General features: G+C 40.6%; 13 protein-coding genes, 1 non-coding gene and 4 pseudogenes across 15 annotated transcripts in view; 10 read left to right on the plus strand and 8 right to left on the minus strand.

Moving 5' to 3' along the window:
- Positions 1-1,022: 1,022 nt before the first annotated feature.
- On the plus strand, positions 1,023-30,137 carry LOC115666798 (kinesin-like protein KIN-UC; annotated as a pseudogene).
- Positions 7,706-9,379, minus strand: LOC115664291 (uncharacterized). Its single transcript, XM_030586239.2, has 2 exons — positions 8,266-9,379; positions 7,706-7,939 (listed from the first exon to the last, which is right to left on the minus strand). The coding sequence occupies exons 1-2, from the start codon at positions 9,344-9,346 to the stop codon at positions 7,905-7,907; spliced, it is 1,116 nt and encodes a 371-aa protein (XP_030442099.2). The 5' UTR covers positions 9,347-9,379; the 3' UTR covers positions 7,706-7,904.
- On the plus strand, positions 16,704-18,419 carry LOC130138615 (uncharacterized; annotated as a pseudogene).
- Positions 30,138-30,940: 803 nt separating the features above from the next.
- LOC115664874 (uncharacterized) lies at positions 30,941-32,018 on the minus strand. Its single transcript, XM_030586758.2, has 2 exons — positions 31,788-32,018; positions 30,941-31,670 (listed from the first exon to the last, which is right to left on the minus strand). The coding sequence occupies exons 1-2, from the start codon at positions 31,805-31,807 to the stop codon at positions 31,097-31,099; spliced, it is 594 nt and encodes a 197-aa protein (XP_030442618.2). The 5' UTR covers positions 31,808-32,018; the 3' UTR covers positions 30,941-31,096.
- A 2,579-nt stretch (positions 32,019-34,597) lies between these two features.
- LOC115664875 (uncharacterized) lies at positions 34,598-35,596 on the minus strand. The gene is made up of 2 exons (XM_030586759.2): positions 35,449-35,596; positions 34,598-35,370 (listed from the first exon to the last, which is right to left on the minus strand). Exons 1-2 carry the CDS (start codon positions 35,457-35,459, stop codon positions 34,734-34,736), a joined length of 648 nt encoding a protein of 215 aa, XP_030442619.2. The 5' UTR covers positions 35,460-35,596; the 3' UTR covers positions 34,598-34,733.
- Positions 35,597-57,728: 22,132 nt separating this feature from the next.
- On the minus strand, positions 57,729-58,749 carry LOC115665186 (uncharacterized). The gene is made up of 2 exons (XM_056313309.1): positions 58,694-58,749; positions 57,729-58,509 (listed from the first exon to the last, which is right to left on the minus strand). Exons 1-2 carry the CDS (start codon positions 58,702-58,704, stop codon positions 57,900-57,902), a joined length of 621 nt encoding a protein of 206 aa, XP_056169284.1. The 5' UTR covers positions 58,705-58,749; the 3' UTR covers positions 57,729-57,899.
- An 8,336-nt stretch (positions 58,750-67,085) lies between these two features.
- LOC115664908 (probable cysteine protease RD19D) lies at positions 67,086-70,773 on the minus strand. The gene is made up of 6 exons (XM_056313097.1): positions 70,075-70,773; positions 69,267-69,386; positions 68,876-69,119; positions 68,119-68,402; positions 67,286-67,339; positions 67,086-67,094 (listed from the first exon to the last, which is right to left on the minus strand). Exons 1-6 carry the CDS (start codon positions 70,534-70,536, stop codon positions 67,086-67,088), a joined length of 1,173 nt encoding a protein of 390 aa, XP_056169072.1. The 5' UTR covers positions 70,537-70,773.
- Positions 69,500-69,572, minus strand: TRNAV-UAC (transfer RNA valine (anticodon UAC)). The gene has a single exon. It is a non-coding gene; the product is annotated as a tRNA-Val (tRNA).
- Positions 70,774-84,541: 13,768 nt separating the features above from the next.
- Positions 84,542-89,022, minus strand: LOC115661634 (ACT domain-containing protein ACR10-like). The gene is made up of 6 exons (XM_056312900.1): positions 88,537-89,022; positions 87,841-88,062; positions 87,021-87,126; positions 85,369-85,705; positions 84,954-85,235; positions 84,542-84,859 (listed from the first exon to the last, which is right to left on the minus strand). The coding sequence occupies exons 1-6, from the start codon at positions 88,694-88,696 to the stop codon at positions 84,722-84,724; spliced, it is 1,245 nt and encodes a 414-aa protein (XP_056168875.1). The 5' UTR covers positions 88,697-89,022; the 3' UTR covers positions 84,542-84,721.
- Positions 89,023-95,757: 6,735 nt separating this feature from the next.
- Positions 95,758-97,032, plus strand: LOC115661639 (probable carboxylesterase 120). The gene has a single exon (XM_030583869.2). It carries the CDS (start codon positions 95,867-95,869, stop codon positions 96,845-96,847), a length of 981 nt encoding a protein of 326 aa, XP_030439729.1. The 5' UTR covers positions 95,758-95,866; the 3' UTR covers positions 96,848-97,032.
- A 4,239-nt stretch (positions 97,033-101,271) lies between these two features.
- Positions 101,272-102,850, plus strand: LOC115661625 (carboxylesterase 1-like). Its single transcript, XM_030583853.2, has one exon. It carries the CDS (start codon positions 101,329-101,331, stop codon positions 102,307-102,309), a length of 981 nt encoding a protein of 326 aa, XP_030439713.2. The 5' UTR covers positions 101,272-101,328; the 3' UTR covers positions 102,310-102,850.
- A 3,511-nt stretch (positions 102,851-106,361) lies between these two features.
- LOC115661622 (probable carboxylesterase 120) lies at positions 106,362-107,640 on the plus strand. The gene has a single exon (XM_030583850.2). The coding sequence runs from the start codon at positions 106,437-106,439 to the stop codon at positions 107,415-107,417; it is 981 nt and encodes a 326-aa protein (XP_030439710.2). The 5' UTR covers positions 106,362-106,436; the 3' UTR covers positions 107,418-107,640.
- Positions 107,641-110,240: 2,600 nt separating this feature from the next.
- On the plus strand, positions 110,241-111,301 carry LOC115661620 (probable carboxylesterase 120; annotated as a pseudogene).
- Positions 111,302-112,585: 1,284 nt separating this feature from the next.
- LOC115661640 (carboxylesterase 1-like) lies at positions 112,586-113,844 on the plus strand. Its single transcript, XM_030583870.2, has one exon. It carries the CDS (start codon positions 112,670-112,672, stop codon positions 113,645-113,647), a length of 978 nt encoding a protein of 325 aa, XP_030439730.1. The 5' UTR covers positions 112,586-112,669; the 3' UTR covers positions 113,648-113,844.
- Positions 113,845-119,762: 5,918 nt separating this feature from the next.
- Positions 119,763-124,332, plus strand: LOC115661632 (uncharacterized). The gene is made up of 8 exons (XM_030583863.2): positions 119,763-119,844; positions 120,475-120,539; positions 120,640-120,829; positions 121,298-121,401; positions 121,526-121,622; positions 121,726-122,018; positions 123,120-123,425; positions 123,890-124,332. The coding sequence occupies exons 1-8, from the start codon at positions 119,763-119,765 to the stop codon at positions 124,181-124,183; spliced, it is 1,431 nt and encodes a 476-aa protein (XP_030439723.1). The 3' UTR covers positions 124,184-124,332.
- A 109-nt stretch (positions 124,333-124,441) lies between these two features.
- Positions 124,442-127,782, minus strand: LOC115661619 (diphosphomevalonate decarboxylase 2-like; annotated as a pseudogene).
- Positions 127,783-133,072: 5,290 nt separating this feature from the next.
- LOC115661617 (protein SEEDLING PLASTID DEVELOPMENT 1) lies at positions 133,073-137,909 on the plus strand. The gene is made up of 9 exons (XM_030583846.2): positions 133,073-133,798; positions 134,328-134,542; positions 134,695-134,845; positions 134,955-135,146; positions 135,506-135,668; positions 135,784-136,025; positions 136,215-136,391; positions 136,473-136,634; positions 137,389-137,909. The coding sequence occupies exons 1-9, from the start codon at positions 133,307-133,309 to the stop codon at positions 137,689-137,691; spliced, it is 2,097 nt and encodes a 698-aa protein (XP_030439706.1). The 5' UTR covers positions 133,073-133,306; the 3' UTR covers positions 137,692-137,909.
- A 2,008-nt stretch (positions 137,910-139,917) lies between these two features.
- The window catches only part of LOC115661618 (glycine-rich RNA-binding protein RZ1C), a 5,839-nt gene continuing 2,991 nt past the window's right edge, over positions 139,918-142,765 (plus strand). The window contains exons 1-2 of one of the 2 annotated variants that reach the window (XM_030583847.2): positions 139,941-140,052; positions 141,316-142,765. The exon at positions 141,316-142,765 is cut by the window's right edge and continues 705 nt beyond it. Coding sequence is in view for 1 of the 2 variants with exons in the window: in XM_056313019.1 (XP_056168994.1) it covers positions 139,945-140,052 (108 nt within the window). In the remaining variant the exon portion in view is untranslated. Of the gene's footprint in view, positions 140,053-141,315 lie in introns of both variants that reach the window. The other variant, XM_056313019.1, reaches the window with a different exon arrangement.

Genomic DNA, 142,765 nt, shown 5'->3' on the forward strand with positions numbered 1-142,765 from the left:
GGACCCCGCCGCGATGCTAGAATCTTCACGGATGACACTGAACGTCTCAAGGGAAGAGGGGGAAGATGCTGATGAAGAGGCTGTAAATCTTTAGTATGGCCGACAAACTGGACCTCGATCAATATGAGGCGACGCAAAGACAATGCCGGTGGTCTCTTGAAATGCCATCGCCCACTCTTTTTGTCGCCGTCTCAGATTTATCAATCCGTGTCGCTGCCACACGGCGGTGTTGGTGTCGCTATTTTTTATCGTGGCCACTATGGGGGCGGTGGCCACAATTCCCTAAATCTAAGGGCTTTCCTTAACTTTGAATTAATCGAATTTTCTCATTTTCAATTTTAAAATTTAATAAAATATTATATATTTTTAATTTTATCCTGAAATGTACCACACACTTGATACAATTCCGAGTATTTAATATCTTACTTTATTTTATCATATCACAATCATTATCTTAACTATCAAATTTCACGTGAGTTTCCTTCTTAACCTCCCCCTCACCGATCAAAAGCTCAAAAAAGCATCTTATCGCCGATGTGACGCGACGTGACGTGACGTGACCGATCAATCGCGTCGCCCCGGTGCGGCTCACGTGCGTTTCAACTTAGCCGTCGCTAAACGATGGGAAAAGGCCGTCTTATTGATGCGCTTGATGCACCGAAAAAGCTTCTCGTTCCGTGCATCCCCCGACCCTCATGTGTCGGGCGAGAGCAACATCGGTTCTCATTTGTGGGATCCACGTCGTACCAAGACGACACGACTGTGTACCTCGTTGTCCGTCGCAAAAAGCAGTCACCTTTTTCAAATTTTCAAACCAAAAAAAAATCAATGAACCAATAAATGCCGTAACGCCATGATCGGTCGGTCGTCGTCGTCGCTAAAACTCCATACAAAAATCCTGCCGTCCCTCCACGCGCACAGCGACAATCTCTCTCTCTCTCTCTGTCGTCGTGCCGGCCTCAATCTCTTTGCGACCGGTTCAAATCGTTGAAGAGCTTCGGCGACACTGTCGCGCACTAGCCCAGTCTTCGCCTTCGCCTCCGTCTCCGTCCTCGGCATTTCGCATTCTGCGAGATGAGCGTGTGCTGAAGGGAAGGCGTCCCGGCGATCACGGAAGCGATGGCCACGAGCTTCGGTTCGAGGGCGCCCCTCAATCAGAGGGCGAGCAACGGCTCTCATGGCCCTTCTTCTTCTTCGTCGGCGGCGGCGGCGGCGAGAAGTAACGGCAATGCAAGCAAGGGACAGAGCAATCGCCCCAAGGCTCCCGGCTCCAGGCGCTCCGTCACCCCTAACTCCCGAGCGCACGCCATTGCCGGCGCCGACGGAGGTAAGTTTTCCTCCCTCTGAGATTTGAGCAAAATGCATTTTTGGCTTCTGGGTTGACTTGGGTGGGACGGGTCGGTGCTCTGACCTCGGTGGGAACTGAGTTTAGCTTGAGCTGGACTCGATCAAGTGTTCCATGCCTCGAGTTCGGCTTCGGGTCAACTCCGAAGAAAGTTTTGATTGAAGCTTGAGCTCGAAGTCAAAGTTGAAATGCCGTTTCCGCAGTAGAAAGAAAGAATGAAGCTGGTCCTATGCTACCATGTAACTGTAGTTGAGATATGGAAAAGAATTAAAGCTGACAACTTGAGTGATTTCATGGCTATTTAGTACTGCTCTTTAAACTCAGCTTCAAAAAGAGTGCATGCACATCGAGTCATGTTGTCTATTGACTTTACTTCTTTAGGTTGGCATCGCATTCTTTATCAGCCATGAAGTTGTTTCCAATGGTTTTCAAATCTAAATTCGAAAGTAGGAATTGGGACCGCAAAATGATTTGCTGATTAAAGCTCGCTCTTTTATCATAATTTCCATGATTAAGTGATTATTCAGGTGCTCATGGCAATAATCCATTAGTTAAATAACTTTGTGCAACAAATAGTTTGTGATGCTTGGAACATCAGTTTTTATGATTTGGGGCACCGATGCAAGGTACGGATCCCTTAGCCACCACGTATTCCCTCCCGCTACATTTTTTTGCCTTACTTGGCCATGAAGCTGCTGATAATAACATCAAAGTCACCGAACATATGCATTTCAACTAGTCTGTGCACATATTATTAATGAGTTTGATTTCGTTTCATTCGATTATGAAGCTTGATGAACAATATAATAGCAGTTCTCCTGCAGTTGAGAGATTGATGCATTTTGTCTGTTGCCTTTATCTTCTCAAGTTCTCAAGTTAAAGCTTGTTGGAATTTACAGATTCAGGCAGGGTTAGAGTCGCTGTCAGACTTAGACCAAGAAACTCAGAGGATCTACTCTTGGATGCTGACTATGGTGATTGTGTCGAATTGCAGCCTGAGGTTTGGTTATCTCTATTGAAAACCCAGATATATGGCTTTTCTGAGTTGGCACCGAATATCTGTACTGCAGTCTTACCACATGAACATGTTTTCAAGGAACATCGATACAGCATTTGAGCTAAGTTAAATTTTTGTGCTTTCATGTAGATGAAGCGGTTAAAGTTGAGAAAAAATAATTGGAATTCTGAATCATATAGATTTGATGAAGTCTTCACGGATACTGCCTCCCAAAGACGTGTTTATGAAGTGGTAGCAAAACCTGTTGTTGAGGTAAGTAATTTAAGTGTATGAGCATCTTCACTGTTATGTATTTGCAAATTGAAAGTGTGTACAGGGCACTAGCCTTCTGTCACAGAAACTCTATTATGGGAGAACTTTATTTGTTGTTTCATTGTATAACGTTGGTGTAGAGCAATTTTGGTGGAGGGGTTTATCTCAGAATTTGTAAGCGACCAAGTTAACATGGCCATAGAATCATGCTCGAGTACCCACAATTTTAGTCTCCAATAAATATTTCATCATATGCATATCCAACCTCTGTGTGCGCGCGCGCGCGCGCGTGCGCGTGTATAAACTATGTAATCTATAGGTGAGGGGTTGATAATCCCTGTTTACATAGGAAAGAGGAAAAAGAGTGATGGACGTATTAACTTGGATAATTAACTTGCCAATAACATGATCCTCCAACCCTTTGGAATCATCTTCAAGAAAGACCCACAGAATACTCTAAATAGACTTGGACCCTACGCTTCATAAAAAGCAGATTGAATTGTTTGATGACAATAGATATATCGCTAGAGCAGAACCAGCATAAGTATATAACCAGGTGTCATTTACTAAGTTTGAATCAAATCTAAGATGTTCTTACACTTTCCATGCTGGATTACTATGCCATTCAAAATTTGAGTATCAGATTTTGAAATTTTGGATGACAAGAGTGCGCTTAGAAGTTATAACTTTTTGGGACTAAATGGTGGTCTAAGTGAGAATTTTTTTCTTTTTTTTTTTGTGGGGGGGAGTGGGATAATGGAAGGCTTAGATCTGTCAGTGATTTTTGCTTTTCCTGCAGAGTGTTTTGAGTGGCTACAATGGGACTATCATGGCTTATGGTCAAACTGGCACTGACAAGACGTACACAGTTGGGCGACTCGGTAAAGATGATGCATCAGAGCATGGTATAATGGTTAGAGCTTTAGAGGACATCATTTCTAATATTTCTCATGCTTCCGGTAGCGTGGAAGTATCCTATCTGCAGGTAATTTAGTTGACATGTGATGCAGTAACTATCATGTTTTTTTTCGGCTAGAACAGAGCTTACTTCCTAGCAAGAAAAACTGACTTATCAGCAATGTGCCATCTTACTTAAGTTTATAAGCTAGATAGATTTTGGAAGTTTTTAGTCTACTTAATCAAATAACTATTCTACTCTTGGTTGACCAAGGTCAGCCTTATGAGGCGTAATGGCTTATGTCTTGGAGCACTTTTTCTTGTGATTATTTAAAGCACAAACTTGTGATATGAACTGCTTTAAATGCCAGCCACATTAATATGCTTTGTACTGAAACTAAGGTCCTGTCACCCAGTATATGATACACGGATAGCTTCTGTCTGTTTCTTGTCTTTCTGCATGCGTCTCTGGTTGATTATGCAATACTTGGTTAGGGTTTATTCTTGATCAAATAGACACAGAGGTTTTAATTGTAAATTACCTCCACTAATTTCTTTTTTTTTTACTATTGCTTCTCAGTTATATATGGAATCCATACAAGATTTGCTTTCCCCGGAAAAGATTAACATTCCCATTACCGAGGACCCCAAAACTGGGGAATTGGCACTGCCTGGAGCCACAGTAGTTAATGTTCATGGTGTCGATCATTTTCAAGAGTTGTTGCAAGTTGGTGAGGCAAATCGTCATGCAGCTAATACAAAGCTAAATACTGAATCTTCACGCAGTCATGCGATTCTCATGGTGGGCATTTTCTATTGGTTTTATAGAATCATTGCACCTTAATTTCTAGAGGACCTTCTTGGTTCTTTTAATTGATGTGATGTTAACACTGAAGGAATGATTTTTAATCCTAGGTCAATGTTCGAAGATATGTTGATGGTCAAGATAAAGATGAGACCAATCTCCAGGACAGGGATCAGACTAATTTACCTCGTAGCAAGCCCATTCCTATAGTTCGCAAAAGCAAATTGCTAATCGTGGATCTTGCTGGATCAGAAAGACTAGATAAATCTGGTTTGTGACTATCCTATAATATGTTCTTGGAAGCCACTTGCGGTTTTTCAAAGAAGAAAAATGGTTTCTTCCATTTCTTATTTTTTATCATATTACATAACACTTAAATAGGGCCTACAATAACTAGAAAATAGCAAGAAATAAAAAACAGATTTCCTACTTCTTAATTCTAGCGATTTACTTCCTAATCCTGAGGATTCAGGAATAAAAATAAATGGAAACAAAATATTCCTATCTCGGGATTTTCTCCGAGATCTTCAAGATTTTCTTCTAATTCTTCAACACCCCTCTCAAGTTAGTGCGTAAATGTCTATCATGCCCAACTTGCTAATGAGAGACTCAAAGTTAGGTCTGAAAATCCCTTTGTAAGAATGTCAGCTATTTGTTGTGTTGTTGACACAAATGGCATACAAATAGCTCCTGCATCAATCTTCTCTTTGATAAAGTGTCCGTCAATCTCAACATGCTTGGTTCTATCATGTTGCACTGGATTATGTGCAATGTTAATTGCAGCCTTGTTGTCACAGTATAACTTCATGGGCATATTCACCGATACTTTAAGTTCTTCTAGTACTCGTGTTAGCCACAACATCTCACAAACACCGTGGGCCATTGCTCGGTATTCCACTTCTGCACTGCTTCGTGCCACAACATTCTGCTTCTTACTTCGCCAAGTAACCAAGTTCCCCCATACGTATGTACAATATCCTGAAGTCGACCTTCTGTCAGTAATTGACCCTGTCCAGTCTGCATCCGTGTATGCTTCAATCTCCCGTTGAGTAGATTTTTTGAATAGCAGACCTTTTCCGGGTGTGCTCTTTAGGTATCTTAGGATCCTGTACACAGCCTTAAGATGTTTTTCATATAGAGAGTGCATAAATTGGCTTACCATACTCACAACAAAGGCAATATCTGGCCGAGTATGTGACAAATAGATTAGTTTCCCTACTAGCTTCTGGTATCTCGATGTATCAACAGGAACCCCATCTTTGTCATCTCCAAGTTTCTGATTGGGATCTATAGGAGTTTCTGCCGGTTTACAACCACTCATTCCGGTTTCCTTTAGAAGATCTAGGACATATTTCCTTTGTGAGACTACAATTCTCTTTTTCGATCGAGCTACCTCCATTCCAAGGAAATACCTTAGAGTTCCCAAATCCTTGATCTCAAACTCAGAAGCAAGACATTCTTTCAACCTGTTCATCTCAACAATATCATTCCCAGTGAGAATGATGTCGTCCACATACACTATCAAAGTTGCAACCTTCCCGTCACAAGAATGCTTTACAAACATGGTATGATCAGCTTGTCCTTGAACATACCCTTGTTTCTTCACAAAATGAGTGAACTTCTCAAACCAGGCCCTTAGTGACTGTTTCAGTCCATATAATGACTTCGTCAATCTACATACCTTTGATCTAGAACTTCTATCAAAGCCCGGGGGAAAATCCATGTATACTCCTTCCTCCAAATCTCCATTCAAAAAAGCATTCTTCACATCTAGTTGTTGCAGGGCCAGTCAAGATTGGCTGCAAGTGACAGGAGCACTCTTACAGTGTTTAGTTTTGCAACTGGAGCAAAGGTTTCAAAGTAATCGATCCCATAGGTTTGGGTGTATCATTTTGCGACCAACCGAGCTTTATACCTTTCGAGAGATCCATCGGATCTATGCTTGGTTATAAATACCCACTTGCATCCAACTGTGGTCTTTCCCTTGGGTAGATCCACTATATCCCACGTTCCATTTTTTTCTAGAGCTTTCATCTCCTCAAGAATTGCTTCCTTCCACTCAAGAACCTGTAGAGCATCCTGCACAGTTTTCGGAATCTCCACACAAGACAATGTTGAGGTAAAGGCACGGAAATTGGGTGAGAGGTTTTTGTAAGACACATAATGAGACATAGGATGTTTGGTACAAGACCTAACTCCTTTTCGGATAGCAATAGGTATGTCAAGTTCATCAGGTTGGACAGATTGAGTTGGAACATTACCTGGTGACTATGGAGTTCTGGTCATGCCCCGGTTCGGACTCATGGCACCTTAAGGGAGCAGGAGACTCATTTCTTTGAGTTTTGTCTCTTCTCGTATAGACTTGAGAGTAGGATGGAAGCTCTGTATTCTCGGTACTAGTTTTGCACCTGTTATGTTCACAAGTAGGATGCAATGACAATATAGGTGGACCCGAATTTTCATTATTTAAAACACTTGGTTCAAAATCTGGTATAAGGGTTGCGGGAATATGATTTTTAGGAAGAGGTTTTTCAGGTTCTAGACAAAAAGAATCTATGATGGAGTTGTGTGAATCTGCACTTTCTTTCCCCCTCTGAAGATGAGCTCCAAAAAAAGGTGTTGATTCAAAAAAAGTGACATCCATGGTGATAAACATTTTTTTGGAAATCGGGTCAAAGCATTTATACCCTTTTTGATTAGGTGCATAACCAACAAACACACATCGTTTTGCTCTAGGATCAAGTTTCCCCCGATTTCTATCATGGATGTGGACAAATGAGGTACAACCGAATAGTTTTAAGGGTAAGGCTGAAGCAAGTCTAGAAGTTGGGTAGGTCTCCTGAAGAACTCTTAGGGGTGTTTGAAATCCTAACACTTTAGAAGGCATCCTATTGATGAGATATGTAGATGTAAGAATAGCTTCACCCCAGAGGTATGTGGGAACTTTAGTTGTGAAGAGTAAAGCTCTAGTTACTTCTAAAAGGTGTATATTCTTCCTCTCTGCCAAACCATTTTGTTGAGGGGTGTCAGGGCAAGAACTTTGATGCACAATCCCCTTTTCCAAGAAAAACTGTCCCAAATTTTTATTGAAATATTCTTTCCCATTGTCACTTCTAAAAATCTGGATTTGTCATTGGAATTGTGTTTGTACCATGGTGTAAAAATTTTTGAAAACAGTCTCTACTTCGGATTTCTCTTTTAACAAGTATACCCAACTCACCCTTGTATGATGGTCAATAAATGTGACAAACCATTTCTTTCCTGAGAATGTAGGAATTCTAGATGGGCCCCAAACATCACTATGAATTAAGGAGAATGGTTTCGATGGCTTGTAGATTTGTGAGGGAAAATTGGTTCGATGATGTTTGGCTAATTCACGTAATTCACCTTGAAATGAAGATGGACTTTTATTCAAAAATAACTTTGGGAACAAGAACTTTAAATATTGAAAATTCGGATGACCTAGCTTATAATGCCATAACATAATGTCATCATCCTTACTAAGAGTAACAGATTCAAAACAACTACCCTGGACTTGTCTACTTGAGCTTGTTCCATCTTCAAAGAAATAGAGTGCTCCACTCTCTCTAGCATTGCCAATCGTCCTCCCCGAGGTCAAGTCCTGAAACTCACAATGAGATGAGAAAAAGTTAGCTTGACACTTTTGATCGGAGGTTATTTTACTAATGGACAGCAAGTTACAAGATAGCTTTGGGACATGAAGAACATTATGAAGTGTGAGGGCTGGTGAGAGCTTGATAGATCCTGTTCCAGCTATGGCTGAAAGAGAACCATCTGCAATTGTGATTTTTTTATTTCCTGCACACGGACTATAGGTGGAAAAGAGTTTTGAACAACTTGTCATATGATCGGTTGCTCCTGAATCGAGAATCCATGGAGCAATTTGGTGTGGATTTTCTATGAGGAAAGCAGTGGAAAAATAATTACCTTTCTGGGCTAAAGAACAAGATGGATTTGAAAAAGGTTGTGGAGATTGAAGGATTTTGTATAGGTGCTCTAATTGTTCCTTTGTGAATGAAACCAAATCAGACTTGATTTGCTCTTCTTCATTTGTTGCTTGGAACGCACGACCATCGTTACTGCTCCTTCTCTTCCAACCTTCTTTCTTCCAATTCTGTGGTTTCCCGTGAATTTTCCAGCAAGTCTCTTTGGTATGCCATGGTTTCTTGCAATGTTCACACCATGGTTTCTTCCTCCTGTCTTCCTCAGAATTAAGCCCCCGAGATACAAGTGCAGAATTTTCGGATATAGAACTGACACTTGTTTCCGAATCATGTAGCATGATTCGCCTCCGAGATTCCTCCCTTCTAACTTCAGAGAAGACCTCGCGTATGGATGGTAGAGGTTTTCGACCAAGGATCCTGCCTCTCACCTCATCCAGGCTTCGATTAAGGCCTGCGAGAAACATGTATACTCTATCATTCTCTTCTCTCTTCATTTGTCTCTTACAATCAGTTGGACTTTTCCATGTATCATCATAGCATTGATCTAATTCCTGCCACAAGGTCACCATTTCATTGTAGTAAATAGTGACCTCACGAATCCCTCGATTCAATTGCCATAGCTTTGTCTTGAGTTCAAAGATCTGGGAAGAATTTTCCAAATCAGAATATGTTTCTCTCACAACGTCCCACACATCTTTAGCGGTCGGAAGGAATAGGTGAGGTTTTCCAATTGTTGGCTCCATAGAATTGATAAGCCAGGCAATCACTAAGGAGTTCTCGAATCTCCAAATCTTCCAAGACGGATTGCTTTTTTCTGGTTCCTTCACCTCGCCTGTTAAGTGGCCTAGCTTCCCTCTGCCATCAATTGCTAGTTTCACCGATTGAGCCCACTCCAAATAATTTTGGCCATTCAATCGGTGAACTGTCAATAGCAGGTTGGAATTCTGGGAGAATTGCTCTCCACCATTGCTCGATTGTGCAGAGAGATCAGCTGGGTTGTTCTCTAGCATGACACCTAAAGGAGTGGTGTTCCTACTAGCTCCGGTCATCGCCGTTTTCACCATAGTAAGAGCCGGATTTAAAACCAAGCTCTGATACCATGCAGTTTTTCAAAGAAGAAAAATGGTTTCTTCCATTTCTTATTTTTTATCATACTTACATAACACTTAAATAGGGCCTACAATAACTAGAAAATAGCAAGAAACAAAAAACAGATTTCCTACTTCTTAATTCTAGCGATTTACTTCCTAATCCTGAGGATTCAGGATAAAAATAAATGGAAACAAAATATTCCTATCTCGGGATTTTCTCTGAGATCTTCGAGATTTTCTTCTAATTCTTCAACGCCACTATTTCCTGATCCTTTGGCGACATTTACATTTGATAATCAACATATCTTTTATTCATTGTTATAGAGTTGTTTCCTGAAGTTTCCATGGCGAATCCACCGTGTTGCAAGTTCTACACTTTTCCTACTTTTTATGCTTGTCCTTAGGAATTTGGGCATCCTGAAAAAGTACTTTATGTATTTTATTGTTATTGATGCAGGCAGTGAGGACCACTTGCTTGAAGAGGCTAAGTTTATTAATCTTTCTCTCACTTCTCTCGGCAAATGCATAAATGCATTGGCTGAGAACAGTGCACATATACCTTTCAGGGACTCTAAGCTGACAAGATTGCTTCGTGATTCATTTGGAGGTGCATGAATACAACTTTCAGCTTTCCATTCTTAACTCAATACTAGCTTCCTAGAGAATGAAAAGAACTTTGAAAACTTTGTTTGTGACACTGACCTTCTAGTTACTAAATTAATATTCAAATCATTTAATTTAGTGCATTGTCTTACTTCAATCTTCAAATATTAAATATGCATTTACTGCCAGACTTAGTTGCGAGACATACCATATCGTTCAATCTTCAAATATGTACGTACATATTTTCTACATTTATCTCTTTACATCACTGGTTGTGAATGTAACAACAGCTTCTCGGTGCTTTTCCATGTGCAAAGTAATAGCTTCATCCGATTACATGCTATCATTCTTTCATTAGTGTTTTTTTTTTTTTTTAAGATTTGAGTGTGCTATGAACATCCTAGATGAATGATTCAGTTAAGAATTGGTTATTCAAGAATATCTCTGCAAACCTTCTTTCTCAGCTTGTCGATAGTTTTTATGTGATAGGTTCAGCAAGGACCTCGCTTATCATAACGATTGGGCCATCTGCACGACATTATGCTGAGACCACTAGCATTAATTATGTTTGGGCAGCGGGTGAGATAGATAAGAGTTCATTATGCAAAAATACTGCAAATCATTGTGCACACATTGATAGTTGACAATCAATAGCTTCTGAAGTTGAATTCCGATATTTATTATGATAATGAGTTCATCGTCACACCTGTATCGCAATGAGTTCCTCTATTGGACGGAGAACAATCAGAACCGCATTACTTAAAAGTTTTAGGTTTTCTTTTCCTATCTGTGAATCCTGGTTTCATTTCAGATGAGAAGATGTTCATTGTGTCCATTTTAAGTTTGGTTGAATTAATTAGAAGATACAAATGTCACTCTGTATACGTCTAAGAAGATGATGATTGTGGTCTAACTACTCTTATCCGCCATACAGAGCTGATTTCTGAGAATATTTCTTTTGGTTTTTACCTTTATTGAGAAGATCATGACAGCAGCTGTAAAACAACATAACTACGAGTGACTTATATAAAATGATAAGAATGGTCCACTGATGGTTGTCGAAGATGTGCTGACGGAATGCCGCTCTAGAAAGTCAAGCTGAAACTGGAAAGTGCTGAAGAAAAGAGGGAAAGAAAGAATCCACTAGAGAATAACATAAACACATGGATATCCTTTTTGTGTGCGTGTGTGAGTACAGGTGGGCACATTCATGCACATGGTGTTGAGTATATGCATGCTGACTGCACATATGTCTCTGTATAAATGCACGTGGATTTGTATATGTGTGTATACATACATCATCTGCCAATCTTTTTTATTATAATGCCATGGAAGCTTGATTATGAGTTGTTTTTGCAGGCAATGAAAATTGTTAATACGATGAAAGTCAAAGAAGAATTTGATTATGAAAGTTTACGCCGTAAGTTGGAGAGTCAGGTAGACCACCTTACTGCAGAAGTGGAGAGGCTGGAAAAGTTGAGAGAGAATGATAAGGGCAAACTGGAGAGACAGCTTAAGGAGTGTGAAGACTCTTTTTCCGGGGCAGAAAAAAGTTTAATGAAAAGGTCCGAGGTAGTTGACTCTAATGCTAGTGTTACAGCTTCATTTAATATAATGACACCTTTTTATCGCTGGTTCAGATTAGTTTCCTATCTCCTTGTCCGGTTTGTCTGGTGGAATAAATACAGTTTTCTTAGACTTTCTTGAAATGTCTTTTCGGTGATGCTTCTTCATTTTCTTCAGTTCTTAGAAAAGGAAAATGATTGTCTGGAGTCAGAGATGAAAGACATTTTATTTGAATTAAACCGCCAGAAAGATCAGAACGGTCTGATGCATAACGAGATTTCAGAGCTCCAAGCAAATATAAATTACATCCAGGTACCTCCTTCATTCAAATGCTTTACTTCTCTGAAGACATTTCCTCTTTCCTTACTATGTTGTTGGTGCCTTCTTACTGAACATTCCATATCATGGAAGTTCTCTTTAATAAATACGGGACAATGTGGCAGCATGATAGGGACTTGCTATCAGTTTTTCTAAATTGACTGGCGCTATTCTCTGAGAAGTTAGTGTAATTTTCCTGCAAAATGAGTGTTAGTGCAATTAACTTTTGTTCTACCTGCAGTAAAACTCATAGTTTGAAAATGCTCAACTAACTTGTCTATGAAAGGCACAATTTCTTCATTTTTTAACATATTGAAACCAATTCAAGTTCTTATGTAACCTGCAGACCTACTTTACTAAAGCAAACTTGCATGCAGCCAGAGCAGGCGCACCTGGTCACTGTTGGGAAAACTACTTGATTGGATGCTAAGGAGTTGGCTTTTGAATCACCATCTCAAGTGTTAATTTAAACATCACATGACTAAGACCTAGTGACCTATGCCTCCATATGTTCAAGAGAGGACCAACGCAACCTGAACTTCTTTCCCCAGTAGGCATAGGCAACCTCTTTACCGGTGTAGTTACAGCTAGTCTCCTTATGAGATTTTAAAGCTTAAAACTCACCATTATTCTCTTCTTGAAAGCTTGCACTTTTCATCTATTCTTAATTGACAATATCAGCTCAGCGGGTTACGTTCGACCCCAGAGCATAGGCTCGATGTCAGGCCGGGCTCTTCCACATCTATACCCATACACTTTTGCCATTTAAAGCCCACCCAATCAACTGAAAAGTGACGCTTGGTGCAAAAGATAACAAAAAGGAAAAAAATGGATCTGGGCAGGCTAAGTAAGGTGAATTTTTGACGGCCCAGGCCAGGCTTGTCCATCGCAAACTCTGTATCCTGGATTTGGCTATGCTCAATACGAAAGGCAAAAGCGCTCGACCAAGCTTAATAAGGTGATGGGCAGGTGTGTCAAACCTCGAGGTAGCCAACCCTACGGTGGAAGTGGATAGATTGGGCGAGCCCCATTTAACCTGATTTGAATGTTCAATCCAGCTCCAGTAGGCAGCTTGTGTGTTTTCCCATTAACTTTATGTCTTTTTACGGTTTGCCGTGGGTATAGTGCTGAAAATATTGTCAATGATGTGTGATAGAGGCTGGGTCTTGAAAATAACCCTTGTAATCCTGCTAATTGCGTAGTGAAGTCTGTATATTGAGAATCAGCGACCTATGTTTTTCTCCTCATGGAATGCCTTGTAGGTTGTAATACTTCTATAGGTAATGGTTTCCGTTGCTGAGATAAAAAATGAATAATGTGGTTACAATGCTAATTCCTCATCCTGAAACCCATTCTTTCAAGGGTTAGTGTCCTAATGTTTAAGTTAATGCGGAAGTAGGAAAAGATATAACACGAAAAGAGCAAACCTCGACATGAAATTTTAGAATGTTTGCATTTCTTGATTTTATAGAATTATACAAAGGCATATGCGAACCATTAACTCTTACATAAAAAAGTGAGACTAGCCAATGAAGTCACTTGTGTTGTTACCTTTGTTTGGGTTATCTTGCTAGACCATCGTATGGCTTGGCCAGCACAGCAGTAAGTTAAACCATATGGATGTCCAGAAGGAAGCTTGACAGCTGTCTTTCCCATTTTACATGCATGTGCATCATGATATTTTGTTCTGTTTCATTTATTAGACATCCTTGGACTTGGTATCAAACATAAAGGGTTACATGCAACTTACTTACTGTAATTCAGCCCGTTACTATAAACAAATTCTTTGTGGCTCTTAGGAGCAGCAGCGTCTAGAAGCATCTACTTATCAGAGCGTAGTAGCAGATACCACACAGATGTATGAGAGGAAAATAGCAGAGTTGATTAGGCAATCAGAAGAAGACCGTTCCCGTGCCATGAATGCCGAGGAACAATTAGACCGTATGAAGGAGCTTTTGAGTGATCATCAGACAACTATTCAGGTTGGTGAAGAAAAAAACGTACTATTGGCAGTATCTTTAATTAGGCATGCCCTGTCATGATTTTTAGAATGCATAGAAGCAACGCGATGAATTGAGAAACTAGGATCTCCTGTATGATACTAGAATGTATACTATAATTTCACATCAAGTTATCTCAGAAACTAATTTTGCGAAATTTGCTAATTTGCTATGCTTATTTTGGATAGTCTTTTTTTATTTTTAATTATTTGTAACTTTTGCAACATTCTGAAGGCAGTTTTTTTCCCCAATATTAGCAACATCAGATGGAACATTGTTCTTATCAGAAGACACTTGATGAAACTACTCAGATGTATGAGAAGAAAATTGCTGACCTAATGAAGCAATTAGAGGACAAACAAGGCCGTTTTGAAGCCGTTGAAGAGCAACTCAATTTGGCGAAGAAGCTTTTAAGTGATTCTCAGAGCTCCATGCAGGTTTATTTATTGACTAGCCTTTTCCTTTATAGCGGCACTTAAATGAGTCGAGTGGAAATAGAGGAGCACTACTTCAATAATTTGTGCTTCATGTAACAATTTTGAGTAATGTCCCTTTAGTTAGTAATTTGCCTTGGGATGTCCAAAATACAAAGTTCTGCAGATTAAATTCTCCAATAAATAAAAATTCTAAAGATTTAATATTCTAAGTTTTTGTTAAATAGTATATGGTGTTTCGTTATACTCTCTCTCTCTGTCTCTCTCTCTCTCTCTCTCTCTCTCTCTCTCTCTCTCTCTCTCTATAAGATTTACATTTTCAAGTTATTGAAAAATATTTAAAAGAGTACAGGATAGTAATTTGGCGCCCGACAAGGCTTTAAAACATGCACAATAGACCTTGTTGTTATTTTGAAGGCATCTTATATGTAGCTTAACCAGTTCCTGAAGAGAACTCATTAGCATATCTTCAGTCATAAATATTCTTTTGGTTCTCCATATTGGCATCTTCAAGTATTCTGTCATGCCTATTTTCTACTTGAGTCTTGACAAGTACCTGGAAAAATATGTATCTTTCAACTTTATTTAATAGATTGGTTTATATTTGAACTAGGATATCTCTGTGAAGTTTCATAATTGCATTTTCCTTTACAGTCTACTGTTACTTCATCATCAGATATGCATAATGATTCTACCTTAGCTTGATGTTGAATATCAAAGTGATTCCCTTGGAAATGATGTTGCTGATATTTAAGTCTTTTTAATTATGGGGGAAATTTTTAATCTTTCATGGACCATTTTCATTATTGCTCTGTTGTTATTTTCATGTTTAGGGGCAAAAAGAGATCAACGAACTCAACATGAAAATAGAAGAGATGCACAAGCTTCATGAGGAAGGTGCAGATGAACTTCAATTCAGAAAAGCGGGATATGAAGCTCTTTTACATGAGAAGGTATGGTGGACAAATTTCCTAACAAATTTTCCCTATTCAAGTATTACTTTAGTGCAATTTGAGCCAACCCATGACGGCTCAAATAATCACATGCAAGATAATTCCCGGTGGAGTTAAAGACTTAAACTGTTTGTTACATGCTTATTGCAATGAAAGGTAAAGTTAACGGAAGACCTTCATACGATGAGGGAAAGACTTCTACAAGAAGAAAAGCAGAGGAAGAATATTGAAGATGAGCTAATTAAGGTAAAGAAGCTTGTAGCTGATAATAAGAAAGATCAAAAGGTAAGATGAGTTGGAATTCCTGGAGAAAGGACACTCTTTTGGTTCTGGGCTGATATGGGCAACAATTATACAGAAGAAGCAACTAGACATGAAAGAAAATGTTGGTAAAGGGTCTTCACCAAATGGTTCTATGGGGGTCTCCGTAAGTCAAACCCGTTAAAGGAGACACAATCAAGTCAGAGGACCACGATTGCGAAAATATGTGAAGAAGGCAAGATAGATCCCAATATATCTCACAGCTTAGACCTGTAATTTTCTGTTAATCTCAAGGATGACCGCAACTTACAATTTGTTTCTTTGATGAAGTTGGTATGTGTTAGAAGTAGTAAAAGGGTAAAGTGGTCCTTAGGACCTTTAGGTCTTATTTTTGGTATATGTATTAGACACTACTGGTTAATACACAACAAGCTTTTCCCTCTCTCTCTCTCTACTTCTCATGGTATCAGAGCCTCGACCCTAGCCGCTGCCGCCGGAACAACCCGTCGCCGTCGACCCCAGCTCGCGAGGGGCTCCAGCTCGCGCGGGGTTCAGCCGCGCGACCCAGCTCGCGTGGGGCTCCAGCTCGCGCGACCCAGCTCGTGCGGGGCTCCAGCTCGTGCGATTCAGGTCGTACAAGTCACACGAGCCTGGTGATTGGAGGTTTCCTCGCCATTGATGTGAACTGAAGGTCTCTCCATGAACTGAAGGTCTCTGAAGGTCTCTCCCCCTCTGTTCCTCCTTTGTTCCTCTGTTCCTCTGGAATTGCTTTATGCAAGAAATTTGTGAAACTGGCCAGTGGTTTCAGCATGTGTTATTGTCTCTCGATGGAATGACAAGCAAATGAAAATTCTTCAAGATGGATTTCAAGCTGGCGGGAAGGTGTTCTTAGCCTTTTCATAGTTGCCTGCAAAGTGATTTTGTTCTTGGACTATGCTTGTCGTTGTTGCCTTGCTTGCTTTTGTCGCTCTTCAATACTGGCCAGGTTAGATTGCTTGGTTGTTAGACTTTAGATTATGGATGTTTGATCAATCGGGTTATGGTTTATTGATTGGTGGAGTTGTGGAGGAAGGCTGGTAACGTTGACGAGGCTTGGGAGCCAGTATATGGTCTATTGAAGTGCTGAATTGTTGTGCCAGTATACGGTCTACTGGGATATTGAAGGATGGGTGATTCTGAGAGGAATAATCCTGTGATGACTGAGCTGATGTCGTCTTCATCTAATCGAATTACTGATAAGAAGCTTGTGGGGAGTTCTAACTTCCATCAATGGAAGAAAATTGTGAAGCTTACTTTGACAGGCAGGAATCAGATTAGACCCATAACTGAGCCGAAACCCGAAGATGATGCAAATTGGGATATTGTTGATGCATGCATCCTTGGTCAGATGTTAAACGCTATGGAAAATAATATAGTTGATCTAGTAACTCATATTGACACGGTCAAAGAAATGTAGGACTATTTGAATGTATTACATTCTGGCCAAAATAACCTGTCACGAGTTTATGAGTTATCGCAGGAGTTTTACCGATCTGAAAGGAAGGGACGTCCTATGACGCAATACTTTGCTGAGTTTAAGAGAATGTATGAGGAGTTGAATGCTATTTTTCCCATTTCAGCCAATATTCAGCAAATGCAACTTCAAAGAGAACAATTGGCTATAATGGTGTATCTAGCAGGCATTGGTTCTGAATATGAAACTGTTAGGTCTCAGATTTTTGGAGGAGAGGCTGTCGCATCACTCACGGATACGTTTGCTCGGGTACTTTGGGTATCTCGTGAGTCTCCTCAAGATATTACACCTATGACAGATAGTTCAGCTCTTGTGTTCCAATCTCGATCGGGTAGCGGTAGCAAGAGTGATGGAGGAAATCGTGGAGGATATAGTGGACGTGGTGGCCGAGGAGGAGGCCGAGGTGAAGGACCAGGGAGAGGCCAAGGCCAACAGCACGTGTCTACTAACAACTCAGGGGCCATACGGACGTGTCATTACTGTGGGAAAGCTGGCCATATTCAAAAATTCTGTTACAAGTTACATGGAAGATCGGTGCGGCAACAACGGTTGCACATACGCCTGTAGTGCGATTCTTCTCCACGGTCTTCAAGGCAAGGTAGTTGTTATGTCGATGAGGAGTTTGCACGGTACACCCAGCCTCAGATTTCACAGCCTGCTTCTTCCACTGCTACTTTGGTACAGATAGGTAATGCGACTACATGCCTTTCAGCTGCTTCTTGTCCTTGGATCATTGATTCAGGGGCTTCTGACCACATGTCGGGTCTTTCAGGTATATTTTCCTCTCTTACTTCATCTTCATCCAAGGTAACCATAGCCAATGGATCATCTACACATGTTAAGGGGGTTGGCACAGTTTATCCAACTCCTTACTAGCCATTGTCCTCAGTGCTTTATCTTCCTCAATTTCCGTTTAACCTCATGTCTGTCAGTAAATTAACCAAAAACTTTCAGTGTTCAGTAACATTCTACCCTGATTCTTGTATTTTTCAGGATCTAGCTACGAAGAGGACGATTGGTAGAGGACATGAGGCAGGGGGTTGTATGTACTTGAAGACGCTCCTCCCATTGCATGTCCTAGTGTTGCATCCTTACATCAGATCCATTGTCGACTTAGTCATCCTTCTCTACGTAGCCTTCAGAAGTTAGATTCTAGTTTTGGATCCTTTTCTAGTTTAGAGTGTGAGCCATGCCAACTGGGCAAATTACATCGTATTAGTTACCCGCCACGAGTTATTAAACGAGTAGCGTCCCCTTTTTTGTTAGTTCATTCAGATATTTGGGGTCCTTGTCATGTGGCTTCTAATCTGGGTTTCAGATATTTTGTTACTTTTGTTGATGACTATTCCAGGGTAACATGGTTATATCTAATGAAAAATCGTTCAGAATTGTTTTCTATATTTCGTGCATTTGTATATGAAATTCATACTCAGTTTGGTGTGCAGGTTAAAGTTTTGCGTTCTGATAACGCTAAAGAGTACTTTTCTGCATCTTTTCTGACTTTATGACTCAACATGGTATGATCCATGAATCTTCCTGTCCTGATACACCACAACAGAATGGTGTTGCTGAAAGAAAGAATAGACACTTATTGGATGTTACTAGATCCATGTTGTTTGAAATGAAGGTTCCCAAAACCTTTTGGTGTGATGCTGTTCTAACTGCATGCTATCTCATCAATCGCATGCCCTTTTCTGTTTTGCGAGGTGGTATTCCTTTTTCTACTTTGTTTCCAAATGTGTCACTGTTTGTCTTACCACACCGTATTTTTGGTTGTGTCTGTTTTATTCGTGATCATCGACCTGGAGTATCAAAACTTGATCCCAGGGCTATCAAGTGTATGTTTTTGGGTTATTCTCGTACTCAAAAGGGATATCGTTGTTATTCTCCATTACTGAGAAAATACTTTATAACTGCTGATGTTTCATTCTTCGAATCCACGCCTTATCATGATGTTCCAATTTTTGTTTCTGAGTTTGATGAACACTTCTATGTGACTACCCTTCGGTCACCTGCTCCAACTACTTCACAGGTCTCTACACAGGAACCACCTCCTCTCCAGGTTTATACTCGACGTCCTCGAGTAGCTACTATTTCCCCCCTTGCTCATGACACTACTACGTCATCTTCAGCTCCAGATCCGCCATTAGTTGACCCTCCTCTTGTATCTGATCTTGATCTTCCTATTGCTCATCGTAAAGGTACACGTACTTGTACTCAACACTCCATTGCAAACTTCGTCTCATATTCTTCTGTCTCTCCTTCTTTTCGATCCTTTCTATCTACTGTGGACCAATATCCTATCCCCAAATCTGTATCTGAAGCATTACAAAATTCTGGCTGGAGGACAGCAATGGAAGAAGAACTAATGGCTCTCCAGTTTAATCAGACTTGGGACTTGGTACCTCTTCCTTCAGCCAAAGCTGCTATTGGTTGTCGTTGGATATTTGCTGTGAAAGTCAATCCTGATGGTTCTCTGGCTCGTTTAAAAGCATGACTTGTTGCAAAAGGGTATGCTCAGGTTTATGGAGTTGACTATCTAGACACTTTTTCTCCTGTTGCCAAACTTACTTCTGTTCGTATTTTGATATCCCTTGCTGCCACATATAACTGGCCTTTATTTCAGCTTGATGTTAAGAATGCCTTCTTGCATGGTACTCTTCATGAGGAAGTTTATATGGAGCAACCTCCAGGGTTTGTTGCTCAGGGGGAGTTTGGGGTTATGGTTTGCAAATTAAGGAAATCTTTATATGGTTTGAAGCAATCCCCACGAGCATGGTTTGGAAGATTTTCTGATGCTGTATTTTCTTTTGGACTGTCTAGATGTGGAAATGATCATTATTTCTTTTATAAGCAGTCACGGGAAGGCAAACTGTTCTTGATTGTGTATGTTGATGATATTATCATCACGGGAGATGATTTGACTGGTATATAGCTGAACTAAAGATTTATCTTCATCAACAGTTTCAGACCAAGGATTTAGGAAAATTGAAGTATTTCCTAGGAATTGAAGTTGCTCAGTCACATAAAGGTATTGTTCTATCACAAAGAAAATATGTACTGGATTTGCTTAATGAGACAGGTATGTTGGGATCAAAACCTCTTGATCCACCCATGGAACAAGGGGTCAAACTAGCTACTGAGGGAGGAGAAACTCTTGATAACCCGGAGAGATATAGGAGACTGGTAGGAAAACTGAATTATCTCACAGTCACTCGACTTGATATTGCCTTTCCAGTAAGTGTGGTAAGCCAGTTTCTATCTTTTCCTCGTACATCTCATTGGATTGCAGTTATTCGGATATTGAGGTACTTGAAAAAGACTCCAGGAAAAGGAATTATTTACCAAAATCATGGTCATAGCAAAGTCGAAGGATTCTCTGATGCTGATTGGGCAGGGTCTCCAGATGATAGAAGATCAACTACTGGCTGTTGTACCTTGGTTGGAGGAAATCTAGTATCATGGAAGAGTAAGAAACAAAATGTTGTTGCACGCTCGAGTGCCGAGTCAAAATATAGAGCCATGGCACAAGTGACATGTGAATTAGTGTGGATTCAACAGTTATTGACTGAGATAGGCTTCAAAGCCTCAGTACCCATGACTCTATGGTGTGACAATAAAGCTGTAGTGCATATAGCTTCCAACCCTGTGTTTCATGAGAGAACAAAACACATTGAGGTTGATTGTCACTTTATTCGGGAAAAGTTGCAGAGTGGAATGATCATTCCCAATCATATTCAAACCGGTGAACAACTTGCAGATATTTTTACTAAACCTTTGGGTAATGGGAGGATAGAATATATTTGTAACAAGCTGGGCATGATTAATATCTATGCTCCAGCTTGAAGGGGAGTGTTAGAAGTAGTAAAAGGGTAAAGTGGTCCTTAGGACCTTTAGGTCTTATTTTTGGTATATGTATTAGACACTACTGGTTAATACACAACAAGCTTTTCCCTCTCTCTCTCTCTCTACTTCTCAGTATGGAAAAAATATTAGCATTATTAGCATCTGAAGATATCGATGTCCAAATTCATGCCATGAAAGTGGTGGCTAATCTTGCTACTGAAGGTATGTAAAGTATTGCCAATAGTTTCTAACTTTCAGTGATTGCATGCGTCAGTCCTACCTGTCTAGCACTAGTGGCACCCTCACTTGGGATTGCTCAAGTTCTTTTTGAAGATTGGGCAACATTTGATTTTCTCAATAGGGCTTGTAATGATAATTGCTGAGGAAAAAGGGCATTATAATGACTGAAACATTCTTCTTTTGTTGACTTTCCTAATTGAATATGAAGATTGTGCTGTGGATGAGTGGTAACTGGTAAGTCAAGAATGAGAGTAAAGGAGAGGAAGTGGTCTAACAATCACTTAATGATGTTTGGGATTTGTCTATCTTAATGACTTGCTAAGTTATATGTGGTTAAAAGAATGTGAAAATGTGGAGGCTGTCCACCCTATTGTAAGTAGAAACTGAATACTTGGGAGATTTGCTACATGAAGATATTTGTATTTGCTAGGAACATGAAGATTTATGTTGGTCAGTTATTAACGTTGGAATTTCATTGTTCTTTTTTATTGTTGAATGGGATTACATATCCTATAAATATATTGTTACGTCATTAGGGAACAATTTCATGCAAAGCTTTTCTTAATATGATAAGGAAAAAATATTAAAGAGTAGCAATGGGACACTTGGTAAATGTTTTAGTAAATGTTCTTTGGAAACTTAAATTTGACTGTGTGAAGTGACTTTATTAAATTGTGTAAGTCTTCCATTTTGGAAGTGTCTTGGATAGTGTTATTTTCACTTTACTCAACTAGTGCCCTTGGGTATTTGTTAACAAGATCCATATGATAAATCTAAATAGTTTGCAAAGTCTAAATCTTTCTAAAAAGTTATGCAGGATAACAACATTTAGGAGGTAACCTGACTAATAAACTTTATCAACATGGAGATTCGTACATGGGGAGTGTCAGTGGCTCAACTAATCATAATACTATCAATATAACATAACAGTCATGACCAGATTTCTTTCCTCGTCAAAATTCTTGATCTTTGCACAAGTTGTTTCATGGTTTCTGCATGATTTTATAGTTAAAGTAATGCTCGATATTAAGAAACTCCTCATATTTCTAGATCTATAAGTAATTTTGCTGGGTTCCTTTGTCAGTTGGTTTTGTCTTTTCTCGTTTGTTTTTCTTGAGAATTTTCCTTTTCTTATGTGATTTTCAACAGCATGGCCAAGTCTGTCCTTCCAGTAAGTTTTCATGTCCACTAAACTGACATGGTGGTGGATCTAAAATTCCAGAGCATATGAATTTGGTTATTGTTAGCAGAATAATTAATCTCTTTTATTGATCAGAAAGTACGGTATATATACACATCAAAATCCCAAAGACTATTATACCCTTTAACACTCCCCTTCAAGCTGGAGCACGGATATCAAGCATGCCCAGCTTGTTACAGATATACTCAATCCTACTTCCCCTAGAGATTTGGTGAAAATATCAGCTAGTTGTTCATCGGTCCTAACATGACTAGTAGAAATAACTCTAGCTTGAAGTTTCTCACGGACAAAGTGGCAATCAACTTCGATATGCTTGGTACGCTCATGGAAAACTGGATTTGAGGCAATATGGACAGCTGCTCGATTATCACACCACAACTCCATTGGCGCAGGGTCTTCGAATCCAAGTTCAACTAATAATTGACGCATCCAAACTAGCTCACAGGGAGCTTGAGCCATAGCTCTGTATTCTGATTCTGCACTTGATCTAGCCACAACACTTTGCTTCTTACTCTTCCAAGATACTAGGTTTCCTCCTACAAAGGTACAATACCCTGACGTAGACTTCCTATCTATAGGAGATCCTGCCCAATCAGCATCTGAGAAGGCTTCCACCCTTCTGTGACCATGATCCTGATAAATGAGACCACGACCAGGAGCTTTCTTCAAGTATTTCAAAATTTTGATTACAGCAGCCCAATGTGAGGTACGGGGAGAAGACATAAACTAACTCACAACACTCACCGGAAAAGAAACATCAGGTCGAGTGATAGTCAGATAATTTAGCTTTCCAACAAGTCTTCGATACCTCTCCAGATCATCCAACAACTCACCATCCTCTGCCGTCAATTTAGAGCCCACTTCCATTGGTGTATCCAGTGGTTTAGCACCTAGCATACCTGTCTCTGTAAGCAAATCCAGAACATATTTTCGTTGTGAGATATAAATACCTTTCTTCGCCCGTGCTACTTCGATACCCAGAAAATATCTAAGAAGACCCAAATCCTTTGTATGAAACTGCTGTTGCAAATACCTTTTCAACTCTTTAATCCCCGTAGAATCATCTCCAGTTATGACAATATCATCCACATAAACTACAAGGAATATCCGACCAGCTCCAGAAACTCGATAAAACATAGAATAATCTCCAGTACATCTACACAACCCAAACTGGAGTACCGCCTCAGTAAACTTCCCAAACCAGGCTCTGGGAGACTGTTTCAAGCCATATAAAGATTTGTTTAAGCGACAAACATGACCAGACTCCCCCTGAGCAACAAACCCTGGTGGTTGCTCTATATACACCTCTTCCTGTAAATCTCCATGAAGAAAGGCATTCTTTACATCGAGCTGAAACATAGGCCAACAAGCAGAAGCAGCCAAAGAAAACAAAAGACGAACAGAGGTCATCTTAGCCACCGGAGAAAAAGTATCACCATAATCAACCCCATAAACCTGTGCATACCCTTTAGCAACCAGTCTAGCTTTGAGACGAGCAAGAGAACCATCAGGGTTAACCTTAACAGTATATACCCACTTACATCCAATGGCTGTTTTCCCTGCAGGCAAAGGAACAAGATCCCAAGTCTGATTTTGGTCCAGTGCCTGTAATTCCTCTTCCATAGCTGCCCTCCAGCCTGGACTAGATAATGCTTCAGCAACAGTTTTAGGAATAGGATGATTATCAATGGTCATTAGACTAGCTCGACAAGAGGCAGATAAACCAGAATATGAGACAAACTGGGCAATAGGGTGTTTGGTACAACTACGAACTCCTTTGCGATGAGCAATAGGAATATCGAGATCAGTATGTGACCGACTTACCTCAGGTTGAGAAGACGAAGTAGATGAGATAGGCTGAGGTACATCTGCAGGGGGCTCCACATGCTGACGAGGACGTCTACTATAAACATACTGGACAGGTGGAGGAATAACTGGAGAGTCCGAAGTGGGTGTTGATTCCATAATAACATATGTTAAGGAATCATCATCCACTGTAGGAGTCTCCATCGAATTATCAAAATAGACAGTAGACTCGAAAAAGGAAACATCTGCAGTGGTGAAGTACTTATGCAAAGAAGGACAATAACAACGGTAACCTTTCTGTGTACGAGAATACCCAACAAAAATGCATTTAAGAGATCGAGGATCAAGTTTGGAAAGTCCTGGACGATGGTCACGAATATAACAAACACAACCAAATATACGAGGTGGCAAATGAAACAAAGGGTCAGAAGGAAAAAGAAGAGAGTGAGGAGTGGCACCCTTAAGAACAGAGGACGGCATGCGATTGATAAGATAACATGCTGTCATAACAGCATCAGCCCAAAAGGATTTATCTACCTTCATTTCAAACATCAAACAACGAGTAATTTCTAACAAGTGACGGTTCTTCCTTTCGGCTACACCGTTTTGTTGTGGTGTATCCAAACAAGAAGATTGATGAAGAATGCCCCATTGGGACATGAATTCAGAGAATGTTCTAGAAAAATACTCCTTGGCATTATCACTTCGAAGAATGCAGACAGAAGCAGAAAATTGAGTATGTACTTCATTAACAAACGCACAAAAAATAGAGAATAATTCAGAACGACTTTTCATTAGATATAGCCAAGTGGCTCTTGAATAGTCATCTACAAAAGTCACGAAGTACTTGAAACCCAACTTTGAAGCAGTAGGACATGGACCCCAAACATCATAATGAACTAAAGAAAACGGCCGAGAAGCCTGTTTATTGACTCTTGGACTATAACTAATACGATGCAATTTTCCAACTGACACGACTCACACTCAAAACTAGATAAAGAATGAAACCGAGAATCAAGTTTCTTCAAACTTGCTAAAGAGGGATGTCCCAAGCGACAGTGAACTTGATGTGGAGAAACTGCTGAACAAGCGACACTGGTAGCATTATCAAACACATATAGTCCCCCTGACATATGTCCTTTACCAATCGTCTTCTTCGTCTTCAAATCCTGAAAAACACAGGAATCAGGATAGAAGGTTATAGAACAGTTATATTCTTTGGTAAGATGACCAACAGACATAAGGTTAAATGGAAAATTTGGGAGGTACATGACAGAGGATAAAGATATGGAGGATGTCAGTGGTACTGTGCCTATCCCTTTTACTGTGGACAGAGAGCCATCAGCTAATGTAACACTAGACGAAGACTCGTGAAAGACAGAAAAGATACCTGAAGATCCAGTCATATGATCGGTAGCACCTGAATCAATGACCCAGGGGCGAGAGGTAGATGAAAGACATGCTGTTGCATTACCTGTCTGAGCAAAAGTAGCTGTGGAAGAGGAAACTGGCTGAGAAATCTGGAACTGATTGTACCTAGCAAGTTCCTCTTCTGACATTCTAATCAGTGTTCCTCCTTCAGAAGACTGCGAAGAAACACCCAACTCTACTGCATTGGCTACATTAGCGACAGCCGAATGAGGGGGCTTTCCATGAAGCTTATAGCAAAAACGCTGAATATGTCCAGGCATACCACAATAATGACATGTTCGTGCAAGTCCGGTATTACTCCCTTTGTCACTAGAGATGCTACCGTATGACTGTGATTGGCCTCTATTGAACCCACGGCCACTACAACCACCACCACGACCTTGACCACCACCTCGATTTCCTTGGACTGCCAAGGCAGAACTATCACCTGTGGGGGATATATCCTTAAATGACTCACGTGAAACCCTTAAGACCCGAGAAAAGGTCTCCGTTAGTGAATGCACAGTATTTCCTCCAAGAATTTGTGAACGAACTGCATCGAACTCTAGTCCAAGTGCTCCCAAAAATCCCATAACAGCCAATTGTTCTCGTTGCTCCTGCATCGTCTTAACATCAGAGGTAATTGGCAAAAGATGATTAAACTCCTCATACATTTGTTTAAAATCAGCAAAAAATTGAGTAAGAGACCAATTCTTTCTGTCAGCTCTAAAGAAATCTTGGGAGACTTCATAGATCCTTGAGAGATTATTTTCCCCAGAATAAAGGACATTCAAGTAATCCCACAAATCCTTAACAGTAGTGGCATGTGTAACTAAGGCAGCCACATGAGATTCCATAGAATTCCACATTTGTCCAAGAATTTCGGCATCCATGGTATCCCATTTAGTATCGCGGCAGTTCGTGCACCTGTCAAATGGTGATTTTGCTCTCTTCCGGTCAATACTATCACCACAATTCTCTTCCAATGCTGAAAGTTGGTGACCCCAGCTAATTTTTCCTCAGTCAAACAATTAGAAGATGTAGATACGACTTTAGTCAATACTCCTTTGTTCTTATCTGCCATAATCAAACACTCACACTAAACCAGGAACAAAGCTCCACAACCTATCACACCACTGATCACCAACCAAATTAAAAAAACGTTCAACCTCACGTAAATCAGAAAACCAACACCAGTCGAATCAAACCATACACTTCAAAATGATCTACCAAATCCGAACCAATCAACACATCAGTTCGGCACATCAGTAGTTATATGCAACAGTACTTAGCCCCCCCTCTCTCAATCTACATGTATAGCACCACACGTAATCAGCCAATTAGCCAAACCAACATCACATCCAATCATCCAAACCAACATACACAGCAATAATCTCCCTTCCCTCAAGCATATCAGCAACCAAGTAAAATTTTTTTTTTTTCGAGATTCCACTTCAATCAGGAGCCATCAGAAGGGGGCCGCTCCTCATCTAGTGACGTCAGAAGACGTCGAAGTGGGTCGCCTGGCCTGGAAACCTTCGATCGACGCCTGGAGGACTTAAATCGGCGCCGGAAATGGGGTCGCCGGGCTCGGACAACCTCAGATCTGGCTCGTCGGAGCGTCGGCGGCCCTGGACGACCTCAGATCTGGCTCGTCGGAGCTCTGGCGGGACGCCGGGATGAGGTCACCGGCCTTGTATGAGGTCGCCGGTCTTGGGTTCTACGGTGGATGAGGTCGCCGGCCTTGGGTTCTACGGTGGTTGGTGGTGGACGACGGTAATTTTAGGGTTTAGGCTCTGATACCATGTTAGCAGAATAATTAATCTCTTTTATTGATCAGAAAGTACGGTATATATACACATCAAAATCCCAAAGACCATTATACCCTTTAACAGTTATGATGGAAAGGAGTCTAACCTATATTCTTAGAAATTCCCAAGAATTGCATCCATCGCTATCGTTTTCCAAATTGGGAGTACACAAATTTTTACTATATAATCTGCCAGACCATCTAGCATGCTAGGTGATGTACCTGATTTGATGCTCTGACCTCGATGTTATTTGTACTTCCAGACATTCATCAAGAAAAAATTGTGGAAGAAGGAGGCTTGGATGCACTGCTTGTGTTGTTGCAGTCATCACGAAATGCAACTGTGCTTAGAGTGGCCTCTGGTGCCATTGCCAATTTGGCAATGAACGGTATTTTAAGTTCTTCACATATTTTTATTTTAACATTGTGGCTTCTACTTAACATGTTGCTAATTGAGTTTTTTTTTTTAACAAGTATCAAGTCTTATGCAGTTTCTTTGATTGAAATGGTGCTTTATCATTTTCCTGCACTTGCTAGTGATTTTCTGTGAGATAACTAGTTAAAAAAATTCAGAACACCTTACTCAGTGAAGTAGAACTAGCTTATACACGATGAAGATTTTAAGAGCAAAGAACTAAGCATAGCTGATATTAACATTCACTTTGAATTTCGGTAGAGCTAAAAGTTTGTACTTTGCTTCCCGAAGCAGTATTCAAAGGGTAACAGTCAGAAATGTCTTTGACTTATGACATCGAAGTCCCATGTACATTCCATTCTATGCTGTATCGGGGTTCTCACTTCTCACGTTCTCACTGGGTATAGCCACTTACTAGTCAAAAATAGGAAAATACCTTTTAGAAGCTTGAAAGCCATCGTGTAGACTTTCTGGCACATCATGCTTTGACCTGTGTATTTTGCATTTTGAGAGTAACAATGATAATCATGACCATCTTAGTCGAGAAAATTGGGGAATAATCTTTACATTGTACTATGTATTTTTTCTAATTTCTTTCTGATTTTTTTTGAATTTTTTTTATCACTTCTGAGATAAAGTTGAATTTGGAATCAGATAGTGTTAGTAGTTTTAACTGAAGCCATCGAACCGGTTTGTTCAACCTTTCCAGATTTGAAAGCTTTGGTGCAAACTGTTCATCCCACTGGAGTAGTGTTCCAATGGCATTTCATTATTCAACTCATTATCTCACTAACTCCAACTAATGTGCTTGTCCATGTTAGAGTTGAACCAAGGCTTGATAATGAGCAAAGGAGGTACTCGGTTACTTGCAAATGTAGCATCTACAACAGATGATCCGCAGACGCAAAGAATGGTGGCTGGTGCAATTGCTAACTTATGTGGAAATGGTGAGCTGAAGTTATCTTTGACACAAGTCCAATGCTTTAGTCTATCATGTGCTCTCCACTACACCACATCGATAGAGAGTGTCGTGCCAAAACATATTTCTTTTTTCGTAGTCGCTCTCTGGTGCTATTTCTTGCCCCTTTCTTTCAAATAAAACAATAAACTTTTTGGATCAAGTAATTTTTAACATATATGCCAGAAACTAGACAAGAGTTTTCAATTTGGTTTTCTGAAAGCTCCAACATAGTCTTTGTAATTCAATTATGTTGCCTTCTTCATCCTCTCTAGTTTGTCTTCCTGTGGTGAGAAATTCAGTTATTTGGTCTAATTTGTACAACCTCGTTTGAGGGACATGAATTGAGGAGAACCAGGTTTTTAATCACACGTATATATGATTTTTATATATGATATAGGAACTACATGTTGCTTCTGCCTTCTCTGTGATGATGTTTATTTAATGGACTGATGCCCTGAAGTTTGCATGTGACACAAAAATTGCATGTGATGTTGAAGGAAGATGGAGGCCTGGAAGCACTTCTGCGAATGGTTAGATCAGGGACTAATGATGTCACAGCACAGATTGCTAGAGGAATCGCTAATTTTTGCCAAATGTGAATCCCGAGCAGTTATTCAAGGTTAGTCATTTCTTCTCTTCACGATGTTTTTTTTTGGTCAGTCTTCTCTTCAGGATGTCACTTGATAACACTTAGTAAACCAATGGCCTTTTATTCTTTCAAAATCTGAGTTGACTTCCTGTAGGACATCGGAAAGGCCGTTCACTTCTCATGGAAGATGGTGCCCTTGAGTGGTTTCTTGCAAACTTCGACTGCGCTTCTACTTCAATCAAGCGCCATATCGAGCTCGCTCTGTGCCACTTGGCGCAAAACAGTAATCTACTCATCTATCACGTGGACATTCAATTTCGGTTGAATAAATGATATGACAGACATTACTTTACTAGCATGAGTGTTTGGCAGGCATCATACTATTCTTGCTTTTTATACGTTTTTAATGGAGTCACGTTGCTTTTTTCAGAGGATAATTGGAGGGATTTCATGTCCAGTGGGGCGGTGAAACGAATACAAAGAATTTCAATTGAATCCAGTAGAGAAGACATCCGGAACCTAGCGAAGAAAACTTTGAAGCTCTTCCCTACGCATCAAACCGACCTGTACCCTACCCATCAAACTGACTTGTACAGAGAGTAGCCACTTCCCGAATATATTACAGTGCGTATACTGTATATTGAGATGTACCTCCTGTTTATGTTCTTAGTAGAATTGTATTAAACTAGAAACCTCTTTCTCATTATATTGACAATGCATTTTCATAAGCTAAGATTACACGAGCCATGTTGTAGACTTCCAGTGGGTTTTCCTTACATGCTCGCGCTGTAAAGGACTTCAGATTTGAGAGGAAAGATCAAATTAGCGATTGTCGTCACACTAGGTACGTACACATTTTTTATAAACGCATCTACTAAGAATAATCCTCTCAGGCTGCCAATTGTACTTTATTTGAGTAAAAATAGTTATTTGTCTCCTGGAGAAAAATCAATTCGTCTGAAGTTTCTTGTCTTCCTTTTGAATTTAGACCATTTAGCCTAGATATCTGATTTTGCAAAACAGCCTGCATATGACGAACTCGGTTCACTGATTGATGCTTTTTACTTAATGGGATCTGATCCTGTAGAAATTGCAGAAACTTCTTTGCACAGATCTTTAATGCCGAAGAAATCTCCCAATTTTCATTGGTCATAAGTTTCAGAGTGTTATTTCAAGCATATGTGGACTCGTGCGTAGCATGAGTGAGCTGCTAGTACTCACAATTATGCTTTGTAGGAAGTGTATGGTTACGGTGCTTGCAGCCAACCACCTGCTAGAGTGGTCACCCGCCTCATTAGAGCCGGTGTCCAACTGTAGCCACCACCGCGCCAGCCTCGGCTCCTTGTCTCTGGCCGACACCACAAGCTGCATAGATGCTCTCTACCCCTAGTGATCTCTCTCTCTCTCTCTCTCTCTCTCTCTCTCTCTCTCTCTCTCTCTCTCTCTCTCTCTCTCTCTTAATACTTCTTCTATTTGGTGATATTGGAGGTCCATGACTTCATAACCGAGGTTGGTGATGGTGATCCAAATAGCGACTCCCATGATTCTTGTGAAGAGGGTGGTAGGTGATGGCAGTGGTGGATGTGGCCGGGGTCGGCAACGGTGACAACGACGGTATAGTAAAAGACGGGGGCAAGTACATTTCAGGACAATGAATTTGAGATGCCTACTATCATCTTCTTCGCAAGATGAATTAAGAATGACCACTTTGCGCAGCAATAGGATTACATCTTCCACGACAACACTTCATCACGATATATAAGTCTGACAAAGCTTATAAAGTGTTCAAACATGGTTTTAAGCATCTCTAGGAGGACTAGCTTTGCATATCGGTCTCTCTGTGAACAGCATACCATATGACACCGTGAAGAAATATATCATCAGAGCCACTCCGACTGCTCCCACCAGCACGGTCACCGTGCGGACCGCGTAATCGCTCCCGCAGGAGAGCTTCCCGAGCTTGATCTGAGCGACATTGACCATCGCCAGGAGCAAGAACAGGCACCCAATCATCGTCCCGTAGATCGCCAGATAGAACGCCACAAGGCTGGGCACCTTCCTGTGAGGGTCGGTGCACTTCTTCCTCTCGTAGATGTAGAGGACAATCTTCCCGGTCTTCCCGAGGAAGCCCGAGAAGATGAAGAAGCTGAAGGACGCAATCTCGTAGAAGATGAGCTGCTTGCGGAGCTTCGTGTCAGGGTCGCACTTGGGGCGGTCCTCCTCGAGGCTGTGGACCTGGCCAGGGTTCGCCAGCGAGAGGCCCACGAACATGGCCACCGTGAACCACGAGTTGAGCCCCACGATGCCGTCCAGCACTTTCTGGAAGTACTTCCTCTCGTCCACCGTGTCCCCTTCCACTTTCACGCCATTCCTAGAGAATGAAGAGGAGAAGGTCAGAAACAAAAGAATAACGATTCACGTATGCAGCGAAAAAACAAGAGATGCATCGAAAAATCATAGTAAAAGTTCGAGATAGAAAGAGAGATGCCCGTTTCTGGGAGTCGCCATGGGAGAGATATCCTTTCTTTTTGCTCTTCTGTATCTTGTTTTGTTAAGCCTGTTAGACTTGAGGATGCAACCATGCGCCGAGGCTTAGTATGGGAGAGAATTCCTCGTTTTTCTTCCTTTAAATTGAACCTCAGCGCAATTCTGACCGCACACGAATAATGTAAACGTGCCGCACAACCATTTGGTTGTACGAACCGATTCGTGTGTGCTCGAACTCGTTCTATTACACCAAGCCGATCGAATCATGAGAATCTGTCGGACTCAAAGATTTATTATATCGACGTGATTTGAGTGTCTATCCATCACATCTTTACAAAACGGGTCTGCCTAATGAATGCTCGTGGACTCTGCTAGACGTTAGATGGAGTCCATAATGAGCTAGAATTACCAAATATTAACCTCGGTCCATGATTGCAGAATCTCATGAAGATAGAGATAGCGAGCCGCAGATGCACCGAAGCCACCATTTTTTACACAGTAAGCTTGGACAGCGAGTGAAGTTGATGTGCATCTTCCGTTCAATATCCTCGGACCTGAAGTTTGTTAGTTGTTGCTACCCTCATCTACATTGGCGGGTTACGTGTGGAGTGTGTACAAAATATCGCGCGGACCATAGGGATGACAATTTTATCCATCCAAGTGACTATAGCGCCGTCCCGCCGGGGCGAGGCTGGTCGGAAAAGGGGAAACTTTCATGCCCTGCCATGCCCCGCCCCGCAATCTTCACTTTATAAACTTTGTAGTCCTAATTTCTTCAGATGATTGGTATACATCTTGGATTTCTCTTATCATATGTCATGCATCCCGAGCTGGATTTCTTAGCGGTGAACATTTTCGCAATTGCATTTGTGTGATCTTTTAAAGACTCCGACCTCTCCGATGTGAAATCAATAAATTAATTGATGTGACATATTGCTAGTGGACATTTGTATAAGTAAAGAATTTTTCAAATGTCAAGAAGGGTGGGCCACATTATTTACTTTACCTCTTTCAATCATAAGAAAACATCTTGGTCATTTTGCTTCTCTTTGGAATGAGGTTGCGGGGAGAGAGGAGGGGGTCGTACTATTTGTTAGATGCTAAAGAACTACACTATAAATAGTGTTGAAAGTGTTAAGATCAGTTCATAAATGCTGTTACATTTGAGATGCTTGAATATGAGATCCTAACAATATGTGCATTCTTAAAGTCGAAATATTTTGAAAAATCTGTTTAATATTTTTAACATTACTTCATAGCGTAAACCAGATATATCTTTTTTTTTTCCCAATGTCAGGGATGATCATAGAGAAGGCGTTTTACATGACGAAAACATCACGTGGCAATGAAATGAGGCGTAACCAATCAATCAATAGCGAGATACATAAACACATGGTGCCAAGTAGAACGAGATTCATAGTAAGTGGGCAATCGTGATTTATCAATCACACCATGTTTCACTGCCACGGAGTTTAAAATACATTTTCACTGTCATGACACGTATATATTTTCACAATAAGTAACGACTCAAATGACCGTCACATGCCAACATTCGAAATCCATTTGTTGAAGGTTTTTACTTTTTTGTGTTGGCAGTGTTTCTTTTGAAAACTCAACATTGAAAAAAAGCCAATCACTTTCGTACGGTTCTTGCTTGTTTGATAACACATTTAGATCTTTCTTATTAAGAAGTCAAATATGATAATCTACTCGTGTAATTAATTTTGCTCTTGTTAATCTAGCTACTAATAACTAGTCAGACACTTAAATTTATTTTGGGAAAATGACACAAATGGTTCCTGAACTTTGGCCCAATGTGTAATGTGATCCTTGAATTTTTAATTTGTTCAATGGGGTGCCTAAACTTTTAGCCCGATATTCAATATGGTCCTTGAACTTTTAATTTGTTCAATGTGGTACATAAACTTTTAGCCCAATGTGTAACGTGGTCCTTGAAATGAAAATGTTCAATATTGTCTTTTTATTGCATGTTGGGCAAAAAATTTATGAACTATATTGTACATTAAGCAGAAATTTAAGGATTATTTTGTGTCAGTATCTCATTTATTTTTTATTGATTGCTAAAGTATTACCGATCCGTAAAAGAATGAAAGAGACGTAAGTGGCCAGCTCACGGAGAAAAAGCAGTGGCTGCAAAGCATTGGGCCCGCAACATATGTGTTTTCTTTCTTTTTTCTGTTTTTGGCGAGCTCCTCTTACATGATCAGAAGCAAGAAAGACGGAGTTTTAAGCAATTTTGTGCCTTTTAAAATGGATTTTAACAGTACCAGTAACTAGTGAAAACTCTGCTAGTAGAGAAAAACTTACACAAACGATCTCATATATCATTGATTTGATAAAACCAAGAGTCATAATCATCGAATCAAGAATGGTTTCGAACTTTATATTTTTTAGAATGAATATTTAGGGAATCCCCTTGTATACAATCAAATCTTATTTCACAGTACTTACATAAGATTCATCTTTCTTATTATTAAGCAAACCTCTTAGAGGTCCTAGTTGATCCATGGTTTATGCTTTGTCTTTCGTTTCTTTCCTGTTTGTTTGGAGGAATATATCGATCAATTCCGGTTGTATATAATTTTCGTCGCAATGCTCAAATCAAAGTGAATCAGGCTGTTTGCATAAAATTTTTGCCAATGTGTGTACTCCATTTTTTTAATGAACATTTCAAGAAGTAATCAATTTAGCACTCTGAGAGTTGTTACATTCAGTTAATATATGATCTCTGTAAATCAATGTCGACTATTAGATGGAAACTCATTCGAGGGACGCGCAATAATCATGGAATGCACGAGAAGATAGCACCTGCACTTAAGACATACCATACATGGACCTACGATATATCGTCTTACTGGATATATGTTATATGATAAGTCCATCATATTTTAGATTGCCCTACTAATGAACTTCTCGCCTCTCATCGTCACACCTTCCCAACCGCGGCAGGAACGCCCTTGCCGGTCTCCGCTGCCTTGCCTTGGGGCGGCGCGTTCTTGGCAGTGAACACCAGGCCGTAGGTCACTGTAGTGAAGTAGATCAGCAGGCTGAGGCCGATGGTGCCGACCATGACGGAGACAGTGCTGACAGCGAACTCGCTCTCGCACGAGAGCCGGCCGAGCTTGATCTGGATGACGTCGACCATGGCCAGGAGCAGCAGCAGGCACCCGACCATGGTCCCGTAAATTGACAAATAGAACCCGACAAGGCTCTTCCATTGGCGGTGCGGGTTCTTCACGACGCTGCCGGGCAAGCCATCCCGATTCTTGTAGATGTAGAGGAAGATCTTGACGGTCTTGGCAAGGAAGCCGGAGAAGACAAAGCAGCTGAAGGAGGCAATCTCAAAGGCTACAAGCCGCTTGCGTATCTTGGTGTCCGGGTGGCAAGTGTCGTCGTCCTCGAGGCTATGAACTTGGCCCGGCTGGGCAAGGGAGAGGCCGACGAAGACGGCAACGGTGAAGAGGGAGTTGAGGCTCACGACGTCGTCAAGCACCTTCTGGAAGTACTTCCTCTCGTCCACTCGCTCCTCTTCATTTTCTTCTGCGGTGGGTATGCCGTTCTTGCTGTAGACGAGCAATAGAAGAAAGAATGAGTGGAGAGAACGAGCTCCCAAAGAGAGAGAGAGAGAGGTAGGTTTTTACCTGTCAGCCATAAATGAGAGCTAGCTTGAGGTTGGAGAGGAATTTCTCGTTGCTTTGTGATCTTACCGGAGGATCCCATGACATTGTTGGTTGCTTTTAAGGGAAAGTGATGATAATAGGGAAATGTTGACTAACATGTTGACCATTTAAATTCATCACTAAAATCAACTGTGCAAATATGTTGATACGAGTATAGAAATTTGAGAATTGGAAGGTGAACTCAGCTAGTCCAATTCAGTCGTTCCAACGACCAACTCAGCCTTTCGGTGAAGCAATTTTTTGTTTTTGGCTATGATAAAAGAGTGCCCAAATCTGGCAAATTATAAATCACTCATAGGAGAAAGTTCAATTTAAAAACATTGAACATTTTTCATACAGTTCAAAAACTAAATTGAATGGGCACAAAAAGTTCAGGAATCACATTTAATAAATTTAAAGTTCATGGACTACATTGCACATTTGGCCAAAGTTCAAAGACCATTTGTGTCATTTACCCATAATCTTAATAGTTCTCCAACATTATCAATTTTTTTCTCCAATGGCAACAACTAATTGTATTTCTAGTGAGCAAATGTTTATCAACAATTGTAGTTCTCCAATAATTTCGACTGCAGCTCCAATTAGTACCTTCTTTTTTTGGGAAGAGTAATTTGGCCGGAAAGTTTGCAACTCGATGATTTAAGCACTCAATAATAATCCAATGGTATAGTAAAATTTTCTCAAGTTATTAGGGGTGGTAGAACCTAAACTTATTATCCAAAACAATGGCAATTTCCCTAAACGCCTCCCAATGTTAGCTAAACTGACACTTTGTAAACTTTCCTTTGAAGATAGTAAATGCCTATTTGTTTAGTAGAAAATCAACTGCCAGAAATCATTTTCTTGTTTTTTAATATTTGAATCATTTAGAAAAATGAGTCAGCAAAAACTTTATATTTAAATTCAAAAAAATAATTTCCTCTTTGATATATTAGAACACAACTTCGAAAAGAAAATTGACCCTCGGTGCTTGGAATCCAAGCTTCGGGGCTCCGGTGCTTGGGGCTGGTTCCCCCAAGGTCGAACCAAGGATCCTAACAGCCGTGTGTGAGTCCTCGCCACTTGTACCAAGGGCCTTGGTGGCTAGCTTGGGTGCCCCACGACCTGAGCCTAGGTTCCCCCGAGGCCAGGCCTTAGGCCCTAACAACTGGGCCTGGTCCCTTAAGGCCAGGCCTTGGACCCCCGTGTTGGGGCCACGGTACCTCGAGGTCGGACGCGAAATCCTTGAGGCGGGGCTTAGGTGCCTTGAGGCTGGGCCCAAGACCCCGGTGCTTGGCTCAGGACCTTAACGGCCGAGCCTAGGACATTGGCACCCGAGCCCAAGTCCCTTGAGGCCTATCTCGAGACTCCCGCGATTAGGCTCGGTTCCACCGAGGCTTAATATGGGTCCACATGCACGGTATATCCAAACTTTTCTAACTCGACACTGTGCATTTGTAAGGATCCACTCACAAAGCAACAGTTGTAGCCTTCGAAAGTATCTTGAGCAGAACATGTCGTGGTTTGATCACTAAATTTGCCCATGCAAACTAATTGCCTTACTATTCATATCACCCTTTGAGAGTTTTCAAAAAAAAATTATAGCAAAATTCGTTTAGTAATATCTTAATTAAAGGTGATGGACATGGTTCACGAGATAAATGGTGCTCATATGAAAAAAGTAACTTATATTTACTGGATTTCATTAGACTGGTTGAGTAATTAAACGCTTGGTTTGAACAAAACAAATAATATGTTCAAACCTATGCATTCCACTTAGATTAACTTTGGGAACCATACATGTTACTCTATGGTTTACACGTAGTCATGGAGATTCACAGATTCAAGGCAAAAAAAAAAAATTAGTAGACCAAGACCACAGAAGTATTGGTCATACCAAACGTGAATAACGTGGATAGGAACTCCCAACGCTCTTCGGGCCGCCTTAGCAAATTAGAAAATTACAGTTCGTCTCTTTTCTACAGATGAAAGACAACGACGTTATTTTTGTCGGCCGTGCAAAGTCGTTTTAAGGAAAGTGAAATCCCTTACATCTGTGTTGCAATTATTGAATAAACAGTTGCTAGGGACTAGGGCTTCCACCCACACGACATATTCTTAGTCTTTTTTTCTTTTTGTTTTTTATTTGTGGGGAAAATGAAATCATAGATCACTGTAGTTGATCCTTGAAGCGACCGTTTGAGGAAGTCCATACCAAAAACATGACAACTTTTGCTTATTTAAGAAATTAAGGAAAATGACACAAATGATCCATAAATATCGATCTAATATGTAATATGATCCATGAACTTGTGATACATGTTCAATTTGATCTCCGGACTATATGAAAGATATTCAATGTTGTCCCTGAACTAAAATTTATGAAAGGATGATAATGAACATTTTTATTTAGTCCAAGGACTAACTTGAACACATATCAAAAGTCTAAGGATCATATTGAACAAATTAAAAGTTTAGAGACAACTTTCATATTAGGTTAAAGTTCAGAGATTATATTGAACAAATTTAAAACCCAAGGATCACATGCTATAGTCGATTAAAGTTTAAGAATTATTTGTGTCATTATCCCAAGAAATTAAGTTGGTAGATGAAAGCACTTCTCCATACATAAATGATGTAATGCTCCCTCTAATCCCTTGGTTGATATACCAATCGAAGTGTTTGGAATTGATTATAAGACCAATTAGAGACGCAGAAAGATTTAAACGTATAATTTGTCCCTGGAGAGTATGTTAAAATAGTATACTGTCTACTTGTCCATGAAAATAGATCAACGTGTAATTTCATATTTAAAAATACGAGAACACCAAGAACCAGGTCAGAATCACGTCGTTTGCTGACAAAAGTCGATTTTTTTTTGGAATTGCTTTTGTGATTAATAATAACCTATCAAAATGATATCGTTCAACTTTTTTGGGCCCTAGGGACCCTATAAATTTGGGAAACTTGTCCAAAAAGTCCTATACATATTGCACTTTTGTCAATTCCGTCATAAACTTTTTAATTGTGCCAATTGAGTCCTAAACATTTTTCACGTTTTGTCAATTTAGTCAATCCAGTCAATTTTGACCAGATATTGTTGACATGGCCAGCGACCGTCCTAGGAGACACGGCTGGCGCTAACGTGGACAATTTCGACTGCCCCTCCAATTAGTACCTTCTTGTTTTGTGAAGAGTAATTCGGCCAGAAACTTTGCAACTCGAGGATTTTAGCACTCAATAATAATCTGAGGGTTTTCTCAAGTTATCATAGGCGGTAGATTTAGTTATTATCCAAAACAATGGCAATTTCCCTAAACTCCTTCTAATGTAAGCTAAACTAACAGTTAGTAACTTTCTTTTGAAGATAGTAAATGCCCATTTGTTTAAGGAAAATTAGCTATTGTAAATTATTTTTCTTGTTTTTCAATATTTGTATTACTTAGACAATTGAGTCAACGGAAAATTTATATTTAAATTTAGGAAAATAGCTTTCTCGTTTTATATATAAGAACACGATTTCAAAAAGACAATTGCACCTTGGCGCTCTCCAATGGTGGGGCCTGGTTCCCCCGAGGCCGGACCAAGGACCCTGACAACTGTGTGTGAGTCCTTGGCACAAGTGCCAAGGGCCCTGGTGGGTCGGCCCAAGTGCCTAGCAGCCTGAGCCTCGGTCCCTCTGAATACAGGCTTTGGACCCCTAGCAACTGGGCCCGAGTACCTTAAGGCCAAGCCTTGGATCCCCATGCTCAGGACAAGGTCCCTCGAGGTCAGGCTCGAAATCCCGTAGGCGGGGCTTGGGTGCCTCGAGGCTAGCCTCGAGACCCTAATGCCTGGCTTGGGACCTCGATGACTGAGGCTAGGACATTTGCACTTGAGCCCAGGTCCCTCGAGGCCTATCTCGGAATTTCCGATGGTTGGGCTCGGTTCCATCGAGGCTCGTTGCGTGTCCCACGTGCATGGAATATCCAAACATTTCTAACTAGACAACGTGCATTTGTAAGGCTCCGCTCACAAAGCGACAGGTGAAGCCTTTGAAATTATCATGAGCGGAGCATGTCGTGGTTTGATCACTGAAGCTGCACGTACAAACTAATTGCTTGACCATTCAATTCACCCCTTGAGAATTTTCAAAAACACTCTTATAGCATAATTTGTCTAGAAATACCTTAATCAAAGTTCATCGACATGGCTTACAAGATAAATGGTGCTCATTTGAAAAAGTCACTCGTAGCTATCAAATGTGATTACTCATAATAGACCAGCACTTAATCCACAAGGGATTGATCGCGTCATTAAACGTTTGATTTGGACACAACAAATAGCATCTCCAAGCCCAAATTAACCTTGTGAATCATACCCGTTATCCAATGGTTTATTTATATATATATATATATATATACCATAAATATCCAAGGATCTGGGGATTGTAAATAGAGAGTAAATTATAATAGAAGGGAATCAATCAATTTGTCCGTTTTCGCTTATTAGAAAGAAATCAAGGAAATTGTAATAAAAAGATTAGAGCAACAAAAATATATGTTATATTTAATCATCGTTCCAAATAATTGAAATATCTAATATATTGAGAAAATAAATAATGGATATGAGATATGCTTGTGGTTCTAGCAACAGTGAAAATATATCCTAGTATAAAAGTGCAGATTTCTACACAGAAAACTATTAAATAAATAAAATAAAATAAAATAACTAGCATTATAAGCTATGTAAAGACCATAAACAATATATAGAACTATAAGAAGAATTGCTAGAAATTCTAGACCAACCATGTAGGTGGTATTGCTAAGAAAAGGGTAAAACGGTAAGAAGAAGTAAGGATATATAACAATTGCAGAGAACTGCTTTAATTTAAAGTACGGACCTTCCACAGGCAGTTCAACCTGCCATTTGTGGGGTATGTAGTATGTAAATGCCAGAAGGAAATTAGAGAAATGAATGGTATATAAACAATATTGAAAGATTACAACAACTGTATTGAAAGGTTACAGGATGTAGATATCGAAATACAAGTGCAGTAGTAAGGAAATTTCTTTGGTAGAAAGTGATGGATCTTATGGAGTTTCGAATGAAACTTTGTGTTTCCTGAGAATAGTTCTAGCAGATGTCTGCAGACTATATTTCTCAAAAGGAAACTAAGATCTAGAGAGTGATATGAAAATTCTGAATAGGGATCAGAAACTTACTGGGTATGAAAGGTTATAGAAAGGTTGTGAGATGTATGATCTCTTATTCTCTCGAAGGAGGCTTGGAGAGATCTGGGGAAGTTGGAGAGGTTTGAACTCAGAGAGAAAGGGTCTGAAGAAGTTCTACCCCCTTAAGAGAGTGAGGTTTTCTTATATAAGCAGGTTGGGTTCCTGTAGAAATAGTTCACGGATGATACTGTAGCAAATAGTAGTAAGTGCACAGTGTTACAGTGAACAGTGACCGAACACAATTATGAAAGTTATGAAAAAGGAAAAGGTTGTCAGACTTTTTTCGGCTCAGAAATTATGAAAACAGCCAGGAGTCTTTCGGCGCCTTATCCTTAGGAGAATCTGGAGAGATCTTCCACTGGTTGAGGCTCTTCTTCTTCTTCTTCGTCCTTCACACTTGCCCAGTTGTGAGGAATGGGAGCAAATCCTGGAATTCCATAGCAATCATCTTCATTGGAATTGCCACTATGATGGGAATGAGAAGAACTGGTTTCTTCAATTTCGGAAAGGGCTTGTTTTAGCATTCCTGCTAGCTGCTGGTGAGATTTAGCGGATGCTAACCTAGAAAGCATAAACCCTTTGTCATGTAGAAAGGGGGTGATATCATCAGAACTGATGGGGATGGAACCCCTAGAAATTAGCCATTCTGTGACGGATTGCTTGGTGACCCTATCAAAAAATTTGAAACCATCCCACCATTTAATTTTGAATCGCCTTATGAGAATGGGGATGCTGGTTTCGATAGCCTTTCGATAGTCAAAATACCATCCGAGAACCCAAGATACTCCGAAGTAATAGAAAAAGAGCATCAGTTTGGGAAAGTTTTTCTCATATGGAAGCGGAGAGAATTTTTCTAGGAAGAGTTCATAACTAGGTTGGATTCTTGGGTGGATTATTTCATTAGTTGGTCCCAAGTGGTCCCACCATCTGATAAACCAATATGGAACAAGTTTGATATCAAAATCTTCGAAGAAGAATAGCCAAGTATGGGAATTGTTGGCATTTTTCCTCCAAAAGGTATTCCACCAAGCTTGTTGGTAGTCAAAATATGAAAAGGATGTTCTATATGGAAGGGCTTCACTTGTTTTGGTATTGAATTTTTTCAAGGTCAATGGATCAGATTTCCATTGAGAAGGGTGAATGACCCTATGAATTCTGGCTGTGGAATAGTTCACATTGCCCTTATCCGAGAAATGTCTGAAAGTGACAGATTTTGTTTCTTCCAGAATTTTCTCATAAAACTCATTTGTTTTATAAATATCATGAGGAGTATATAAGAATTTTTCAAAAAACATGTTTTGAGCAAAAACATAAGGATCTGCATTATAAAAACCATTTTCAACATTGCAGATATTCTGAAATATTGTTTTATGGAAAAATTTTGATTTTGGAGGGGTCGTCTGAGTAGACTGAATGACCACCTCACTAGAAATTGTTTTTCCCTTTGCCTTTTGAGTGGCTATGGGAGAGGGATCAGGACTTACCATTGCTAGGGATGGTCGTGGCTGACTATTGAAGGCTTATTGGAGAAGCTGTAATGCTTCTTCTTGAGATAACTAAGTTATATCGAATTGGGAGAGCTTATCAGAAGGATTTCCCGTAAGATGAACAGGTTCCTTTTTGACCTGGCTAGAAATGGTAGTAATATTCAATGGTTGCTGAGTAGCCTGGAGCCAGGTTTTGATATTAGTTAGGCCTGAGGTTTTCTTTTCGGAAGATGGTTCTGCAACTTGTTTTCCTTTGTCTCTCCTTGTGGGCTTGTTGGGTGGTTTGGGAGGCATTTTCCCTGTAAAAATTCTCTTGTGAGAAAATCTGGGAGAGAGTTTGAAGAACCATTTATGAATTCTATATCAAATTCAAAAACAGATAAAATGGCTTGCCATCTGACAAAAATCTGTTTAGAGGCAATATTTTGAACATCTTTTTGCAAAACATCTTTTGCAGATTTACAATCAATTCGTAATAAGAACTTTTGATTCAAAAGATCTCCTTGAAACTTAGAAATAGAAAGTACAATAGCAAGGATTTCCTTTTTGATTGTGGAGTAATTCTTTTGACAATCATTCCAATGTTTGGAGACAAATTGAACAATTTGTTCTTTATTGTCTTTGGATTGTTTAAGAATCCCTCCGTATCCAATATCAGAAGCATCAGTTTCAACAATTTTAAAAGCAAAAGGATCAGCAAGATGTAAACAAGGAATTTCCTTGACAGTCCGCTTGATCTGTTTTACAATATCAGTATGAATTTGAGTCCATGGTGGAGGATCTTTCTTGAGCCTCTGAAGGAGTGGTTTGCAAATTATATTGATGCGAGAGAAGAATTCAATAATATAATTCAAACTTCCTAGAAATCTTTGCAATTGATTTTTATCTCTGATTTCATTAGGAAATTTTTCAGAAAATATTATTGATCTTTCAATGGGAATGATGGTTCCTTGATGAATGGAATGTCATGCCTTTTGGATTGAAAAATGCCCCTTCTGAATTTCAAAGAATAATGAATGATATTTTTAATCATTGTTCTGATTATATTATTGTTTATATTGATGATGTTTTAATATTTTCTGCATCCATAGAAAAACACTTTAAACACATCAATCATTTTATCAATATTGTAAAGAAAAATGGTTTAGTAGTTTCACCTACTAAAATATCCCTTTTCAAAACAAAGATTCGTTTTCTAGGACATTACATGGAATAATTATGGGTTTTTATTTGAAGAGTGAGAGATTTTAAAATATTTTTGTCTTTGAGAGAGACTGTAAGACCAGGATGACTATCAAAATAAATTGGACCGCTGCAAAGACTAGTCTCGACAGCACCAAGAATAGATTCTTCATATTTTAAAAGTCTAGCATCTCTTAAAATAAGGAGTAAGGAAGTATCTAATCCTTCTTTGGTAAGGGGCTTTGCACCAACCTGTACCAATCCTATGTGCATGTAATTCCATTTCTGGGAATGCTTCTTTATAGAATCCTTATTCAAAAGTTGTATTGAAGCAAAGGAGTTAGAAAGTGGTATATCTCTTTCTTCAGTAACAATGACATAATCATTGTTTCCAAAGAGTCTAAACTTAGAATGTTCATAAATTTTATCAAGTTTAACTTTTGGAATGAACCAATTTTCGATGGATTTATTGAAATCTTCTATATTAATTTCTTCTCTATTTATTGGTCCTTGATCTGAGGACATTTGTGATAAAGAACTAGGAGAAGACTCAGATCTCCTTAATAAGTTCATTTCAAAAGACTACTTCCTTCTTTTCAATAGATTTCGACGATGCTTACCAACGGTCTTACTACCCCACTAGGCTTTACTGCTTGGAACACATCCAAAAATCACTTGAAAAGATCTCCATGAAGGAAATCGTCTTTACTGAGAATGAATTTATAAGGAATATCTTTATCAACCCCTTGGCTTTGATACCATATCCAATAGTTGAAGGTTCTATTCCCATAGCTCTTATATACAGAGTTTATTACAAAGTAATGAATTCTGCCTTCGGTAGCAAAGCTTTTAAATTAAGTTCCAATAGGTAAACCCTTCTTCTGCAAACAGACATTTCTAAAGCAAATGTTACCATTCCTAGGACCATTCCTTGGAATCAGATAACCCTTCCTGATCAATGGAAATTAGAAAACCGAATTCCCCAGCCAATCATTCAAAATTCTGATCCTACCAATATCATTCAACACCCTGAAGGAAGAGTAACTATTCTATTTTCCAGAAGATCAATAGATATTCCTAGAAGGTCTTGCGACATTAGATCAATTCCTTCTTGGCATTCTACTTCCTCTCGAAGGTCAGTAGACACTATTCCTAATATTCCTTTGAATATCCCTTTGAATAATACTGAGAAAGCATCTGCTAGTGCTCCTCCTCTTCCAAACATCAGTGGTATAGATAACAGGTCCGGAATTTCCAGGCCAGTTTATCAACATACTCCTGATTTCCCTGACCCAACTTCTTCCGAAATGGAAGATCCTGAAATCAATGTTTTGGAAATAGCCTTTGAACTTGACAGAATCATTTTGAATAAAGAATTCAATTCCTTTGATAATAGACATATCAGAGAATGGTTCTTTGCAAATTTTCAAAAACAAGCACTTGAAATTAAAAAAGAATATTATGATTACATGTATCAACTTGAAATCGAAGTATTCTTCTTTGATTGGTTTGAAAAAGTATTTCTAAAAGAAAAACAGATTTTTGTTTTAGATCAATTTTATAAATGGAAATTAGACGATGGCCATGTCATTGAATCTAATCATCCTCCTCTGAGAAAAATTAAATTTGATCATCGGGCGACTGAAATTATAGCTTCCCCTTTCAAAGCTGCCTCAGAAATAGATGGCATAGGAATCAAAAAGATTGTTGAACAAAATAACTTTTCTAATCAACATCTGCACACCATAGGAAAGCAGCTTGATCGAATTGAAAATCTTACTCAAAATAGTTTCTCATCTTCTTCTATAACAATTCCGAAAAAGGATTTAAAACCGCCTCTCTTTAGGAATTTTGAAATTCCAAAAAATCCTAGTCTTGATTTTGCCAAAGCCTTAGAGGATAGGAGAAGACTCCTCAAAGGAAAAACGGTTTTGATTCCTAAAAATCCTATAATTTTGGATACCCCTTTAATACAAAATTTGAGTGTCAAGGATACTCCAGATCGCATTGAGCCTTCTAATCAAATCAATCTTTTAGATAAATCCGATACTGAATCCCTTCCAGAAGTAAATCGCATCACTTGGAAGGATCCTCAAAAGTTATATTATTCCCGTGCTACTCCACCTGATATCCTCACAGAAGAAACCTTTTCTAAAGTTCAGAACAAATATTCTTCTGATGCTATCTATGAATGGAATATAGATGGTGTTTCGGAGCAAAACCTTATAAATATTCTGACTCAGATGGTCATGCTTGCTAATACTTATAAGACCATCCCTGATACATCCGATCATTCTGTTGCATATCTTTTAATAATCGGATTTACAGGCCAGCTCAAAGGATGGTGGGATAACTACCTGAATGAAGAGCAAAGGTCTCAAATTCTAAATGCCTATAAACTCGACCCTTTTGGTCAAAATATTCTTGATGAAGCTGATCAACCCATCCAAGATGCTGTTAACACTTTAATATTTTCTATATCCCAACATTTTCTAGGAGATTCTTCTCATATTATTGATAAAAACCAAGATCTTTTATCCAATATGAAATGTAGATCTTTAGGAGAATTCCGAGAATATAAAGAAATATTTTTGCAAAGAGTTTTCCAAAGAACAGACTGCAACCAGTCTTTCTGGAAAGAAAAATTTCTTGCTGGCTTACCAAAACTCATAGAAGAACAAGTTCGTGGTAAGATAAGAGAAGAATATGGAAATCAAATTCCATATGACCATCTTTCTTATGGTGAACTGACCTCTTATATTTATAAAATAGGAACACAATTGTGCACTAACATTCGTCTCCAAAAACAAATCAAGAAAGAACAAAAACTTTCTAAAAACGGATTAGGAGATTTTTGTGCCCAATATGATCCATCTTTTGAATCTTTTGAAAAATCCAAATGTTCAGGAAAATGCCTTTCTAAACAAAAGGATAACAAGAAATTTTATAAGAAACCTTATAAAAAGAAATTTGATAAAAAATATTCTGATAAGAAATTTTCTAAAAGAAAAGAAAATGATAGTTTTGATAAAACCAAAAAATCTAAAAGAGATTTTAAAAACATCACTTGCTATAACTGCGGCAAAAAAGGCCATACTTCTCGATTTTGCAAGCTCAGCAAAAAGGTTAATGAGTTAGATTTAGATGAAGAAACTATTAATCAACTCAATCAATTAATGATTGAAACTGATAGTAGTTCTTCTGATGAATCTAGTTTTGAAAAAGGATTACAAATTTGTGATTTGGAAACCTCTTCCTCATCAACTTCAGAAAGTGAAGATGAAGAAGCCACCAGCTTTGAAATAAATGTTTTAACAAAAGAAGAAGAAATTCTTTTGCAAACAATTGATCAGATCACTGATCCTGAAACAAAAATAAAATATTTGAATAATTTCCAAAACCCCAAATCAGCTTCTAAACCTACTTTTCAAACTCGCAATCCTTATAATATTTCTACCATTCTTGACAAAACCAAGAAAACCAATTTCAAACCCATTTCTATAAATGATCTAACCAAAGAAATCAATAAACAAAAGGAGGAAATTCAAAATCTCAAAGCTGCTCAGATAATTATGCAAAAAGACATTTTGGATATTAAAATGAAAAATTTTAAAAAGAAACAAAAGGAAGAAGATTTTGAAGAAAATGATATTCCTCAACTCCCTTCTTCTTCTTATACAAACTTCCTTTTAATGCTTTCTGAAATAATTACCAGAAAATGGATTATCAACATTTCCATAAGAATCCAAAATGAAATTGTTTTGGAAACAACAGCCCTTTTTGATACTGGAGCAAACCTTAATTGTATAAAGGAAGGTCTTATTCCAACCAAATATTTTGAGAAAACTTATCACGCCCCGAACCCGAACGAGCACGCGATCATCCCTTTGTGGTCGTAATGTACGCGACATCCCAGGACTTGTCGCCGACCCAATCAAAACACTAACGAGCAACGCATGCGGAAGCAACCTCGAACTCTCCAAACAACATATAAACAACGGGATAGTAGAGAGACAAAGAACACACATTAACAAAACACTTTTATAAACATAACATCGATTACAACACATACATTTGCAAGCCTTCTACGAGGCCACTATCTACGAACCACGCACAACAACAAGGATCGGGTGGTTGGTAAGCTTAACTCCTCTATAAAAAGGGGCACTCAAAAGATGAGCTAACTCGACCTATCCTCAATCCCCGTAGTATTCTGGCAGAGTCTCCTGATCAATCACGGTCGCGGGTCTGAAATAGTTTGGTTATACAACCATGAGAACACTTCTCAATAAGCAACTACCTAAGCCTCGCTTAGGCCAAAGCGTACCTCTGAACAATTCTAAACATGCAATACCGACATCCAACATGTCATAACAATCACAGGCGCCCTTACCTCACATCGGCACATACACAAGCCCTGCACGTTAGAATATCGCCATAACATGGCCAATTGCTCATCAAGCTTGTACAACGCAATTCAAGGTATAATCATGCATAACACGATTAATAACCCAGACGTGCTCGACATTAAATTCAATCATGGCATTCTCCAATGCATAGCACACGTTTATAAATGCCCAGATTATTAACGACCCCTCGGGCCACCGAACTCCCGCCGGTCTTCTGGCGTAACCAGGCATCGTCCCGCTACGTTGGCGACGGCAACGTTGGGGATCGAACACCCCCCGGCAAGCCGGGTACCCAACGGCATTCCACTTAGGAGCATCGATCCGGCCTCCACCGCGATCGGCATCGTCTGGGATCGAACACCCCCCGGCAAGCCGGGTACGAGCACGGCAACGTTGGGGATCGAACACCCCCCGGCAAGCCGGGTACCCAACGGCATCGTCTAGAACTCCCGCCTAGACGGAACGTGTCGTGACCATGCACACACCTCAGCAATCATTATCAATTCTTATTTTTGTAAATTAGCCCAATGTCAACTAAATCCGTCAAACGCCACAATAACATCGAATAGTCCCCGAGAGAGAGAGAAAACCGGAATTGCACACATTCGGGCTATTCTGGGCAGTTTGCGCAACAACCGAAATTTCTTTGAAATAAATATTAATTCAACTCCAAAAAATTCTGAAATTTGCATATGTTATACAAAACATCTTGATGAACATTTTTCATGAAGAACACAAGATCCATTTCTGTCTAGAACCACCTCTTTTTGTCATCCAAAGTCGGACATAAAACATTTCATTCGGACTGGCCATCAGGCTTCCAAAATGTATTTCAAGTAGTAACCAAATCTCCTTAGAACGATTTGAAATTTTTATATGTCATAGCTAAAAATGTCTCCAACAAGTTTTGTGAAGGAAGTATTTTGAAAATAGGTCTAGAAAAATTTATAAAAATTCGAACAGACCCGAAGGTCAGAGGAACAGTGTTTCCGGCAGACTTATTTCGGTCAAAAGATGGACTTACGAATGGCACTAGATGATCTCCAAAAATTCCAGATTTAATATATGTCAAACTTCAAGATGTTATGAAAAAATTTTATGAAGAACACTTCCTCAAATTCGGCCCACATAAGTCACAGTAAAAATAGAAAAATCCAGCGACACAGCAGCAACCTTACCGAAAATTAACCAACAAGCACCACCAAGCAAACCAAGCACAACCAGCCACTAAACCAACTATCCACAGTCCTTAAACCATCTCTAACATGTCCATTAGTCACCCCTTAGCCTAGTCAAGGGTTAGGAAGCCACTTACTAGGAATCCTAAGCAAGCAAACCAAGAAGAAGAGGCAGACAACTCTCGCGGTGAGTGAGCTCACGAGCCGGACGGGCGAGCGCCTGGCACTCACGGTGGCTGAGGGTGGCTGAGCAAGCAAGGAAGCTGGTCGGTCTGGTGAGCGGCAGCAAGAAAAAGCAAGAAGCAAAGAAGCAAAATGAAGAAAAAAACAGCAGCAACAGAAGTGAAGAAGAAGCAGCGGCAGCAGCAATGATGGACAGAAGCAGCACGTGAAGCAGCATGGGGCAGCATGGGTCAATGGTCAGCAAAGCACACGTGAAGGTGCAGCAAGAAGTCAGCAGCAAGTCAGCAGAAACAGAGGCAGAAACAATCAGCAAGTGCAGAAATGGCATGGGCGGAGCAGAAGCAACACGGCAGCAGAAGCAGCAGGGAAGTCCATCATGGCAGCTGCATGGGGAGGTCAAAGAACGTGGGGCAAAGAGCAAAGTCAGCAGAAGAAGTCAGCAGTAGAAGTAATCATGCAGAGGAAGAAGCAGCACGTGAGGGTCAGCAAGCGTGGGGTGTTCGGCGGGAAAGGAGGAGAGGAGAGAGAGAGAGAGGGAGAGAGAGAGAGTCAACGGTAATTATCGCGATCCAACGATCCACGTTCGAACCCGAAAACGATCTAACGGATCACTAAAAATTCTAATTATAAACTAAGGAAAAACCAACGGATACTAAATAAAATAAACCTAGAGGGAGGTCTACCAGTCAAAATTCGCACCCGGTCCAAATTTTCACTTTCCGACTAATCTAGGCAAACTCGAGACTGGCCACAATAATATCGACACCGTCCAATTTAATTCGTCACGAAACTCCGAAAATTCGACACCAAAGTTCGAGCTCTAAATAACGGCCAAATTCGATCGAATGCGATTCTAGCGAAATCTCAATTTTAAAAACAATAACCGAGAGTGATCAGTTCCCGGGCGAGATTTTACTATAAGCACACTGACGAATTACACGTTTTATAAATTCCAAAAATGGGTCGAAATTCGGAATGTCACAAAACTTCTCAGTCTCTCAAATCAGCTTCCGGAGATAGATTAATTATTAATTACAAAATTCCTAAAGCCGAGATTGTAAAAGACCAAATTTCTTTCAAAACTCCCTTTCTCCTTGTTAAGAATATCAAACAAAATGTTATTTTAGGGTCACCTTTTATCAATTTACTCCAGCCTTTTAAAGTTTCTGAAAAAGGAATTGAAACTGAAACCTTAGGCAAAAGAATTTGCTTTAATTTCGTTTCAAAAACCCAAACCAGAAATTTGAATACTCTTCAAGAACATTCCATTTCTGAGATTAATTGCAAAATCCAAGACAAAGAAACTCATCTTCAGTTTCTTAAAGAAGATCTTGAATACAAAAGGATTGACAAAAATCTTTCTGAAACCAGTCTTCAGAAAAGGATTTCCAATCTTGAAAATCAAATCAAAGATTCCATATGTTCTAATATTCCCAATGCCTTCTGGTCTCGTAAATGTCACATAGTTGATTTACCTTATGAACCAAGATTTTCAGAAAAGGATATTCCTACTAAGGCTAGACCTTCTCAAATGAATCACGAAGTTCTAAATTTATGCCAAAAAGAAATACAGGAACTTCTTGAGAAGAAGCTTATTAAGAAAAGCCAATCCCCTTGGAGTTGCTCTGCTTTCTATGTCAACAAAAATGCTGAGCTAGAAAGAGGAGTCCCAAGATTGGTAATAAATTATAAGCCCTTGAATACAGCTTTAAAATGGATAAGATATCCAATTCCTAACAAAAAAGATTTGTTAAATAGACTTTGTGATGCAAAGATCTTTTCTAAATTTGATATGAAATCAGGCTTCTGGCAAATTCAAATTAGTAAAAAGGACAGATATAAGATAGCCTTTACTGTTCCTTTTGGCCAATATGAATGGAATGTCATGCCTTTTGGATTGAAAAATGCCCCTTCTGAATTTCAAAGAATAATGAATGATATTTTTAATCATTGTTCTGATTATATTATTGTTTATATTGATGATGTTTTAATATTTTCTGCATCCATAGAAAAACACTTTAAACACATCAATCATTTTATCAATATTGTAAAGAAAAATGGTTTAGTAGTTTCACATACTAAAATATCCCTTTTCAAAACAAAGATTCGTTTTCTAGGACATTACATCCATCAAGGAACCATCATTCCCATTGAAAGATCAATAATATTTTCTGAAAAATTTCCTGATGAAATCAGAGATAAAAATCAATTGCAAAGATTTCTAGGAAGTTTGAATTATATTATTGAATTCTTCCCTCGCATCAATATAATTTGCAAACCACTCCATCAGAGGCTCAAGAAAGATCCTCCACCATGGACTCAAATTCATACTGATATTGTAAAACAGATCAAGCGGACTGTCAAGGAAATTCCTTGTTTACATCTTGTTGATCCTTTTGCTTTTAAAATTGTTGAAACTGATGCTTCTGATATTGGATACGGAGGGATTCTTAAACAATCCAAAGACAATAAAGAACAAATTGTTCAATTTGTCTCCAAACATTGGAATGATTGTCAAAAGAATTACTCCACAGTCAAAAAGGAAATCCTTGCTATTGTACTTTCTATTTCTAAGTTTCAAGGAGATCTTTTGAATCAAAAGTTCTTATTACAAATTGATTGTAAATCTACAAAAGACGTTTTGCAAAAAGATGTTCAAAATATTGCCTCTAAACAGATTTTTGCCAGATGGCAAGCCATTTTATCTGTTTTTGAATTTGATATAGAATTCATAAATGGTTCTTCAAACTCTCTCCCAGATTTTCTCACAAGAGAATTTTTACAGGGAAAATGCCTCACAAACCACCCAACAAGCCCACAAGGAGAGACAAAGGAAAACAAGTTGCAGAACCATCTTCCGAAAAGAAAACCTCAGGCCTAACTAATATCAAAACCTGGCTCCAGGCTACTCAGCAACCATTGAATATTACTACCATTTCTAGCCAGGTCAAAAAGGAACCTGTTCCTCTTACGGGAAATCCTTCTGATAAGCTCTCCCAATTCGATATAACTCAGTTATCTCAAGAAGAAGCATTACAGCTTCTCCAACAAGCCTTCAATAGTCAGCCACAACCATCCCTAGCAATGGTAAGTCCTGATCCCTCTCCCATAGCCACTCAAAAGGCAAAGGGAAAAACAATTTCTAGTGAGGTGGTCATTCAGTCTACTCAGACGACCCCTCCAAAATCAAAATTTTCCATAAAACAATATTTCAGAATATCTGCAATGTTGAAAATGGTTTTTATAATGCAGATCCTTATGTTTTTGCTCAAAACATGTTTTCTGAAAAATTCTTATATACTCCTCATGATATTTATAAAACAAATGAGTTTTATGAGAAAATTCTGGAAGAAACAAAATCTGTCACTTTCAGACATTTCTCGGATAAGGGCCATGTGAACTATTCCACAGCCAAAATTCATAGGGTCATTCACCCTTCTCAATGGAAATCTGATCCATTGACCTTGAAAAAAATTCAATACCAAAACAAGTGAAGCCCTTCCATATAGAACATCATTTTCATATTTTGACTACCAACAAGCTTGGTGGAATACCTTTTGGAGGAAAAATGCCAACAATTCCCATACTTGGCTATTCTTCTTCGAAGATTTTGATATCAAACTTGTTCCATATTGGTTTATCAGATGGTGGGACCACTTGGGACCAACTGATGAAATAATCCACCCAAGAATCCAACCTAGTTATGAACTCTTCCTAGAAAAATTCTCTCCGCTTCCATATGAGAAAAACTTTCCCAAACTGATGCTCTTTTTCTATTACTTCGGAGTATCTTGGGTTCTCGGATGGTATTTTGACTATCGAAAGGCTATCGAAACCAGCATCCCCATTCTCATAAGGCGATTCAAAATTAAATGGTGGGATGGTTTCAAATTTTTTGATAGGTCACCAAGCAAGCCGTCACAGAATGGCTAATTTCTAGGGTTTCCATCCCCATCAGTTCTGATGATATCACTCCCTTTCTACATGACAAAGGGTTTATGCTTTCTAGGTTAGCATCCGCTAAATCTCACCAGCAGCTAGCAGGAATGCTAAAACAAGCCCTTTCCGAAATTGAAGAAACCAGTTCTTCTCATTCCCATCATAGTGGCAATTCCAATGAAGATGACTGCTATGGAATTCCAGGATTTGCTCCCATTCCTCACAACTGGGCAAGTGTGAAGGACGAAGAAGAAGAAGAAGAGCCTCAACCAGTGGAAGATCTCTCCAGATTCTCCTAAGGACAAGGCGCCGAAAGACTCCTGGCTGTTTTCATAATTTCTGAACCGAAAGAAGTCTGACAACCTTTTCCTTTTTCATAACTTTCATAATTGTGTTAGGTCACTGTTCACTGTAACACTGTGCACTTACTACTATTTGCTATAGTATCACCCGTGAACTATTTCTACAGGAACCCAACTTGCTTATATAAGAAAACCTCACTCCCTTAAGGGGGTAGAACTTCTTCAGACCCTTTCTCTCTGAGTTCAAAACCTCTCCAACTTCCCCAGATCTCTCCAAGCCTCCTTCGAGAGAATAAGAGATCATACATCTCACAACCTTTCTATAACCTTTCATACCCAGTAAGTTTCTGATCCCTATTCAGAATTTTCATATCACTCTCCAGATCTTAGTTTCCTTTTGAGAAATATAGTCTGCAGACATCTGCTAGAACTATTCTTAGGAAACACAAAGTTTCATTCGAAACTCCATAAGATCCATCACTTTCTACCAAAGAAATTTCCTTACTACTGCACTTGTATTTCGATATCTACATCCTGTAACCTTTCAATACTGTTGTTGTAATCTTTCAATATTGTTTATATACCAGTCATTTCTCTAATTTCCTTCTGGCATTTACATACTACATACCCCACAAACGGCAGGTTGAACCGCCTGTGGAAGGTCTGTACTTTAAATTAAAGCAGTTCTCTGCAATTGTTATATATCCTTACTTCTTCTTACCGGTTTACCCTTTTCTTAGCAATACCATCTACATGGTTGGTCTAGCATTTCTAGCAATTCTTCTTATAGTTCTATATATTGTTTATGGTCTTTACATAGCTTATAATGCTCGTTATTTTATTTAATTTTATTTATTTAATAGTTTTCTGTGTAGAAATCTGCACTTTTATACTAGGATATATTTTCACTGTTGCTAGAACCACAAGCATATCTCATATCCATTATTTATTTTCTCAATATATTAGATATTTCAATTATTTGGAATGACGATTAAATATAACATATATTTTTGTTGCTCTAATCTTTTTATTACAATTTCCCTGATTTCTTTCTAATAAGCGAAAACGGACAGATTGATTGATTCCCTTCTATTATAATTTACTCTCTATTTACAATCCCCAGATCCTTGGATATATATATAAGGAGATCAACGGATTCAGGTAAAAAAAGAAAAATAGTGGACGAAGACCATAAAAGTATTGGTCGTATGAAACGTCAATAATGTGGATAGGAACTCCCAATGCTCTTGAGCCACGTGTTGCAACTAGAAAATGACTGTTCGTCTCTATCCCACAGATAATAGATGACGACGTTGTTTTTGTCGTTGGTGCAGAGTCGTTTTAAGGAAATCGAAATCACGTACATCTATATTGCAATTATTGGATAATCGATTCCTAGGGGCTAGGGCTACTACGCACATAATGACAGTAGATAAAGGTCATTCCTAATGTACTTCCAAATCCAAACTATGATATTCAATGGCACTTAGCTCGTTTCTGACGATCGTTTTATCGTTTGTTCGTTCTACAATTGTTTATGACAGATCTAAGGAATATAGAAAGACCCGCCAAACTCTCGGACCAAGCTGATGCTGCCGTTGAACCTTCAGGAAATTTGTAATTGTAAGACGACAATGTTTGTCTTAATTAAAAGAGAGAGAGAGACAGCAAAGGGGGGTTGTTGTCACGTTCACCACCACCAACCACCACTCGTCTTTCCTTCTCTTGGGGGTTAGGTGAAGCGATGGAGAACTTCATATCAAGCTTGTGCAGTTATCCAAATTGCTTTTTATTATGTGGACAAGCTTAGAAGACATTTTTTGTTTGGCCAAATTTCATTATTACGTGACATGGAATTCTATAACCATCAATTTATATTCATATTCATAATATAGTATCTTCACTTATTTCTCACTTTGTTTTTTTTTTGTCCTTTCTGATGACGTGGAACTCCACCTTGGATGATAGGGTTTCTTGAAGGCAAACAATCATATCCTACATTGCATCTGAATATAGTATGTGCTGCTGTTTTTGGTCGATGATGGCGAACCTTATATAAGTGCTACGACAATTTAAACAATTTAAAAGAAAATATACGTTTTCTCGGGCACTAACTCAATATCGGATAATTATTATATTTTAGTGATAGACAGGATAAGGGAGATAGTAACTTCACCAACTTTTCTTAGCTTACCAACTCATTTTTAAGTTAGTCCGAGAACCTGCCACGAATTGGTCGATTTTCCATCGAGTCTCGGATCTCCGGCGTCGTTGTCTCCTCTCCCTTTCTCTTGATACTCTCTCTTTGGTAAGGTAAAAATGGCCAATAGTAACCCTAAGACAAAGTGAAAGTAACTACAATAACTAAGGCATGTTTCATGATTCCCTCCTTCTCTTGATCTTTTGGGTTCATGTCCAGAATGTTCCCTTGTTTTTCCTTCCAAATTTAACCCTTTTTTTTCAATTTCCTAATTGCCCTCTTTTTTTTGGAATATTACAAAATAAGACATTAAGTCGAAAACGTAATTTTTTTCTTTGTTTTTCATAATCAACAATCTGTTTATCTTTAATTCCATGTTATAGATGGAAAGCTTCCCGCCAAATGGATGCGATTCTGTTTAAGACTATTGCTCGTCTTTAATAATTATAATTCGCTTATCTAACGAAAACAATTGTATCGTTACAGATCATTTTAAAAAACAAAATAGCTTTCCTTTAAAATGTTATCATGAATTAAATTTGTTTATAGCATTTTAATGGTGATAATTGGTGGTCGAATAAAATGATGATGTGTTTATCGAATTCATTTTCCAGATTGTAATATATTATATTGAATAAAATTGAATAATGCTGGATAGACTTACCAATATACAAGATAAACAAAGTAAGGAGACCGACCCTTAATTTATTGGGTATTGAACATGACTCACCTATAATTATGTTTTAATGGATTACCAATTCGGTAAATTAGTATATACCTACTATTACTCATCAAAATTAAGTAAAAAATTACTTGCAGATTTCGCGCGCTCTTTTTTTAGTAAATGCTAAGTGATTTATAGATCACTTTTGCTTTTTAGATCCCTCTTGCGGAAGAAAGTGCATCGGCCCATTGAATCATTATTTAAAAATCTACCGCTAACATTATGTGTATTCAAATTCATGTGTATAGAACAGCCTTTTCATCAACAAGTATATCTTAGTTCGTCAATGTTCTTTTCACATTCTTCTCAATTGCCAATCTTCCAATTCTACATTGTTTTGATTTCAAAAGCTGGATTCATTTTCCATAAATTTGTGATCAAAGCTATGTGCTTCCGTTATGCATTATTCGGGGGATAATTACCAAAAAAAGTCATTAACTTATTGTACGGATGCCAATTCAATGGAAAAATTGTCCAAAAAGTCCTAAACCTATTGCACTTTTGCCAATTCAGTCATAGACCTTTCAAGTTTGCCAATTGAATCCTAATCATTTTCACTTCTTGACAATTGAGTCCATCCAGCCAATTTGGCCACTTGGAGCTGACGTGGACGCTGACCGTCTAGCCAAAGCTGACGTGGCAATTTTTTAAATATATATACTTTATTTTTTTCAATTTTTTTTCCTTTTTTTCTTTTTCTTTTTTTTCTGGCCGGTCGTCAGACCAGCCAAAGGTGAGGGCCGGTGAAGTCAACCTCACCGGCTTCTAGCAAAGCTCGCCCCCGCCGGCCACTGGCAAGGGCGAGCCTCGCTGTCACTTGGGTCTCCCTCGCCCAGCCAAGGCGAGGCCGACCTCGCCCAACATCACCGTCGCTGGGTGAGACCATAGGCCGGCAAGGTCGGCCTCATTGACCAAAGGGAAGAAGGCCAGAAAAAAAAGGAAAAAAATTCAATAAAATATTAAAATATTAAAAAAATTGCCATGTCAGCGTTGACCGGACGGCCGGTGCTGGCCGACGTCCACGTCAATTCCGGGCGATTAAAATTGGCTGGATGGACTCAATTGGCAAACTTGAAAGGTTTAAGATTGAATTGACAAAAATGCAATAGGTTTTAGGAATTTTTAGATAATTTTTCCCCAATTCAATAATAAACCTTTCAATTTGGCTAATTTGTCCTAAACCTTTTGCGATTTACCAATGTAGTTCTTCTACCAAACTTTGGCTGAAAATCACTGATGTGGACCCGGGCCATCCTCCGTGACACAGCTGCTTAAGTAAAATTTCCCCTATATGGGCTATGCATGCTCTATTTTTTCCACGAACATTTAAAGAAGTGAACCAATTCAGCAACTCTCTGTGAGAGTTGGGACGTTCATTTAACATACGAACTTTGAAAATCAATGTTGATGATCGAAACTCACGCGAAGGACGCGCAAGAATCATGTAATGCACAATCGAAAAACTACTTCACTTAAAACATAACATACATGGACTTACGATATATCAAGCCCTACACAACCTACATCTAATAAAACACATATCACTAGATATACGTTACATGATAATTCCTGCATATTTTAGATTGTCCTACTATTGAACTTCTCGCCTCTCCTCATTACACTCTGTTGTCGTCCTTCGAGACGGGACCACCCTTGCCTTTCTCCACCGCCTTGAAGGTGACCACCACGCCGTAGGTCACTGACATGAAGTAGATAACAAGGCTGAGGCCGATGGTGCCAACCATGACGGATACAGTGCCGACCGTGAACTTGCTGTGGCACGAGAGCCGGCCGAGCTTGATCTGGACGACGTCGACCATGGCCAGGAGCAGTAGTAGGCACCCGACCATGGACACGTATATTGACAAATAGAACCCGACGAGGTACTTCAACTGGCGGTGCAGGTTCTTCGCGTCTCTGTCCTGATTCTTGTCGATGTAGAGGAAGACCATGACTGTCTTGGCGAGGAAGCCAGAGCAGATGAAGCAGCTGAAGGAGGCTATCTCAAAGGCTACAAGCCGCTTGCGTATTTTTGCGTCTGGGTGGCAAGTTGTTTCATCCTGGAGGCTCTGAACTTGGCCCGGCTGGGCGAGGGAGAGGCCGACGAAGACTGCGACCGTGAAGAGGGAGTTGAGGGCCACGACGTCTTTAAGCACCTTCTGGAAATACTTCCTCTCGTCAACTTGCTCCTCCTCATCTTTTCCGGTTGTGGATCTGGCGTTATCGCTGTGGGCAAGCAAGAGAACAAGGAATAAGAAAATGATCTCAGAGAGAGAGAGAGAGAGAGAGAGGGGTTCTTACCTGTCAGCCATGTGTCACGGGCCGATAGTTTGGGAACGACCTGTGCGGCGACTTTTGCTGCGGCGACTTAGGCTTCCTTGGATCGTTGGAATGCCTAGGTCTTTCCTACCTGTCAGCCATGAATAAGAGCTAGCTTGAGGTTGGAGAGGAATCTCTCGTTGGTTTTGATGGGTCTTCGTCGATGTGTCACGGTCCTTGTGTTAGAAAACCCTCTAGACCGTGACACAATAATGAATAAGAGGTAGCTTGAGGTTGGAGAGGAATTTCTCGTTGCTTTGTTATCGGAAGATCCAAGGACACAGTTGGTGGCTGTAAAGGGTGATTGGTGATAATTGAGAAATGACTTACATGTTGACTTTCGGTGAAGCAAAATTTGTCTTTTGGCTCTATTGAAGGCCGCAGATTTTATTTGCGCACCACCGTCAACGGGGGAATCCATCACTCCTGGTCCACCACGAAGCGAGTAGCGATGTTGGCTGCACAAGAAAACTGTTGTCTCACAAAGCAAAATCACTTGCTTCCTACTAAGGAAAATTGCCATTTTTTAAAAAAAAATTACAGCCTCATCCGGTTACTACTTTTAATAACAGTTTTTTTTTTGCTAAAATACTTTTGATTACAGTTACCTCCTTTCACTGACTTAGAATTATTTCGAAAAAATTATTCAAAAAGCCGTAAAACTATTGTACAACGGTCAATTCAGTTATGAACTTTTCAATTTGGCCAATGTAGTTATAAACATTTTGATAATTTTTCAATGTAGTCTATCCGACCAATTTTGATCGAACGTGGTGGTCTAGTCGATGCTAGTCGTCCTACCTAGCATGGCCGGCTGCTGACTGGATCTGAGTTGGACGATTTTTGTAATTTATTTAAATTTTTTGAATTTTTCCCATTTTTTCTTTGTTTTTCTTTGTTCAACTCGACTAATTATGCATATTGTTTTGTTGGGAAAATTACCAAAAAAATCCTAAAACCTTATTGCAATTGTACCAATTCAGTCCTAAACTTTTTTTTTTCCAATTGAGTCATAAACCTTTTGTATTTGTGCTAATTCAATTCATCTGGCCAATTTTGACTAGCCGGCGTTGACATGGACGTCATCCGTCCTACGTGACACGGCCGGCTCTGACGTGGACAAATTTTAATAATATTTTTTCTTTTTTTCTTTCTTAATCATTTTTTCTCTTTTCTTTCTCTTTTTTTTTCTTCCCTTCTTTCTCAAGAAAAGAAATAAATAAAATAAATAAAATATTAAAATATTATTTAAAATTATCCACGTTAGCACCGGTCACGTCCCGTAGGATTGCCGGCGTCCATGTTAACATTTTCTGGTTAAAATTGATTGGATGGGAGAAAATATTTAGTGGTTTCAAAGCGCCACGTCAATTGCTGACATGGCGTGCGTTTTTAGTTATGTCTGATGGTAAGATAACATGTGTTCGCTGAGTTGGAATAAAAAAGTAAAAGACCACATTCTCCCTTCTTCCTCCTCCATCCTTCATTCTCCTCCATCCCAGCCTAACGACAGCGAAAACTCAGGCTCTGCCGGCAAGAGATCTGCAACTCCAATGAAGCAAAGAAGCTTCTGTTGTCGACATCGTTCATCTACGGACAAGATATGGAGCTCACCATCAGAACTCACGACCATAGACAATCTGCGGTCGCCAGATCTGTGGATGAGGCTCCTCACGAACCATGGACAAGCAAAGCTTGCAGCCATGATGATAGATGACCCCTTCCGGCATCTCTCACGGAGGGTCAGCCCGAGCCTCCCCTCCGGCTTCGTCTTTTTCTATTTTTTTCCAACCTCCAGATCTAACATCGTGTCCCTCGTCCATAGCTGTTGTCACCTTCTCGACGTCGCTCTCCAAATCTCCAAATATGGCCATCAATGGTCGAACCCATTCAAGCATCGTGTCACTTGTCCATGGCCGTCGTCGACATTGAGCAACGTCGTAAGAGGTTGCTCAATCTGGAAATTCGGCCAGATCTGGAGCCATGTCCGTGAGCAACGACAGCTTGTTTGGCCATGGACGAGGGATGCCGACAAAGGTGACGACGACCATGGCTGTAGAAGGTCACCTTCCTGCTGCTGCTAATCATCTCGAGAAGGATGGAGGAGGAAGAAGGGAGAATTTGGTCTTTTTATTTATTTCAACTCAGCGGACATATGTCATTTTACTATAGGACATGACTAAAAAATGCACGCCACGTTAGCAATTGACGTGGCACTTTGAAACCACTAAATATTTTCTCGTCGGATGGGCTGAATCGGCACAAATGGGAAAGGTTTATGACTTAATTGGCAAAAAAAAGTTTAGGATTGAATTGCCACAATTTCAATAGATTTAGGACTGGGTTGGTAATTTTTCCTTATTTTGTTAACGTGTATCTATAAGGCTCTACTCATAGGACGATATGTGTAGCCTTTGAAAACACTTTGTGTTGCATATTATGTCTATAAATAACTTATCCGAAGTTGATTAACATAGTTCACGAGATGAATCGTGCTCATTTGAAAATGTCACTCTTAACTATTTGATGTGATCGTTCAATAATAGACCAATACTTCATCCGTGAGGGATTGAAGAAAAAAATAGAGAAGACCAAGACCGTTGAAGTATGGATCATATCAAACGTGAATCATATTGGTAGAAACTTCCACTGCTCTTGGGCCACATGTAGTAATTACGGAATGACGTTGATGTTGGTACCTTTTCCTCATATGAAAGACGACAACGTTACTTTTCTCAGTCGTGCAAAGACGACAACGTTATTCTTTGGGGTCAACGTTTTTTATCCAAAAAGAAAAAAGTTCAAGAAATGTTGGGATTACTCAGTTCCTGTAGTTTTACCTTCAATAAAAAAAACAATAAATTATTTTTAAAAGGTGAACTCATGGAGACTCCTCCATCAAAAGATAGGGTTATGACTCTTACTCCTAAGCACTCCACAAAATGAGAAAAAGTAGCGAGAGGTACGATATTAAATTGAAAAGAGGGTTGATGTGCATGAGATAGATGCGCATTCACGAGTTTAAGAGGTCCTGAGAATTGTTAGCCATTATCAATTAAACCCAAGAATAGACTTTCGTAGCTGTTGTCGTGAGATTCTTGGATTACACTGCATTTGTTAATGTTAGGGTTGTGATTTGCAATTCTGAGGAGCCTCCAGGAGCGTGATCCTAGAGAATGTAAATCTCTTTGAACTTCAAACTGCTGTAATTTGCTTTAGTGGAAGCAGGACTGATAGTTAATTCAAAGGCCTGGACTGTGTTTGGTTGAGAAGATTTCTTTAGTCTAAGAAGTCCTACAGATACATGACTGTCTGATGTACTTTTACTGTTGTGAAACAAACCAAACATATTGAGAAGCGACTACGTGCATAAATATGTTGTCTTGTTATAAAGGAAAAGTATATCTCCCCCGAGCGATTGCCTTGGCACTTGAGTTGTGTGCAGAGATAAGACATTTATTTTTAAGCATTATAGTCTAATTCATATGGTTTTTTTTTTTTGGGTAAGGATAGACTTCTATATTCTTAATATGAAGCACATGTAAAGGTATTAAAGAGCCTGCAAGACGTTTCTAATTCATGTGGATGGATTACAGCTTTTCACTAGGTTTTTTTTTTTATTGGGGGGGGCGGCCTGTCTAAAATAGAAAAGCACTGGACGAGCTTCTAATCGAGACTGTATGATTGGTATCATCTTTCTCCACAATTAGCTGGGTCACCCTTGGTTTTCACATATTGACTCACCATTGTCTTTTACTCAGAGAGAATATAGACAGTTCAAAAGCATTTGATGATTGCAGAGCGAAACAAAGAATTAAGACGGAGCATGACTTTTATGCTCTCCCGATGCATGCGAGCACAATCACGTGCGCTATTAGATGAGGTGGCTTCTCACCTCATCCAATAACGTAAGTTGATGAGCCGAACTCCCGTATACCGAGAGCACTCGAGAATCTTTCAAAAGGCTGTCCCTCTTAATCAACTTTAATTCTAAAAGGGAAAATGATACAAACACTCTCTAAACTTTGACATAATGTGTAATTTAACCTTAAATTTTTAATTCGTTCAATATAGTCCACGAACTTTAGCTTAATGTTCAATGTGATCCCTGAACTTTTAATTTGTTCAATGTCATCTATGAACTTTTGGTATATATTCAATTTAGTCATTGAACTATATGAAAATGGTCAATATAGTCCTTCCTTTAATTCAAGTTCAGGGACTATATTGAATATTTTCATATAGTTTATGGACTAAATTAAATATGTATCAAAAGTCCATGGATCACATTGAACAAATTAAAAGTTCATGGACCACATTAAATATTATGCTAAAATTCAGGGACTATATTGAACAAATTAAAAGTTCATGGACCAAATTGCACATTGAGTCAAAGTTCAGGGACTTTTTGTGTTATTATCCCATTCTAAAAAATGACCAGAACGAGACCACGGTCAATCAACTTGTTTGTCATCTTACACCAAATAAGGAAATGTTTGCACTAGAAAAAACTTTGGCACCATAATTGATCAGATTTTGGCATTATATCACTGGAACCATGCCAGCAAAGTCGTCTGTCCAAAAGCTACATAGTAGGTTTGTGGTTTTCCGAATCAGGATGAGACTAGGGGCCCAATGTTACGGATAGTTTTGTTTTTATTTCTTTCAATCAAAGCATGTCTAGGGTTCCTAAGTTGGTCCTATTTTCTCATTTCTAATCAATGCTCTAAAGTAAATAATCCAATGGTGAATATATCTGTGTTATATGAACAAGACTAGTTAGGCTCCTAAGTTGGGAAAATGTTATTTATTAGAATTAGGGTCTAATTGCCGATAACGTTTTAAATGCTGTCTTTGCAACTTTTCTAATTAGCTTCTTGTCGTGATTGGATATTAATCAAATATAGAGTTTCATTTCTTCTGTCTGTATACTTCTATCCTTTGGAAATTTCTCCCCAACTCTCCCCTCTTTTCTCAGTTGCCAATCTTCCAATTCTACATTGTTTTGATATCTAAAGCTGGATCCATTTTCCATAAATTTGTGATCAAAGCTATGGGCTTCCACTATGCATTATTCAGAGGATAACTAACAAAAAAATCCTAAATCTGTTGTACGCATGCCAAGTTGTTGGAATAATAAAATTTGGAATTGATGTTCTAATATTTCTTGAAGGATTACATAATATTTATAGACCCTTTAGATAACTAGAACAATTAAAACTATCTTGAAAACAAGCAACAATAAGTAAACACAATTTCCTATATAATAATTTTCAAGACTCCAAGTCTCTAGATAACAATTGCAAGAATCCATTAAAGATGAGCTTGGATTACGAAAAATCTTTTTTATTTCCAACACAAGTTAATCCTAAAACACATGTTTTAGGGGTCGTAGATCCACTGAAATTGGAGCTGCTGTGGTCCTAAAAGGTCTCAAGAAGATGGTTATAAGGTCTGTAATGGTGAAGGGGATAACTAAAGAATAGCTTGGGCTGTTGTCGAGGAAATGCTGGAGATTACTACAAGCCACTGTTTTATAGTGGATTCCGCACACATTGCATGGGAATTTAGCTATGAGTTTGGGAGGATGATGCGGTTGAAACATGTGAAAGAGAATCCTCCGCTTCTAAAAATGAAAAGGGATAACAACATAAACAGCTCATGAACTTTGGCCTAATGTACAATGTGATCCTTGAACTTTTAATTTGTTTAATGTGGTTTCTGAACTTTTGATACATAATCAATGTAGTCCCCGAACTTTATGAAAATATTCAATATAGTTCTTGACCTTGAATTAATAGAAGGATTGCATTGAACATTTTCATATAGTTCAAGGACTAAATTGAACAGGGAAAATTACCAAAACAGGCTTAAACCTATTGCAATTGTGCCAATTCAGTCCTAAACCTTTTTTGTGCCAATTCAATCATAAACCTTTTGTATTTGTGCCAATTTAGTCCATTCAGCCAATTTTGGCCGACCGATGCTGATGTGAACACCGACCGATGCTGATGTGGTAATTTTTAAATATTTTTTTATTTTTTTCAATTTTTTATTTTTATTTTTTTCCGAAATTTTTTTTTCCATCTTCTCCCTGGCCGGTCGTCACCGGACCGCCCAGAGGCTGATGCCGGCAAGTTCAACCTTGCCGGCCACGAGCGAGGCTCGCCCTCGTCGGCACTGGCGAGGGCGAGTGGCAAGGCTCGTCCTTGCCCACTGACGGCGAGGGTGGGCCTTGCCATGGCCAGGTGAGCTCGACCTCACCCAGCGACAGCGAGGCCACCCAGATCTAGTGAGACCTCACCGTCATTGGGCGAGGTCGAGCTTGCCCGGCCATGGCGAGGCTGGACCTCGCCCTCGCCAGTGCCGGCGAGGGCGAGCCTTGCCTGTGGCCGGCGAGGTTGAACTCGCCGGCGTCAGCCTCTGGCCGGTCCGACAACGACTGGCCAAGAAGAAGATGGAAAAAAAAATTCGAAAAGAAAATTATTTTAAAATTGCTACGTTAGCGTCGACCGGCACCAGTCGGCGTCCATGTCAGCACCGGCTGGCCAAAATTGGCCGAATGAACTGAATTGGCACAAATACAAAAGATTTATGACTAAATTGGTACAAAAAAAATATTTATGACTGAATTGGCACAATTACAATAGGTTTAGGACTATTTTGGTAATTTTTCTAATTAAACATATACCAAAAGTTTGTGGACAAATTAAAAGTTTAGGGACCACATTGCACATTGAGTAAAAGTTCACAGATTACATTGAACGAATTAAAAGTTCATGGATCATATCGCACGTTGGGTCAAAGTTCAAAGACGGTTTGCATCATTTTTCCAAACGAGAAACAAAAGAATCCTTTCATTTATCATGCAATTAGTGACCCATCTTAAAATCTCATCCCACTAGTCGGTACGTCTGTAATGCAACAGGAGAGAGTTATTGTAGCTGACCAACGGTTATATAAAGCCACCAACCCACTACTCTCTGAAAGAGAGTTCTTGTCGCTGAATCGGGATGAGACTAGGGATCATGCCAGCAACAGCAAAGCCGTCGGTCCAAAAGCTATGTAGTTGGAGGTTCGTGGTTTTCCGAATCGGGATGGGACTAGGGACCCAATAATGCGGATAATCTCGTTTTGATTTCTTTCGATCGAAACTTGTTTAAAATTCCTAAGTTGGTTCTAATTTCTCATTTCTAATCAATGCTCTAAAGTAAATAACCGAGTGGTAGATGTTTCGGTACATGTTAACATGACTAGGTAAATTCCTCGCACCAAGTACGATACGTATTTCATAATCACGCTGCAATATGTAGGTGATAAAAAAAAATGTTACTTCTGGTTAATTTAAGTAAATGTCATTTATGGGAATTAGTGTTTCGTTGCCCATAGGAAAGTGGTCTTCTGGATAAGTGATATCAGAGCTAGATCCGTTATCCTTATGAAGATAAGAAGAACAGCGTGCCGTCAATTAATGTAAAATTATTAGAAAACACCCGAGCTTTGCTTTCCCCTTCTCACGTTACATGACCTGCGAAACTTCCATATTGTTAGGGATACCGCTCATCACCATCGTCACCAACCCGTAATCTATACGATTATACAACAAAGGAGATACTTGAGAAGTGTAAAAAGAGAGATAGATAAAAGCTCAGCCCGATGCTTGAGTCACAACTGTCACACCCCGAATACAACCAAAACGGGATCGTAACACGGCCGTCCTTTCACCCAAAGGACGCAGCCTAAACTTAAACAAGACTCGAAAACATCAGAGCTTTCTAAAACCATCAAAAGGATATATACAAATCCAACAAAAAACTATTCCAATAGCTCAACGTCAATATGTACAACGTACCCAAAATCCCACAATCAAAAAGAAATCCTCCGACTAACGCCCGCTCACGCCCTACTTGCGGCCAGCGGAAGAACCGAAAGGTATGTAAGATAAGGGTGAGTAGCTACTGCTCGATGAGTAACATATTTCTTCTAAGTGGGTCGAACAATTCTTGTGCAATAGCATAAAAATATCACAGCTCATAACTCAAACTCAATGTACAATATAACCAAAAATATCTCGAAGGTATAATAACTTTTCAATAAAAGTCATTCGTATCGATTTCTCAATAAAAACTCACTTAACAACAATAGCCAATCATCAATGGTCTATCCATTGACTAGTCTCATCACATAACACGTTGATGGTCAATCCATCAACCAATCTCATGCTCGTAATCAAACTATGGTCAAGTTTAACGCCGTGACAAAGGCGACCAAGTTTAATCCTCTTGGCAAGGTCTACCACCTATTATAAGCCGGCGGTTCGGCCCAAGGATATCCCGACAAAGTATGCATACTCCCCTCAACGGGTTCTCAACATAGTAATACGAGCAGAGCAACTTATAACTCAATCTAGAAATCCATAATCAACACCAATAAATCCATTTCACAAAACATTTCACAACAAGAATAGCCCTGGCTAATCCTCTTCACAAAACCTTTAATATAAGCATTCACAAAAGCTTCATTTCAATAACGTCATCGAGACTTTTCAACTCATTTCACAATCGACAAAAGGTAGTAAATGATCGATCCAATTTATGCAGAAAACATGCTCCTTGTATTAAAAATTATATCTCATTATCAAAATATGAATTTGTAAATTCATAGAAGATATAATGTCCCTCACCTGGTAATCCACAACTAACCCATATGTGATACTTGAGCCGACGGTTCCAAAATCCTATCAAACATACGGAAAAACGAATCAAAACCGAGTAATACTTACCCCTAACGCGCGACTCGAATAAGCTAAGGCTAACTAGCCAATAATCCGACACCCACGAGCCTACGACGGCTTGCTCAATGGAAAAAATCTAATGCCAACCACAACGAACAACTCGCGCGCCAAATTTCCACGCGCCATAACTTCCTCCACCGGACTCCGTTTTGCGCACTCTTATAGTCAAAACGAAACCCATCCAGCATACTATGGATGTCCCAACATAGCCAACCCAAACAACAGCCCAAAAACAACAATCAAAGCCCTGGAAAGTACTGTTCACGAAATTTCAGATTATGCTCTCAACTTCAAAATTTGATTCCGGACAAACCGTAACTCCGAATCGATATCCGTCAAAACGCACAGCCCCACAACACCATAATCTTTCATTTTCATGGATATTTAAGACTTGACAACCCAAAAATTGGACTACGCAGCTCAAATCCACATAACTCTTATTTCCGAGCCCTAATCGAAAAATTATTCCGATAGGACTAACGAGGGTTGCGAGTACTTACTAGTCGTTGCGTTACTTAGTCGGAACGGCTCGGCGAGACCGCGCGCACAAACCCTCCCTTTCTCTTCTTCCCTTTCTCCTCTCCTTTTTCCTTTTCTTCTCCTCTGTTTTTCTCTTCTGTTTTCCCGACCAGCCGCTGCTTCTTCCTTTTATCTTCACTTTTTGACTTTTCTTTTCTTTTCTTTTTTTTTTTGTTTTTCTCCTTCAGCCTAAGTCTTTTGACCTGGTCAAAAGAAGAGGCACATATTACAACAACAGCCGAAACCATGGTGTTCATTCCACACATGCCGTGCCCACGGCAGAGCCGGTAGTAACCGTGCTCTCCCCAGCGATTCCCCCACGAGTTTTTTATGATCCAATACGGCCTGTTGCCGAGCCTGATGATGGAGAACCCATTCGCTCCGTAGCCGACGAGGAGCACCCCGTGATTGACCCATCTCTTGCCGCAAATGATCGGGCACGAGACTCCCCCGATGTAAGTTTGCATGAAGACCGCGTTTAGCCCCACTGCGATCGGAAACCAAGAGCTCATCAGTGAAGCTGTTTATATGCCGGTTCGATAAGGCACTAGGCGGATTAGTAGCGGGCTTTTCACATAATCGTCTTAAGAGCATATTCAACAAGTCAGAAGCCTAGCTGAGTTTTTCGTTAAGTTAACAATTGAAATAATTCAAAACAAACATAGCATATAGCCAATTCCTAGCCCATACCAGAAAGATTATCCTAGGAAATTTGAAGACCTTCCCAGAAATTTTAATCATATTGTGATCAACATGAACCTTGTTAGTCATGGAAAAACCTACCAATACCACCAAACAGCATGGCCCATGTGCGATGTTTGCCTTTGATTAAGCTATGAGATCGTAAGGCCTTGCATCTTTCACCAGACAGGACCAGATGTTTTGAGCGCAAACGTGAATGAATAATGAATAAAGGAAGGAAAAGGAGGATGGACGGATTCTTAAATCAGAATTCCAAACCTGCAAGGGGACCGTGTTTGACCAAATGTGCTGCTATCTGGTCCTCGTCGACAGGGATGGTGGTAAAATTCACCACCCGGACGGCTATCTGATCCGATTTGAACTTGCACTCCCCGCGTTTCCCAGTGTAAGAATACGAGCTCTCCTCTTCCAACCCGCCCGCCTCAATCAAGTACCTGTACGCATTCGTCATAAGGCCTCCATGGCAGCCGCTGTCGCATGCTGTCTTCTCTGACAAATCGCACTTCGAAAAAAAAATCCCAACAAAAATACGAGTCGAAGTAAGGATTTCAGCAATAATTCCGAGTACAATTAGCAACACCAATCGATTGATTTAACGGAATTTCTCTTTAACATCATTTGGCTGTGTTAATTGGAGTCAGGAGCTAACCGTGCTATCACAGTCGACAAGCTGCTGCTCGCTAAGATTGAGAAGCTTCCCAGTGGCGATGAAGTTGGCTCCTTCAACAGCTCCTGTAGTGCTGAAGGCCCAGCATGAACCACACAAGCCCTGCAATTACCACATTACATATGTTTATGATCATTACGCAACATAAAATGGACAAAAAACATGGAAAGAGTGAACACCAAAAAGACATGGCGAGAGAAATTTGTGCAAATTGATGTTGCTGCCCAGGATCGAACTGGGGACCTTTAGTGTGTAAGACTAACGTGATAACCACTACACCACAGCAACTATTGCTTACAAATTTTCATCTATCAAATAAGTTTTTGCTCCAAGATCACACCATATAAATGGTCAGCCTGAACAAAGTCACCATAATCATACGATCTGTATATAATATAGGTGGTGGGACTAAAAAGAATGGTTCAACTCCATATAACTCAGGATGATTGAAACGGAAAGATGTACATGAAATTTAATAGATTTGACATATTCTTGCAAAAGATTGCAGCAGAATCAATTGACTACAATACCAATCAAGTTCTGTATCTACAAGACCATGAATCTGAAATTGCCTTTTAATCCCACACTCTGATGGGCCAGCGTCTTCATAGACAACCGAATTAAAGGGCAACATTTGACAATTATTTTCTATCTTACTACTACATAGAAGACCTAATCACCACTTTTTAAAATCTACTTTAGCAAAGCTTTCTCCAACTCAGTCTGTTAATCAATTATAAATGAGGGGATATATAACAAGTGTATATATCCCAAAAGGAAACACACTCACTTGCGTCTTGACCTCAGTGACAGCTCCCATCTCTCGCCAGTCGAAGCTCTCCGGCAACCCATTCACCTCCTCCTCCTCTGCCGGCGGGGCCACGCCGTTCGAGGAGCCCAGGCCGCCTCCGCCACCCCTGACGCCGGTGTAGAGGCTCTCGAACTCCTCAGGGGAGAGGTCGGAGAAGGGGGTGACGCCGTGGACGGCGGTCGGGTCGAGGGCCTGGTGCTCCGCGGCCCGTGCCAGGTTGGCCGCGAAGATCCCAAGGCGGCGCGAGTACTCCTCCCGGGTGGAGTAGCTCCTGTCGTACTTGCGCATGAAGATTTGGAACCTGCGCTCGGCGGTGAGGAGAGGGTTGTGCTCCGTGACTCGGAGGATTGCCGGCGACGACGAGCAGAGGGTGAATGTGAGCGCCAGCGCGATGATGGCGATGGTGCGAGATGGAGGCTGGTTGGGCTTGAGCAGTGACATGGTTGTCGATCTTTTTCCCGGCTTTCTGTTTGCAGGGTCGAGAGAGAAGAGGCCAAGAAGAAGGAAGGAGCGAGAGAGAGCGAGAGTCACCAGAAAGGTCGGGGTGAGGCCAAGTTCATTGCTGGTTGCTCTCAGCCTTCGATCTTTGAGCAATATGAAAGAAAATAAGAGATCTTGCTGCAACACTATCACAAAGTACTATGTGATTTCATGTTGAGTTTCATCTGTTTACACTCAACCTAAACAGCTTTCATCACTTTGTAAGATCCTCAGCTGCGTTCTCCGGGATGGGAGGACACGTGGCATCCATGCACGAGGGGGAGTGACTTCAGCAAAATCTACGTGGTTGAGCTGCTGTTGCTCCACGAATCTATCTGGAAGATGGGGCGTTTCGGGCTTTGACTTTTTCTTTAAGGAGAAGAGTGAGTCACCGTGGACGTGGCTAGTCCAGTGACGCACGATTTAATCTCAAATTCCGCAATCTTCCCTCGATCTTAGGTATCTAAGATAATCCCGACTCTACTTCTTACTGATACCATAACGAAGCGGCGATAACAGGATTGTTCGAACCTAAGAAAATTCCAATTCTACTGTTACCGATGTCATAATGGAGCGGCGATAACAGAGTTGTTTGAAGTGAAAAGTGATTACTATTCGAACAAACATTTCGTCACAGATTGGGACAATTATAGTTTCACGATTAGTTAGAAAGTATCTTATGGTAATCACTCAATGAAAAGGGGATTTCATATTGAATTCCGCGAGTTCATTCATCTTAGTTGAAACTGTTCATATCATAAGTAATAAGTACTTTTAAGGGCCTTGAAATAAGCAAGTTCTTTAGTACTTCAAGCACTTGGTGCACCTACTTCGCCTTTTTTCTTGAAGATGGGCGGTTTATCTATCTTTGAGTAAACCTGTTGGCTCCCCTACAACCAAGATACAACGCCATTTTCTCTCTTTTCGTACGACCGCAAGTCCATCCGAGGCAGTGAACTTCTGGTACCCCACTAGTCACCGACGAACAATAGTAAGAGACTCTTGGAGCGCGCATGATAATCATTATGTTTCTCTGTTTTTCTATTTTTCTATTTCCGGAAACAGGTTTGGAACAGAAATCCGTTTGGTAACGCAATTTCATTTTTCTATTTATGAAACAAAATTCTACTCCAAAAATAGCTTTGGAATAGAAATCAAAAGTAAAAATTTTTACTTTTCTAAATCTAGAACTGAAATGAGAAATAAAATTTCTACTCATCGCTCGCCCTCGCTACTAGCCAGCCGCCCATTCGACGCCCGCCATCGCCTCCCGTCGCTGCCCACCAACTTGGTTCGTCACCGTCCTTCGCCACTTGCCACCGTCGGTCGCCATTTGCCATCCTCCGCTGCCGCTTGACGCTGGCTGCCTCCCACCATTGGTCGCCGCCATCCACTGCCACCCGTTGGCAACCTCTTGCCGTCCTCTGCCGCCGCCCGATGCCAGTCGCCTCCCGCCGTCAACCGCTGTCCTCTGATATCAGCCACAACCTAATGCCAGCCGCCGTCCTCAACCGTCTGCCGCCACCCGACGCTGGCCGCCTCTTGCCATGGTCCTCCGCTGTCTACTGCCACCTGCCGCCTCCTGCCACCCACCCCCGTCCGCCTCCCACCGGCCGCCATCCTCCGTCGTCTGCCACCGCCCGCTCGCCGATCGCTCGGGAGAGAGAAATTTTGTGCCGTTATCAAACGAATTTCTATTTCATAAACAGAAATTTTGTGTCGTTATCAAATGTGTATTTTGGCTCATAAACTCATCCATGAAATAGAAATAGAAAAATCTATTTCTGACGAAAAATTGAATTCTGAAATAGAATGGTTATCATTCGAGCCCTTAGAAACTTGCAAAGCAAAATTCCGAATGACCATGTTCGCACTGTGTACTAAGACGAGAATCGGATTACCTGAGACCTCCTGCTTCCGACACTACAAAAAACATGTTTTTTGCGACGGATTTTGCGACGAAAAAATCGCAAAAATCCGTCCCAAATCGTTTTTGCGACGAATTTAGCGACGGAATTTTTTCCGTCGCTACTAGGTCGTTGCAAATTTTTGGGACGGAAAATTTCAATTTTCGTCGCAAATTTGCGACGGAAAAAAAATTCGTGGCAAAAAATTCGTGGCAAAATTCGTCGTAAACTAGCCACGAACACTATCCGTCGTAAAGTTCGTCGCAAATATTTCGTCGCAAATTTCGTCGCAAAATTCATGGCAAAATTCGTCGCAAAATTCGTGGCAAATTTCGTCGCAAATTTCGTCGCAAATTTCGTCGCAAAATTCGTGGTAAAATTCGTCGCAAATTTCGTAGCAAAATTCGTCGCAAAATCCGTCGCAAAATTCGTCGCAAATTAGCCACGAACTTTATTCGTCGCGAAATTCGTCGCGAAATCCGTCGCAAAATCAGTCGCAAAATTCGCCGCAAAATGTATTGGACGGAAATTAGGCACGAACTTGATTCGTCGCTACTTATTCATCGCAAATTAGCCACGAACTGTAATGGTCGCAAAATTCGTATATAAATATTCATCGCAAATTTTACAGCATTTCAGCCATCAAATCTTGTCCATATCAATTGCTACGCATTAATGAACATCATGTAATACATTGAAAACAATCAAAGGACACGAGAAAACCATAGATTCCGCCGAAAATGTAAAACGAACAAACCAGACACAATGCCATATAATTGAAAAATGTAACTGAAGGAAAGATGCTAGTCCGCAAAAAATAATGATATAATTGCAAAGCCTGACACGATGATATTTGATATCAAATCTTTTAATACATTCAAAACATTCATAGGAGGCGGGATAACCATAGATTCTGCTTAGAAAACGAAAAATCGACAAACCAGACACAAGATTGGGCAGCTGTGGTACTCAGCAGGACACCAAAAGCAGTCACTTTTGTCGACACCTGATGAAATGTAGATACATAAATAAAGATATTCAATCAGTCAAGAATATAAAAGAAGTGCTTATGCATGGATGTGGAGCTAGGTATAAAAAAACAAGTAAGAGGGTTAACAAAAAAACGTTTCAGAACGAACATCAATGTTCTTACATATGAGTATGAGTCAACTTTGACATCCATTGTAGTTTTTTCACCCTTGTAAACCGTATTTCTGTCACATAGGAAAAATTAGATCGTTCAACCTGTCAGTAAGAAAGTTGTGCACAAAAAGTAATTGTAGGGCAAGAACAAATTGTGTGAAACTGCACTTATGTCATATAAGATTGTGAAGCAAGTTTACCCCCGATTTTGGCAATTTTAACTAGAAATGACCGAGAAAATCATCAGCATCATCATCAATGTCGGCATCATTGTGCTCATCACCTATTGGATTGGCAGGGGGTACAGGAGGAACCTCACCGCGATTGATGTTGAGGTGTCGCATAACGATTTGCATTTGCTATTTCAAGTCATTTATTTCTTCGTCCCTCTCTACAATTATATTTTTCAGTTGGTTCACTTCTTGGGTCAATTGCTCGTCATGTCGTGTCCTCCTTCGACCAGTCGCATTGGATGATGAAGTTCCAGCTTGATTCGGCATGAACATCCTTGACAAGGATCCCATCTCAAATATTTTTTCTTTTTTCACCCCACTCGTTGCCTCCACCCATAATGGCACACTGTCAACTGCTGGCTCAGACGCACTTGCAGAACCATCACTACCACTAGCATTGGCCACTAAAAGTTCATCATATTTTTCCTACATTAACAATATAGATGAAAATAAAATAACTTCATATATATATATATATATATATATATATATATATCTACCATAAATATTAAAAGCATTGACGGTTTTCATTCTAGTTTCCATAAAGCCCAAAGTATAACCTTACGTACCTTAATAGCTTTTGCTCGATCGCCAATCCACGTCTTATCTTTCTTTTGAAATGTGCGTTCAAATGTAGCTACAAATGTCCGTTCCGTCCCCAATTCTTGTGCCTACAAAATGTAAACATGAGTAATTGAATTAAATTAACTTATAATTTATTTAACAGACTTACCAGTCGTTTGCGATGCTCCCCAATGTTGATACAGCCCCCAGCATATGTGGCAGACCCTTCACTAGAACTGGAAGATCGATTCTTTTTATTCTACTGATTGATTTGCTGACTCTTCTCAGTTTCCCAAATTCTGTTAATTTCCGCCCAATTGTCAGCTGTAATGAAAGTCGGCTTCACTTTCCTGCTCTTCGCTCTATTCATCATATTTCGTATGTGATCACTGACTTTCTTCTGAAAAATTCTTCTAACTTCATTCTCTTGCTGGTCATCCCACCTGAACTTCCGCTGCAATCATTACAAGCAAAACTGAAAGTTATTATGATGGTCACATATCCATTACCATGCACCAGACAATTCGGCGATAGACTTTGTTAAGTTCATATCGGGAAAAATATCTGGTCCCTTTAGTACCGAAAAGTAAAGAGCTGTTCTGATCCCTTTACATCATTCTTGACCATCAATATACTACACCGAACTTAGTTAGTAAGAAAATAGAATATCTAAAACTTACCTTGAACTCATTCCACCACAAATCTTTCACCTCTTGTGGAACACTTCTGTAATTAACATACTCCCCCATCCAATAGTTTTTGACTATTTTATTCAGCTCCCTCACAACAAACGTAGCATCCGTGAATCTGCAAACAAACGGATATTGTGCAACATCGACAATTCAGTTGACATCCATATCGAAAGCCATAAATATTACATATACTAAAAAAAAATTGAAGTACTTACGAATCTCCAAATGGGCATATCAGGAATCGGTTATCTTCTTCACCTTCGTTTCCGTCATTATGCAAATGTTGCGTTGAATAATAAGGTGGAACGGAAGGAGAGGGAGCCAAAGGAGATGGAACTGGAGGAGATTGAGTTGGCATGTGGCCAAGTCCCATAACATATTCTTGAGCATTGGAGGAAGGACCAACGTGTCCATATTGTCCATCAGCATATTGTGGTTGCGGGTTAGATGAACCGACAGGAAACGAGGAAAGGGCCGGGGACGACCCCGTTGAAGAGGCTAGTCTTCTATGCATGTGACCTCCACGTTTATACTGACAAGTAGGAAGGTTAGACAAATATGCAAAAAAATATAAACACGTATTACGGACACATAATGACGTACATGACGAAGCTTACCATTTTGGTTGACAAGCAGAAAATGTTCCCTCTTAATTAGCCAATGCCGAGTGTTTATGACGTGCAATTACCTACGAATAAATATACTATGAATCGCACTCAATTTGATATCAAACATCAATAGATGAGCACGATATGCCATGGTAAGCCGACATTACCCATAATTAACCAGACGATCCACTTTCAAACCACACAATAATTCATCAAGTACAAGAACAACCATGAAACATCAATTTAAGCCACATGATCTTCGTTCTCGGCCACACGATCATCAATCAAAGTGGCTGGCCACAGGCATTATAAGCCATTAATTTTTTTGGGCATCCAAAAAAATTTAAATTTCACTCAAAGTGGGTGGCCACAGGTATTCTAAGCCATTATGTAAAGTTTTGAAATTTTGTTATTTCATTATTTTTTAATTTTTTTTGGGCACCTAAAAAAATGTAACTTTAACTAAAAATGGGTGGGCACATGTATTATAAGTTATTCTGTGAAGTTTTCAAATTTTTGATTTTTTAAAATTTTTTTGGGCACCTAAAAAAATTGAAATTTCACTCAAAGTGGCTGGCCACAAGTATTCTAAGCCATTCCGTGAAGTTTTATAATAAAATTAAATTTATTATTTTTGCAATTTTTTGGGCACCTAAAACAGTTTAAATGTCACTTATGTGTGTGGCCACGGGTATTCTAAGCCATTCTGTAAAGTTTTGAAATATTTTTTTTGTATTTTTTAATTTTTTTGGCGACGTAAAAAAATTAAAATTTCACTCAAAATGGGTGGCCACAGATATTATAAGTAATTCTGTGAAGTTTTCAAATTTTTTAAATATTTAATTTTTTTTTGGCGACCTAAAAAAAATTATTTTCCACTCAAAGTCGATGGCCACATGTATTCTAAGCCATTCTGTGAAGTTTTGCAATTGTTTATTTTATTATTATTTTAACATTTTTTGTGCACCTAAAAAGTTTACAATTTCTCTCAAAATGGGTAGCCACAGGTATTTTAAGCCATTTTATAATATTTTGAAAATTTTGAATTTTTTATTATTATTCCTTTTTCGGGCACCTAAAAAAAATTAAATTTCACTCAAATTGGGTGGCCACATTTATTTTTTGCCATTTTGTGATATTTTGAAATTTTGGTTTTTTTAATTTTAAAAAAAAAATTCACCAAATTTAATATTTTCCCAAAATATGACTTTATTAAATTTTCACGAAATTTTTCGGAATTTTTCCAGAATTGTTCGATTTTAATGCATTTTCTGAATAAACGCTTAATCAATCACCCGATGATCATTAAACGCTTAATCGGCGATATAATGGACAAATTAACCAGTCGAACATCGATCAAAACCACATGCAATCCTGAAATCGACCCCTAACTTAGCCAACTAATCAGACACTAAACTATCCGTAAACAAGTCCGATTAATACTCATTATAGTAGGTAGAATTTAGAGAGTTGCTTACTTGGTTCAAGGCCAAGAAAAACCTAACAATAATTAGATTTTGGCCTAGTTAATAGTGGAGGGCTCGGCATGGGCGTCGGCCGGCGGATGGGTGGCGGCAACGGTGGTGGCGGGGTGGCGGGCGGCGGGCGGCAGCTTGACGGCGGCGAGCCGGGCGGAGACGGCCTCGGGGGCGGGCGGCGACGGCGAGCGACGGCAAGGCTCGGGCGGCGGCTGGCTGAGCGGAGACGGATGGCAAGGCGGGCCGGACGGCGGCTAGCCGGGCGGCGACGGCGAGCCTCGGCGAGGCCGAGCGGCCGGGCGGCGGCCGAGCGGGGACGGCGAGCCTCAGGCGAGGCTGGCCGGCTACCGGGCGGCGACGGATCGGGCAATGGGCCGGGCGGGGACGGCGAGCTCGCGAGGCCGGGCGCGGCCGGCGAGGCGGCGACGGGAGCTCTGGGCGAGGCCTGGGCGGCTATTGAGCGGCGACGGTTGGGCGGCGGGCAGCGGCGACGACAGTAGCTCGGCGAGGCCGGGCGACGACGGCTTCAGCGGATGCAAATTTACAGGCCGGCGAGGCGCGCGGCGAGCGAGGAGGCGGCGAGCGGCAACCCCACGCGCGGCGCACGACGACGGGGATGGCGGCGACGGCGACGGGGCGACGGCGGCGCGCGGCGACGGCGGCAATGGGGGCGACGGCGGCTGCGGCGACGGGCGGCGGCGGATCAATGCACTCAGCGAAGACAACCCACAGGAAGACGAAGAAGAAGAAGAAGAGGAGGAGGAAGACAACAAAAATTGTCAGAGAAGAAAAGCTGACGGGGGCACGTGCGCGTGCAGGCGGGAAAGCAAATTTGCGACCGACTACTCCCGTCCGTCGCAAATTTGCGACAGATGCACATTTCCGATTTTGTCCGTCGCAAATTTGCGGCGGACGCACATTTCCGGTGAGTCCGTCGCAAATTTGCGACGGACTGTTTTTTCCGTCGCAAATTTGCGAAGGACATTTTTCGTCCGTCGCAAATTTGCGACGGACTTTTATTCCCTTCGCAAATTTGTGACGGACAAAACAGTCCGTCGCAAAGAGGAGGAAGACAACAAAAATTGTCAGAGAAGAAAAGCTGACGGGGGCACGTGCGCGTGCAAGCGGGAAAGCAAATTTGCGACGGACAACTCCCGTCCGTCGCAAATTTGTGACGGAGTCACCGGAAAGGTACGTCCGTCGCAAATTTGGGAGGGAATATTTTTTTCCCGTCCCAAATTTGCGATGGACCTTTTTTCCGTCGCAAATTTGCGACGGACGTGAAATAGTCCGTCGCAAATTTACGACGGACTTTTCTGTCCGTCGCAAATTTGGGAGGGAATTTTTTCCCGTCCCAAATTTGCGATGGACTTTTATTGTCTGTCGCAAATTTGTTAGGGATTTTTTTTTCCCGTCCCAAATTTGCGACGGACTTTTTTTTGTCTGTCGCAAATTTGCGACGGAATTTTTTTTCCCGTCGCAAATTTGCGACGGATGTTGGTCCGTCGCAAATTTGCGACGGACATTATGTTGGTCGCAAATTTGCGACGGACTTTTTTGTCCGTCGCAAATTTCCGTCGGAAATTTTTTCCCGTCCCAAATTTGCGACGAACTTTGTTGTGTCGTAAATTTGCGACGGACATTATGTTGGTCCGTTACAAATTTGCGATGGACTTTTTTGGTCCGTCGCAAATTTGCGACGGACTTTTATGTCCGTCGCAAATTTTGACGGATAGTATTTGTCCGTCGCAAATTTGCGACGTATTTTTTTCCATCCACAATTTTGCGACAGACAATATTTTTCCGTCGCAAATTTCCCACGGATTTATTTCGGATTCCAAAAATAAAGGACATTTTCGAATCCATCGCAAATTTTGCGACGGATTAGAACAATTGCCATGAATTTTTTGGTCCGTCAATAATTCTTCGATGTACAGTAACCACGAATAAGTTGTTGTCGTAAAATGAGCAACGAAATTAGCGACGATCCAAATGCAATGGAAAATATAATATTGCAAATGTCATCGCACGAATAATATTTGACTTGTCGTCATTTAGCGACAAATTTTTCCGACGATCAATTAAATTAAGAAGAATAAGCGACAACAACAGTAATAACAACAACAATAATGTTAATAACAAGAACAATAATAATAATTATGACAACCAAAATAACACTTATCGTAATAATAATTACACATCATTAGTGTTTTGTCACAAAAATTTTAATCTTCGTCTTCGTCCTCGTCTTCATCTTCCAATTCGTCTTCGTCTTGCTCTTCGTCTTCATCATCTGTCTCAAAATCAGATTCTGAACAGTTTTGTACATTTAATTCGCAAATTTCTGTTGGATCCACATCTATCATAGCTCCACATGGATCTCGTAAAGTTGGAATGTTATATTCCTCAGTTTCAACCGTGTTACAAACTTCCTCTTGTTGATAGGCTCTATCCTTCCAGTGTTCCTCGATTTTTCTCCGTGCTTTGATTTTACATACAGCCTACCAATTAGCTTTATCACATTTCAAACTAGGATATGATGTATAACATACTTGAATTGCTTGTTGTGCCAAGACAAATGGTTCATATTTCATATACATTTTCTTGTGATTTATTTCAACCAAATTAAACTTCGTATGCACCTTCATTCCTTTAACGGGGTCGAACCACTTGCACTTAAATAACACAACCCGCATCATTAATGGTCCAGGGTACTCTATCTCTATGATTTCATCCAACAATCCATAAAAATCATCTTTTGAACTGCCACCATTGGATGACCGAACAAACACACCACTATTCATTGTGGCTTTTCCCATTCCATATTCTTGAGTGCGAAAATTATATCCATTTATGAAATATGCTGGCCAACTCCGCACTCTTAACTGTGAACCCCATGACAGATAATATAGCAATCCTTGCTCTCCAAGTTCATCATGATTATTGTGAACCTAAGGTTACACACGCAAAGTCAATAATATATATTTCAATAAATGATGTATAAAATTTTAATAAGGCAAGTGAACGGTCCATAGGCAACTTACATATATTTTGAACCATGCTGCAAATTGTTCGTCGCACATACGGTCAAACTCATTTTGTGGTAGTCCATACATTGAAGTTTGGAAAATCCTAGTAATAAATACCATTTATATATTAGCAAATATTTGACACACAATACATATATTTGCAAATTTACACTTACTCAAAGTATGGCTCGACTTCTGGGCAGTTCAGTAAAATATATGTATGGGCTGCATGCAATTTTTCACCTATTAGGTAACGAGACTGATATGCGCCGCTTGGTCGACCCAGATAATTGAAAATAGAGAATGCTTTGCAATTGGGATCAATGGGGCCCTCATCATTTCTGCCTCCTCTCCACCTCTTGCACTGCACGTGCGGCTCAAAATAGTATGATGCAAATGTTGTCACTTCTTCCACAATATATGCATTACAAATTGAAGTTTCAACACGTGCCTTATTCTTCACTTTTTTCTTCAAATGATATAAGAATCTAGTTGCAATAGAAAAAAGGTTATTGGAACATAATATATAATAAAGTAATTTGAACTTTATTTAAAAAAAAAATTTACCTCTCAAATGGATACATCCATCGAAATTGTACGGGACCTGCAACTTTGGCTTCATAAGGCAAGTGAACTAAGAGATGCTCCATCGAATCAAAAAATGATGGAGGAAATATCCTTTCTAAGTTGCAAAGAATAATTGGAATATCTCTCTCTAGTTTGTCCATGTGCGATGCTTTTAACACTGTCGAGCAAATATCATGCAGGAAATTGCTTAACTCTGTAATGGAGCCCCAAACAAAATTCGGTAGAACTTCCTTGAAAGCTATTGGAATTAGTCTTTCCATCAATATGTGACAATCATGACTCTTCAAACCTGTCAACTTGCATTCATTCAAATCAACACATCTTCCGAGGTTCGAAGCATATCCATCAGGAAACCGCACAGATTTCAACCATTGACAAACAACTCGCCTCTGCTCCTTATCCAATGTATAAACTGCTTTTGGTTTTGGTCCCCAGCTGCTTGCATCCACATCTAGTGTTGGTCGATCACAAATATCTCTCATATCTTTTCTTGCGTTCAAGTTGTCTTTTGTTTTTCCGGTGACATCCATCACAATATTTATGACATTGTCGAAAACATTCTTTTCTATGTGCATGACGTCAAGATTATGATGAATAAGATGGGCCTTCCAATATGGTAGATCCCAAAATATACTGTGTTTTGTCCACTTATGTGTACTTCCGTACGCAAAAGTCGTGTCATGAGGGTTCTGAACAACAGTTGGAAAGTCCTGCACCCGCTCCCAAATTTGATCGCCGGTCAACCTCAATGGTGGACGTGTTCTTTCAGTCCTATTCTTCATGAACTCTTTTTTATTCCTTCTGAATGTATGATTTATCGGTAAAAATTGTCTGTGACAGTCAAAATAGCTGGGCTTCTTTCCATGTTTTAATCTAAATGACTTTGATCTCTCCAAACATATTGGACATCCTAAGATCTCGGCTGTACTCCATCCAGATAACATTCCGTAAGCTGAAAAGTCATTTATCGTCCAAAGAAGAGCAGCCTTCATTACAAATATTTGATCGGTAGAAACATCATATATAAGGATACCTTCCTCCCATAGCCGTTGTAACTCTTCAATCAATGGTTGCATATAAATATCTATTAACTTTTTCGGATTTTACGGGCCAGGCACGATCAATGTCAAAAACATATAAGGTGTCTTCATGCACATACCAGGTGGAAGATTGTACGGCGTTAAGATAACTGGCCAACATAAATAATTTTTTCCTGATTTCCCAAATGGGGCAAATCCATCAGCACAGAGACCTAACCTGATGTTTCAAGGCTCTATCGCAAACTCAGGGTACGTTCTATCAAAATGCTTCCATGCCTCTGCATCTGAAGGATGACACATTAGATCCTCTTCTCGTTTCATGATTTGCGTGCCAAGTCATGTGTTCAGCTGTGGCTTGAGACGCATAAAGCCTTTGCAATCTGGGGATTAAGGGCAGATAAAACATTTGCTTGCATGGTCTACGCTTTTGATTACGACCCTGCCTCATGTTAATCTTGTACCTAGGTTGGCTACAGAATTTGCAAGATTCTGCATTTTCATCATCTCTCCAATATAACATACAACTCCTACTACATACAACAATCCTTACAGCCGGAAGACCTAAGTTATCCACTAGCTTTTTCATATCGTAACAATCACTTGGCATGCTGTTATCACAAGGCATTGTTTTCCGCATTACTTCAACAAAAGAGTTGAAGCAATCTTGTGACACATTATGCTCTGCCTTGATATTTAACAGTCTTGCTGTCACTGATAACTTAGTATGGTTGTCACAACCTGGCCATAAAGGTTCATCTGCTGCTTTCAACACTTCCCAGAACTGATTAGATGAAAAAGCTCCATTACACACATTCTCATCAAAACTCGTTACTCCTATCTCTTCCATTTGTGATGCATGACTAGTACCCACTTATTCATGTGTAGGAGTAAAACTAGTACTTGCATGGTTCGAATCTGAAACAAAATTCTGACCAGCTGCATCAATCACCATCCTATCGTCTGGGTTCAATTGGTCATAATACCTACATTCTTCCCTAACTAAAAATTGGTCACTTCTTCGATATCCTTCATCAGATATAAATAGTTCACCATGGCAAGTCCAATTATAATAATTCGGAGTAAACCCAAATCTATAAAGATGTTCTCCAACTATATCACGCACATGAAATTTACCATTACTGCACTTTCTACACTGACACCTTAACTTATTTCCATCCATGAACTCATATTTACTACTAGCAAAGTTTAAAAATAGTTCCAACCCAGTACGAAACTCATCGGTCAATCCTTGACGTCCAGGTAAGTTCTTATTATACATCCAAGCCATGTTTCTTTGCATTGTGTCTGTATTAAAATAAAAAAATCTCGTAAAATATTTAAAATATCATATCTACTGTTGTTAATTAAAAAAATTATGAAAATTAAAAAAAAAAATTCACGCAACAATTACTTTGAAATTTTAAAAAATGAAAAAATTACCATGTAAAGAAGACTTACCCAGATATTTGACTGAAATCTTGGTAGCAGAAAGTGGTCAATTTGAAGAGAATTGCAAAGTTCACTTGGATTGCGAGACCTTCAATTGGACACGTACCTAAATAAAAGCAAAATCACTTAACATTCATTTTTTAATAATTTTTTATTTTTTCCGAATTTTTAAAAACAAAAATTTCCTTACAATTTTCTCCGGTAGCCGGTCCGGCGACCGACTAACGCCAGCGAGGCCGCTCGACCTCGCCATGGCCGCCGATCCGGCTGATCTGGGCGAGGCCGAGCGGCCTCGCCGGGGCAGCTGGGCGACGGCGAGGTCTACCCGGGCCATGGCCACCCCACGCGGCCTCGCCGGCCATGGGTCGAGGCCGGTCGGCCTCGCCCAGATCTGGGGGAGGCCGCGCGGCCTCGCCATGGCGGCGAGGTCGACCGGCACCTCGCCCAGGTGTGTCCGTCGCAAATTGGTGGCCGGTCGCCGGAACAACAAAAACAGAAAAAAAAATTGTCAATAAAAAAAAAATTCGCATCCAACGATGAATCAGAAGGACAAGACCATATTAGTTGCATATTTAGTCATGAAATTAGCTACGATACTTACCGGTGGAAAAGCTTCACCGAGATTGATTTCTGGACGCACGGATTATTGAGAGAAATGATAGAAGGAGAAGGTGAGAGAAAAGCGGGCGACCTGACGAATAACTACTGCGAGAGAGAGAGAAATTGACGGGTGGGGTGGGGTGCATATCAAAAAATTAATTTTCCGTCACAAATTAGCGACGAACCCTTTTTCGTCGCAAATTGCGACGGATAAAATATTCGTCGCGACGGAAAATAAATCCGTCGCAAATTTGCGACGGAAAATTAGTCGTCGCAAATTTGCGACGGAACTAGCGACGGAAAATAAATCCTTCGCAAATTTGCAACGGATTTTTTTCGTCGCAAATTTGCGACGGATTTATAAATCCGTCGCAAAGTTTGTCGCAAATTAGCGACGAAAATAATCATGTTTTTTTGTAGTGCGAGTTCAGCTCTTATGCAGCGCAACGCGAATCAGAGATAGACCCATCAGCAATGCCGCAGTCCACTCTTAACCAATATCGTGGATCAGAAACGACAGGGACGGACCTTGAAATATCCTTAACATGAAAGTGGATCAGGACACCAAAAGAAATTCACTGACGCTGCTGTGGTAAAAAACATGCATCAATGATATGCGAATGCTGTTATTCTGATGGAAATAGCCTCAGTTGGGGGTAAGGGCCTAGTCATGATCTGTCTCCTAGCTTCTCGTGATATACAGTGATTGCCTCGTTATATGATCTAGATGCGATTTGTATGCTAAAACTGAAAGCAATTTTCTGTACACTAATGCGATGAGAGACTAATAAACTGACTCACATCAACATCTCAACCTACTCCCACCCCATCAATTTGTTTTTCACGCCTTCCACAATCTTCTTTCTGGGCACGCACAAGCTATCGGCTTCGTCGATCAAGATTCTATACACTTCCCACTCCCGGTTGCGTACCATGTGCCTCCCAATTTCTACCTGGAAAAGGAAATGGCGATGGGTAAGCGTACGGTTATATGGATTATACCTTGAGTCGTTCCTCAAGAGTGCTAGAAAGGGAATTGGAAAGTACCGAAAAGATCCGAGTATTGAGAGTCTCTAGAGCAAGCGTAATGTCGTGAAACACGAGCGGTCGACCTCTTCCAGAAAATTCGACGGGATTAGCGACTAGCAGCTCGGTGTCTGGACCCCGGTTCACGACGGCCACTCTAAGAGGGCGCCAGAGCTCCATTCTAAGACGAGAACATAATGCATTCTTTTTGTTTGGATCGACTATCTTATTGCCATCCACTTGCATGAACAACTCCACCTCGCAGTTCCCTTTCGCTTTCTCACAGAACCGTCCGTAAGATACCTGCGGGAAAAGCATTGAATCGAGTTAATCAAAGCACAAGGACTAGTGTGGAGTTGCATCTACAAACTCTCAAGTAGTTTAAAAAATCGCTTTCAGAATGCTTAGTTCTATCTGGAAACATATATATGTCTACCTGGATGTTATAATCCTTCAACGTTCTCATAATATCATAGATTAGGCCTTTATGGTCCTGACAAAGGACCTGAACCAGCGTGTGCGACCGGCTAAGGGAGTTGTCCATGATAACAGATAGAGGATTAGAGAAAAGAGAGCCGGTTGGGCTTTCGCTCGATAGTTCTAAGCTGAACATGTCTTCAATAACTGCAGATGGCAGAAACAACGATCCCTGTGAACAGGCAGCAACTTCAGGGCCAGCCATTTCAATCTCACAACTAAGAATGAAGTCCCCTAGTACATCTCTGAGACGACATATCGTTTCCTCCTGTCTCTGCTGAGTATGAAGAAGTGCTCTGCCCAAGTAAGTAGACAAGCTATTCAAAAGTATAGAAAGGACAAGGCAAATTGATCTTGCATCAGATTACTACTGTCAAATTAAGGTCATCCCATTTGAAGCCCACCCAGCACATAATGATAGGGAAAGCATTTCAAAGCTTAGAACATAATCTCGGACAAGAGAGAGACACAAACTGAATCAACCAAGCTCAGTGGTTGAGCGTCCTTGATTTAGTTATTAAAGTGTATTTAATTCGTAGTGTTCCATGTCGCAAGTGGTCTCGCCATTATTGATTATATCCAGATCATAGAGCACCCAAAAGAAGAGCTCTACCAATGAATCTATATGCTTTCAAGTTGAATTGCATACAGTACTAAGTATACACCCAATAATAAGTGAACCCTTCGCTAAATGGAGTGTTATGACCCCACACAGTTGACAATGACTACTTACCTTATAAGTGATGCGACAGCAAACTTGGACAATGGTAATGGCCAGAACTTAGAAGTAGGAAGTCGCTTATATTTGGCAATGTAGCTGATTGTTTACATCAATTTGATAAAATTAAGAGGACCATTTTACTACATTAGGTTCCTAATATCTGGCTCTTTAGTTAAACATTTGAACCTCCAATTCTACTGGTAGGGTGGCTAATCCATCCACTCATCAAAGACAGCCAAACTTAATCAACCAACCATTTAGGTTAAAATGCCTAAACTTAGGTCATATATAGGATTCTTGAGTATTATCAGCAAGTAGTTCGATTGGCTCAAGCTCTTATAGTATGGGAATTCTCCACATCCCATTAATAGAATCAAATTTCTTCGGATGTTCATATATTAATAGGCTTATCCATCCACTCATCAAAGACCGCCAAACTTAATCAACCAACCATTAGGTTAAACCGCCTAAACTTAGGTCAGGTATGAGATTTTTAAGTATTTTCAGCAATTAGTTCGGTTGGCTCAAGCTCACATAGTATGGGAATTCTCCACTTCCCATTAATAGAATCAAATTTCTTCAGATGTTCTTCAAATATTAATAGGCTTATCCATCCACTCATCAAAGACAGCCAAACTTAATCAACCAACCATTTAGGTTAAAAAGCCTAAACTCAGGTCAGATATAGGATTCTTGAGTATTTTCAGCAAGTAGTTTGATTGTCTCAAGCTCTTATGGTATAGGAATTCTCCACTTCCCATTAATAGAATCGAAATTCTTCAAATATTGAGGGGCGATTGAGGTCTTTCAGAAAGCAAATAAGCAAAAACAAGCAACACTGGAAACAAAAGATCAAAGATATAAAAAAAAGGGGGGGCGGCACATCAAACCTGGAGTCTGTCACGAAGAAGAGGTCCATTACCCTCCCATCTGGAGCAGTGGACACCTTCACTCTCTTTATCGTTAGCTCCAACTCACAAAGGACCCTTGTTACATCTAATATCGGAAACAGAAAATGCAGAAACAGAATCATTTGTCAGCGAATATGGGAAGAAAAGGGAAGTTGACATTTTTTGAGGAGACTAATTAATGATGTTTTTAAGAGGAAACATCAGTTCAGAATGCTAATTTTGTCACGTAAAAGTTGACATGGCAATTTCTCCAGGAGGTTGAAATGGAGAAGTAAATTACAAAATCTACGAATTTGAATCTATCATAAATTAGCATGTAAATATGCTAACCCGCTAGCGAAAGGAATGTGAAGATGGCAACAACAAGAAGCATTTGCTTCATTGTAGCATAGGAGCCAAATGCTGGACAGGAACAGTATCATGACTGCATATGGTTGCGAAACAATTTCAACAGACTGAATGTTACACTACTGTGCATTTAGTTTCCCGTTCAGACTCGCATCTTAATAAACATTTCAGGCCCGATTTATTGTCAGATATATACTAAGCTTCTTACTATGCACATCATATACAGACATAGATCATACTATAATCTGCTTTGTTGAACTAATGGAGAGAAACCCTCAATTAAAAATGCGAATTAACAGTACCCATGTGGAAACAGGAGTGCACTTTAATACCTATCATACTTTCCAGTGGAAACAAAATCTGATAATTAATTAGAAAAGTGTGTGACCGATTAGATCTGATATATAATCTATATCAAGCAAAAAGGGACCTAGGGGACGAGAAATCTCACCATGTAATAGACCTTTACGGTCACAAGAGCACCAGAATTTCAAAAGGAAGACATCATGGAGCTGGGGCTGATCCATCTCTGGTCTGTAATACTCAATTCCTGACATAGAAAAATATGAAGGGCACACCTCCAACAGTCTCTTCTTCAACAAGCTCCAACTTCTTGTTGGTTTCCCCACCACCCAAAGCACAATGTAGCACCACTTCCCGTCCGTTGACATGTCTGAATATGCAACAGAAAAAGAAATTAGAAAACAACAGAATCGCTCTTGGTGCTGCAAAATCAGATCTTGTTCACACAGTGACACATACTCCATTTGCCTATGCATCTCAGTCCTACAAATGGAAATCGGAAAATCATTCAAAAGTAAGAGATTTTATCCTCATCGTCCTTGGTTTACTGGAGGTCTCCAGAAAAGTTTGAAACAAAACTCACAATGGCATGCATTCATTCTACTCCAGCCCTCAAATCCAATATTTCCAGAAAAACCAAAACTTCGAGAGAGGATCGTGAATTCTTTGAATGACCCATTTCATCCTTTTCCAATGAATAACAAAACCCAGATAAATATAGCAAATTAAACGGGAGAAACGCAAGTAACGAACAACCACTGACTCATGAGCACAGATCTGTTTCCCTTCAAAACAGCATTGCAGAGAACACAGAAACCCCAAGAACCGAAAACAGAGAGCTCACCTCCTCTGGTAATGCTCAACCCAAAGAGCAAGATGACCCTGCACAAATCACACCCCAGTCCAGTCTTGTCGGGACAACTCACAGTGATCACAGTCGTGTCCTTCGCCTTCTCCGACTCGCTGATCTGAACCGCATCCTCGTACGCATGCAAGATCCCCATCAACTCCCTCTCTGTTCAATTCTGTCAAATCTCTTTGCTCTGTTCCTTCCAATGTCCCCAGCTCAAATGGGTAAAAACAAGAACATTATAAAAAAGAAGCAATTGGGCAATGAAGGATTACCCTTCGTCTTATTTTAAGAAATTGTATATGGGAGATAGCGGATTCGATCGGGCAAGCAAGAGAAGAAAGGAAGAGGGATGAAACGAAATACATTGGAGATTCCGCAAGGGAAAGAGATCGGACACGAACGGAGGCCTCTGCTTTCCTTATCTCTCTGTCTCTCACACTTGCTATTTTCAAGTTCTCGTCGTTGATGTTTAGTGCTTGATTTGGAGAGTTTAACGAGATTATTATCTCGTGGAGCCGATATTTAATGTTAATTAATCGTCGATGCGATGACAAGTCTTGAGGCAGTCTAGAAAGTTTTTCTCGTTTTCTCCTTTTATGCTTTTACGACAAGGTTGATTCTTGGGCTGTCTTTTGTTGACATGAATATGCAGGGATCCTTCGAAAATTGTGCTCGGAATATTTTATTTATGTACAGCATCTTATAAGCAAAAGGGATCATTCCATTTTGGTATTCATCGGCACTCGAAACCTTCGTCTTTTGAGTTGTTCAATTGAGTCTTATGATTTGTGCAGTCGAGTTTTTTCAATTATTGACATATTTAATCAAATTAACCGCGGCAGCTGACATGGCAGGTTTAATCATTTAAAAAAAGAGATAATGAATAGAGAAGTTTAAAAATAACGATAAAATTTAGAAAATTAGAGAAAATAAAAAACATCAAAGGAAGTGAAGGAGGTGACGGTGCCAAGCCCCACCGACGACGGTTCACACCGCCACCCCTGCTCAACCTTAGCAAGCTTTCGCGAGGTCACGCGATCCAAATGAATGAGGGTCTCGCACGGCCAAATCTCGCAAAACCTTGATTGAAGAAGAAATTGTCCTTCAAGTTTCTGAGGTCTATGACTACAATGAAATTTAAAGAGTCACCAAATTTGCGTAGCTTGAGGTGGCCGTTGTACAAATAGGAATGTAGTGAAAACGACATGCTGGAGAGATTTACAAATATGAGACTCAAAATCTTGACTTTTGTTGGGGGAATGATTGACGGTCCGAAGTTTGATTGAAACTCGTGTAGCCTCTCTATCTCTACCACAATTCATCCTAGTAGAGATTTCGCCAACACAAGACGCTTGTTTGGGTCATGTGAACTTGGCCAGAGTTAAAACCAATTACTTGACCCATATTTGGTTAGCTGAATTGTTATATGGATTACTTATATTCAATTCATAAATGGGTTTAAAATGATAAAATTTAAAATATATGAGTGTTAAATGGGTTCATAACTTACTTAGATCTATCCCACCTCTATTGTCTCTCTTCACTGTCTCTCACTTTCACTTAATTTCGCGATTGATTGCTCCGCAATCTTACCTTAGTTTGGGTATGATTTTTCCTAGATTAGGTTTAATATGGAAGTATTTTAGCGATATGAATCGGGTCAGATATGGATCACTGGATTTGCATTTGTATGAAAATGGATTAAAGCCGGGTCGGTGGTTCATACCACTACCAATGGTGGTCAGCCACCTCTTCCCTCCCTCAAACTTTTTATCTCTTTCTCTTTCGAATTCCTTTTCCTTGACTTGTTAGAATTGTTTTCCTTGACTTGTTAGAATTGTATTTTGATTGTAAAACATCTGTATTCATTTTCTCCTTTTTAATGTTTAAACATGCCATGTTAACTAGTGCGTTGGTACCATAAGCATGTTAACAATTAGAAGGCTCAATTGCACAAATCAAAAGATTCCATTAAACGCATCAAAAGTCAAAGGACTTGATTGCATAATCGGCATAAGTTATAAGACCAAAAACAGAATTATCCCAAAACAAATAAAAAGTGAGAATTTTCAAATTAGACTACTATTAGTAATTAAAATTCATAAATGATGTTGGGGGGCATCCCATCTTTGACTTGTACCCACTAGTTTTTGGGTCAGAAGTGGCAAGGAATCTTTCCTTCTCTTTTTTCTCCTTTTTTCCCTCCTTTTTCCACTTTCTTACCAATGACAAACTGTACTCAGTTTGATCTTTGATCGCTTGATGCTTTTGAATTTTTGCCGACTAAAGAAAAGTTAAAGTTGGTCAATGGCTCTGAATCCCTCCTTAATCCTTGTCACTTGGCTTCTTGTGGAGGAGAAAAGTTGCTTGTCCATTAAGACGTGTCGGTTTGAAGCCACCCTTTTTCTTTTTCTCTTTCTTTCCTGTTAAGAAAATTATATCAAATTTACAAGATAATTGTCTAAAAAGTCTTAAAATTATTGGACGGTAGACAATTCAGTCATAAAGTTTTCAATTATGCTAATTTAGTCTTAAACCTTTCTCTGTGTCAATTTAGTTCTAAAACTTTTGAAATTTTGTCAATTTAGTTATAAACCTATTATTTAGATATTTGGTCGAAAGGACTACATTGCAAATCATAAAAAGGTTTATGACTAAATTATCAAATCGTCAAAAGATTTAGGACTAAATTGGCAAATCATCAAAATGTTTAGAACTAAATTAGCAAATCATCAAAAGGTTTAGGACTAAATTGGCACGATTAAAATATTTAGGAGTAAATTGGCCTCCGGAAAATAGGTTTAAGACTTTTTGGGCAATTTTTCTTATAATTTTTTAAAATGTTTCAGCAAGAAAAATAAAAAAGAAATTCAAATTCCACTTTATTACTTCTTGGCAATAGATACATCTTAATTTCTTGGCTGTCATAATAAATTTGACGATTCTTCACATGCCCTTCTAGATGCGCCACGTGTCTTAATACCCTTCGAGGAATTAAATCCTGCCGTGGTTCCAAGAACAGCTTGATAAGGTTAGGCTAAGCCTATATATGGTAACGATATAAATCTACATTTAATTACCAAAAATAGGGTATTGTTGTTTTTAAGGTTATTGCATCGAATTGATTGATCAATCATGCGCAAAACGTGGGATTATTGCCTTTAGTATATCATTTATGCGGTTTTGCTTTGATAAATCGGATAAAGCGATAATTAATGATGATTATTAATGGATTGGCCTATATAATTGGATGACAGTCTTCACTTCTTTTTCCTTGGTATTGGGATAATTAACTATTGTAATGTTTTATACCATCTTACATTTTCGAATCGTTGTGCACCACAACTTGTTGCACGTGGCAAGAACAGTAGATAAAAGAGTTTAACGAAAAAAAGAAAACTGTTCGACCATTTAGCTTATATAAAAGTTATTCGTTAAAAATTGAAAATTGGTTCGAATTTAAGAAGTCGCCTTATTACTGCCTTTGACCGTACGCGAATCGCGGTTTCGTCCTTCATTTAGTACTTTGCAATCGGGATTTATTTTATCAATATTTATTGATTTTCTTGGCGTTTACCAATATATATATAAGTTCCGAATTCACAATAGAAAGAAATAACCCACAACTCACGTATGCAAAATTTCCGAGTGATTTTAATACTTTATATTAAATCGGGATAGACCTCTATTAATATAATCTCTAAAAACTTAAAGATGTCTTCGTGTATGCTTCTATTGTTATTGTATTAATTAATTATTTCAAATTATACAAGTAATTGTTTAAAAAATGTATTTATTTTTGACGAGATAGTCAAAGCTTTGCTCCTCTCGTTGCAATGTCCGTCCCCAACGTGCCCGTCCCTCTCCGCCCGGGACACCTTGGAAGGAAGAGATTTCGCGATGTCTCAATCTCTCGCGATAAACTGGAGGTCGACGAGAAATTCGGTGGCGCGACGCGCGCGACCACACGGCGGCCCTCCTCGGCCTCCACCAATCAGGTGTCGCCACCTGTGATTTGTCAGGCATTGTGTCGCTGGCCTTTTGAATTTTATGGAGCTTCTCTGACTTATATTAAAAAGGTTGGAATAAAAATAAAAAAGAAAGGAAAAAGAAAAAAATTGGAGTGGCTGGAAGCGCAGCCTGGCCAATGAAAGGCGCCGACTTTTTTCGGACTCTCCGATGTTGGACTGGACCACACGCTGAGCTGTGTTGGGATTTTCCTTAAATTCGTGAAATTATTTCATCGGAAATTGTCCCGCGGCAAAATATTTTTCACAAGAGATCGTTTTTGTAGCGACATTCCAAATAGAAAATATCACATGTAGATAAGAAACAACGGTAACTTTACTTTAGATGGAATCGTTACAAATACAATTTGTGCCAAGAATTTAATCGACCACAAGGTTTGAGAAAATACGACCACTTTAACAAAATCAAATGTTAAAAAATTATACCGGAATTTAATCAGTGACAAAATTTGAGAAGGTCGAGATATAGCGTCGGAATATCATTACCGACGAAACACCCGAGATAGAAATGCATGCCAGAATTTAATCGACGTAGCGGATCTGGAAACTATAGTTAAGAAACACGTCGGAGTTTAATCGACGACGTAAGTCTGGAGACTACGAGTGCAGTATAGGAAAGTAAAAGATGAGTGAGAAATAGTAGATTTATTTGTTTGTGTAGAAGGGTCTACCAACAGACGAACGATGGTATTTATAGTGGTCGTGCCATAACCATCTCTGAGCAGTTTTCTTGCGGCTGTAACCATGTTCCCTTATCTCGGAAAGTTTTGTGCCCATACCCTCATGACATGATCTTGACTTCAAACAATTATTCCTTTAGAATTGCATGTCAGTTGCTCTACGAACTCCCTCGCTCTATTCCCCAGTGATTTCAAGCCTATAATTGCATCTTCGATGCCCTCCATGCGTTTCAAGTTTCTCCCAATGCCTTAATCGATGATCTGTAGACATTATTAACCGATGCTGTTGTCGCCCATTGTTAACCATCCATCGTCATACATCACAATTAATCAAGAATGGTCATCGATGTGCAATAATATCGATAATAATCCTTACGGGTGAACATGGGTTCATGGTAGAATCGGGAACAGAATCGAACTGATACGGTTACCGGTCCGATTCCCAATTCCCCAAAAAGTGGAACCGGTAACGTGCGGTTCGGTTTTCCGTTCCTAGATAAGAATCGAACCGGAAACTGGGAACCGTATCGGGAGTGTGACGTTGCTGTCAGGCTTACCATTCTCAACTTCTGTCGATAGCACTTGTACTTTGAGTGGGAGTACAGCCCACGAATCCAAGAGGCATATCCTTTTCTGAATGTTCTTTCTCTAAGCAGGCCTCGGAAAGTTCACCGAGTTTAGCTGGAATTCAAAGAGCCCGTGGAGATTGGGACTCTTGAGTTGGCTTGGATATTTCCAAAGTTTTTGAAGACTAGCAAGACTTTTCTTAACCTTTGCTCGATTAGTCTCCTTTGTTTTTTTTTTTCTGTGGGAAATTCTATTGTTCCATTCTAAAAACTACAAATCATCTTGATAAATTTCTGGAAAAAAATTAGCAAGTGTCAAACAATTATTGATAAAAAAAAAAAGTTACGCGCCCCCTGATTTTCCAATCACTTGTTGATGGCTTACCGTCACTCGTAAGAAATTACTAATCTTTTTTCCGATTTACAAATTATTAACATTTCTTATCTTCTCTAATTTTTTTTAAATATTTTTCTCATCAACACCTTAAATTTACCTTGTCATATAATGATCTAGATCTGACAAAAAATATATATATAATGATCTAGCAATCTCTATTTGGGTGACTCAATGACTCCTTCCGATTAAATGACCAACTAGTTTTTTTGTGTTTGAGTTTCAAAGGGGGTGATCTAGTTGATTGATTTCGCAAAACTATAAGGTGTTGTTGCTTTAAACTCGTTTAAATTAAAAACTATTATTAAAGTATCAACTATGTTTATTGTTTCTCTTAATTTTAGGTGGTTAGAATTCGAAGTATTTTTTCATGCATGATTGAGAACTGAAGTTTTAGCTTTTATGTTACGTGTTTTAATTTTTTTATTGTTTAATTTATTTTACGTGTTTATCTTTTATGGATTGATGCTAATGACAAATGGGGATTTTTGTTGTTGCATTTACTTTCATTTTTTGGGGTCATAAATTCACTTTCATTTTGCTTAACTAAAAATGAAACAAAAAATAAAAATGAAAATGAAACAAAAAAAAAAAGAAAAAGAAATTGACCGGTTCTTGAGTAAACCCCATAGTCGATTGACAAAGTAGATTCCGGGGTACGCAGGTTAAGTTTTAGATTCCAAAAATTGAGAAACCGGTTTCGACAAGGTAGGTTCCAAGTTCTACGTGGAAAGACTAATCCTAAAACCGCTCACCTCTAAAATTTCTTGGGGTTGTCGACAATAGGGCACGTGCTTGGTGATATTCTATATACTAGTCACGTGCTTTTATCTATATCGAGAACCTAGCCATTTTTTTGGTGTAAACATAAATCAAATGTTCTTATTAATTCATAATAGGGCTCTGCTTATGTGATAAAAAATGACTCACGATACTAATTCGGTGCCGAATGGTCAGAAACAAATGGGAAAAGATAAGAGAAAAAGAAATTGTAATTCAATAGCATTGATCGCAATTGGTAAACAAATCACTTGATTGCACAAATCAAGAAAGGTTCGAGGATTCGATTGCACGAAGTAAAAGATACAGGACTAAATTGTGGAAACACCAAAACCCAAGAAAACTAAGTTTCGGATCGATATACAACATCGTCTCTCTTAGAATTTCCCGTTAAAGTTCACTTATGTTGTCGGGATGCGATCGGGCGGTTGGGCCAAGAGCAAACCATGTATAGTGCCGGAGATTAGTCCTTCAGCAGATGAGAAGCCACGGAATCTATAATATGACCGTGCCGTTTGCCGGACCTGTTTGATTTATTCTTAACCGTGTCGTTAACCCTCTGCTTAATCCTTTGTATAACTCTGTTTAAGAGTTGAGCTACTTTCATGACAGCCAACACAACATCACTCGGCCTGGCCCGGCAGTTTGAGCTGGCCCAAAACGCCCGCTGGGACCGTCCTTGGCGAGCACGGCGAAGGGGAGGTCAGGGTCGTGCATGGCGGCGGAGAGACAGGTGGACAGAGCCAAAATCCTTTATCGTGGCCGTCACGCTCGACTGCGTTTGACCTTTTGACTCTCAGAGAACTCGGGACGGCTACAAAAGAACAGTCTCCCCGTTTCTCTCTTCCTGTCACTCCTCGCAGCAAAGCAAACATGGCCGGTCATCAGCCGAACCCTGATCCAGTTCCGGCCGTCGATGCCCACGATTACCTCAAACTCGTCTTCAACCCTGACGGCACGGTCACGCGCGGCCTCGACTTTGCAACTACCCCCGCCGAGCCCGATCCCGACCAGCCCTCCGCCGTCCGCACCAAGGATGTCCCACTCGACCCGACCCACAACACATGGGCCCGGATCTACGTGCCTCCCCCGTCACCAGCGCCGGACCAAAAGCTACCGCTCATCGTGTACTACCACGGCGGCGGTTTCGTATTCGTGACCCCGTCCGCAACGGTAAACCACGATTTCTGCTCCCTCATGGCGGCGAAGCTCTGTGCCGTCGTCGTCTCCCCCAGCTACCGCCTCGCTCCGGAGCACCGCCTCCCCGCGGCCTACGACGACGCCGTGGAGGCCCTCCGCTGGGTCAGGACCGCTGAGGATGAGTGGCTTCGCGAGCGGGTCGACTTCTCGCGGTGCTTCCTGATGGGCACGAGCGCGGGGGGGAACATCGCATATCACGTGGGCCTGCGCGCGTGCGGCGCCGCCGCGGCCGATCTGGAGCCTTTGGTGATCAGAGGCCTGATCTTGCACCACCCTGGCTTCGGTAGGTCCAAGAGGACCGAGTCGGAAGTGAGGTTTTTCAACAACCCAACCCTGCCGGTGAACGGGGCGGACCTGCTGTGGGAGCTGGCACTGCCGGCCGGCGCCGACCGGGACCACGAGTATTGCAATCCGATGTCCGTGGACAGATCGGAGGAGTGGGAGAGGATGAAAGTAAAAGGGTGGCGAGTGGTGGTGGTGGCCGGTGGCGGAGATCCGATGATAGATCAGCAGAGGGAGTTGGCGGCGCAGCTGGAGGCGAAGGGCGTAGACGTGGTGCGCATTTTCGGCGGTGAAGGCGATTATCATGGGGTGGAGGTGATGGAACCGGCTAAGGCAGAGTTGTTAGTCGAGAAACTGAAAGGTATCGTTTAAGCCGTCAGGCGGCGCGGCTATGCCGGCGGCCACGGGACGGGAAGATAAACGGCGGTCGTAGACGGATACCATCTATCGAATAGAAACCAACCTTGTATCTTGTAAGAAAGTGAGGACGAGTGGCATAAATGTGTTCGTACATCATCCTTATCTCAGCCATATGAAAAGGCATAATTTCCAACCGCAATAGATCTGACGTGATACTTTTCTTTGCACTCTTTCTCGTTCCAATCATTGATGGGAGTCGAGCTTTGGTTGGCAAGACGGTCCCTTAAGTTTAGTATTAAAAGATTTCCGAATAAATATGCGTCTTGGAAACCAATATTGTAGTTGAGTTACGGTGGATTGCTCACGACATGCCACTTCGATTCTTTTGCATCGTTGTTCGGTTGAACCCACACATATTGGAGCTTCAGTTCCCGTGATGGGAAGGTAAAGCTTTAGCGTATTGAAAAATGGAAAATACAACCATGCAACGATTTCTGTTTAAAATTGACTGGATGGACTCAATTAGCAAAATGTGAAAATGTATACAACTCAATCGACACAATTAAAATATGTTAATATTGAATTGACAAAAATACAATAGGTTTAGAACTTTTTTGTTAATTTTCCCGGCTTCCAATCGGTGGGCTTTTTCGAAGGTGAATGCGATTGTCATGTGGTGGAGATGATGGAGCCGGCTAAGGCAGAGTTGTTTCTTGAGAAACCGAAAGGAATTGTTTGAGCTGGCAGCTCGGTTAGGCCGGAGGCCGGGGACGGGGAGATAAATGGCGGTCGAAGACGGAGTGTATGGTGCGAGTGATGGTTTGTTATTTGCCTTCGGTTTCTTTCACGTTGTCTTTATGTCTTGTGTCTTTATGAGATTTATATTCTAACCAAGTAACCCTCTATCTTGTAAGAAAGTGAAGATGATAGCATAAACGTGTTCATCCATCATCTTTTTGTCCGCCGTATGAAAAGGCATAACTTTTGGAGCAATGCTAATTGCTAAGCACAACGGTGCCGTCATTGCTTCAAAAAAATGGTGCATTTTGAGCCATTTGCACCACTTGAAAAAACACAGGCAAACGGACATTTGAGTAAATGAATGAAAAAAAAAAGAATTTGGTGCTCGAAAATTAGGAATAATGAGCAAAACAGTCCCTAAACTTTGGCCCAATGTTCAATATGGTCCTCGAACTTTTAATTTATTCAATGTAGTCTCTAAACTTTAACTTAATATTCAATGTGATCCTTGAACTTTTAATGTGTTTAATCTGGTCACTGGACTTTTAGTACATCTTCAATATGGTCCCTGAACTTGAATTAATATAAAGACTACATTGAACATTTTCATATAGTTCAGGGACTAAATTGAACATGTACCAAAAGTGCAGGGACCATATTGAACAAATTAAAAGTTTAGGGACCATATTGCACATTTGGTTAAAATTCAGTGACTACATTGAATAAATTAAAAGTTAAGGGACCATATTCAGGGATTGTTTGTGCCATTTTCCCCAAAAATTATCCTCAAGGGAATAAAACAATTCCCTGAGAACAAAATTATTCATGCCATCTTTCCCCTATGAACAATTTTGGAGTATAATCTTTTTTTCAGTCTTTTACTCAATTTTGCCCTTTGTTATACGAAACGTCATATTGTTCATAAAAAATATATATTCATACTCTACGATGTTGTACCCTTAGTAAATGTCAAAATGTCTATACCTCACAAAATGAAAAAAAAAATTATGGCGTTCGCTTGGTTACGACAAACCGTGATAATGAACTAAATAAAAGATTCATATATTAAAATATTTGCATTTATAACATAACGTCGTAAATCCTTTGTATACTATTGTAATCGTGATACAAAAGAATTTACATTTCCTAATATTTTTATAATGTGTTGCAATCAATTACAATAAAACATCATTAATGGTGGTGCAACGTTGCAAAATTGAAAAAAAATGCATTTTCATGATATTATGTGTACCCGATCACAATCAAACATTATAATGTTAGGATTAGACGTATAAATATAACGAAATAGAAAGTAAAGGCGAGAAAGAGAAATCAGGACAAGGTTTTATTCTGATTTACCCTTAAACTAAGGCTACATCCAGTAGAGGATTCCACAATAATTAGCACCTTCCACATCTCTATACAACTCTCAATTACAATAGAAATAGATTGTATGTAGGCAGCACAAGAAAAAAAATTTAGGGGCCGAGAAAGCCCTAGGCCACTCAATAGCTATGCATGGATCCAAACCCAAACTACTAATAAAATACAAGCCCAGACTATGAAAATCGTTTGACAGCTCGAGGCGTTGCCCCCTATGACCCTTGCTTGAGCGGGATCCTCATGCCTTCCTGTCAATAGAGACTATGAATCACACCCCAACATATAGTTTTTATACAATATCGTACGACGAAGAAAAATATATTTTACGATATTTGGTGTCAAGTGGATCACCTAATGACATGCCCCCGATAGTCTTCCTTGCCCTCTTCCTCCTCCAATAAGACATCGCCACCTATGATTTGTTAAGAGTCGTCGCTTCTTTACGAATTTCACGGAGTTTTCTGACTTAATTAAAGGGCCGCGCTTTTTTCGTTCCTTCTTTGGCTTAAACACTTTTTTTTTTACCATATTATCACTTATGGGGCCCACCATTTCTGTTACAATTGTACAAAAGTGGTCCCTTTTTTTATTTGGTCAATGTTTCTTTTCTTTTTATCTTGCGGGTCCCACTTTCCTCCTCCTTCTTTCTTTACACGCCTTTGATGTCTCAGTTCTCGGCTCTTGTAAATCGTCTCTCTGTTGTCTCTCCTGTAGGCCATTCTCTTCTTTCTACACTTCCCTACTCCTGAAGTTATAGGGCATTAAGAAGTTGAATATATATGATGCTAACCCCATAATCCTCTACACTTTCGCTGGCTCCGACATTGGGCTTATCGTTGACCTCCCCAATGAGCCAGTTTTCTCCGCCACACGCAACCTCTTCTTGCACTATCGAAGCTAAGAACACCTGATGATACCTTGATCTTTCGAGTGAGAGGCTTCCAAGGTTTGCCTATGAAATTCTCCATGTTCATTCCACCGTTATAAGCATCGTCCCGGTCTTATTGCCAATATGCATTCCTAAATCTATACTTCCTTTGCTTTTGAATTGCCATAGCGTGGGGTTGAAGTCTCTACTTTGGCTCCTAAAGAGTTTCATCTGGGACAAGCCATGGTCCATCTTCATCCCACCGTCCCCACGGCCACCCCTGTCGCCCGACCACTGCATTTCGGAGCCGAACCAGGTCGATTTGTACCCCCTCGAAGCGTTTGAAGTTCGAAAATGTGTTTGGCACTCAACTTCACCATCGGCTGGTTGTCTAGCGTGACCACGAGGAACATGTAGTTGATGTAATCGTTTTGGCCTAAGAACTCGCCAGAAATGTCCTACTTATCGTCTCAGGACAAGCTGATGATGCGGCGGTGGGACGTCCGTCTCGAGAACTTGACAACCCGAGGAGGTGGGTCCGCAACCGGCAAAGATACGGATGATGATCTTTTTGTGGGGCTTGTTGGGGTTGCTAATGTACGCTTACCTTGTTTTTGTGAATTCGATCTTTATTAGTGTGAATGCAAGCCAACATTGTCTAAATGCCTTGGGACTTGAGGAGTAGGGAATGTCTACAAGAGAGAATATAGAGAGACGATTTGCAAAAGCTAAGAAATGAGACGTCAAGAGCATGGAAAGAAAAAGAAGGAAAGTGGGTTCCGCAAAGAAACAAAATCAAAAGAGTTAGACAAGATAAAAAAAAGGACCATTTTTACAAAGTTATAATAGAAGTAGCGGGCCCCACAAGGGATAGTATAATCATAAAATTAAAAAAGTGGAAAAAGCGCAACGGATATTAAAATGAGAAAAAAAAAAGAAATAGTAATTGAAGTGATTGGAAGCCCGGCTAATGAAGAACGCCAACTTTTATAGGAGTCTCCAATGTTGGATTGGAAAACACACACGCCCGCGTTCGGATTACTCAATTTAAGTAATCAAAACACTCTTATTAAATGGTCGGATTAATTCATAACGGGGCATTGCTTAGGTGAACAAAGCACTTGATTGCACCAGCCGAGAAAGGTTAGGGGATTTGATTACACAAAGTAAAATTCAGAGGACTCAATTGCAGAAACACCGAAACCCAAAGGACCAAGTTTCATATCGATACACAACATGGTCTCTCTCGAGTTCTCGTTGAAGTTAGCTTACGTTGCAGGTGATGCAACGGGGTTTGGGGCAAAGAGCAAAACCACGTGCATTGCCAGAGTTTCAGTCCCCCGACAGATGAGCAGCCGTGAACTAGGCCAGGCCAATCATCCCCATCTTCGCTGTCACGCTCGACTCGCAGTTTGACTTTTTGACTTTCAGAGAACTCGGACGGCTCCAAAAGAACAGTCTCCCCGTTTCTTTCTTCAGTCCCGCCTTGAGCAAAGCAGCCATGGCCGGTCAACATCCCGATCTCGATCCAGCTCCGGCCGTCGATGCCTACGACTACCTCAAGATCGTCCTCAACCCGGACGGCACGGTCACGCGCGGCCGCGACGACCCGACCACCCCCGCCGTGCCCGATCCCGACCACCCCTCCGCCGTCCGCACCAAGGACGTCCCGCTCGACCCGACCCACAACACTTGGGCCCGGATCTACGTGCCTCCCTCATCACCAGCGCCCGACCAAAAGCTACCGCTCATCGTGTACTACCACGGCGGCGGTTTCGTACTCATGTCCCCGTCCTCCACGGTAAACCACGATTTCTGCTACCTCATGGCGGCGAAGCTCTCTGCCGTCGTCGTCTCCCCCAGCTACCGCCTCGCTCCGGAGCACCGCCTCCCCGCGGCCTACGACGACGCCGTGGAGGCCCTCCGCTGGGTCAGGACCGCCGAGGACGAGTGGCTTCGCGAGCGCGTTGACTTCTCGCGGTGCTTCCTGATGGGCACGAGCGCGGGGGGGAACATCGCATATCACGTGGGCCTGCGCGCGTGCGGCGCCGCCGCGGCCGATCTGGAGCCTTTGGTGATCAGAGGCCTGATCTTGCACCACCCCTTCTTCGGTAGGTCCCTGAGGACCGAGTCGGAAGTGAGGCTGTTCAACGACCCAACCCTGCCGGTGAACGGGGCGGATCTGCTGTGGGAGCTGGCGCTGCCCGCCGGTGCCGACCGGGACCACGAGTATTGCAATCCGACGTCCGTGGACAGATCGGAGGAGTGGGAGAGGATGAGAGCGAAGGGGTGGCGAGTGGTGGTGGCAGCCGGCGGCGGAGATCCGTTGATAGATCAGCAGAGGGAGTTGACGGCGGAGCTGGAGGCGAAGGGCATGGACGTGGTGGGCATTTTCGGCGGCGAAGGCGATTACCATGGAGTGGAGTTGGTGGAACCGGCTAAGGGAGAGTTGTTTGTGGAGAAACTGAAAGGTATCGTTTGAGCCGGCCGGCAGCTCGGCTACGCCGGCGGCCCGGGACGGGAAGATAAACGTTGGTCGAAGACGGATGCCATCTATCGAATAAAAACAACCTTATATCTTGTAAAAAAGTGGAGATGAGTAGAGTAAATGTGTTCATTCATCATCCTTATCTCCGCCATACGAAAGGGCATAACTTCCCACCGCAATGGACATGATGTGATGCTCATATGCTTTTCTTTGCACTCTTTCTCTCTCCCTTTCCAATCATTGATGTGAGGGCCGATCCGGGTCCTAAACCAGGAGGCTTCAACCCGGATTTTGCATTGCTGATTAATTCTCGGAGCCGAGCTTTGGTTGGCATGATGGTCCCTTAAGTTTAGCATTAACAGCTTCTACGTCTTGGGAGATTTCTGAATCGATATGTGTCGCACAAACTGTACTGTAGTCGAGTTATGGTGGATTGCTCACGACGCGCCACTTTGATTCGATTGTACTGTTGTGTTGAATGTGATGAAAGGTAAAGCTTCAGCGTATCAAGAGTACAAAATACAACCTTTCAATAGCCCGCCTTTTTCCGGCATCTCGGTGCTCCATTGGCACCGGCAAAGCCCCCCGTTCATGCACATGAGCGTCGTTTCCGTCAACGTCTTCGACTTGGTCGGACCCGGATTGAAATGGCTGCCTCTCAGACTTGGGAAACCTTTTTTCGGAGCGTGTGTACACAGACACACTGTTAACGTGAACACTCCTCTTACCCCTCTTCTTCGGAACCAAGAAATAGAGAAGACATCCTCCTTATCAGCCGTGTCACAAACTGGTCAATTATTGACAAAATGGCTTCCCATTCCCGAGGTCCAATCGACGCAACTCTTGCAACGATCTTTCTCCAGTAATGGCCAGTAGAGCTTCCGTTTAGTGTTTCAAATTTCCATCTCAAGAACTCAATTAAAAAAAACCATGAAAAGTTCTAACCACGAATCGCCAAATGATCGGGTTGGAGGCAAAGAATTATTGGAGATGGAGCAAGCAAGATTTTAAAAAAAATTGACCTATTTTTAGATTTGGGGGAGTAGTTTTTCTCCATCAATTTAGACGGAGTTCATAGAGGAATTTGTTTGCATCAACTTAATAAGTTCTAAGACTTGATTGTATTTTATGACTCAATTGCATTTCCTTTTCAAGTTTTAGTACTTCTATGCATTTATCCCTATTATTTATTAGCGATTCTCAAGAAATCTTTAATCTACAATTTTTGTATAGGGATAATGACACAAAAGATCCCTAAACTTTGGAAATTACAAATCTTATCACAAGATTACTTGACTTCAAAATACTTGCCATTTCTTCATGATGTAATTCACGAGCATCTGACGCAATTGGTTGTTATGGCCACAAGCTCATCGCCTCTCTAGTGTGCTAAAATTATTACCCACTTTATACACACACAACATTTAAATCCAAAATAGGAACCCATTTTAGCTGACTCAACAGGTCTTATATCGATTTGCTTCACGGATTCAAATTCGAGACAGATTTCCAACCCGTCTTATATAGCCAGCCAAATTTTGGTTAGAGAGAGAAAAAAGAGGTCGAAACCAGCTCTCGACCAAAGTGGAAATCAAGCAAGATGAGCAAAGTTTTAGGGGACAAGTGAGAATCTGGTCACCAGACAAAATCACTGTGCGTTCAACCTGGGCGAAAAAAGAAGGGAGAAAGATAGAAGTGAGTGGGTTGGGGGTTTGGATGGGTTATAAATGGGTTTGACCCAAATCCACCCATTTAACTCACATTAACCCATTTACTTACTAAGCAATTTAAATGACTCGTACCAAACCCACATTTAACCTAGACCCACCCATATAACCCATGAGATAAAAAAAAAATAAAAAGCTAAAAAATTCTTCAAAATTAAATAAATAAAAAAATAAAAATATATGCAAAATAAAATAAAAACCCTAGCCATTCAAGCTTGAGAAGGCTAGGGTTTCGGACCGGATGACAGCTATATTAGCCCTGACGACGGTGCCCCCAACAACGACGGCCCCCGCAGCGGCCTCTAACGAGATCAAAACCTGGTAAATTGTAGGCCTCAAGCTTCCTATCGCAGGATCGACCGGAGGCTGGGAAGTCGAGCCGAGGGCTTCTGCTTCACTTTGGTAGTCTGATAAAATTGATGAAGAGGCACGGTAGCGACGGATTTTTGCTGGAGAAGTAGAGCCAAGAGCAGAGAGGCATTTCCAATAAATCGCTGAAGCCCGATACTCCACTGCCGCCGCAACCGCTGCTGCTTTGCTGTCCAAGATCTCCTCCCAGAAGGCGGCATTCGACCGCTCCTTCAGCGGCTATTTCCCGCACTCCTCCACCCAGGTCTGGCTCTGCCCACCGGACATATCCGAGCTTCTCCACCTAGCTCGTGGAGGAACTACAATAGGCGCCCCCTCAATTTGAAAATAAGCTAAATTGAAAAATAAAAACGGGGAGGGAGACAGGCGGCAGGGCTGCAGCCCTCGCTGTCGCTGCCCCCACACCCCACCTTCCCCCTTTTTTAAATTTAGCCTTATTTTTAGATTGAATTTAGATAAAATTTATATTAAAAATCAGATGTATGCCAAAATGATATCGTTTCAGCCTTATGTTTCATGATTAGCCACGTATGAGAGAGAAAATATTATTAAAAAAAAGCCACGTCAACAGTCAATATTTTCGTTAGCCAAATTGGATGGAGTTTATGGAAATAGTTGATTTCACTTTTTGCAATTTTTAGGGCTCAATTGCACTTTCATAATAAATTTTAGGACTTCCAGTATACACATCCCTTGATTTCAATTTAACATGAAAAATACGAGATACATAGAGTTTGGGTGTTGTAGTTTCAATTGCAATTATACACTGGTGCAAACGATTTTGATCATGTAAAGTTTTATTTAGGTCATTCGATTAAAGAGTTGTGTCACTTTTACATTTTTAAAAAGTATGCCTAGCCTAAACTTGTCATACAGACACTACTCGAAGAAATAATTAAATCTAAGTGACAACAACTGCTCGACCGCTAACGAGTCATCCTACGTTCGACTTCTGTAATCTCTACTCCAAGAGAATGTACTTATGTGACGATTATATCATATCACAGTGATAGGTGGTGTAACAATTCAATTAAAAGCGAGACATAAACACACCCAGTACCAAGTAAGATGGCAAGTGAATGTTAATGGACCTTTTCTTGGAGTTATGTTTCCTATTAGTGGAATTTGTTATCGGGTAGGTAAGCATTCAATGATGATTATGGAAACCATGTGAATGTTAATGGACCACTTTCACGATCAGTTTTAGATCGATATATAACATCATCTCTCTCGAATTCTCATTAGGGTTCGCCTACACGGCGAGTCATGCAATCAGGTCGGGCAAAGAGCAAACCATGTATATTGCCAAGGATCAGGCCTTCAACAGATGAGCAACCAAGGAATACAAATGTGCTGATATGCTGGTTATTAGATGGTTAGGGCACGGGTATAGTTGTTGAGAGAGTGGGAGAAATAGTGAAAAATGGTTTATGCGATTGTTGAATAACATCAGATGAGCAACCAAGGAATACCTCTGTTTAATCTTTTTATATAAGTCTGTTTAAGAGCTGAGATAGTTTCATGACTGCCCACAAAACATCATTCGACCTAGCCCGGCCTAGCCAAGCCTGTCCCGATCGAGCCAACGATGCCCGAAATACAGTTTGAGCCGGCCCGATAACTATCGTGGCCCAAAACGCCCACTCGGACCATCCTTGGTGCGGACGGCGGAGGGCTGGTCGGGATCAGGCACGGCGGGGGGTAGCTGGATCGTCGAGGCGGTGCGTGACCGTGCCGAGGACAACTTTGAGGTTAGTCACAGGCAAAGGCATCATCATCGGTGGCAACTGGATCCGGGTCCGGACCATGACTGGGCCATCTTTGCTTTGCTCGATCGAGGTGGGACCGAAGAAAGAAATACGAAACAGACAGGTGACTGAGCCAATAATGCATGTAAAAAATCCTTATCGTGGCCGTCGCATTGGACTGCGCTTGACCTTTTGACTTTCAGAGATCTCGGACGGCAACAAAGAGCAGGGAGAGTTTCTCATTTCTTTCTCCAGTCCCTCCTCGAGCATAGCAACCATGGCTGGTCAACATCCCGATCTTGATCCAGCGCCGGCCGTCGATGCCTGCGACTACCTCAAGATTGTTCTCAACCCAGACGGCACGATCACGCGCGGCGTCGACGTTCCGACGACCCCCGCCGTGCCCGATCCCGACCAACCCTCCGCCGTCCGCACCAAGGACGTCCCGCTCGACCCGACCCGCAACACTTGGGCCCGGATCTACGTGCCTCCCCCGTCAACAGCGGCCGACCAAAAGCTACCGCTCATCGTGTACTACCACGGCGGCGGTTTCGTACTCATGTCCCCGTCCGCCACGATAAACCACGATTTCTGCTCCCTCATGGCGGCGAAGCTCTCCGCCGTCGTCATCTCCCCCGCCTACCGCCTCGCTCCGGAGCACCGCCTCCCCGCGGCCTACGACGACGCCGTGGAGGCCCTCCGCTGGGTCAGGACCACCGAGGACGAGTGGCTTCGCGAGCGGGTCGACTTCTCGCGGTGCTTCCTGATGGGCACGAGCGCGGGGGGGAACATCGCATATCACGTGGGCTTGCGCGCGTGCGCCGCCGCCGCGGCCGATCTGGAGCCTTTGGTGATCAGGGGCCTGATCTTGCACCACCCCTTCTTCGGTAGGTCCCTGAGGACCGAGTCGGAAGTGAGGCTGTTCAACAACCCAACCCTGCCGGTGAACGGGGCGGACCTGCTGTGGGAGTTGGCGCTGCCGGCAGGCGCCGACCGGGACCACGAGTATTGCAATCCGACGTCCGTGGACAGATCGGAGGAGTGGGAGAGGATGAGAGCGAAGGGGTGGCGAGTGGTGGTGGTGGCCGGCGCCGGAGATCCGATGATAGATCAGCAGAGGGAGCTGGCGGCGGAGCTAGAGGCGAAGGGCGTGGACGTGGTGGGCATTTTCGGCGGCGAAGGCGATTATCATGGAGTGGAGGTGCTGGAACCGGCTAAGGGAGAGTTATTAGTGGAGAAACTGAAAGGTACCGTTTGAGCCGGCCGGTGGCGCGGCTATGCCGGCGGCCCGGGATGGGAAGATTAACGGCGGTCGAAGATGGATGCCGTCTATCGAACAATAACAATCTTATATCTTGTAAGAAAGTGAGGACGAGTAGTATAAATGTGCTCATGCATCATCTTTATCTCCACCATGTGAAAACGTGATGTGATATGCATATGCTTTTCTTAAGTTTAATATTAAAAGATTTCCGAATCAATATGCGTCTTCGAGATCAACATTGTAATTGAGTTATGATGGATTGCTCACGGCATGCCACTTCGATTCATGGAGCTTTTTGGTTCCCGTGATGGGAAGATAAAGCTTGTGTATCGAAAAATGAAGAATACAACCATTCGATAGCCCGCCTTTTTCACGGCCTCTCGGTGCTCCATTGGCTCCGGCGGACCCCCGGTCCATGCACGACAGTGTCGCTTTCCGTCAATGTCTGACGTTGACCTCATCGGCCCGGATCGAATTGCCAAGTCTCTTGAACTTGGGAAGCTCTTTCGAAATCCTATGATTCCTATCACCCAAGTCACAAACAGATCAATTGTTGACAAATTCCCTAGATCCGGGAATTGCTTTGATTTTTTCCCCCTAATTTTTTTTTCCCTAATTTTTTGCAGTGACAGTTTGCTCTTTTTTTTAGGGGAAAGAAATTCAAAATTAAAATTCTTTTACATTTCTTAATGCATTGTTATTTTCAGTTTTTGTAAAATTAGTATTTTTAAAAGTTATATTTTCGAATTGCAGCTGACTTTAATTGTTTTTTTTTTGTGTGGATATTTCTTGTTCTTTCTTCTCATATCTTAGTTTTCTTGCACAGAGAGAAAATGGCTTTCTTTCTTTTTTCACCCTTTTCTTTAAAATTCTTATCTATTTTTTTTCCTTTTATCCTCATTTCTTTTTTATGGTTTTTTTTTACCTTTTCAAATTTTTTCCGACTTGGCGCTTGATAAGCCACACATATGTTTAGCCATATTAGATAGGGTTAATATCACGAAAAACCCCAAACTGGTATACTTGTGACAAATTTACCCCAAACTTTTTTTTTACCACAAAAAAATCACAAACTGGTACACTTGTGACAATTTTACCCCGAACTATTTTTTTGACCACCAAAAACCTCAAATTGGTACACCTGTGACAAATTTACCCTCTGTTAGTTTTCGTTAAATTTTACTGTCAAATTGTTAAGTTTAATGACACGTGGTAATTGACAGGTATACCGATTTTGGGTTTTACCCCTTTGTTTGTCACAAGTTCAGCAATTTGTGATTTTTCGTAATATTAATCCAATTTAAGGGATACTAACGGAGGGTAAATTTGTCACCAATGTACTAGTTTGGGATTTTTAGTGGTCAAAAAATTAGTTCAGGGTAAAATTGTCACAAGTGTATCAGTTTGAGGTTTTTGGTGGTAAAAAAAAAAGTTGACAATGTACCAGTTTAGGGTTTTTTGTGATCAAAAAAATAGTTCGGGGTAAATTTGTCACAGGTATACCAATTTGAGATTTTTTGTGGTCAAAAAAATAGTTCAGGATAAAATTGTCACGAGTGTATCAGTTTGAAATTTTTCGTGGTATTAACCCTATTAGATATTGGCTAATTTAAAATTTTAAAAAAACACCAACTTTACCTTGAGTGACAATTTTGGTCTTAACTTTTTTTTATCTCAATAAAAATCACTAACATTTACTCAAGTCTCAAATCTAGCCCTCGTTAACCAAAGCTTACGATCTTGTAGATTGTTACAAGCACTTTGGCAGGACGCAACTTTAGAATCTTCTTCACTATACTTCCCAACAAAATCTATTTATTAATATCCATCACTAAAGCTCGATATATTAAACGAAATCAATTGATTAATGTCAATTCGACATAGACTTCGAACTTTTAGGGGGAGAGCTTGGGCTTGTTTCAGAAAAAATGTTATGGTCATGAGCTTGGCGGATATCGTCCATGACATCTCTCGACGGGTGGTGGTCCAACTTCAAATTACGGCGAAACAATAGAGCCTGGTCGGAGAATTTTAATATGCAGATTTTTTGATTTGCCGGTAAAGTGAAAGAGACCATGAACAATTTCACTATTATTCTTCAAGTCATGACTTAGAAAAGAAGACAATAAATAGTGCTTTAAATCCATCTATCAAGCTATATGGATTTATTGCTGAGGTGGGATAGTCACGTTGGACAATTAACGATTCCAAGTCAATAGGGCCAGATTTGGAATTTAAGTGAAAGCTGTAGATTTTTTATGAGACAAAAAAAAAGTTCGGGCTAGAATTGTCAAACTAAAAATTATGTTTTTTTTTTAATTAGGCTTATTAGATAGAGTTAACAGAGGGACTCGTTTTTTTTTGGTCTAATCCCGGGGATTTTTTTTTTGTCTGTCATTTCTCTAACTCTCCTTACTCTCTGATTTGTGCTTTACCCTTTGCAGTGCGCGAGAATCGAACCCCGCACCTGTGTATTACCGTCCGCACCCTCCCGATCCATTTATCAGCACGGCCGCATGTCTATTGGCAATCCCGAGGACTTTGATTGTATTAATTTGATAGGTTTTATGGTTCAATTATACTTTTTTTTTTAAGTGTGAGGATGATTATTTCTCCCCAAATAACAGCTAATTGGGCACGTGTGATTCGATTGAAAGAAAAGGATAGAAATATATTATTTCAAAGTTCGAATCTTTTTGCGCCAGCTACTCTCCCCTTTGTCTCACTCGCATGCGTTTGACTTTTCAAACAACTCGGGTGGCTACAAATCACAAATCACAGTTTTTCTGTTCCTTTTCTTCAGTCCCGTATCGACCAAACATGGCCGGTCAACATCCGGATACCGATCCGGCTCCGGCCGTCGATGCCTACGACTACCTCAAAGTTGTCCTCAACCCAGACGGCACCATCACGTGCCGCCTTGACTATCTAACGACCCCCGCCGTGCCCCCGATCCCGACCAGCCCTTCGCCGTCCCCATCAAGGACGTCCCCCGCGACCCGACGCGTAACACTTGGGCCCGGATCTACTTGCCTCGCCCGCCACCGCTGCCCGACCAAAAACTGCCGCTCATCGTGTATTACCACGGCGGCGGATTCATATCCTTCAGTCTGTCCTCCGCGATGAACCATGATTTCTGCGCACTCATGGCAGCGAAGCTCTCCGCCGTCGTTGTATCCCCCAGCTACCTCCTCACTCCGGAGCACCGCCTCCCCGCGGCCTACGACGATGCCGTGGAGACTCTCCACTAGATCAGGACCACCGAGGAGGAGTGGCTTCGCGAGCACGTTGACTTCTCGCGGTGCTTCCTCATGGGCACGAGCTCGGGCGGGAACATGGCATACCACGCCGGCGTGCGCGCATGCGCCGCCGCGGCCAATCTCGAGCCATTGGTGATCAGAGGGCTGATCTTGCACCACCCGTTCTTCGGTGGATCCCAGAGGACGGAGTTGGAAGCGAGGCTGTTCAACAACCCGGTCCTGCCGGTGAATGCGACGGACGTGATGTGGGAGCTGGAGCTGCGGGCCGGCGCCGACCGGGACCACGAGTATTGCAATCCGACGGCTGGGGAGAGACCGGAGGAGTGGGGGAGGATGAGAACGATGGGGTGGCGAGTGGTGGTGGTGGGCGGCGGCGGAGATCCGTTGATAGATCGGCAGAGGGAGTTGACGGCGGAGCTGGAGGTGAAGGGCGTGCAAGTGGTGGGCATTTTCGGCGGCGAAGGCGATTGTCATATAGTGGAGATGATGGAACCGGCCAAGGCAGAGTAGTTTCTGGAGAAACTGAAAGAAATCGTCTGAGCCAGCGGCTCGGCTAGGCCGGTGGCCGGGGACGGGAAGATAAACGGCGGTCAATGGCGGAGGGCACCTATCCAATAAAAGCAACCTTATATCTTGTAAGAAAAGTGAAGATCGGTAGCACAAATGTGTTCATGCATCATCCTTATCTCCACTGTCTGTAACCAACGACAATGAATTCTAATTCAATTAAGATTTGCGCACTTCATTGATTTCAAATTCAGTTCAACATGAAAATTACCAGGTACATAGAGTTTTGGTATTGCAATTTCAATTGCGATTATATACTTGGCGCAAATGATTTTGACTATGTAAAGTTTTATGTAGGTCATTCAAGCAAAGAGTCGTGTTGCTTTTACATCTATTTCTAAAGGACCCATCCAAATGTCAACCCCAGATGAAAAAGATAAAACACCTTTGCCTTCTCTTTACTATATTTAAAATGGCATATAGAAAAAACAACATAAAGATATTATTTTTTGGTTCGCGATAATTTAGCAAGCATCCCACTTGAACTTTGTGACGAAGATCCTCTAATTTGTACGGTGCTCATCTTGACGTCTCGATAGACTCGACTGTAAATAAGAACCACAATTCTCAAAATCCATAGTTCAGATTTATTAAGACATAGAGTAGAATACTATTCGAATCAGAGGATCCATGAACAGAGTTTAATCATTCCAATTCCGATTCTGATTGCTTGACCAATTTAAAGAGTTGTGTCACTTCTACATTTTAAAAAAAATATGCCTGACCTAAACTTGTCAAACAGACAGTGCTCGAAGAAATAATTAATTAAATCTAAGTGACAACAATTGCTCGGCCACTAACGAGTCGTTTTGCGTTTGATTGCCGTAATCTCCATTCCTAGAGAATATACTTATATGACGATTATATTATATCACAGTGATGGGTGGTGTATCAAGTCAATTAAAAACAAGAGATAAACATACTCGGCACCGAGTCGGATGATATGCGAATGTTAATGAACCTCTTCTTGGAGTTACGTTTCCTATTAGTGGAATTTGTTATCAGGTAGGGAAGCATTCGGTGACGATTATAGAAACCATGCAAATGTTAACGGGCCGCTTTCACGATCAGTTTCATATCAACATATAACATCGTCTCTCTCGACTTCTCATTAGGGTTCGCTTACACGGCGGGTCACGCCATCGGGTCGGGCAAAGAGCAAACCGTATACATTGCCAAGGATCGGTCCTTCAAACAGACGAGCAGCCACGGAATACTTATGTGCTGATATGCTGGTCTTTAGGTGGTTAGGGCACAGGCATACTTGTTGAGAGAATGGGAGCAATTGTCGAATTGATTTCGTAGTAAGCCAACGACAAATGATGCCTTCGGCGGCTCCATCCATCAGCCGCACCTTTGTCACTCTATATAATGGTTTCCTCATTTCTTTCTTCAGTAACACCTTAAGCAAAAGCAAACATGGCCGGCCAACATCCAGCTCAAGATCCAGATCCGGCCGTCAATGCCTACGACTACCCCAAAGTTGTCCTCAACCCGGACGGCACGTTCCCATGCCTCCTCGACGATCCAAAGTCCCCGGCCGTGCCCGATCCCGACCAGCCCTTTGCCGTCCGCAGCAAGGACGTCCCGCTCAACCCGACCCACGACACTTGGGCCAGAATCTACTTGCCTCGCCTGCCATCACCGCTCGACCAAAAACTGCCGATCATCGTGTATTACCATGGTGGCGGATTCGTATACTTATCCCCCTCCTCCACGAGAATCCACGATTACTGCTGCCTCATGGCGGCGAAGCTCTCCACCGTCATCGTCTCCCCCAGCTACCGTCTCGCTCCGGAGCACCGCCTCCCCGCGGCCTATGATGACGCCGTGGAGGCCCTCCGCTGGGTCGGGACGGCCGAGGAGGAGTGGCTGCGTGAGCATGTCGACTTTTCGCGGTGCTTCCTGATGGGCACGAGCGCGGGCGGGAACATCGCATACCATGTGGGCATGCGCATGAGCGCCGCCGCGGCCGATCTAGAGCCGTTGGTGATCAGAGGGCTGATCTTGCACCACCCCTTTTTCGGTGGGTCCAAGAGGACTGAGTCCGAAGTGAGGCTGTTCAACAACCCCATCCTGCCGGTGAACGGGACGGACCTGATGTGGGAGCTGGCGCTGCCGGCCGGCGCAGACCGGGACCACGAGTATTGCAATCCAATGGCCAGGGATAGACCGGAGGAGTGGGAGAGGATGAGAACGATGGGGTGGCGAGTGGTGGTGGCGGGCGGCGGGGGAGACCCGTTGATAGATCGGCAGAGGGAGCTGACGGCGAAGCTGGAGGCGAAGGGCGTGCAAGTGGTGGGCCTTTTCGGCGGCGACGGCGATTATCACACGGTGGAGATGATGGAGGCGGCTAAGGCAGAGTTGTTTCTCGAGAAACTGAAAGGCATCGTTTGAGCCGGCGGCTCGGCTAGGCCGGTGGCCGGAGACGGCAATATTAACGGCGGTCAAGGACGTAGTGCATGGCGCGCGCGATGGTTTGTCATTTGCTTTCGTTTTCTTTCACGTTGTCTTTACGTCTTTGTTTCTTTTGGAGATTTGTATTCTCGCCAATGTTAACCCTCTATTGCTAATCCGCGCAATAGAGACTTAGCTTAGCAAATTATATCTCGTAAGAAAGTGAAGATGAGTAGCATTAACGTGTTCATACGTCATCTTTATCTCCGCCGTATGAAAAAGCATAACTTTTAGAGCAATGCTAAGCACGACGATGCCGTCGTTGCTTCGAAAGAACGATGCATTTTGAGCCATTAGAAGTCACGGGCTACCGGACATATGAGTAAAAGAATAAAGAAAATATTGTGATTTCCTGAGAAGAGGATTATTCATACCATCTTTCCTCTTTGAAGAATTTTTGCAGTATAATCTTCTACTTTTTTTATCTTTTATTCAATTTTGCATTTTGTTATGATGAAATATCATAATGTTCATAAAATAAAAATATTCATACTCTACGATGTTTTACTCTTAGTAAATGTCAAATTGTCTACATCTCACAAAATGAAAAAAAGAAAATTCTGGCATTGGACAAACCGTAGTAATGATCTAAGTAAAAGATTTATATATTATGAAGTTTTGCACTTACGACAAATAAAGTGGTAAATCCTTTGTATACTGTCGTAATCGTAATATAAAAAATTCACATTTTCTCATATATTATTAGGAGTGTGCAACCGAACTGGGTTTACTTAGGAACCGGACCGGACTGGACCACTCGAAAAATAGGTCCGGGAACCGGTTCTTGTTTGAACTGGTCCGGGAACATGTTCCATTTTTTGGGAATTGGTTGGAATTGGTCTAGTTCTCGGTTCCAAGTGAAGACTCACCCGGATCGGTTTTGGAACAGGTGTTTAGCTTGTGTTAAAAAAATAAAAAACTGTAGATCATACTATTACTATATTTTGGATTGTTACCTTTGGTGGATAGTAATTTTTATTGCTCATCTTAGGAATTGTTGCTTTTGGCGAATAGTGATTTTTATTATTCATATTTTACTTTGAATCGTTTCATTGCTGCTCATATTATTTTGCTGGCAAAAATGAAACCAGAAAAAGGAACAAAAGAAAAACAGATTCTTGGGTAGACCCTGAAACCGGACCGAAAAAATAGGGTTGGTTCCAAAACAGGTTCTAGGACAAACGGGATAGGTTTCTTTTCTTTTTTTTTTGTCAGATAAAACGGGGTAGATTTCAGGTTCCAAAAACTGGGAACCGGTTATAACATGATCGGTTTTAGGTTCTAAGTCTGGAACCGACATACTCTGGAACCGATCACCCCAATATATTATGATATGTTGCACTCGGTTACTATAAAACGTAGTTAATGGTGGTGCATTTTAGCATATCGAAAATTAAAAATACAACCTTTCAATGGCTCGCCTTTTTACGGCCTCTTGGTGCTCCATCAACTCGGGCGAACCCCCCGTCCGTGCATGTGAGCGTCACTTTCCGTCAATCTCCTCAAATTCCGCGATGACCTCGTCGACATCAGGCCCATATCAAATTGCCCGTCTCCTGAACCAGACCGGGAGGATCGGTTCCCAAAATTGGGAACTGGGGACCGAACTTGTTGGTCCTAGAACCAGGAACCAAACTGGACCATTGGTCCGGTCCAATGGAACCGATCATTTTTTTTTTCTCATTACTTGATGCCATCTTTTCATGTTGAATTAAATGATATATATGCAATGATCCTGAATTCGAAAAGAAGAATAAAAAAATGTGCTTCACTTAGAATTTAATTCACATTTTACTAATTTTTTTTAAGAAATAAAAAAATAAAAAAGTATATGTAATTGGTCCAGTCCGAACAATTTCCGATTTGGATGGTTCGTTTTGCATACCGTCCTTTACCTAATAGGATCGTGAGTTTCTTTTGCCGCAGCTCTTCGCACATTTCCCCAACAACGATACTAATTTCCCTTATTTTATCATAAAGTTTCGAGTCAAATCGTTAGGTGACCTTTCAAGTAACATAGCAAATTACCTTATTTATGGCGACTTGAAATTTTGTTTGATGAAGGCAATCAAGTCATCAAAACCTTTAAATCTGGTTCAATTAAGTCCCGAACCTTCTTCGAAAAGTATGATCAAGTCATTTCGATGGTTGGTTCCAAAAAGCGTTTGGGTAACATCCATCAATTTTACGTTTCAAACATAATTGCATTTTTTTTTTCCGATGAAGGATGAGGACTTAATCGAACTGATTGAAATGTTCGGGAGTCGATTGTCCCAGGGGGTCTTCGGGTAAAAAAATATTTAGGACTCGATCGAACTTATGGAGGCTTTAAGGTCAGTTCCTTTTATCCTATTATTGAGCAATTGCCCAGTCGATCGTAACTTACTTTCTATAAGCGTCCTGGCTAGAAAATAAAATTACTTGACATGAAATGGAGTTAATAATTATCATGATTATTCGAATTGTATATAAGAGAAATAAAAAGAAAAGAAAAGAATTTCCGTTAATGAATATTTCGGGAGAACCTAAGAACAGAAAATCAGGCATAAAGACCCCAACCACGCTACGCATCAGTTCCCGTTTCTTTGCTTGAGAGGGAAATTTCGAACTGGCCTGCTCTCTATTCTCCCTAAGCAATAAAGCGGCAATGCATGCTGCTTCGTACATTTGATTAGCTTTCGTATCGGGACATTTTAGGCAGTGATGTTGCCGGGAATTTATTATTTTATTTACCCGATATGGATTTTGTTTGGAAAAATGACACAAATAGTCCCTAAACTTCGGCTCAATGTGCAATTTGATCAATGAATATTTAATTTGTTCAATGTAATCTCTGAACTTTAGGTTAATATTCAATGTGGTCTCTGAACTTTTAATTTGTTCAATATCATCCCTGAATTTTTGGTACATATTCAATTCAGTTCCTGAACTATATGAGAATGTTCAATGTTATCCCTGAACTTGAATTAATGGAAATGACTGCATTGAACATTTTCCATATAGTTTAGGGACTGAACATGTACCAAAAGTTCAAGGATGACATTGAACAAATTAAAAGTTCAGGGATCAAATTGCACATTGGGCTAAAGTTCAAGGACTGTTTGTGTCATTTTCCCAAAGATTTTAGAAGAGGAAGAAGAATTTTGATTTGAGTTATTTTAGGAAATTTGATTTGGGACAGTTGCTTGATATGAACGGTCACTTAAAATTAGATTCTAGTTCTGATTAAGAGAAATTAGGATTAACTGGATAATGCAATGACTTCCATCGCATTTGTCCGTTACTTAGTCATACACTAATTGCTGCTTACTTTCCAAGTAAGCATGGGGGATTTTGTGGAATTTTGAAAAAAGAATAAAATAAAAAGAATAAATGGGTCGGTGGTCTTCTCTTCGCCGCCCAAAAACCCAAAAACCCCTCGCCAAGCTCGACCTCTTTCCTTTAGTGTTCCGCTCCTGCCTGCCTGCTTGAATCCTTCCTTCCTTTCCTTCCTTCCTCCTGGCTGATCTTATCCCATCGTGTTCCTTAGAAGAATACACAACAGTACTGGCAATTGATAGCTGATTCCTCAAATGAATAATCACAACTCAATGTCAAACAGACCAAGAAACTCGTCCTAATGGACTTTTTCCTCAATCGCCACAAAATTCATGCCATATATAGTTCGAATTTCGTTTAAGTGTGCATCCAACCGATATAGTCGCCAATCAAATGCCACGAGACTTTCATTCATGCCATATATGGAACTGGTGCATAATGACAATACCGAATGGTAAATTTATTATAATAAAGTACAAGCTATCATCTTTTAAAGGAATGACTAATGGTAGGGCAGCGATATCACATTCTCAATAAGAATAGAATATAATCAGCACAAAATAAAATCCTAGAATTTCCGAAATATCAAACATTAGACTTAGCTTATGTCCTTAAGTAAGATGCTCATAGGATCTCAATACTATTCTATCTCCGCATCCAACACACATGCATTGCCTCCTATTTCCTTGACTCAGATGCAGCGTCTATTACTCTCCTACTTTTGACTTGAGCTACTCAAACTGCACAGGAAAAGCAATTAACACAATGCATGTGGCATATTACCTGGCTTGCCACGAGAAGAGCAGCATTTTGCATTCTGAAATAAAAATGCGTTTGTTAAAAATACTTGATTCCAGAATGCATTCTTGATTTCGAAATGCATTTTTGATTCCAGAATGAGTTTTTGGCAAGAAAAAGAGAAGCTACTTTTTATAGCTTCTTGATTCCGGAATGCATTCTCCTTATTTTCTCATAATTTTTTTTTTCAGAAAATGCATAAAAATTGAAAAATTCTAGAAAAAATCATAAAAATTTTCCAGAAAATAAAAAAAAGTCAGATTTCGGAAAAATATGAAATTTGGTGAATTTTTTTTAAAAAAATAAAAAATAAATAAAAAATTTCAAAACTTCACAGAATAGCTTAAAATACCTGTGGCCACCCACTTTGAGTGAAATTTAAATTTTTTGAGGTGCCCAAAAAAATAATAATAAAATAAAAAATTTCAAAACTTCACAAAATGGCTTAAAATACCTGTGGCCACCCACTTTGAGTGAAATTTAAATTTTTTGAGGTGCCCAAAAAATAATAAAAAATTTCAAAACTTCACAGAATGGCTTAGAATACCTGTGGCCACCCACTTTGAGTGAAATTTAAATTTTTTGAAGTGACCAAAAAAATAAAAAATAAAAAATAATAAAATAATTCAAAACTTCACAAAATGGCTTAGAATACCTGTGGCCACCCAATTTGAGTGAAATTTAAATTTTTTTAGGTGCCCAAAAAAATTTTAAAAAATCAAAAATTTCAAAACTTTACAGAATGGCTTATAATACATGTGGCCACCCACTTTGAGTAAAATTTAAATTTATTTAGGTGAAAAAAAAATCAACAAATCAAAATAGATTTCTGGTCCAAAAATCAATTTCTGGAGCAGAATTAGTCATGTTTTACTAAACAGATTTTTCCTCCAGAAATCAATTTCTGTCAAGAATTCCATAAATCAATTTCTAGCAAGAATTTAATTTCTGAAGCAGAATGGTTACCATTCGCACCCTGCTACTCTCCTACTTTTGACTTGAGCTACTCAGACTGCACAGGAAAAGCAATTAACACAATGCATGTGGCATATTACCTGGCTTGCCACGTGAAGAGCAGCATTTGCATGTGGATCTCAATACTATTCTATATCCTCATCCGACACACATGTATTGCCTCGTTTTTTTTAATATTATTTCAACCATAGTATATTTACATTTCAATCATAATTCACAATAATAATTAAAATAGTTTAATTTGCTTAATTTGATGATGAAATAAATATCTAAAAAATTCCAATAAGGACAAAGGCCGCGTTTAATTTGTTGCGTTGGAGCATTTACCTTTTCATGTCTAATTCAAATAGATTTTAAACAATTAAGACATGGTCTTAACCTTTAATTAGCCAAAGATACTATGATGGACTAAGCAGCAAGCACCACGTGATCATTCATTCAGCTAATTATTTGGTGTCGAGTTTTATAAATAAATGAATAAAAACGATAGTCAATAATGGATTCCTTCATTTCGTTCTCACGTGATGAAGACCAATGTTGGCGTTGTCCAATGAAGGGGAAAAGAGAGCAAACAGATATAGCTGGAAGTCTATTACTAATCAAGTTTGTGTAATGTCTTCTTGACCAAAAAAAAAAAAAATTTGTGTAATGTCTTGTTTTATTTCTTTTAGGCTTTCGACTTTTTTAGCACCACTTTTCGTTTCGTGCATTGAAAGCGAAGAGTGATTGAGCCCAATGACTCTTTAACAAAGCTAATCCACGATCAATTTTGTGTCCTTGCTAATATTCGCTTTCAAAGTACTTGCCTTTTTCCCTCTTCTACATCTATTCATAAAAGTAAGTCTAAGACATTATAATTACAATATAGAAAAACCCATACTTTCTTTGGTTTACCGATTTATCTCGTAAAAGTTTGTGGTTTCAATTTGCTAAACTTAGCAAATAAAAAAACCCGGGTTCCGCAATGGGCAATCCCTCATCCATAGCAATTAGCATCCTTATATCTCAAACAATTAATAGCGGGTTTTGTTTCAAATTAATCTCACGTAAGCACGGTTAAAGGTAGCGGATCATTCCGTGTGTCTTTGATCAAAACGAAAACCTACATTCTCACTCTCATCAACAATGAAATTCCAGCTCTTCTTTTTTCTTAACAAAAAGATCCATACATTGGTCAACGATAACTACTCATTTATATATCAAACCGCGCATTTATTTATCGGCTTAAGTTTTTAAAACGATCGACAGCGGCCCCCACTAAATCTTACATGGCATCAAAGCAAGAAATCCTCAATTCAACATTTTACTTGTTTAGGATTAAGATACATGAGGACAAAAGAATTCACAAGTTTCCTATAGCTAATTGTGCCCAAAGAATACAAAAATCTTCTTGTTATACATGAAGATAGAAGGCATAAAAGGGGCGAGAAAATTGCCCAATCAATCCTATACATACTGTATGATTATCAATTCGGTCCTAAATTTTTCAATTCTTTTACAATTTAACCTTAAACATCTGTGCTAAATTTCAGCGTAGTCCTTCGGCCAATTTTTGCCAAAAATCCCCGACGGAACGGTTCGAAATCTACAGACTAGTAGCAAGAAGGAATCCGCATACTGCTCACGTAAGAAATCGCGATCATTTTTGTTTATCGAATTTCACGACGATATTTCAGGCAAGTCAATCATCGTTTGTCGGATTGTTCTGCAACTCAAGAGAGCTTATAAGCGGAATGACAAGGTACGACACTTACTTCTAGGTTCAGATTTCTTAGTACACGAGCATCGCGTTGGTTATTCATACTTCTGATGTTAATTTTGTTTGGTTTTATTCTGAACAGCCTCAGTTACTCGCCGCCGTTAAATTTCTGGCGCATCTAGTTAACCAGCAAGTAGCTCATGAGATTGTGGCTCTGGAGCTGCTCACTGTCCTGCTGGAAATTCCCACCGATGACAGCGTGGAGGTTGCTGTTGGTTTCGTGACGGAGTGCGGTTCCATACTGCAAGACCTGTGTCCTAAAGGTCTGCATGGTAGGTATATGTGGCGGACTTTATATGTTATCCAGCTTGTTGCTCTTCTTTTTTATTGCTTGTGTGCCTGCTTCGTCATTTAGTAGGGGTCTCGTCTGTTGCCTTTGTACTTGCAGTTTTTTGTTGGGTTAGTGGATAGACCTTCACAGAGTTAGGCAGTCTATTGGAGAGTTCTCTTTAATGTTTGCATATGAATTTGTCGGATCAGACTAGGAGATCATAAAGGAGATGGAAGTGTCAACTTTTGATTAAGCTTGCATCATCCATTAAATGAAGTGTCGCCATGCTGTATCCTAAGGCTTTGTATAGACATGTGGAATCTTCCAAAGTTATACTTGCATGTAGTTAAGAAGATAATTTTTACTATTTAGTGTGCATGACCAGGTAATGATGCTGGTAATCCTTGCTTTTATGTTTTCCTCAATAATATCTTGTGTCATGGCCTCTTAATTCTGGTAATTTCTTCAGGTATCTTTGAACGGTTTCGTGGAATCCTTCATGAAGGTGAAATAGATAAGCGAGTTCAGTTTTTGATCGAAGGCCTCTTTGCCATTAGAAAAGCTAAGTTTCAGGTCAGTAACTCCAATCTCTCTCGATAGGGTGAGAAACAAAGATTTTTGGTACGGAGAGGCTACTCGAGCATGCATGTCCAAGCCTTCTTACTATCATAACTTGAATTTCCTTGTGTACATGCAGTCCGCAGTTCGTCCAGAATTGGACCTTGTGGAGCAAGAAGATCAACTAACACATGAGATATCACTCCACGAGGACATTGATCCAGAAATTAGTCTAGGTATCTGTTTGCCTATCCAGTTACATGAAGCTACTTATAATCCCTAATCCGGATATCCCAGTGTCTGATTTTTTGTTTTATGTCATACTTGTTTCTGCAACAGACATATTCAAGCCTGATCCGCAGTTCGTGGAGAACGAGAAGCGCTATGAAGAATTGAAGAAAACCATTCTTGGTGACGAGTTTGAGGAGGAAAAAGATTCTGAAGAAGGCTCAGAAGACGGATCTGCTGAGGAATTTGATGAAGAAGAGGATGAACAGATGAAAATTGAAGATGAGACAGAGACGAATCTTGTAAATCTCCGGAGAACGATATATCTGACGATTATGTCCAGTGTCGATTTCGAGGAAGCAGGGCATAAGCTATTACAAATTAAACTAGAAGCGGGACAAGAGGTGAGACAACGTTTCATTTGTTGCAGCCAAATTTGAATACCTATCTTCTTTCTTACCCTTGATTTCTAAGAAGGTTAATCACTCATGTCCGGTGATTTTGAGAATATAAGTAAATATTGCTGATTTTTGTCCCAAACCAGAAATGAAGTTAGATGAGTATAATTTTTCTTTTGAACTTGCTTTTAGGCCTGAAGCTTTAGAGCTGATTCCTTTGCATGTTATGATTCATCTTTAAATGAGGATAGACCGGCGTGGCTGTTGTGTATTGCACTGACTTTGAAACTGCGGCAATTGTAAATCTCTATATGCAATTTTTTTGCATGGATGCAAAAATGGTGCTTTTGCTTTTCCTAATTTGTCTCTGTATTTCATATGCTCCCGGTATTAAAATAACTGATCAGCTTTGTACTTACATGTATGGTTATTGGAGGACTTTCTTGTGCGTTACTTGTGCCACGCGAGTTTTGAGTAGATATGGAGTAGATGAAAAGTTGAGATCTTGTTGACACTTCTGGTTTTTCATCTCCTTAGTATATTTTGCTTCATCATTTTTATTTGACTCAGCTGATAAGGCATTTGGCAGCTTAGACCAGATAGCTTGAAAGTAGAATCCTTTTATTTGGAAGCATTTAATGCTTCAATGTTTCTGCAATTAGTATGGTAGATGGCGTATAATGCTACATTAGTGAAGTTTTGCTTGGTCGTGTGACTGAGTGTCTAGGGTTGAGTTTCCGCAGAGTGTAGAGATCTCTAATATTGACTTGTTTATAGGCTAACAGGGGTGGGAGCTTTCGAAAGGGGTTGGTAAGCTTATCCTAAGCTAGATAGTGGATTCGGTTAAACTCTTTGATTGCAACTTTCATTGATGACCCTAATTGTAATGATTTATGTGTTGCTCGTAGTTTCTCATGCTAATTTGTTAGGGAAATTAATCACATTATGACTCTTTTCTACATTTTTCCTTCTTCTTTATGTTTTCTCGCCTCCTTTACATCATGGAATGCTTTTAGAATTCTTATTTTAGTCTATCAGCTGCTTCATTTGCTGTCCTTGGAACTAGTTGTCTTCTTTACTTACCGTCTTGTTTTTTGGGCTGTGCAGATGGAGTTGTGTATAATGATGTTGGAGTGTTGCAGTCAAGAGAGAACTTACCTCCGCTACTATGGTCTGCTGGGTCAGAGGTTCTGCATGATCAACAAAGTCTATCAGGAGAACTTTGATAAATGCTTCGTCCAGCAATACTCGATGATTCACCGACTTGAGACGAACAAACTGAGAAATGTGGCAAAATTTTTTGCGCATTTACTTGGCACGGATGCTCTACCATGGCACGTCTTGGCCTACATACGATTGACTGAGGAGGACACCACTTCATCATCACGAATATTCATCAAAATCCTCTTTCAGGTGAGTGAAAACCCAACTGATAAAATTTAAGACTTACTGTTGGTTTCTTTTACTAAATTACAATGGTAGAAACAACTTGTCGATGCTCTAAAGAAGACTATTTGTTATTTACTTTGGTGGGAAGAAATTACTGATGGTCAGGTCTCTCCTCTTTGATTTTGGCACAATATATATATGGCCCTTGAATTAAGTTTATGTGGCTTGTTTCCTTTTAGTATCTAAGATTCATGTATGCTGGGTGGAACGTATGCAATCTTGATTGCAGGACATTTTTTCCATCTAAGTTTTTGATAGATGCACCGCAAAGATGGTTATGTTTTCCGGTACTCCTTTTAGTATTTGCTCTATTCCTTGGCAAATGTCAGTTAGTTTTCCTTATAATTTCAAATTAAATACGTCTGAGTTCTAACATAATTATTGTTCACTAAGACAGGCTTTCATTGACATCACTTTCCCTCTTGTAGGAACTGTCAGAGCATCTGGGGATCTGTTTGCTCAATGAACGTCTGAATGATCCATTGATGCAGGACTCTTTTGAATCAATCTTCCCTAAAGACAATCCAAAGAACGCAAGATTCTCCATCAACTTCTTCACATCCATTGGACTTGGCGGCATAACTGAGAACTTGCGTGAGTATTTGAAGAACATGCCGCGTCTCATCATGCAGCAGCAGGCATCGTCAAGCTCAGATGATGACTCGGGAAGTTCGAGCTCATCTTCTTCTGAATCAGATAGGGATAGAAAAAGCAGTAGATAGAGGACATATTAGGGGATACATTTGTTTTGCTTGGGCTGGTGTAAATAGATTAATGTGTTTTTGTCGTACTTCAGTGTCCTTTACCCTTGCTAACTACTCTAGTGGTACTCTGGTTGATCTTAATGAGCAAAGGTATGGCAATTTACTGAAAGAAACAGTTTCTTCCATTATATCAACATGCAAAGAGGAAGTCTACAAGTAATCTGATAACTAAACACATAGGGAATGATGATCAACAAGAATGTGCCTCTACTGAAGCTAGGTGCTGCAAACCCCCAGATAGAACTTAAATATCAGGACGGTAGAATAGAAAGACACTTCGAAAACCTGAGGTGCTTCTTCTGAGCGATTCCATTTCTCAACGCAGCTGATCATCCTGGAATATAGCGCCAAATATTTAATAAAAAAGACACACACACATAATTATCAAAGGGGAGCAAAAGGACGGACAAACCAGTAAAATCCAGTATTATGAACTTAAATTGTCTAAAAATGGGTATAACTTGCCTGTGGGATGTGTCATTCATGCAGAAAATTGGAGGACATGTATCGACGCACACTGCACGGAGCTGATTACTGTCAGCACAGGTTAGTCCCGCAAAAGATGCAAAGTCACGATTTTGAATAGCTTCTTCCATCTTTACAATCCGCTTGGGCACCACCTCCTATTTCATTGAAGATAGAGGAGAAGGAGTTTGGCGGGTGTCTACTTCAGAAGCGTGCAGAAACTTCAATTGAAAGCTTTAAGAAGGAAATGACCATGGGATGCCCAGAAAAAAACACTAAATTCATTCTTGAAGAAGCTCCACAGGTGGAATGGCATGAGTGTATAAATGCTTGTTATGCAGCCTATGAAAATCTCCCACCATCCAACTAATGTTAAAAGCTTGAGGAATTTTCCAGACATGAACAATTGACGACAACTTTATTGAAGGAGAAGAAGAAATACCTTTGCTCCACGTTGCAAAAGAAAAACTTGTTTCAACACTTTCACGCATTCCTGTGGTGCTACTTGTTTCGTTGTGCCGGGAACTTACCTGACATCACCCATGCAAAGACCGCATAAGATTGAGGACGCAGAGCAACAAAATTTATAGTTGTCTTATAAGTGTATTAGGTGAATGAAGGTTGAAGCAACAACATCAATGCAGTAGCAACAGAGGATTCTATCTTAAACAGATAATGCTGAATCAGTCAACATGCCAAGGAAGAACAAATCCAGACGAACAGTCAAATTATAGGTGACAAGATGGAAGGGGACTGCAAGGTTTCATTTGAAAAAAGACAGTATGACTAATAGGCTCTTTGCTGCCTCTTTTTCCCCTTTGAGGATAAAAGCTCATTCTCTGCGTCTCAAAAAATCAACTAGGAGACGCAAAAACGTTATTCGTATAAAAAAGAGGAACATACCACAGCAATGATAATCACAAGTTCGTCCCAGTGATTTTCATCTGCCAGCTGAACTGCGAGGTTGTCACTTCCATTTTCCTCCTTGAAATATGGTAAGGCAAGGCATGACTTATTTAGGAATGCACCAAGCACTACCTGAACCTTCCCAAAACGTAGAAAAACAAACTCATATAGGAATGCACCAAGCTAACGCCCAACCAACCAATTGAAAGATTAGATCATGCAGAAGGGCACACACTACCTAGCAATAGCAGAAAGTTGGTAGTGATCTTCTTTAACATTCATTAACTTTGCAGGGGCAAACACTGCAAAGAGAGACAAAATCACAAATTATAGAACTGTCCATTCCTTTCCTAATAAAAGAAAAAGATGTCATAACATAATCTCAAGGCAAAAAAACGATGTCGCCTATAAAAGCATTAAGTAGAAGCATACATTCAGCATACGGGAATATAAAAGCCCAGTATACGTCAACTAGATATAAGTCTAAGGAGCAATGATACTTCTAGAGACCTTTCTAGTTTTAATCTGTATCATGGGCATTCTTGTATATCCTTGATGTAAAATATAAATCCACCAAAATATCTTGTTCTTTTCATTTTCCTAGTTTTATGCACCTGACTATGTCTAATGGATTACTCTATCTTTTCTTTAGTTCTGTTATCTACCCACATGCCTCTTAACCTATATGATTCTGTCTTTTTTGTGGGTATTCAAGAAACTTTTATCTAATTTTAGTGGTATAAATTAACCTGGCATATGTATATGTGCCCAATGCAAATACGCAGTAGCACACAGATAAGCATCTGGATCTAGTATATTGCTAAGGCATCGTTTGTGTTTTTTATTCTAGTCTTTTGGATAATAGCCATGTTACCTTGTCTTTCGTTAAACAATGTTCTATCCACATTCTTGCTCCTGAAACTCCAACTCAGCAGAGGAGGCAGATAGAAATCGATTGGGCTGGTGAAGGGTTAAATTCATCCGAAGCGTAAGGTCCGTTTCAGATCACTTCTTATTCAAAAGTACATCACAAAATTTGACCAGTGGGTGAATTGACTCGCGGAAGTATCCCAAGGACGACAAAGACGAAAAAAAAGCATCAAATGGACAAAGTACTTGAAATAGGCATCATACAGCTATCCACAGTATGGGCGGAATAAGAACTTCAACCTACAAGTTACACTAGAGGGAATTGAGAAAAAGATCTGTTCCCTAAACAGGCGAAGCCTGCAGCTGAGGAAGCTAAACCAGCAGCAGTGGGAAAGTTTGGAAAGGAAGAAATGTGGACGTACAGTTCCCCCCAATCTTTCAATGAAATTTTGACTCCGTTATCCTTATTCTCAACATCAGTAGCTCGGTCTCAAATTTCTCTCAAACAACTCTGAAATCTGCCTCCATAAAGAGATATCTCCAGTAATAACCAGAAAAGTTATAATGTGCCAAAAATGGAAAAGTATAAGAAGCATGGGGGAGGATAAACATGAGGAGAAACAAAACGCAGTGTTATTAACATCAAGAATCTAATTTTTATTCGTCAACTGGATTGCCACAATTGTCTGGAAGATAAATCGATGATAACGCACGCAACTAAGCGATGAATATGGTTTTCCCAGCCATTTATTACACATGAACAATCTAACCTATCAAATCTAATACAATACATTCTGCAACGGCTCAGTTGAATCTCAGCTAAATCAAGCATGTCTCTTTTCCTCGTCAATTGTTCCTTCTGCTAGCTTTAAGTCCGAACGACGCTCGTTTCTACCAAGGACGCCATTTCACTAAGCATGTAATCTCTGACCAACGTAATTTAACTCCCCTTTACACCATTTCAGCAACCAAACACCAAATGAAACCACGAAAGACAGAGCAACGACGAATCGTACCTTGCCATTTCAGCCACATGCGATCCTGCTCGAAACTGGGGCTGACGGAGGTTGGTGTTGGTGACGTGGCGGGTCTTGGCATCGCAGCTGATGCCGTATCAGCTGCAGCAGCAGTCAGCGCCTGTCCAGGAGTTGAATATGCCCAAGTAGGGCTCATGGAGGGCAGCCCTGAAGGCGAGGAGGGCCGTCCGGTCCGATGGTGGGCAGCATTGGACGGCAGACGTGGGGCGAGAGATAGCAGCGTGGTGCAGAATAATTAAAGTCCATCGTTTTCCGTTGCATGTGTGGGCGTTGCTTTGATTCTCTCTTGTAACGTTATTGACAAACTGGGTTTATTCGGTGTAGAAAGAGAGAGAGAGGGAGGGAGAGTGTGTGTGTGTGTGTTACAGAGAGAACGTGCATGCATGAAATACGGTGGGGTGAGGCTTCTATAGATGGGGATAAGAGTCGAATCATTTTCTTCCAATTAGTTAACCGGCAGTCGCAGTAATCGATTTTGCTGTCCGGATGTGATGAAGGCACTAGAGGGACACGTGAAGAAGAGCTCCACATGCACGGAATCGAAAGAGGAAGGGACAGAAGAGAGGACAAGACTCGTGTGTCTGAGTATTTCGGACGCCACATGACATGTTACCATAATTTATTGAATGATTTCGAATTTAGATAATTCCGTCCCAAACTTATACGAGAACGGTGTGATAGACGGGTTTAAAATAATTGGTTTGCGTTTTTCAACTCCTGAAAAGTTCTCCCCCTCTAAAAGTTACCGAAGTACTTTCACATCAGGAGAACCAAAAAACCTAATTGCAAAATAGACTTTAAAATCTCTTCTGTCTTCGTCGTCCAATGACCATGCCGCTCAACGTCGCCGCCACCGATGACTACGTCGGCATGGCATTCTCGTCTCACCAAACACCACAACACTTTTGTACATCCGACAAACTCTGCCGCGGCTGATCCACCCCATGGTCGAGATTAGTTGACCTTGAATCTGACTCGACTCGAGCCGAGCTTGTGTGTCTTACAGTGAGACAGCAAAAGCGCAATGCGACGATGGTGTAGGGGAGGCGACTAATGATCGACGCTGGCAGCAGTCGCAAGCGGAGTGGCCATATGACCTAAACAGCCCAATGACTTGGACTTAACTGATTTGTGCTCCTAAATTATTAAATAAACTATGGCCCATACTGCTCAAGGTGGGACCCAAAACTAGATAACCATGAGACATTACTTATGTGATCTCAAATCATCGGCTCACAATTTTTAATTTTAACTTGAAATTTATATGTGCCGACCCAATTTGTATTCCCACGTGATAAAACTTCAAGGTTATAATTGAACTTACAAATTATTTTTCTTTTCTTTTCCTTCTTTTCTATTTTTTTTTTCTTTTTGTTCCACCGTTAAAGGCTGATGACCCATGCTATCCCTGGGTGAGGGCCGCGACCCCTTGTCGGCCACAACCAGGGCTCTCAACCAGGGCTCGCGAGCCCCCACCCAAATCCAGGGCAAGCCACGAAGCCCTCGCCATGGTAGAGCATCTGTGCCTAGTAAATGCGCAAAAAATTTTGCCGCATTTCTTAATTTGTTCGTCTCAAGAGAGTGAATCATTGAATATTGCTGAGCAAAGCATTTCTCAAAATTCTCCTAATAGACCTTGTTGGTCATGAAAAAATGTTGCCCTGTGTTTTATTTTTGTAATCAAGAAAAAATGGCTGAAAACAAGTCAAAGTACTAATTTTGGACCTAAAAGTAGTCTAAACATGGTAAACTACATTTCTAGTCTAAGCAACAGGCTCAAAATGCGTTCGAATTTTCTCGATTATAAGCCCCGTTATTCCATCCAAATCAAAACATTACTATCTTATGGCAAGGTGTGAGATCTACCTTTGTTGGGATGAAATTTATTGCTCATTTCATTGATTTACATTTATTATTGGGTGATCGGATATTTGAGTTCTACAATTTCATACTGAATTTCCTTTTTGAAAATTATACTTTTTTTCAAACGAAATTCGATAACTAAAAATAATCGCAAAAGACTTTGTCCTGCTACAACTGCATAGATTGTGCTCAGATTCCTAAATTACATAATTTTTGTAATTGAATCAATATATTTCAAAAAAAAAATAGAAAGATGCCTGTTCTGGCATTATGTCAGTGTTGTGGACAAAATTGTAACTCAAGAAGAGGAAAACGGACAATGACATAAAGATCATAATAAAAAAATTGAGGATTTGGTATCAGTTCTCATTTATGGACTATTAAGCCTCGTAGCATCGTATATATATTGTTCCCAGGTCTCCTACGAAAGTGAATTATGTGTTATATAACTAGAACATGAATTTAATAATTTCACGATGCACACGAACATATATACCATAACGGAAGATACGAACAATCTGAAAAATATAGTGGACATAATAAGTTTCCACGCAATTGTAGATAGCCCTTTGGGGGACCATATTGAATGTCCCATAGATTTTTGGTGGTTCTGGAGCATGAAAATTCTTGTCCATCAAGGGAAAATGTACAGTTAGTAGCTTGAGGGGTGCAAGCATAGGGGTCCCTTCCCTTTATTTGTATCACTCCACAAATGTTAGATGCAAGAGATAAAGGGATTGGATTTCTACCGTTGGATTAAAGAAAAATGTACAGTTGCAACTTGGGGAGCAATTGCCAAACACATGAGATAAGGGATTAGATTTCTACCATTGGATTAAAGAAAAAATGTACGGTTGTAACACGATGAGTGCAAGTATATATAGAGCCCCTTTCCCTCATTTGTATCACTCCGTCTTTATATTTGCTCCATGAACGCCTAAATGATCTATTGATGTGGGAGTACTCTTTTGAATCATTTTTCCCTAAAAACAACCCAAAGAACACAAGATTCTCCATCAACTTCTTCACATTTATTGAGCTTGGCAGCATAACTGAGAATTTGCGCGAGTATTTAAAGAACATGCCGCATCTCATCATGCAGCAGCAGTAGAAGCAAGCATCGTTAAGCATAGATGATGACTCGGGAAGTTCGAGCTCATCTTCTTCTAAATCATCTGGAAGTGATAGAGATAGAAAAAGCAGTAGATAGAGGACATATTAGGGAATACATTTGTTATGCTTGGGCTGATGGTGTAAATAGTTTAATGTGCATACTTCAGTTTACCCTTGTTAACTACTGTAGAGGCACTCTAGTTGATCTTTGGGAGCAAAGGTACAGCGATTTGTCGAAAGAACAATTTCTTCTCTTGAATGTTGACAGTTAAGACGTGGTGGCAGACTAGATAGATATGATATGCTAAAAGCTCTGTGTAGTGATGTGCTTGATGAACTTGTGCAGCTCACTTAGGTGGGCACTTGCCAAATTGCAAATTATCAGATTTCCTTGCTTTTGTTGGGGGATGATAATATGTCCTCGATGACTTTGTTGAACATAATACTGTCTACAAGTGAAGACCTGCTCACTTTTGCTGATGGGTCCAACCTGCAATTTCCTTGTTGCAATTGGGATGGGAATGTATGCTCTTCGTTCTTGTCCAATATTCTTTTCACTACCTTTTCATGATGCCAAATAACCGGCTACTTACTACTGTGGAATTCAATGCTAATGGGAGTTGAGATGAACATACTAATTTGTACGTCAGAACTTTCGGGATTAATGAGTGGAGTGATACCGAGTGGGTACCATTAAAGTATCTATAGTGAGATTACCTTTTCAAGATATCATAAATGATAAATCTGTTGCTTATTACTCGTGAAACTACCTTCTTACGTTTTCAAAGCACAAAAATGTAGCTACCGGTGGCCTAATGTCACCGTAACAATTAACAAAGTCCTTTTCTGATTAGCTTATATTTAACTTGCTCCTGAATTTTGCTCTTAAGCTTCTTCACAGAGTGGAGCCGGGTCCCATGGACAAGGCAATAACATAAAATATTATAGTTCAATTTTGGATGTTTTAACATGCAGTTTATCTGGACATAGGTTACTTACCAAAAAAATATTCATATCTCTAAGCAAATAAACGATTATCAATCTCTCTGAAGTGATATGGCCACCATTATAGGAAGCTAAACCATAACGGCTGTCTCTTGGGGATACGTCTATACTCCAACTTCACTAGTGTAATTTCTCAGTACGATGTATCATTGTGTTTGAACCGCATTGAGATATGACATGATTGTGATATGTGACTACAGGGCTCTTCATCTCATCCTACTGGCATTCAAAGCTTTTGCTACGCAATGTCTCTCAACCGTCACTAGTGGTGGTCAATTTGTTTTTCCAAAGAAAGAAGATGCAAATGCTGCTTTTCTCGTGGCCAGCAAGGTAATATACCACATGCATTTTGTTAATTGCTTTTCCTGTGCAGTCTGAGTAGCCCAAGTCAAAAATAGGAGAGTAATAGACGCTGCTGCATCTGAGCCAAGGAATTAAGAGGTAGTACACAGGTGTGTTAGGATGCGGTGATAGAGTATTATTGATATCCTATAAGCATCTTACTTGATGACATAAACCAAGTCTGATGTTTGATATTTAGGAAATTCATTTATGTTGTGCTAAGTATATTCTATTCTTGTTGAGAATGTGACATTGTTGTCTCACCATTATTCGTTCCTATAAAAGATGACGGCTTGTGCTGTGTTACAATAAATTTACCATTTGGTATTGTCATTCTGCACCAGTTCCATATCTGCAGAGACATGAGAAAAGCTAAAAGAACAAAGAAAAAGGGAAAAAGAAGGAAAGTCTCATGGCATTTGATTGGAGATTATATTGGTTGGGTGCACACTTAAACAAAAATTGAACTATAAGTGGCATGAATTTTCGTGGCAATCGAGGAAAAAGTTCATTAGGACGAGTTTCTTGGTGTGTTTAACCTTGAGTTATGATTATTTAGTTGAGGGGTTATCTATTATTTTTCGCGAAAAAAATAGAGACTACGATAATCGCTAATTTCCATAACATAAATTACTATAAAGATGAAAACATATTGTGATTAATAACAAGAAGCTAAATGTATTTTTCATAAAGTAAAGACAGAAGCACATGCAATGTCAATCTAATCCCTAGAGCTTCTTTTCCAATGCTATAATTCCACGGTCCTCGACCATCTTTGAAAAGAAAAACTATACAATCTAGGTCCGATTCTAACGCGAGGACTGCCTTATATTTATGTTTCTATTCGGTATAGTTATTTGGATCGGTTCGATCATAAGAAAGTAATTGCTTACAATTCGTATGACTTGACGCGGATAGTTTATTGTTTTTATCGGATTAGAGAAGTGAAGTTATAATTACATACGACGATTGACTTGTGATATCATCCAATCGATTAAAAGAAAGAAAACGTGGCATGCATTTGAGCCTTAATTATGCGAAATAAAATTTTTTGTCTTCTTGTCGGGTAAATCCAAAATCAAAGATGGCCGATGAGAACTCTTTCTTCTGCGAAGACTTTGAAGAATCACCATTCCAAGTTATCACGCCAACACGGGACAACGCAGTGCAGTCCCCACTAGCATCGCATCGCCATCTCTTCCCCCGGCGAGCAGCCACCACGTGGCTCAACACCCCTTTGAGCTTCCATGGTCGTTAACAGTTTGTCTCCTTCTGCTGCCTTCTTCGTGGTGGCTCCCGCTTCGTCCCCGGTACCAGAGGAGATCCCTTCGAATCTTCTCCTCCTTCTCGTTCCTGCACTCTTCCTCCTCCATCTCCAATCTCTCTCTCTGCTCTGCCTCTCTGCCCAAAGCCCACATAAAAGCACCAACAAGTGAGACCCAGATCGCAGAGCACGGCAAAGTAGAGTGCTTGAGCGAGGATGAGAGCGTTGTGTTCAGAATTTCTGCTCATTGATCTCAAGACCTCATGGAACTCGGCTAACCAGATCCCCACCTCCACCCTCACGTACCTCAGGGGCTCGGGTTTGATCTCCGCGGTCTCCTCGTCATTCAGTCGAACGGGTCGTGGGCGTAGAGGGATCGCGTCGTCGAAGTCGCAGGCCCCGCCGTTTCGGTCCCCGGAAATCCGGCGGCCGTCGGACCGGCTGTTCGGGGTAAATGGGTCGGCGTCGAATCCGTCGTCGGGTGCGGCTTCGACGTCGCGGTTGGTGGCGGACTCGGAGCTGGATATGTTTCTTGAGTTAGTGCCTTTGAGGATGAGGAGGGAGCTGCACAAGCATGAGGAGATCGGGGCGTTGATTGAGGTCGTGATGGATTTGGGTAGGAAGCCGCTCGCCAGGTTCCCATCGGGTGATTGGGTCATATCAGAGCAGCCGATTAAGTTGAATGATTTGAGCCATGCTATAGCCAAGGTGATCTTTTTAAGTGGATTGTGGTAGCTAGATATTGTGGATAGCTCTGTTTGCTTGGTTTGAGGAAAATGTCTCTGAGATCAAGCTACTGGATTATCGTTTTATGTGTCGAAGCCTAATCCCTTATATATTCAGTGAACAGGACTGATGCAAAGTTTGTAATCTGTTGCTGAATTGTATTTTGCAGTAACAGCTATCCACTGTGAGAATCGAAATGCATATTGCAGTTACATCGGTTTCACAATTGATGAATAGGATAGATGATGTGATTGCGGTGCTTGAAAATCCTTTCTATTTGATTGTTGGGCTACAAGAGCTCAGGCATTGTATCAGTTACTTTTTATATGAAGACCTTTGTGATTCATACCGTTAGGATGTGATGTTTACACCATGTTCCTTACAGTGAATGTTAGATAGTTGAGCAATTTTGCCTGGTCTCTGATAATTCTGATCATCTGGACATGTGAAAGGAAATTTGTGATGACATGGAAATTAGTTGGCTTTACATTATGTTGGCTTCTCTCTTTAGGTTGGAGAGTTTTCAGATGACAACAGATCGGGCATCAATAGTTCCTTGCATCGTATAAGTGCCATCCGAAACCGTAAGATGCAAGTTATTGGCCTCACTTGCCGAGTTGGGAGAGCTATATCTGGAAGTGCTGAGACAATTCGTGACTTGATCGAGGGAGGAGGCTCAATCTTGGTCATTGGTCCACCCGGAGTTGGAAAAACTACCTTAATTAGGTATTTCTATCCTCAAGGATACCTTCCAACTGAGATTGTTTTCGCTTAAAGTCCTGTTTGGGCATTTTCTGTTGCTATTGTGCTCATTCTTATTTCTGATTTTTCTCGGTGCAAGAATGGCTGGTTTATCTAAAAGAAGTCTGTTTTGACAGAGAAATAGCTAGATTGTTGGCAGATGAGCACATGAAGCGCGTCATCATAGTAGACACATCTAATGAGATTGGAGGTGATGGAGATGTCCCTCATTCAGGAATAGGCCGGGCAAGGAGAATGCAAGTGCCCAATGTCCATATGCAACATAATGTAGGTTTTAAGTTTATTATAGTAATATGCCATTGCTCGACTCTAACTATGTTATAAGCTCCTATAGTTTCTGCTCAGATGTGTTATAAACCATGTGTCTTCTATACAGGTTATGATAGAAGCTGTTGAAAATCACATGCCTGAGACAATCATAATCGATGAAATTGGAACTGAACTTGAAGCGCTAGCTGCCAGTACTATTGCTCAAAGAGGAGTTCAACTTGTTGGCACAGCACATGGAATGACAATAGATAACATAATAAAAAACCCTTCTTTGCAGATCCTTGTCGGCGGCATAGAGGTGCGATGCAGTTATCAATTTATTTGTAGTTATCTACTGCTACCAATTGCTTTGCCTGTTCCTTCATTCCACCTTGGCAAATAAACCCGGCTATCAGCCAGATATAAACCTGCATAATCCCCACTACATGATAGGGGAGAGAGAAGGTGGTTTTTGGCACCATTGGCTGCTGATGTGGGTTGGCGTCCGTGTATCTCGAGGTTTCTGTATTCTAATGCTGCGTAGTCTTCCAAGGATATAGGCCAAAGTAGATTTGAAAATTTTCCTAGTTAGCTTGAGAGTTGAAAAGTGGTCCATCTAAAGTCATAGTCCTTTGGATTCTATGGTGGATTAAGCCTGAAAATTCACCTTTCAAACAGAGTGTGACACTCGGTGATGAGGAAGCAAGGAAAAGGAAAGTGCAGAAGACGATTCTTGAGAGGAAAGGCCCCCCTACATTTACTTGTGCTATTGAGATTATATCTAAAACAGAGTGCCGCGTTCATCACCGACTGGATGCGAGTGTTGATGCTATACTGGCAGGTACTTATGCCTCCTCAATTTGAAGATTGAAGTGGGAGCTTGTCATTATATTTACCTTTCAACATGTTTGAGGACTATATCTCTCAATTTGATTTTCCAAACATTTGTGGTATAGGAAAATCTCCCCTGTTTGAAGTCCGTCGTATGCAATTTGAGGCCAATGATCCTCTGAAATCTACTCCAACATTTGATGAGGAAAGCAGAGAAGATCACAGTTCGGCTGATAATACAGGCTTAAGTAATGATATAGAGTCTGATGAGGAAGATATAGATCATCATTCCAGTAAGGCTAAAAGTTGTAGCACTGATCGGTCTACAAGAAAGAGAAGCTCGCCAGTCTCTGTTTACACTTACAAGGTAAATATTCTGACTGATCATTCCGGTACAGTACAATTTTCATCATTTCTACCCCATTGCACCAGGGCACTTCTGTCGGATACCAGATCTGTATTTTTCTCTTTTTCGATCTTAAGTTAGTCATATGAACATTTTATGGTGCCACTGATGATATTGGAACATTGATACTTGACTTTTGGCGTGATCCAGATTCTTGAAGCTGATCTACTACAAGTGGCCATGGTGATGGGGCTTGAAGATGAGATGGATGTGACCGGTGACATTGGCATGGCAGACGCAATTCTTGCCTGCAGTGCTGAAATGAAGGAGAACCCTTGGATCCGTAGTGTCGCTAAATTTCACCAGCTGCCGGTATTTGTTATCAAGGTATATAATAACCCATTCTCTTCTCCAGTAACATTTTTGTTGCATGCTTCTAAATAAAATGTTATTTCTCTGGTATTTCAGTCAAATACCATGGCCCAGATGGTCAAGGCAGTCCGTATGATCCTCGGAATGGAGTCATATAGCTATTCATGGAAGCAGCCTGCCAAAAACTATGTGGATGTTGAAATTGAAGATGATGCGCCAACAAGAAAACCGTCCCTTGAGGAGATCGATGCACTGGAGGTAAATTTTCTTCTTCCACAGATAGGGAAATGACGATAAAGCATTCGATTGAAGCCTTGATTCAGAAACATCCCATCTGCTATTTGAAAGAAGAAAAAGAAAGATCCTGTCATTCAAGTGTTGTATCGATTAAGAAAAAAATGTCCCGCATTGACACATTAAACATATGCTTGCACATTAACTTTAACAGAGACGTAGAAATTTCTGGTCAATTTTTGCTCATCATGCATTATTCTTTACTGAACTTGAGGTCTCTGGCCTTTTACGCATCTACCTTAGATTAGGCAAAAGCCTAGACATGCTCGTGCTTTCGCAGCAGGGAATATGTATTACATGTTCTATGCAATACGGCTTATTCTTTAAGAGATCCAAGAAAGTAAAAAAGATGCGAGTCATTAATATGTTTTGATTTGTTTCAAAAGAATTATTCCTTTGGAGAAATATGCTCTTGGCCAAATATCTGCTGTTCCTGGCAGAATGGTCAACTCACGATAACCTAACTTCAAGGACAGAATTCTCCAGAAAGTGATGACATTGCATTTTTGTCTGTCTCTTGCGCTAATAGCTTAGTTCTTCCGTCATCTGGTCACTGTCATTAGCTTAGATTTGCATTGAGTGGTCAATTATTTGCTGCACCCCAAAAAGACATTGTGTCTTATATCTACGTATCTCTTATTTCTGCTTCTAAACGGCAGAAGAAAATATGGTTTGTTTCGCATTATCTTTCCTGTTAACTTTCTTGATTTTATAATAGGAGGTCCGTCTTGCAATCGAGTACATCGTCATTCCTGGTGGAGAGCCAGTAGAACTTCTCCCTAGACGCTCCGAGATAGTCGCTCGACAGCTCGAGCTAGTGGAAAGCTATCAGCTAGCTGCAGAAAATTCTGGCACCGAGCTGAACCCCCGATTGCAGATTCTTCCGCTCAAGATAAACAAGAAAACATCTAAGCTCTCGAAGTCCGGTTCGAGCGTCCGAAAGGAAACAAGCTCTAAATCACTGACTAATGGTGGGGGCGGAGGCACAAGTGTAAGCAAGCTGCCTCTTTTACCCAAGTAACCCAACCCTCGTCTCTGACCGTAAATATGGCGGCAGTTATTTGGGTACGTGCCCTGTCTTGTACAGTAATGTATATTGTTATATCTTAGTTGGTCTGATTGTTTAGCTACAAGGGAAGGCTAAAACGTTGATAACCATTAATTCTTTGAAATGATGAGTCTCAGCTCACGAGACTCGTTTGGAAATAAAGAGCCTTCAAATGAAGGCCACCTTCCTTATATGATTAACCGTCTAATTACAGGCGAGTTACATGTTATCCGGCCTTTCCGGTCTTCATCTCAGGTGAAAGGCGATAGATGATTGTGTTTCGATTATGTTTACTTGAAGATGCAAGCCTTAGTCATCCTAACCAATCGAGCCCTTTCATCTCTGCATCAAGATAGAGTTCGCTGGGTCTTCTTGCCCTAGGATCATGTCGATGCTTTATTTCCTAGATGACCGATGTAGAGTTGCCGCCAATTGACTCTAACGTCTTCTTCATACCCTAGGTTCATGAAAAAGTCCTAAGCCTCATATTGGCCCGGCCATCGGCAGATGAACTCTCATGGTTGTCGCTCCACTTTATGCCATCGTCCCCACGACCTGCCTTGGTTGTACACCCAGCCCGTCGACTTGACGTCCTTCAAACTCGTACCATAGTCCGGCTTGTTGTACCAGACACAGTACTTGAACTTTCCCGAGGGTTCGCCCACAGGCCTTCTTTCGGGTTGCCAGCCTCTCGCCCTCTCCCTCTTGCTTTCCTGATCCTCTCGGTCCTTCCTAGGCTCTCCTTCATGTGCCTTCTGCCTGTGTGTCCACTCCATGTCCTAGCTTCCAACATTCGCTTTCAAATTGTCATTTGGCTTCTCTGCACTGCAAGTGATTTCTCTACACCAGCAACAACAATTCACATCAGAAGATTTTCTGCAATATATGCATATAATTCCCATGAAAAATTTTGAGCATGATAAAGCGATGAAATTCATGATGAATGTCTCTTGTATGCTTCGAAGTGTGAAGTTTGCTTTCGCATTTTCAACCGTAATTTTCCACGGCATCGACCCAACATAAACAATCACAGAGGATTGCTCCAAATAGCTATGTGCTTATAATATGTAGAGATACAAACTTTGCATGACTCGATGTCACGTGACGTGGGAACTTGATAGACCAGTGAAAACCAGAGTGCTTCATCACGATACATCAGTAAATTCGCTTTTGTAATTCCAAATTCGAGATAAAACATAAAAAATCACAAAATAAAGAGAAGTAAACGGTTCAATTACTGAAGTATCTCCAATGAAGCATATAATGTCGCGAAAAAAATGTGACGAACATTCTATGTGATACAATGCGGTAGCGATATAACATTACATGCATTGTGTCTTTTTATATGATTAACTACAAAATATCTTGAAATGTAATTTTTTTACGACATTACGAGGTAATACTCGAGTGGCAATATAGTGAAATCAAGGTTTTGTATAGTATTGAAAATTAGGGGTGTGCATCTGTTCCGATCCAATCTGAGAATCAGACAGAATTGGCCGGTTCTGGGTGGTACCCGGAGGGACCGGCCCGGTTCCCGGTTCCCGATTCCACATAAAAAACCGGACCGATGGATCGATCAAGATTTTTTAATTTCTTTTTATTACTTCGAAGCAAATCCTAACTAAAAAAAATTACTGCACTATCAGTTACATGGAATAGGAGAAATAAAAAAGTAAAAGAAAAAAGAAGAGATCCGGTTCCACAAACCGAGAACCGATCCCGCCCTATCCGGTCCGGTCCAGTTCCTGATTCGACCCGCCTCGGCAACCGGACACGTGACCCCGGGACAAAATGCAAACGTCAGGACGGTTCGGTTCCTCCGACGTGGGACGCCGAACGAATCACTGGGTCGGGGGGACTCTGCGGGGAAGATATATATATACCCTCGCAGGAAAGGAAACGGACGAAGCCCTTCCCCCCGTTTCTTCGCAAATCTCTCTGCTAGGGTTTTTCCCAAAGTTCTCCCCTTTTCGCAGTTTCCCCGTCGACCCAGCGAAGCACCCAGGAAGAAGAAGAAGCAGAAGCAGGAGGAGGAGGAGGAGGAGGAGAAGAAGCAGAAGCTAGCTAGGAGGTATGAAGCGACTTCGCGCTCTTCCGTTCTGCCGTGTCTGCGAAATCGGGGCGCGCGGCCCTCGTTTTAGGGTTCTTCTTCGTCACTTCGTGCGGTGTTTTTTTTTTTTCTTTTGGGGGCTTCAGGCGATTGGGCGAGGAGGGGGCTCGGAGATGGTGAAGGAAGACTATCGCGTGTTCGTGGGCGGCCTGTCGTGGGACATTACCGAGCGCCAGCTCGAAAGAGCTTTCGGCCGGTTCGGCAAGGTCATCGAGTCTCAGGTATAATCATCGTTATCTGGGCTTCGAGGCCTCCGTTCGGATTTCCCGAGAGGGAAAATCGGGCGTGTCGAGGCTGTTTTCTCTCGCAAAAGTTCGTGTTTTTTTTGTCTCGGTAGGCATGCATCTAGGGACTGGAGATTGGGGCACTCCACGATATTCTGTTTCTTGCTCATGTTTGAAATGATTTTCGTTTGTTGGAGAAGAAAGCTAGGTTTGACACTGTAAATTGGTGAGGCACGTGGGGACTGGTATTTGTTGGGTTTTTTTATGTGTAATTTTTTAGCACTTGAGCTCCGTCGCGGGTAAAATTTTTATGAAGACGGGTGTGCGAAAGCTAGCCTGGCCTACTTGGGTGTAAATTAGGTTTTTGTATGCTGAAAATCTTGTTGTTTTTTTATTATAAAGAAAATGGACAATTCTCGTAAGAAATTGTTTCATTTCTCAACGGTTGGTCAGGCTTTATAGTGCCTAGTGTAAGGTGTGTTAGAAAGTTTATCCGTCCTTTTTATCTGATTTTGTTGGAGGATTTAACTTTTCTACCTGTTCTTGCTAAATCTTGTAATTCTGGCAGCCTTTGGAAATTTACAATATGGAGTGCCGATTCAAATGGAATAATTTGGGTAGGTTTCTTAAAAGAGAAATGCTGGTGTTTTACCCTGTTTTCTGTCTATGTTACTGAAAGTAGAGTCCATTGGTCCTTTCCCGCTCTCCGATATAATTATGTTTTCATTTAGATGTGCATTCACGAGGCCAGTTAATAGCAAAAATTTATGATGAACTGGCAAAAAGGCCATTTTAAGACTAAAGATGTGAAATAATAATGAAAGGGTTCAGGAGCATCGGCTATAGTGAGATGTTCTCTCCTTTTGTTTCATGATACGGCTATTGCATTTGTACTGATGGTTCTACAGCATGACTATGTGAGGGAAACGTGGGGTGCACGACACAAGTAAAGGAAAAATGGTCAAAATCTTGATAGATAAAGTTTTTTTTTTGTTTGAATTATGATTTGATGTTATTTTGACCTGCTGGTTTGGCTGTTGGTTATATCTATATTCAAATGCTTTAGTACTATATTAATCATGGTTCATTTCTTGTGCTGCTGGATGCTGGTTTGGTTTTTTGAGATGCTGTAGATGGGTTTAGAGAACCTATTGCTCAGTTTAATTGCAGAATCTTCTGGAGGCTCATGTAGTAGAGTATATCAGAAGGCTGTTCAATGAACTAAGACATGGCTGATGTATCTAATCCAATCTTCTCTAGATCTCAGTGGATGGTTTGTGACTTTGTGGAAGGAATTACTATATTTTTTACTAAGCATGAAAGAGTCTTCATGAAAGGGTCCATACTTGGGCACAGTGGCTAATGATGCTCATACATTTGAAATGAGAGTAGCATGTAGAATTGGGGGAATTACTTGAAAAGTGAATAGAAGGTTCCGTTTTAGCAGAAGAAGAGGTTTCTCGGTAGCTTGCTACCCCAGTCTCTGCATAAAGACAGTGCGAAGTTGCTTTTGCACAATGGAAGTGCAATTTTTTTTCTTTGAGATGAAGAAACGATGCCTTGGTTCCTACAAGTTACTTGATACGAGAGGCTCAGAATCCATGCCTTTCTGTATCATCCTTTCGTGGAAATTGGATGCCGTTTGCCTCCTTTTAGTAGTTCAGGGCTTCTGATCTCTGTTTCAAGTTTTCACATGTTATCTTTGGAGATGTCAGGCGAGCAGGGGAAGTATGATTTTATCAACTGTAACTTTGCAGCTGAAAGAAATACACCGACTTTAACCATTCTTTTTGGTGAGGATGTGTTGATAACGATTCGCGGTTGCTAGGGGAATATGTTTGAGGCTAGCTTGGGATATCTGCTAGAGTGATTGGCTTATGATATCAACCATTTCCTTTTTGGCCAAATTTGCTCCTTCTTTCCTTTTTCCATTGATTTATATATAAGCAATGGTACAGAACCAAAGGACGTGGGAAGTTCAGTTCAATTAAGAGTAAATCAACAGTTGTCTCACCTATCTGGAGAAAGTCCTCTGCCGTTTTTTAGTGTCCCAAGAATCTAAAGAATCAGTTATTTTGTTGCCTGTTCGGTATTCAGTGTAAAGCAGGAGGGTTGCCGTTCCTTGATCTGTTACTCCGTGGAAAATATGTTGTAGGCAGAGTCAAATGGCTCTGCTTATCCAGCCTTGAGGAGGGATGGTGAGAAGATTCATTTTAAGTTCCATGGAGATCAAAGATTGATTGCTAATGCTGATGTTGATTGAGATTTATGTAGGACCTTTTGATATCAAACTTTTAATGGATAAGGAAACTTAAAATTAGACCCTGATGATTTGATTGCTCAATTAGAGGCTGTGGTTCTAATAAGAAATCTTTCTGCATGGGCTGGCATATGAGGCTACTGATGCAACCCAGTATATGTTCATCAACCGCTGTCCATGTTAGGTTTACATCCAGCTGCTTGATAGCCATATTGAGACTCATCAGATCTGTTTTGTCCGTCCGAGAGGAGAATCAGCTCTTCCTCAGGGATCAGCTCTCATAATTTTGTGTTATCAGTGTGAGTGGTTCCATTTGTGATTTAGTATTTGAGTTTGTTCGATTGGGTCAGCTTTTGGCAGTTTCAAGTGCTGATTGGCCTGAAAAACCTTTTGTTCCTGTCCTCTCTCGAGATACATTCTGTCCTCATAGTATAACTTCGGAATACCCTA

The sequence above is a fragment of the Syzygium oleosum genome, unplaced genomic scaffold (assembly GCF_021117445.2).
Source record: "Syzygium oleosum isolate NSW1041296 unplaced genomic scaffold, Sole_v2.1 Sole_v2.07, whole genome shotgun sequence".
NCBI classification, from domain to species: Eukaryota; Viridiplantae; Streptophyta; class Magnoliopsida; order Myrtales; family Myrtaceae; genus Syzygium; species Syzygium oleosum.

What these genes read in the sequence shown, in the direction of transcription:
- LOC115664291 (XM_030586239.2), bottom strand. Translation starts at nt 9,346, where the DNA reads ATGGTGAAAACGGCGATGACCGGAGCTAGTAGGAACACCACTCCTTTA. An exon ending in TTGTTCTTTAGCCCAGAAAG is followed by an intron (nt 7,940 to 8,265) that starts GTAATTATTTTT and finishes TGTGAGTTTCAG; the next exon opens with GACTTGACCTCGGGGAGGAC.
- LOC115664874 (XM_030586758.2), bottom strand. Translation starts at nt 31,807, where the DNA reads ATGGCGACTCCCAGAAACGG. An exon ending in ATGGCGACTCCCAGAAACGG is followed by an intron (nt 31,671 to 31,787) that starts GCATCTCTCTTT and finishes TTCATTCTCTAG; the next exon opens with GAATGGCGTGAAAGTGGAAG.
- LOC115664908 (XM_056313097.1), bottom strand. Translation starts at nt 70,536, where the DNA reads ATGTCACTGCTCAAGCCCAACCAGCCTCCATCTCGCACCATCGCCATC. An exon ending in TCACTGAGGTCAAGACGCAA is followed by an intron (nt 69,387 to 70,074) that starts GTGAGTGTGTTT and finishes TGGTAATTGCAG; the next exon opens with GGCTTGTGTGGTTCATGCTG. An exon ending in TTGTCGACTGTGATAGCACG is followed by an intron (nt 69,120 to 69,266) that starts GTTAGCTCCTGA and finishes TTTTTTTCGAAG; the next exon opens with TGCGATTTGTCAGAGAAGAC.
- LOC115661634 (XM_056312900.1), bottom strand. Translation starts at nt 88,696, where the DNA reads ATGGGGATCTTGCATGCGTACGAGGATGCGGTTCAGATCAGCGAGTCG. An exon ending in TTCTTCGTGACAGACTCCAG is followed by an intron (nt 85,706 to 87,020) that starts GTTTGATGTGCC and finishes TTACTTGGGCAG; the next exon opens with AGCACTTCTTCATACTCAGC. An exon ending in TCAATACTCGGATCTTTTCG is followed by an intron (nt 84,860 to 84,953) that starts GTACTTTCCAAT and finishes TTCCTTTTCCAG; the next exon opens with GTAGAAATTGGGAGGCACAT.
- LOC115661639 (XM_030583869.2), top strand. Translation starts at nt 95,867, where the DNA reads ATGGCCGGTCATCAGCCGAACCCTGATCCAGTTCCGGCCGTCGATGCC.
- LOC115661625 (XM_030583853.2), top strand. Translation starts at nt 101,329, where the DNA reads ATGGCCGGTCAACATCCCGATCTCGATCCAGCTCCGGCCGTCGATGCC.
- LOC115661622 (XM_030583850.2), top strand. Translation starts at nt 106,437, where the DNA reads ATGGCTGGTCAACATCCCGATCTTGATCCAGCGCCGGCCGTCGATGCC.
- LOC115661640 (XM_030583870.2), top strand. Translation starts at nt 112,670, where the DNA reads ATGGCCGGCCAACATCCAGCTCAAGATCCAGATCCGGCCGTCAATGCC.
- LOC115661632 (XM_030583863.2), top strand. Translation starts at nt 119,763, where the DNA reads ATGGGCAATCCCTCATCCATAGCAATTAGCATCCTTATATCTCAAACA. An exon ending in CTTATAAGCGGAATGACAAG is followed by an intron (nt 120,540 to 120,639) that starts GTACGACACTTA and finishes TATTCTGAACAG; the next exon opens with CCTCAGTTACTCGCCGCCGT. An exon ending in TCATCAAAATCCTCTTTCAG is followed by an intron (nt 123,426 to 123,889) that starts GTGAGTGAAAAC and finishes TCCCTCTTGTAG; the next exon opens with GAACTGTCAGAGCATCTGGG.
- LOC115661617 (XM_030583846.2), top strand. Translation starts at nt 133,307, where the DNA reads ATGAGAGCGTTGTGTTCAGAATTTCTGCTCATTGATCTCAAGACCTCA. An exon ending in TGAGCCATGCTATAGCCAAG is followed by an intron (nt 133,799 to 134,327) that starts GTGATCTTTTTA and finishes TTCTCTCTTTAG; the next exon opens with GTTGGAGAGTTTTCAGATGA. An exon ending in TGCCGGTATTTGTTATCAAG is followed by an intron (nt 136,392 to 136,472) that starts GTATATAATAAC and finishes CTGGTATTTCAG; the next exon opens with TCAAATACCATGGCCCAGAT.